At 39.4% G+C, this 117029-nt stretch overlaps 8 annotated features.

The window, feature by feature from the left end:
* Positions 6931 to 7431: an enhancer, noted in NCBI's record as "H3K4me1 hESC enhancer chr12:68314421-68314921 (GRCh37/hg19 assembly coordinates)". NCBI's record gives its function as "activates a minimal SCP1, AML or CMV promoter by ChIP-STARR-seq in naive H9 embryonic stem cells {active_cell/tissue: H9 hESC(naive)}" and the evidence as "EXISTENCE:reporter gene assay evidence [ECO:0000049][PMID:30033119]".
* Positions 7432 to 7932: an enhancer, noted in NCBI's record as "H3K4me1 hESC enhancer chr12:68313920-68314420 (GRCh37/hg19 assembly coordinates)". NCBI's record gives its function as "activates a minimal SCP1, AML or CMV promoter by ChIP-STARR-seq in naive H9 embryonic stem cells {active_cell/tissue: H9 hESC(naive)}" and the evidence as "EXISTENCE:reporter gene assay evidence [ECO:0000049][PMID:30033119]".
* Positions 26675 to 27409: an enhancer, noted in NCBI's record as "NANOG-H3K27ac-H3K4me1 hESC enhancer chr12:68294443-68295177 (GRCh37/hg19 assembly coordinates)". NCBI's record gives its function as "activates a minimal SCP1, AML or CMV promoter by ChIP-STARR-seq in primed H9 embryonic stem cells {active_cell/tissue: H9 hESC(primed)}" and the evidence as "EXISTENCE:reporter gene assay evidence [ECO:0000049][PMID:30033119]".
* Positions 27410 to 28146: an enhancer, noted in NCBI's record as "NANOG-H3K27ac-H3K4me1 hESC enhancer chr12:68293706-68294442 (GRCh37/hg19 assembly coordinates)". NCBI's record gives its function as "activates a minimal SCP1, AML or CMV promoter by ChIP-STARR-seq in primed H9 embryonic stem cells {active_cell/tissue: H9 hESC(primed)}" and the evidence as "EXISTENCE:reporter gene assay evidence [ECO:0000049][PMID:30033119]".
* Positions 50301 to 50801: an enhancer, noted in NCBI's record as "H3K27ac hESC enhancer chr12:68271051-68271551 (GRCh37/hg19 assembly coordinates)". NCBI's record gives its function as "activates a minimal SCP1, AML or CMV promoter by ChIP-STARR-seq in naive H9 embryonic stem cells {active_cell/tissue: H9 hESC(naive)}" and the evidence as "EXISTENCE:reporter gene assay evidence [ECO:0000049][PMID:30033119]".
* Positions 50802 to 51302: an enhancer, noted in NCBI's record as "H3K27ac hESC enhancer chr12:68270550-68271050 (GRCh37/hg19 assembly coordinates)". NCBI's record gives its function as "activates a minimal SCP1, AML or CMV promoter by ChIP-STARR-seq in naive H9 embryonic stem cells {active_cell/tissue: H9 hESC(naive)}" and the evidence as "EXISTENCE:reporter gene assay evidence [ECO:0000049][PMID:30033119]".
* Positions 87470 to 87969: an enhancer, noted in NCBI's record as "H3K4me1 hESC enhancer chr12:68233883-68234382 (GRCh37/hg19 assembly coordinates)". NCBI's record gives its function as "activates a minimal SCP1, AML or CMV promoter by ChIP-STARR-seq in naive H9 embryonic stem cells {active_cell/tissue: H9 hESC(naive)}" and the evidence as "EXISTENCE:reporter gene assay evidence [ECO:0000049][PMID:30033119]".
* Positions 99139 to 100338: an enhancer, noted in NCBI's record as "MED14-independent group 3 enhancer chr12:68221514-68222713 (GRCh37/hg19 assembly coordinates)". NCBI's record gives its function as "activates an origin of replication core promoter dependent on BRD2, BRD4, P300/CBP and CDK7 cofactors, and independent of MED14, by STARR-seq in HCT116 cells {active_cell/tissue: HCT116}" and the evidence as "EXISTENCE:reporter gene assay evidence [ECO:0000049][PMID:35650434]".

The following is a 117029-nucleotide window of genomic DNA, read 5'->3' as shown; positions in this document are numbered from 1 at the left end:
GTTTTCAAGAAACGCCCTCTTAACCTGGCAGTCGGACCAAAGTCCACATTCTTGGTGAGGAAGTTAGGCCTAACAATGTTTTAGCAGAGATATAATTTGATCCTTGGGACTATTTAAGAATACAGCAGTAAAAGTTGCTTACTTTGAGCTGTGGCAGAGATGGGCTGCAGGATTTGTGCAATTCTCATCTCACTGGTTGGAATTCTCTTCTCTCCTATTTGAGAAAATACAGTGTGAAAAAGTCACGTTCCTGCAAGGGTAGAACTCACAGTCTCTAAAATATGACCTAGTGATTCAAAAAGATTGGTACTTTGCTGTTTGACAACATTTTTCAGTGAACCATCACACTTTAAAATAGCCCTGTATAGAGCCCTGACTCCAAGGATCCTGAAAGTATCCCAGAGAGGCTTTTACCATTGGTGGGTGTGTGTGTGCAGGCGTGCATGTGCAAATTCACCCACATGTACAGGCTCTGGATTAGAGGCCGGGAGGAGAATCCAGAGAAGGAAAAACAGACCACACCTCCCCGAAGTCTTCAAAGCTGGTAAGAATTCCCAAGACAGCAGTTCTTTTGAAGCTCCCCACATGCCGTTTTATGGGTTTTTGGTTTTCAAATTAACATAGACTATGAACACCAGGATTTAGCCTCATGGATTTTTGCCCTATGCTATAGAGAAGTCTTCACTTGGCATCTTGGTTTACTGCCTGTGGGAAAATATGACAGGCAATTATAATGTCCTTTTAGTTATAAGCTGAAGTAGGAGTAATATTTTAAAAATATATAAAGCAAATATAGAGGCAGCTTAGCATAGCAGTTAAGAATAGAGATTCTAGAACCATTTTGCCTGAGTTTGAACCCAAATTCTGTGCCCTTGGGCAAATCATTTAAATGTGCTATGCCTCAGCTTCCTTGTCAGTAAAATGGGTCTGATTACAGAACCCCCCGCAGACTGTCATAGGGTTACGTGAGTTCATATCTGGAAAGCTCTTAGAATAGTGCCTGATACTTAATAAATGTTTATTACATTTTAAAATATTTTTAAATATGGTTTTCAGCCAGGCACGGTGGCTCATGCCTGTTATCCCAGCACTTTGGGAGGCCAAGGTGGGTGGATCACCTGAGGTCAGGAGTTCAAGACAAGCCTGGCCAACATGGCAAAACCCCATCTCAACCAAAAATACAAAAATTAGCTGGGTGTTGTGGTGCACACCTGTAGTCCCAGCTAGTCAAGAGGCTGAGGCAGGAAAATCTCTTGAACCCGGGAGATGGAGGTTGCAATGAGCCAAGACCGCACCACTGCACTCCAGGCTGGGTGACAGAGTGAGACTCCGTCTGAAAAAATAAATATGGTTTTCATTTTCTCTCTTGTATTTCATAACACTCAGAAGTTATTCCACTGGACACTCCAGGGAAAGCTGGCAAGTCACTGCCACCCGGGAAAAGCAGTAGCTATGGGGCTAGGAAAGTGTTGGCCACAGTGGAAGAAGAAGCAGGCCCATGGTGGACTTCAGGAGAACTAGGAGGAAGCTGGCATGGATGGGTGTTACAGATGGACCCTCCTTTCAATAGGAGAATTCCTGGAAGGGTGGTAGAGGTGGCTGGTTACAAGCAAAGCAGAGAGCGGAGTAGGTTCCTTATTTCCAGTTGGGGACTGTGGGAAGAGTCTCACAGATGCCCCTCTTTCCCTCACATCAACATTGATGGGCTCCATCAGAGTAACCTTTGCAGCAGTTGCATGCTTAGGCCAAAGGAGGCCTATATTTAGTTCTCCCAATTCTTCCTCCACTCTCTTGGGTATCCTGACATTCTGGGCCCCTGTGGAGGACATGCAGAGGTTAGATAACAGCGCTAGGGGAAGTTTACTAGGGATGTTACTGTGGTGAGATTAAACAGGCAGACCCTGTGGCTGAGGGCTACAGGCCAGATTACCTGAGCCTGGATTCGGTAGGTACAGCCATAGCCACAGATGCCTCTTGAAGAGAGCAGAGGAAAGGGACATTTGAGGATGGAATGTCCAAAAAAAAAAAAAAAAAAGATAGACTGAGTTACATAAAAAGTCTTTCAATTATTTTATGCAACAGAGTTTACAACAGACTGGATTATCAGACACAGAGGGGTAGGTGGTGTGAGGAATATCAGGTAAGCTATAGAAAAACAGAAAAATTACATTTTTTTCTGCTAATCTAAGGTTAGCGTAGTTTACATAATTCCACAACAGAAACATTTATTCAAAAGATGACTATTAATAGCATGCAAAGTTGTACTAGATGCTTGGAGGGATAGAAACTGGAGATAGATAAGGATCTTGCCTTAAGCGTTGTGTAAGAAAAACAAAGCTCAGCACAGGAAGAGCTTGCTGAGCTTAGGTTTGTCATATTGAATTTGAAATGGTTGAACCTCATGTGAAGGTACCCAGGAAAGAATTGGGAATGTAAGGTTGGAGCTCAGAAGGAGAGAAGAGAGATGAAGTTATTTGAGAGGACATCCACTTAGAGGGAACGACTAAAGCTTGCCAAAGAGAGTTGAGAAGAGTAAAAGTTCTATTCATTTATTCAATGAACATGCACCACCCTCTTCTTGGTTCAGGTATAGCAATCAGTGTCAGGAAGGAAGAGTCTGGAAGTGGCCACGGTATTGTCCAAAGAAGGATCTAGAGTGTCAGTTTATTGTGACCTTATGTGGCAGAGACCACTTGGGGTGGCCAATTGCCAAGTTCTCTTTTTCCCAAGCATCTGGCTCAACCACATTTTCCAGTTTTCCTCAGCTTGGAGTGGCCATGTGATGAAATTCTGTCCAGGAGCACAAGGGTGTTTGCGATATGGGCCACTTGCCATATCCATTCCCTTTTATCTTCTACATGAAAGCAAAATTGCTTTTATTTCCACATGATTTCCAGCTTAGTAAAGAAGACACAATGAGGAGGTAGGACTGAATTACTACAAAGTCCTCACCCACCCTGTAAGGACTGGAATGTAAGGACATGAGTGAGAAATAAGCCTTTATTATTAAACCACTAGGATACTAGGATGTAGGCTGTTTGTTTTAGATGCTAGTGTTGTTTTGTTTTGTTTTGTTTTTTGAGACAAGGTCGTTCTCTGTTGTTCAGGCTGGACTGCAGTGGTGTGATCTCGGCTCACTGCAACCTCCGCCTCCTGGGTTCAAGCGATTCTCCTGCCTCAGCCTTCCAAGTAGCTGGGATTACAGGTGCCTGCCACCACGCCCAGCTCATTTTTGTATTTTTAGTAGACACAGGGTTTCACCATGTTGGCCAGGCTGCTTTCGAACTCCTGACCTCAAGTGGTCTGCCCACCCTGGCCTCCCAAAGTGTTGGGATTACAGGCGTGAGCCACGGCGCCCAGCTCAGGTGCTAGTATTACTATTTACCTAATAAATACAAACCAAGATCGATTTAACTCACTAGTTTACACTAAGCAAAACCCAAAGGAGACTGGGATGGCTACCAGAATGACAGCTTATTGATTGAATTTGACAAATGTATCTGTCATTCAGACCAGAAATTCTCATACTGACATGCTCCAAGCCTTCTCTGGTTGTTGTCAGACTGCTCGGGAGCCAAACAATCCAAAGCCACTTTGTGCACTGGCCATGAGCAATCACTGCTCAAGGACTGGAAACACGTAGAATCCATGCACTTATCGTATTCTTGTTCAGTGGGAGATCCAGATGGGAATGAGAGGTTGTCTGAGAAACATGGAAGCAGGATAAGGGGAGTTATATAAAACCAGAGATTAAGGACCAAGAGCCAGGGGACCCTGAATCATCTGTCTCTTGAGATTACTTTCCAATGTGACTAAAAAGATTGGATGCCTGATAACTTAGGTTCCCTATCAGACAATTCCTCAATAGGTCCAGCAACTCCTATTTCCTCCTCTTCATGCTGTCACAGATGCTGCTTTTCTACCTCACCCACATTGGAAGGACATATTCTCTCTCTAGCTGCGTTCATACATGTAATCAGGGAACCACTCTGTCTCCTCCCACTATGTGCTCATTTTATAGTCCTCTATATTGTGGTTGGGGTAGGGCAATTGGAGAGACCTTCCTAAGGCTTCCAAGGAGGGCTGACACCTGGCATCATCTCAGTGCTGGAATCTAGAGAGGAAATAAAGTAGGCACTGGCCTTTCAGAGACTGACAGCTCCACAGGGGACACAGATAAGCCCATGAATACCAGGTTACAATGCAGTGTAAAGGTAACCATAGAACCAGGTACAAAAAAAAAAGCTACAGCACAGAGAAAAGTGTGGTTAATACTTCTTGAGTGATAGGCATAGGAGGAAATGAGGGAAGGCTTCCTGTAGGAGGTGATAATTGAGCTGGAACATTGATGGAGGTGTTCCAGAAAGGGGAAATATCATAGCAAGGGAACAAGGCACACAATGGCTTGGGGTGTCCAGGAAACTAGCAGAAGTTAATTATTTGGTGGGGTGCAGGTGGCTAGTATATGAGGATGAAGTCAGGCAAGCCTGGGGAGGTAGGCAGAGGTCTTTCTCCATGAGGTGCCTTTTACTGAAGCATAGCTGTGTATTAGTTTGCTAGGACTGTTGTAACAAGGCGTACCACAAGCTGAGTGGCTTAAACAACGGCATTTGTAGTCCCACAGTTCTAGAGGCTAAAAGTCCAAGGTCAAGGTGTTAGCAGGGTTGGTTCCTTCTGAGGCTGTGAGAGGAGACTCTGTCCAATGCCTTTCCTTAGCTTTGGTGGTTTGCTGGCAACCTTTGGCATTCCTTGATTTGTGGAAGCATCGTCCCAGTCTCTACCTTAATCTTCATCTTCTATTCTCCCTGTGCGCATGTCTGTGTCCGGATTTTCCCCTTTTCATGAGGACATCAGCCGTATTGGATTACAGCCCTGACTAATGATCTTACTTTAACTTGATGACCCCTATAAAGACCCTATCTCCAGATAAGGTCACATTCTGAGGTACCACATGTTGGGACTCCAACAGAGACATTTTGTTAAGATGCAACTCAATCCGTAATGATCAGCATTTAAAGGAAAGCTAAAGAAAGAACAAAAGAAGGTTCAACCAGAAAAATAGGAAGAGAATGCAGTGTCTGAGAAGAGTGGGACCAGGCGCTGGTCAACAATGCTGATTGCATCTTAAGGCCTAATAATTGGATAAACAAATTCCACCTCTGCCTCTTGCACTTCTTTCTCTGTGCCTCATTTTTCCCTTGTTTGCAAGATAGGGGTAATAAGACTTCCTGTGGGGTGGCTGTGAAGATTAAATGTGATTATGTATATAGACCTTAGCACGTAGTAGGCACGCAAAACACAGTAGCATAAAAACTGGATTGTCACACACCAGTAACATCTTCCATATGCACATGCCAAAAGGGTTCTAGACTGGCATCAATTGCTCCTTAAATATACAACATCATTAAAAGCTGACACCTTGGGAGCCTGCTCCTGCCTCCCACCATGTGTAGAACTTGTGAAATTCCATATTTGCTTCATGTGACCAATAACCTACAGAAATATACAAGTACAAAGCATGTGAATTATGGCTGTGAAACAGGATTTGAAAACATTCCCCTCTTGTACACTTTGGAAATTAAACGTCTGACACCTCATGAATCTTTTTCTCCAGGTTGTTTTGTTTGGGTTTAATGTGGTAACTGATCTGCCCAGGAGAGCAAAATAAAAGCTTGCCTTTCCCTGCACATCTAGCTGGTAGGATATCCAAGAGGCAAGTTCCTACCCCTTCAACCATTCCTACCATAAAAGAAATGTCAAGCTCCTTCCTTCTGCATAGTGACTGATTTTTTCACAGAGGCAGGTAAGGGTAGTTTAGATGCCTTGGAAATGCATTTTCACATTCATGGCACACTCAAGTGAGCACCCACATTGCAGCTCACAGTATTAAACCAACTCAGTGCCTCGGGTCCAGTCTGTATCTTTTAAGCTTTACCAGCTTCCAGGCCCTTTCACTGCTGACATTGTGCTGGTGTGGTGAAGAAACCCTGGGGGTGGACACAGTGAATCATGCCTGTAATCCCAACATTTTGGGACACTAAGGTGGAAGTATCACTTGAGCTCAGGAGTTTGAGACCAGCCTGGACAACATAGCCAGACCTTGTGTCTATAAAAAATTTAAAAAACAAACAAACTGTGTTTTGCACACACCTGTAGTCCCAGCTACTCAGAAGGCTAAGGTGTGAGCATCACCTGAGCCCAGGAGCTCAAGGCTGCAGGGAGCCATGATTACACCACTGCACTCCAGCCTGGGCGACAGAGCGAGACCCTGTATCAAAACAAATTTTTTTCAAGATGCCCTCTTCCCTCAGATAAAATCCATTTCAGTAATATTTCTGAAAGACACTAATATCCTGAAACATGTCCATTGTCTAAACATTTGTGAGATATAGTACCCAATGTCAATTTTTTATTTTTGCTTTCAAAGCAGCTTTACTATATTTTCTGTCAATCCTAATTCTTTCTTTCCTGTAAGATTAGAATCACCCTTTTGCTTTGCTTAACCTCAACTACTCCAAGCTGTAGTTGGAGCTATGTAAGCAGTATGTTTGGAACAAAGGGCAAATTCCCAGGCACTGCCAATCATCCCCAGTTACTCACATCCCTGCTGCTAGCTTTAACATGCTGGAGAAAACCAAGAAGCATGTGGAAAACCCTCTATGCTGGCTTCTTCAGCTGTCAGCTTTTTCTGAATAATGGGACATGCATCAATCAATGTTTGTTTGTTTCTTCCATCTCTTGCTCTTCCTAGCCCCACTCGTCCTTAGGCCCTTCCCCCACTTACCTGGATTCCTGCAATAGCTTCTGAATGGGCTCCCCTTCCTCATGTCAGTATCTTTGTTGACTTAAACTTTCACAACCCGCCTTGACCTTGGGCTTTTGGATTTTCATTGTTCTACCTCCAGAATAAAGTTTAAACATCCTTACATGTCATTCAAAGACCTCAAATATATGCCTAAGCTATACCCCCAAGCTCTTGTTCCTTGAGATCCTTCCATATGCCATTAGCTGTAGCCTGGTGCAGCTGCTTCCTCACAGGCACTGGTACCACAGTGTGTGCTTTGATCATTCTCTGCCCTCAGTGAGGAAGGCAGGACCCCATCTCACTCAGGGCTCAGCTTCACCCTTCTGAGAAACCTTTGCTGACACCTCTATTCATTAAATTCCTTTCCTAGGGCTCCTATCACTTTCTACTTTATATCTTATTTATGTGTGTATCTGCTCAGCTCCCTCCTGGATTGCAAACTCCTTGAGTATAGAGATGTATCTGATTCATACCCCCAGAGCAAAGTGTCTTATGCACACAGCAAGCACTGAATACATGTTTTGAGAGTGACCGAATGCCAGGCTAATGGATGAAGGGAAAACCTCAAAAATCTTCACTATGCATCATCAGCCCAGGTACAATCTTCAACCATGCTTTTATAAGCAACACTTCCTGCAGATCTGCCAGGTAAATGTACCCACCTGAGACAGCTCTCTCTTGCTTTCTCTCATACATTCTTAGCATAGTCCTCATGGTAATAGTGCCTTGCTCTGAAAGAAAGACTGCGTGGGGTGGAGAAAAGGAGGTGAGTTATGTTTTTCCATCTGACTTGTCCTGCTGTTGCTTCAAGTTCATTATTTGCATTTTTATCTTGGTTTTGATAAACTAAGGTGCTTGTCAGCTGTCTTGTTTCCTGGAAGCTCTGCCGAAGTGCATATAAAAGTGGCTCATAGCTCTTGGTGTTCTAGGCCCCAGAAATCTATCCTTACTTGGGACCCTGTGGTTTTTCCCACAGAAGGCAGGAGGGCTCAATTCAGTTTGTATTCCCTGCTGTGAACAACCAGGTTTCTAGGGCTAGAGCTAGCTATGAAGAGCAGCAAACTGAAGCAAGCTGACTGTGGTGTTATGTATCTGTATGTGTGTGTTTGCACATGTGTGTGCACAGGTGTGCATGTATGAATGTAGAGATGTGGAGTGAATGGAAGAAGTACTAGTCAAGGGTGAGCAAGATACTGGTTGCTAATTTAACCGATACGAGTGAGAAAGGATAAAGTACTGTCTACTGATACCAAAGGAAAGGTCTGGGGTCTAGATAGCTTCAATAAGCCCACAAACATTAATCCTAAAGTCAAAGCAAATGAAGCATAACCTTCAGCCACAACATCCCCAGACTGCATATTCAACTTAGTGACTTACTTCCCTTTTAATGTTTATTTTAGCCTTTTCTATTCCTTATTACCTTCTGTCACTTGAATTAATGGTCTTGGAGAAAGAAGAAGGAAGATATGCAATATGATTTATGTATTCTTTTCTATCCTCTCCTTATTCTCTTTCTACATACCTCCCAATATTTAGGCCTGTTCTGCCTGGAAGAAGTTCAAGATGTTCTCTTTGGTTCAGGCTCCATGTATTGTTTTTGCCTGTCTGAGAATCTCTTTGAAAGTGCTGAATTAATGAGTCATTGTTTACTCACAAGCTTATTACAGTGTTCAGAATTTCTTTCATAGAGAAAATGCAAGCTGAGTAAAATCTAGGTCTGGGGCCCCCAGGCCTTCTGATTTTCCCATTGCAATGCGGCTGCTTAAACTTCTGGTTTGTCTGCTGGTGGTTGTTATGTACCTGGATTTGAATGCTCTCTCTCTGCCATTCTCCCACCTCAAGACGCCCAGTGTCCTAAGACTGCCTCAGGCCCCATGGCATGGCATGACCTCCTGGTAGCATCACCCAAGAATTTATCCTGGGAGTGCCCCATACCTTATACCTATTTTCTCACAATCACAATGTTCTTGAATATAGTTCCATCCCCTTTAAGTTGATTGAATAGGTAGTTTGGTCAACTCATTCAAAATCTTGTTCTAATGACCAATAATAGTTCAAGGACTTCTCTTTCACCTTAAATATGTATTTAAAATAGGGGTCATCACTTGGTTTAACTCTAAGAAGAATGGAGTAGTATGATATATTCTATCTGAACAAATTGTGTGTGTGTACCTGTGTGTGTGCATGTGTGTGTGTGAGAGAGAGACAAAGACACACACACACACACACAGATTCAGGAAGAAAGAGTGAAAACAGGGGCTTTTGCATACTTTAAATTGCACCATGTTCGCCATCATGCCACTTAACTTTAGAATCTATCATGGGAAGGAACTAGGTATATGTAATTTTTACCTGATTGGTACAGAGCCCCAAGAAGTGAAAATCATGGAAAAATGAGAAACAGTGGGAGATGCTTGTAGCTGACTGGCAGTGTGGGGACCTCACTGCCTGCTCCCACACCAGGTGCCTCCAGCCATACACCTGCTGGTGCTGTGACCCTCGGAGCTGGGGCAGGAGCAGACATGGGATTTGTAAATCTGCTAAACACTTATTTCCTTGCTACTCAGTAGCACACGTGTCCTCTACATCATGTGAAAAAATTGTTCTCCAAACTTTAGCAGAGTTGCATAAGATTTCATCATATACGTTCATCTAAATTTTGAATATACCACTGCCTTCTATATGGAAGTCACTGGCTCCTTAGCAAAGTTCCCTGTAAAGCTTATAAATGATAAATACTAACTTTATTTCATTTTAAATGGTGTGGAGCAAATTTTTTGGTTTGCCGGTTTGTTCATGATATTTTATAATTCAAGTCCTGAGAAATGTCTCTAAGGCCAATGAGAAGCAATGATGGAGGTATGAGTGTGAGTGTGGCATTCTGTTCAGGTTATTTACAGAAACAGAGTTTTGTGCCTTTAAAAACATGGTAGCTAAAACTAAGTTAATGGTGTTAGGTTCAAATTGGAAGGCTGGAATTCAAAGTGCCTGCAGGAAAAACTGAGCTTGTCACTGGTATGTCTTCAATCTTAAGCACCTGGATCCCCAAACTTTAAAATATAAGAGTAGAGCAATGCAAAGAAATTCTATCCTGTTTGGTATCATTTTTCACCAAAACAATTCTAATGATGGTAACAACCATGTAAAAAGTCGTTGAGAAATATTTTTTTCTAAAAATAACAATGCCATGTATCATGCAATTGATTTACTGTTTTGAAGTTATTTCACAGCAAATGTCTTATTTTTGTCCTCACAAAGCTTCTAAGACAAATTTTCTTATCCTCATTTGACATCTGGGAAACAGATACTATGTAATAAAGAAACAGCTAGAATCCAGATTTTTTTGATTCCCATTTTGTATTATTTTTAGTAGTTCACAAAAGAAAGAGAAAAGAAACACTAATGACTGAGAAAGTCCTAGCGGACGTCGACATTTCCTAAGTGTGTGGATATGATATTGTTGGTAGCAGTTTACAGATGCCCCTCAACCTACCATGGTTTGATGAAAATGCTTTTAGTACATCCAACCTACCTACATTCTAGCTTACACTGTAGAACATTTTAGCTTAAGTGTGTTCAGAAGACTTAAATTAGCCCAGAGTAGGGCAAAATTATTGAACACAAAGCCTATTTTATAATAAAATGTCAAATATCTCATGTAAGAGTTTTGTACGACATATTGCTAGCCCAGGAAAAGATCGAAATTCAAAACATGGTTTCTACTGAATGTGTATCATTTTTCACATTATAATCAAGTAAGAAATTCATAAGTCAAACCATCATAAGTTGGGGACCATCTGTATAACTTAGAAGTTCAAGTTTGGATTTTTTTTTCTCCAATTTTCTGGCCAAAGTTTTGGTCTTATATAATGATAAATAACTTTTAACAATTCCTTTAATAAAGCAGCAAGTGAAATTATTATGATAAACTTTTACATAAATACCTACCTATACTTGGGAACTTGCTAAGATAACACTAATTTATTATCAATCAAAGCTTTAGTTTAGCAACCAACTTTTCAGATTTCTGAGTTATCTCAGGGTTCTGATACTTGAGGTGCCTGAGCTTTCAGATTCTTAAGATAATCAAGGTGTTAGATTTACAGGGTAGTTAGCTCGGAAATACTACATTCATGAGGTTTTTTTCTTCTGCTTTTTTTGTTTATTTGAATTTTCCCGTTTTTCGTGATGAGAATATATTGTACTTTTATAACAGAAGAATGTTTCTAAGATACCATTTTCTATAAGTAAAATTTTAAAAAGGAAAAAGGAAGGAAGCAGGGAAGGCAGAAGAAAGGCAGGTGAATAGAAAGAAAAAAAGAGAAAGAAAAAGCGGAAAAAGAAGAGAAACAGAAAACAAGACAAGACTCTAGCCCAGGCAGTGAGAAGTTCATAGTTAGGCTGCTGTAATGATCGTGCTAAGGCCACAGAACCAGACCACAGCCTTGTTTGTGAGAGATGTTTCCATAAAGGAACATGTGCTCCTGCTGTCCAGTCATCCTGGGAAGAGGCTAATTCTGGCTCTGAAAATGAAGCGGCCTCCATTTAGGGGTTGAGTCAGGCCTATACTCTAAGGTACAGAAATGCCTAGAGAGTTCTGATGAGTGTGAGCTGAGTTAGCCCTAATCACTGGCAGAATGCTGTGAGTTTGGGTCTGTAGACCCTTAGTAAGAGCTTCAGAGTGGAACCTGCAGAAGCCCCTCACTGGGCTAGGTGAAGTTAGATTAGCTGCAGACTGGTGTCCCTGAAGAGCGGTGATGTTGTGAGGATGGTAGGCACAGGGGCACAGTGAGGTGCAAGGTAAGAAGCCAGCCAGCTTAGAGAAACGGGGGTTGTGGGGCATTCCTGAGACAGCAGGAGTCCTACCTGGGAGACTGCAGCCAGGAGACCCCTGGGGGCCAGCTAGTTCCTGGGAATCAAGCTGGTGGGAGTGGGGGTGGGGGCTCACATCATCACAAGTTAGATATCAAAGGCAAGCATAACATTCTCTCATGGCTCAGACTTGTCAGGTCTGGGACATAAATGGTGAGGACTGGGCAAAAAGACTGGATGGAAGGAAATGCATCAAAATGTGCAATGGAAATACATAGAAATTGTTGAATTATGAGTGATTTCTTTCTTTGTTTTCTGTAATTTCCAAGTCATATACAGTTTCTTTCACAATTAAAAATGTCAGCATGTTATAAATGTTATTGTTTTGTGTTTAGTCTCAGCCCTGAGGCACTGTTCAAAGTGTTCTTGCAACCTCTCCTAGTATTTCAGCAGACGGAATTATTCCTTTGCCTGCTCTCAGGTGCCTGCCTCTAAGGTGACACCCTGTTGGCTCCAGGTCCTTCTTTCTTTTTCTTTTTTTTTTTTTTGGAGACAGAGTTTTGCTTTATCACCCAGGCTGGAGTGCAGTGGCACAATCTTGGCTCACTGCAACCTCCACCTCCCGGGCTCAAGCAATTCTCCTGCCTCAGCCTCCTAAGTAGCTGGGATTACAGATGCATGCCACCATGCCTAGCTAATTTTTTTAATTTTTAGTAGAGACGGGATTTCACCATGTTGGCCAGGCTGGTCTTGAACTCCCAACCTCATGATCCGCCTGCCTTGGCTACCCAAAGTGCTGGGATTACAGGTGTGAGTCACCGCGCCCGGCCTCCTGGTCCTTCTTTCTACACAGAAGAACAAAGGAGACTAAATTGTATCATGTCTGTATACTTCAAAGGGGCAAAGCTGATCACTCTTTTGTAAAACAATCAGGAAGTAAGTGTTGACAGTACCCTTCAAAGGATCTACCAACATCTTACCTGGCATAGCATATTTTAATGACTTGATAAATATTTGTTGAATAAATAATATAATCAATATATTCTCTAATTGCATGCTAAGTATTACATAAAATGTAAATATTGATTCAGCATTAGCTCTGCCACTCATAATATTTTTCAGGACTGTAGACTGAGGTTTACCTAAAAGCTTTCTGAGGGGCATAATACTATATTATAGAGTTATGCTGTTTAGTATGGTAACATGTGACTACTGAGGACTTCAAATGTAGGTAGAATGCATTAAGATGTGCTGTGGGTGTACAACACACACTGAATTTTGAATCATCTCAATATATTTTTAAAAATTTGTATTACATGTTGAAATAATAGTACTTTGGATATATTGCATTTAGACTTATTAAAATGAATTTTACTGTTTTTTTTTTTACTTTTAAAATTATGGTTACCAGAAAACTTTAAGTTGCATACGTGGTTTGTACTATTTTCCAATTGGATAGTGCTATTATAGCGTAAACATTTTTGATGGGAGATTTCTAACACATAGTTTTAACTTGACCTTATTGTAGTGCTGAAAATTTCCTTCCTCATCCTTCTGCTGTAAGTTACATTGTAAATCCTCATTTCTTCTCCTAGTAATGCAATGATTATTTGACAGGAAGAAGATAATAAGATCAGGTAGCAGTATGAAAGCAAAGCCAGATATATGCATTGCAGAACATAGGATAGGTTTGAAGTTCAGGGACTACAAGTAATAGGTTTGAAGTTCAGGGACTAAAAGTAAGAGTTACTTAGAAAAACTGACTGGAAGGCAGTGAGCCCATGGAAGCAGAGACCACAGAATATATGAACTGTCATGAACCTCTGAATATATGGCCATTAGGGAGGGATTGTTGTTCAGGAAGATTATTGTGTGTTGGTGCAACAAAGTATTGTATTTTCAGGTATGATTAATCATTTGGTATCTAAAAATCCTACAGATCTCTTTTCAAGCAAAATGGACTATCTGTACTGGAGATACTTTTCAGAAATCCTAATCTTAGCTTTCTATTAAAACATTGATTAAGATGAATGACATATTTGTGGATAGCCAAAGCAAATGCTAACCATCTATCTGATAATATTCTGGGTAATAACTGTAATATATTTGGATTATATAAGTCCAGTGCCTCATCAAAATGTTCTAATGTAACCACAATTATATGCCACGATCTCAATTGTTTTTAATCAAGAATTGGCATAAGAAATGGCCATGAGAAATACATGTGAAATATTTTAGAAAACATATTTTCCATTGGATTTCTCTAAGTCTCTATGATTAAATTCCATATAAGTAATTTGTCCTTGATTTTATAACCTGTAAAAAAAAAAGTTATTCTCTCCTTAAAAACTAATATCTTTCCTTCTGCTAGACAGAAATATCCCATGACACTGTCTTTTGCCTTGGGTAATCATAAGCTCAGAATTAATTTAGTGCTTAATTGTGGTAATTATCTAATTTCTGATTTTTGATAAAATTATCTTTCTCTAGCTTCTCCTCATTCTTTTTATTAGAAATACCCTGGATACATAATGATAGAGGTAGTTCTTAGTGGGCTGGATCTCATGTTCATTTGCCCTGGCATGTGGAATAACCACCACCTACCTTCAACCCCCAATCCAACCACACATGATCCTAGGGAAAGCTTTAACTCTGTCCTCAGCTGAAGTTCAGATTGATTTTTCTGATGGAGTATGTTGGGGGCATCAGAAACGAGACTGAATAGAGATATAACATATTAAGAGATGCCTGCATATATTCCAGCCTTAATTCAAGGGAAAGAAAAAAATAGCCTGAATATTTTTGCTTCTGTAATGAACAGAAGCACTAAAAGAAGAAGAAAGAATTGCTTCTCTTTTTGGGCTGGTGATAGAAATAAGGAAGAATTACAGAATGAGAAAAGTGATCATTATAAAACTTTAACATTAAAAGCCCTGTATAATAAAGTTGTGTCCTGGTACTTCATACAAAAATCCTTACTAGTCTACAAGACCCTGTGTGATCAGTTTCCTCCTGCCTTCTCCAGCATTATCCTGCCACTCCTCTGCTCACACACTGCTGCAGATGGACTGACTTTCATTCTTGGTCTCATGGAGCTTACATGCTAGTAGATGAATGAATTGGTCAATCTGTCAACCTCTGTGTACATTGCCTATATCACAACTTTCTCCTTACCCTAAAAGTCCCACTTTTGAATTGTAATCAGTTGGAGGACTTTGAACCTCAAGAAGCAGAATAAAGAGAAAAAATCCTCAAGTCCTTTGATAGAAGCTAGCATAAGCTTGTCAGGGCTAAGCTTCTTGTCACTGTGTGTGTATTGGGGGGAGGTGCTAGGGCCCCATTCCATCACACTATCTTCTTGGAGTAACTTGACAGAGATGTTGCACTAGATGATTAATTAATTGATAATTAACAGTTTTGGGGTGGCTTCATTGTGCCATGAGGTTGGGGGCTGAGAGTATGACTGAGATCAGTCCCCTCCCTGAACTTACTATCTAGTGGGGAATATGGACAGGCACAGCAGCAACTGTAATCGAATGTGATGGGCATTCAGGGGCAATGGGAGCACCTGGTGGGGGTCTGGCAGGACTTGATTCATTGGCAGAGGGAGTAGGGAAGCTTCCTGGAGAAAGAAACATCTACATTGAAACTTGAATGATGACTGGGAGTTATCCAGGAAAAAAGGCTGGGAGGTGTGTTCTAGACAGGGATGCAGCAACACAATAGCACCAAAATGAGAGAGTTATTCAAAACCTGCATGTAGTCAAGGTGACTAGAACAAAGGGAGTAAGGAGAGAAAGTAGCATGAGACGGGATGCAGATCATAAAGGACTTATAAGCCATGTTGTAGTGCACAAAGTTCACTGACATATTTTCAAAAGCAAGAGCACAATACCTTCAGTTGGGTGCCCTACTACCCCCCAAAACCCTATAAACCAGCAACAATGTCATTGTCCTTAGGTCAAGACAGAGATATCACACAGAATCTATCCCTTTATTCATATATTATCCTACTTAATTTATATTTTACCCAACTTTTGATTCATATATATATATATATATATATATATATTTATTTATCTGGGTAGAATGTACATATTTTTCAGTCATCCCGAGATTTAAACCATTTCATTTCTATCATATGCTTAATTCTCCTTTTTTTCTGAGAAACTCTTTTAAAACCCGTGTGCCATGGAATATTAGTTCTAAGAGAGGTTATTACCAAAAAGGGAGGAGGGGGAATCCTGGGTCAAATGTATCTACTTCTTGGAGAATAACAACACACATCAGGCTCTGGGAAATCTTGCAGAAAATAAATGTATTTTAATTATTTGGACTACTGTTTCTTAAGTGTATTTTACTATAGAATTTATCCACATAACCTTGTTGTTGTCTTATGTTGTACATCATGCGGTCCATCTATCAGTGTCCCTAGAACAGTAAGAGTACTGTTGAGTGATGCCCTCTGGCATCTCTCCCTTCACTTCTCTGCCATTGTCTTCTTTTGGTCCATTATGTTGTGCATGATTCCTGAAATCTCGTTTTCCTTCCTTGGTCTCTGCTCTCCAATTGAAAGTACATCATGCTACAGGGGTAACTATTTGTTAAGATATAGTTTATTTGAGTACCTTGCTTATCAGAGAGGATGGTCGTAGGGCAGGGTGGTGGGGCAAACATTTCATTTGGCAGAAATCAAAGGAAGCAGATATTTGGAAAGGAGAGAGTAGAAGGTATGTTCAGAAGGCAATATGTAGACAATCTGGCTGGATATACGAAATAAGGCAAACAGGTAGCCCATCCTATCTGTGTACCTTAGGCATTTTCTAATGTGTTGGGAAATGATACTTTCATTTCTCCCACCAGAACATTAAAACTTGAAGCCTGAAAAGAGTTCTGTAACGATGGCCCTAAACATTTTCTAAAGGGAGAGAAGGAGCTGTTCATTCGCTGCCACGCTGCTATCACAGAGAGGCCTGCTGCATTTGCGTTGTTTGCCAAGAATGAGAGGCTGGCTCCAGGATCCCACTTCTAACTTGGCCAGCGTGCACTCTTTTCTCTTACTATGAATACTCACTTGAGAACCTTGCAGCTATTTTAGGTACTTTGTATAAGGTGGCCTTCTTGGATGACACTGGGGCTTCTTGTATTGTTGAAATTAGCTGGTGGTGGCAACTTTCAGGATGAAAAGTCTGCTAGTAATTAAATTCCGATGAATAGTTAAGAATAGAAGTATCCCAGGAGAGCAAAGCTCTGCAGAGGGTAACTGTGCACTGGCATTGCAAATGTGACCTGTCACACATTGGTTTCGCAGGCACTTTCAGTCTCCATGACTGCCACGGAGCACAAATGCATTGGCATCGCGGGATAATATCAGTGTTGTTGAACGTTGTAGAAAGTAATGGCCTCCCATTAGCAGAGAAATCCTTAGGCAATCGAAAATCGTTTATCAACACACACATCGAAGCCAATAGGAGACATTTATTTCCAAGGTGGGAAATGTTTATTCTGTGTCATTCTCCCCAGACAAAGCCCTTACTTGCCTAATACTTAATGACAAATGATGCAGCTGCTCTTCCTCTATTGGACACATGTACAAAACAGGAAGAGAGGAGCAGTTGCTACATATGCCATACATAATCCCTATCCCAATTGGCTCAGAGCACGCCTTTCTTTTTTATGTGTCATAGACGACATGGGAAAGTAATTTTAAAAATGAATCCCTGCACTGCTATAAATAAGTTCAGTTGTCTCCAGAGGCCAAGTGTAGGTTTCAATGAAAAAAAAAAAAAAAAAAAAAAACTATCACCACTTTATATGTGTGTTAGTAAAAGGGATGGCATTTGAATATGATTGCTGAGAGATTTGGAATTCCAGAAAAGTGAGGCATTTCTGAGTAATACATGAATAAGAGGTAAAGAACCTACCAGCTCGTTACTTAATGCTCTTTAATAATACCACAATATGGAAGATTCACATTCTCTATTTCCCATTATCTGGATGACTTGGATAATTCAAATAAGATCCACAGACTGGGAAACCAGTGAGGACTAAACAAGTTGTCATTGTCCTTCCCACGTGGGCCCTCGATATGCCCCTAGGTTCCAGCCAACGTTCTAATGGCTTTCTCACTGTGAATGAATATTTCTTCGTTGCCATTATTTCTGGCTTTCCTAAGGTGGGGCACATACATTAAAAAAAAAAAAAAAAAAAAAAAACCTATAACTCATGTAACAGGTTTTTATTAAATCAGCCCCGTTACATTGTAGTTTCAACAACTGGTTTCCTATCTTGTGTGTCTGTGCTGGGGTTCCTGTGTTGGTTTGCTGGCCATTAGTGAATTCTTTGGGACTGGGATTCATTTTTGCCCTCCTGCTCGTTTTAGAGATAGGTAAGCTCCATACCACTCCCAAACCCAAATCCTGATACACAACCTCCTGCTGAATCTCTTGACACTGACTATTAGAACTTCTTTCTGTGGTCTAATACTTTGGGTCTCCTCTTACTTTCTCTTCCAACCATATAGGGCTTCCCAATCTCTGAGTCAGGCTCTCTCTATCTGACCCTCTCTACTATCTATCAAGGCTGTTTCAGAGGCCATGAGTTTAAGACACAAATGCTGCTTTTGTTTCAGTTGTTCTCCCTAAACATTGTTTTAGCTTTAGCTATCACCTTACTCCTTCCAATATTCATTTGCTCTTTCAAAAACACTTATGGTTTCTATGTTGTACGAGGCACTGGAACTGGTAGAAAGAAAAAGAAGGCATAGTTCTTTCTTTAACAAGCTCACAGTCTAACATAAAACACTGTATATAATATCTCACGTTTAAGTAAGACTTTAAAGTTCACAAAGAATTTTCACATCTATTTGTTGACTATTGTGCTTTAAGCTATTCATTAATTGATTTTCCATATTCAGGACCACAACTATTCCAAAGGAGTCATGAAACTAGCTTTCCCATGATGTAAGTCAGATGCATACCAGAGAGAAACCTTATAAAAGTAATGAATGTGGGAAAGCCTTCAACCAGAATCATTGCCTTTTCCAGCGTGCACGAATTCATACAGGAGAGAAATGCCACAAATGTTTTGTTGCCTAAGCAAACTGGTTTCTTGACCTGCATTAGTTGGTGAATTTTCTATTTAATGAGGCCTCAATTCAGGACCATTTGAGGTTTTAATGCAGATTCAGCTCTTTTAAATTGAGAGAATGTGCAGTTTATGCTTTGAAATATGATTTATATAGGTGGTTTAGCACAGTCACGGTTGTTTAGCCTGCACAAATTCCAATGAGATTACATCATTTTATTTTTTATTATGTTTTTGCACATTTTGGTGAAGAGTGACACTTTGGCGAATATCCACTGCCATTGGATGAGGCATAGCTGTGCCACTGGAAAGTATGAAAACACCTAAAGCATTCTGCTGTCCATTTGGTCAACTGAGTGACATACTTTGGAGAATTTCAAGAAAAAGTTGTCAGCGATATCAAGAGCCAAATCCAGAAAGGGGTCATGGTAATATCACTTTGTGGAGCTACCTTTTTTAACTCAATACTTCAGGCTCTTTATTTACTTTTAGGTAATTTGCTAGTAATTACAGGGTAAGTTGCCTGGGTGCGGGTGTGCACCAGGTATACAACCTGGAACTCAATAAGTGGATGGAAAAACTGAAACAAGGAAACTGAGAGCAAAACAGCTGCTGTGTCATGGCAATCGGGGGATACTCAGACCCCTCAAGACAACTTTAAAGATGATTTTTCAGCTAGAAAAATATAACTGGCTCCTGAATAGATACATGCATAAGAGCAACCTGTGTTGTCAGTCATAATCATAAATCATCTTATTGTTCTGACACCTATGTTAAAGTTTGAAATTTGGGAATCAACCAGTAAATTATTGCAGAATTCTATCTCTTGCTTTACAATTCTGTCTTAAAGGCTGGAGTTAGAAAATGCTCATGAAATAGCCTACATTGTAACTAACACCTTAAAAGAAGGGGCATTCTGGAAAATTATAAACTCTGCTGAAAGAATTAGAAACTCAGATATTGAAGGCTAACATTCACTGAAATTTCCATGTGAAAATGTTATCTCAGTAAAAAGTGAAGCTGTTTCAAACCAATGTGTTGAGCTGTAATAATAGCGGCAGAGTGCTCTGCCTAATTGCATACAAAGATTCTCTGCCAGAATATATACCTGATTGCACACAGCATTTTCCTAGGCGCTATTTCCTTTTTCCTGGTATCTTATTACAATCTTAAGGGAAAAGGGGGAGTTAAGAAAACTAACACTTAGTGATCAGCTAATTTATCCTAGCTCTTGAAATTTGTTAAAATATGTTGTCTCCTTTAATCCCTCCAGAGATGTGTCATGTGACTACTATTATTCCCCTTTTATATATTATAGAGTTGGAGCTTAGCGAGTTTAAATAACTTGCATAAGGCCACACAGTTCACCACCAAAGCCCAAGCCCATGCCTCTGAACTTCTGCCATCTAGTGTACGTGGTGTTTTCAATGTGGAGACACTGAAGTCAACGTGGTAGACTAAATGAACACTTGCTGCCCTCATGCAACTTACATTCTTTTGGAGAAGACAGACAATAAATGAGTGAACAAATAAATAAAATGGCTTAAACAGTGATGTGTGCCCTGAAGAAAATGAAACAGAATAATATGTAAGGGAACACTGCAGTGGGGGAAATATTAAACAGTAAAATCAAGAAGTGATAGCAAAAATGTTGACCTTCAATCTGAGAACTAAATAGAAGGAGTGAGGCATTCAAAGAACAGAGGGAAAAAAATTTAGCTGAGGAACTAACCAGGCTACAGGCCATGAGGCAGAAAACAATTTCATTTGTTTTAAAACATAAAGATAAGTGCAAAAATTCTATTTTAAAAAACTCAGTACGTTGAATTCAGCAGGACATTTAAAATAAATCAACATTAATTCTTGCAAAGATGCTCCAACATTAGCAAATCTATGAAGGCAATTCAGTGAATTAAATGAAGAAAACCAGGTAATTATACCAAGAAAGCTGAAAAAAAAAAAAAAGAGAATTCAAACAAATATAAAACCCATTTATAGGAGAGAGGAAAATAAAAGCCTTTTAAGAACTAGAAATATAAGAAAAATTCCTTGGTTTAATATAGAGTGGCTATAGCAAACATCTTTAGAAACCATCATACTTATGAGGAAATATTAGATTCAGTTTTATCTAAAACAGCAATATTAACTCTCATGATATTCAACACTATCCCGATGGCCCTCACCAACAAAATAGGGCAACAGAAATGAGGTTTAATTAATGGAAAGAAAAAAAGAATTGGCAGATGATAGGATCATCTACCTTGAAAATCTAAGACAACTAGCTTAAATTCTATTACAGCTTTAAGAAGTTCATCAAATAGCCAGCATCCACAATCAATATACAAAAAAAAGCTTTTCCACCCACCAGTGATAATCATTAGAATATATATTTTTAATATACCTGTTGTCCATTTGCATGTCTTCTTTTGAAAGATGTCTATTCAGGTCCTTTGCCCATTTTTAAATTGGGTTATTTGTTTTCTATTGAGTTGAGTTCTTTATATATTTTGGATATTAACCCCTTATCGGATTTATGGTTTACAAATACAGTATATTTACCCATGCTGTAGGTTGTCTCTTCACTCTCTTGTTTGAGAAAATGTGGTATATACACAATAGAATACTATTCAGCCTTAAAAAGGGAAAATCCTGTCATTAGCGACAACATGGGTGAAACTGGTGGACATTATGTTAAATAAGCCAGGCACAGAAAGACAAATACCACATGATCTCATATGTGCAGTGTAAAAAAGTAAAACTCATAGAAACAGAGTAAAATGGTGGTTTCCAAAGGCTGGGGGCTGGGGGTTTGGGGAGATGTTGGACAAAGGACAAAACATTTCAGTTAGGAGGAATACATTTAAGAGATCTCTCAAAAAAAAATCTATTGTTCATGGTGATGACTACAATTAATAACAATATTATTGTATAATTGAAAATTACTAAGAAAGTAGATTCTAAGTGTTCTCACCACACATACACACAAATAATAAGTATGTGAGGTAATGCATATATTAGTTTGATTTAGCCATTCTACAATGTATACATATAACCAAACATCAAGTTGTACAATATAAATATATACAATTTTTACTTGTCAATTAAAAATTTAAGAATAAAATAAATTTTAAAAAAGAAAATGCATTTTTTTTATTATACTTTAAGTTTTAGGGTACATGTGCACAATGTGCAGGTTAGTTACATATGTATACATGTGCCATGCTGGTGTGCTGCACCCACTAACTCGTCATCTAGCATTAGGTATATCTCCCAGTGCTATCCCTCCCCCCTCCCCCCACCTCACCACAGTCCCCAGAGTGTGATATTCCCCTTCCTGTGTCCATGTGATCTCATTGATCAATTCCCACCTATGAGTGAGAATATGCGGTGTTTGATTTTTTGTTCTTGTGATAGTTTACTGAGAATGATGATTTCCAGTTCCATCCATGTCCCTACAAAGGACATGAACTCATCATTTTTTATGGCTGCATAGTATTCCATGGTGTATATGTGCCACATTTTCTTAATCCAGTCTATCATTGTTGGACATTTGGGTTGGTTCCAAGTCTTTGCTATTGTGAATAATGCCACAATAAACATACATGTGCATGTGTCTTTATAGCAGCATGATTTATAGTCCTTTGGGTATATACCCAGTAATGGGATGGCTGGGTCAAATGGTATTTCTAGTTCGAGATCCCTGAGGAATCGCCACACTGACTTCCACAATGGTTGAACTAGTTTACAGTCCCACCAACAGTGTAAAAGTGTTCCTATTTCTCCACATCCTCTCCAGCACCTGTTGTTTCCTGACTTTTTAATGCTTGCCATTCTAACTGGTGTGAGATGGTATCTAATTGTGGTTTTGATTTGCATTTCTCTGATGGCCAGTGATGATGAGCATTTTTTCATGTGTTTTTTGGCTGCATAAATGTCTTCTTTTGAGAAGTGTCTGTTCATGTCCTTTGCCCACTTTTTGATGGGGTTGTTTGTTTTTTTCTTGTAAATTTGTTTGAGTTCATTGTAGATTCTGGATATTAGCCCTTTGTCAGATGAGTAGGTTGCGAAAATTTTTTCCCATTTTGTAGGTTGCCTGTTCACTCTGATGGTAGTTTCTTTGGCTGTGCAGAAGCTCTTTAGTTTAATTAGATCCCATTTGTCAATTTTGTCTTTTGTTGCCATTGCTTTTGGTGTTTTAGACATGAAGTCCTTGCCCATGCCTATGTCCTGAATGGTAATGCCTAGGTTTTCTTCTAGGGTTTTTATGGTTTTAGGTCTAACGTTTAAGTCTTTAATCCATCTTGAATTGATTTTTGTGTAAGGTGTAAGGAAGGGATCCAGTTTCAGCTTTCTACATATGGCTAGCCAGTTTTCCCAGCACCATTTATTAAATAGGGAATCCTTTCCCCATTGCTTGTTTTTCTCAGGTTTGTCAAAGATCAGATAGTTGTAGATATGCGGCGTTATTTCTGAGGGCTCTGTTCTGTTCCATTGATCTATATCTCTGTTTTGGTACCAGTACCATGCTGTTTTGGTTACTGTAGCCTTGTAGTATAGTTTGAAGTCAGGTAGTGTGATGCCTCCAGCTTTGTTCTTTTGGCTTAGGATTGCCTTGGCCATGCAGGCTCTTTTTTGGTTCCACATGAACTTGAAAGTAGTTTTTTCCAATTCTGTGAAGAAAGTCATTGGTAGCTTGATGGGGATGGCATTGAATCTGTAAATTACCTTGGGCAGTATGGCCATTTTCACGATATTGATTCTTCCTACCCATGAGCATGGAATGTTCTTCCATTTGTTTGTATCCTCTTTTATTTCCTTGAGCAGTGGTTTGTAGTTCTCCTTGAAGAGGTCCTTCACATCCCTTGTAAGTTGGATTCCTAGGTATCTTATTCTCTTTGAAGCAATTGTGAATGGGAGTTCACTCATGATTTGGCTCTCTGTTTGTCTGTTATTGGTGTATAAGAATGCTTGTGATTTTTGTACATTGATTTTGTATCCTGAGACTTTGCTGAAGTTGCTTATCAGCTTAAGGAGATTTTGGGCTGAGACAATGGGGTTTTCTAGATATACAATCATGTCATCTGCAAAGAGGGACAATTTGACTTCCTCTTTTCCTAATTGAATACCCTTTATTTCCTTCTCCTGCCTATTTGCCCTGGCCAGAACTTCCAACACTATGTTGAATAGGAGTGGTGAGAGAGGGCATCCCTGTCTTGTGCCAGTTTTCAAAGGGAATGCTTCCAGTTTTTGCCCATTCAGTATGATATTGGCTGTGGGTTTGTCATAGATAGCTCTTATTATTTTGAAATACGTCCCATCAATACCTAATTTATTGAGAGTTTTTAGCATGAAGGGTTGTTGAATTTTGTCAAAGGCTTTTTCTGCATCTATTGAGATAATCATGTGGTTTTTGTCTTTGGCTCTGTTTATATGCTGGATTACATTTATTGATTTGCGTATATTGAACCAGCCTTGCATCCCAGGGATGAAGCCCACTTGATCATGGTGGATAAGCTTTTTGATGTGCTGCTGGATTCGGTTTGCCAGTATTTTATTGAGGATTTTTGCATCAATGTTCATCAAGGATATTGGTCTAAAATTCTATTTTTTGGTTGTGTCTTTGCCCGGCTTTGGTATCAGAATGATGCTGGCCTCATAAAATGAGTTAGGGAGGATTCCCTCTTTTTCTATTGATTGGAATAGTTTCAGAAGGAATGGTACCAGTTCCTCCTTGTACCTCTGGTAGAATTCGGCTGTGAATCCATCTGGTCCTGGACTCTTTTTGGTTGGTAAACTATTGATTATTGCCACAATTTCAGCTCCCGTTATTGGTCTATTCAGAGATTCAACTTCTTCCTGGTTTAGTCTTGGGAGACTGTATGTATCGAGGAATTTATCCATTTCTTCTAGATTTTCTAGTTTATTTGCATAGAGGTGTTTGTAGTATTCTCTGAAGGTAGTTTGTATTTCTGTGGGATCAGTGGTGATATCCCCTTTATCATTTTTCATTGTGTCTATTTGATTCTTCTCTCTTTTTTTATTAGTCTTGCTAGCGGTCTATGAATTTTGTTGATCCTTTCAAAAAACCAGCTCCTGGATTCATTAATTTTTTGAAGGGTTTTTTGTGTCTCTATTTCCTTCAGTTCTGCTCTGATTTTAGTTATTTCTTGCCGTCTGCTAGCTTTAGAGTGTGTTTGCTCTTGCTTTTCTAGTTCTTTTAATTGTGATGTTAGGGTGTCAATTTTAGATCTTTCCTGCTTTCTCTTCTGGGCATTTAGTGCTATAAATTACCCTATACACACTGCTTTGAATGCGTCCCAGAGATTCTGGTATGTTGTGTCTTTGTTCTCATTGGTTTCAAAGAACATCTTTATTTCTGCCTTCATTTTGTTATGTATCCAGTAGTCATTCAGGAGCAGGTTGTTCAGTTTCCATGTAGTTGAGCGGTTTTGAGTGAGATTCTTAATCCTGAGTTCTAGTTTGATTGCAGTGTGGTCTGAGAGATAGTTTGTTATAATTTCTCTTCTTTTACATTTGCTGAGGAGAGCTTTACTTCCAAGTATGTGGTCAATTTTGGAATAGGTGTGGTGTGGTGCTGAAAAAAATGTATATTCTGTTGATTTGGGGTGGAGAGTTCTGTAGATGTCTATTAGGTCTGCTTGGTGCAGAGCTGAGTTCAGTTCCTGGGTATCCTTGTTGACTTTCTGTCTCATTGATCTGTCTAATGTTGACAGTGGGGTGTTAAAATCTCCCATCATTAATGTGTGGGAGTCTAAGTCTCTTTGTAGGTCACTCAGGACTTGCTTTATGAATCTGGGTGCTCCTGTATTGGGTGCATATATATTTAGGATAGTTAGCTCTTCTTGTTGAATTGATCCCTTTACCATTATGTGATGGCCTTCTTTGTCTCTTTTGATCTTTGTTGGTTTAAAGTCTGTTTTATCAGAGACTAGGATTGCAACCCCTGCCTTTTTTTGTTTTCCATTTGCTTGGTAGATCTTCCTCCATCCTTTTATTTTGAGCCTATGTGTGTCTCTACACATGAGATGGGTTTCCTGAATACAGCACACTGATGGGTCTTGACTCTTTATCCAATTTGCCAGTCTGTGTCTTTTAATTGGAGTATTTAGTCCATTTACATTTAAAGTTAATATTGTTATGTGTGAATTTGATCCTGTCATGATGATGTTAGCTGGTGATTTTGCTCGTTAGTTGATGCAGTTTCTTCCTAGTCTCGATGGTCTTTACATTTTGGCATGATTTTGCAGCAGCTGGTACCAGTTGTTCCTTTCCATGTTTAGTGTTTCCTTCAGGAGCTCTTTTAGGGCAGGCCTGGTGGTGACAAAATCTCTCAGTATTTGCTTGTCTGTGAAGTATTTTATTTCTCCTTCACTTATGAAGCTTAGTTTGGCTGGATATGTAATTCTGGGTTGAAAATTCTTTTCTTTAAGAATGTTGAATATTGGCCCCCACTCTCTTCTGGCTTGTAGGGTTTCTGCCGAGAGATCCGCTGTTAGTCTGATGGGCTTCCCTTTGAGGGTAACCCGATTTCTCTCTGGCTGCCCTTAACATTTTTTCCTTCATTTCAACTTTGGTGAATCTGACAATTATGTGTCTTGGAGTTGCTCTTCTCGAGGAGTATCTTTGTGGCGTTCTCTGTATTTCCTGAATCTGAACGTTGGCCTGCCTTGCTAGATTGGGGAAGTTCTCCTGGATAATATCCTGCAGAGTGTTTTCCAACTTGGTTCCATTCTCCCCATCACTTTCAAGTACACCAATGAGACGTAGATTTGGTCTTTTCACATAGTCCCATATTTCTTGGAGGCTTTGCTCATTTCTTTTTATTCTTTTTTCTCTAAACTTCCCTTCTCCCTTCATTTCATTCATTTCATCTTCCATTGCTGATACCCTTTCTTCCAGTTGATCGCATCGGCTCCTGAGGCTTCTGCATTCTTCACGTAGTTCTCGAGCCTTGGTTTTCAGCTCCATCAGCTCCTTTAAGCACTTCTCTGTATTGGTTATTCTGGTTATACATTCTTCTAAATTATTTTCAAAGTTTTCAACTTCTTTGCCTTTGGTTTGAATGTCCTCCCGTAGCTCAGAGTAATTTGATCATCTGAAGCCTTCTTCTCTCAGCTCCTCAAAGTCATTCTCCATCCAGCTTTGTTCCATTGCTGGTGAGGAACTGCGTTCCTTTGGAGGAGGAGAGGTGCTCTGCATTTTAGAGTTTCCAGTTTTTCTGTTCTGTTTTTTCCCCATCTTTGTGGTTTTATCTACTTTTGGTCTTTGATGATGTACAGATGAGTTTTTGGTGTGGATGTCCTTTCTCTTTGTTAGTTTTCCTTCTAACAGACAGGACCCTCAGCTGCAGGTCTGTTGGAATACCCTGCCGTGTGAGGTGTCAGTGTGCCCCTGCTGGGGGGTGCCTCCCAATTAGGCTGCTCGGGGGTCAGGGGTCAGGGATCCACTTGAGGAGGCAGTCTGCCCGTTCTCAGATCTCCAGCTGCGTGCTGGGAGAACCACTGCTCTCTTCAAAGCTGTCAGACAGGGACATTTAAGTCTGCAGAGGTTACTGCTGTCTTTTTGTTTGTCTGTGCCCTGCCCCCAGAGGTGGAGCCTACAGAGGCAGGCAGGCCTCCTTGAGCTGTGGTGGGCTCCGCCCAGTTTGAGCTTCCTGGCTGCTTTGTTTACCTCAGCAAGCCTGGGCAATGGTGGGCGCCCCTCCCCCAGCCTCACTGCCGCCTGGCAGTTTGATCTCACACTGCTGTGCTAGCAATCAGCGAGACTCTGTGGGCGTAGGACCCTCCAAGCCAGGTGCGGGATATAATCTCGTGGGTGCGCCGTTTTTTAAGCTGGTCCGAAAAGTGCAATATTTGGGTGGGAGTGACCCGATTTTCCAGGTGTGTCCGTCACCCCTTTCTTTGACTCGGAAAGGGAACTCCCTGACCCCTTGCGCTTCCCAAGTGAGGCAACGCCTCGCCCCGCTTCGGCTCGCGCAGGGTGCGCGCACCCACTGACCTGTGCCCACAGTCTGGCACTCCCTAGTGAGATGAACCTGGTACCTCAGATGGAAATGCAGAAATCACCCGTCTTCTGCGTTGCTCACGCTGGGAGCTGTAGACTGGAGCTGTTCCTATTCGGCCATCTTGGCTCCTCCCTCGAAAATGCATTTTTTTTTTAAGTTTTTTTTTTCTTTTATTATTATACTTTAAGTTTTAGGGTACATGTGCACATTGTGCAGGTTAGTTACATATGTATACATGTGCCATGCTGGTGCGCTGCACCCACTAACTTGTCATCTAGCATTAGGTATATCTCCCAATGCTATCCCTCCCCCCACCCCACAACAGTCCCCAGAGTGTGATGTTCCCCTTCCTGTGTCCATGTGATCTCATTGTTCAATTCCCACCTATGAGTGAGAATATGCGGTGTTTGGTTTTTTGTTCTTGCGATAGTTTACTGAGAATGATGATTTCCAATTTCATCCACGTCCCTACAAAGGACATGAACTCATCATTTTTTATGGCTGCATAGTATTCCATGGTGTATATGTGCCACATTTTCTTAATCCAGTCTATCATTGTTGGACATTTGGGTTGGTTACAAGAAAAATACAAACGACCCCATCAAAAAGTGGGCGAAGGACATGAACAGACACTTCATGGATTATCCACTCACACACACACACAAATTCTTGATGGATTAAAGACCTGTGTGTGTGCATGTACATGTGTTTACATGAGTTATACACATTTATCCCGAGAAGTATTTGTGCATTTGCATAGAGAAGCTTGTACAAAGAGATCCATTTAATGATCATTTTCATCACAAAATATCAAACAATGTTCATTATGGCTAGAATTGTGAAACAAATTATGGCACATCTAAATATGGAATGCTATGCAATAAATAAAAGGATGAAGAGCATTCATATGTAATCACATAAAAAAACTCAGTCCTATTGTTGAGTGAAATGCAAGTTATAAAACTGTCCTATTTATATAAATCAATTTAAAGAAATTATTCCACACAAAACTCTACTGATTATGTATGTCTATGTGTATATATATATCTACACAAAATTCTGATTATATTTATGTAGATATATACACACACATCTATACAAAACTCTACTGATTATGTGTGTTTATATATATTGCATATCTATTCATATATGTATAAAGTGAGGGCGAATGTTATATATATAAATGTTATACATATATGTATATATATTGACTACAGTGTTTTCCTCCGAGCACAATGATCAGGAATTTCAGGCTACATGGCAGAAAATTACTTTGTGCTTCAAGTATTACACAAATATGCTATAATGCTATTACATTTCCTAGGCAGAGTAATGAGAAGAGTGGATCTTATCTATCTCAGAAGACTCTCTGGAAATTAAAGATCAAGATATTGAGGTCTAATGAATGAAATGAGTTATGGAACATTTTTATTACTTTGTTAAATATTTTGGACAGATAAATATACTGGCTAAGAAGGAAAAAGGAAAGGCTAATTATTTTATTCCTGTAAAAACCATAGATTGCTCTGCATAATCATTTACAATCCACTATCCTATTTTAGTAGGACATATAAATGTCATACATATGTTATTCTAAAGCTGGTTTGAACACCAGCTTCTATGATCATAGGAGTGTGCAGAGTGGTTATACAACAAATTATCTTTCGTTCTTAACAATGTCAACTAATGCTTTACCCAATGCATATGGTCAGGACATACTTGATTGATTGGAACAATGTCTTTAGGTTAACTTATAAAGTAGAAGTCTCAATGGTTACTTCCTCAGTTATATGATTATGAAAAGGCAGGAGCTTAACCCCGCCCTACTCTTCCATGAGATGCAGTTAAGTAATTCTGCATCCTGTAGAGTTCCCTTACTTGTTTAATACGGCTTGCATCACACGATGATAAGAAACATGGTTAAGAATTTCTGAGATCCTATTGTGTATTTCACCTCAGTCTCTCAGTGGAGGTATTTCTCAGATCTTCCAGTTTAGGTTCATGGAAGCTTCAAATGGATAAGGGACAAGAAAATTATAGCTCCAACACTCCAGAAAAAGAAACTCCTAGAACTTGAAAACCACTGAAATTATACTCTGAAATATAAATGTCTTGAAGACTTAACTACTAAATTGAGAAATGAACAAATATGGAAATATACCTAATCCTTCTCAAAACACAGCCAGTTATACCAACCTGCTTAGGATCCTGTAACAAGATGGCTATAAAAATTCAAGAAGTGCTTCTCAGTGATAAATGAAAAATAATCCTGCAGCCTGCATTCTGTGAATCTACTAGATTGTTTTCTTGCAGTAATACAAATGGAGATATTTGTTTATAAACAGATCTTTCTCCATTCTTACCTTCAAGCTACCTGATACCTAGGTTTATTTCCTCAGCAATTAATCAGGTCATTAGAACTCTAACACAACCCTCCCCAACTTTCATATTAAAGAGATAGGACAATCTAATTTTTTCCACGTGTATTTTCTGCTTTACTCATTGGCTAGTCTGTTTTTCAGCACATAGGTGTGAGGTTTTGCAGCTCTTCTGTTATATAGGAGCCTATAGGACACACTTGGGGTGCAGCTTATAGCTCTGCTAATCTAGGCTTCTAGGAAGTTTTCTTGTTCTTTTTTAAATCCTCCAACACAAAGCCTTTGTTTCCTAACATAGTACATACAAGGAACCACCTGTGTAATTTCCACTTGAACTTTTAATAAGCATATAAAATAAAAAGGTCAAAACAGCATTTGATTCACACCCCACCCCAAGCCTGTTCCTCTAGCATCCCACATCTTAGCAGAGGGCCCCACCAGTCAAGGATTAAGGCCAATATCCTAGGAGTCATCCTTGAACCCCCTCTCTTAAACCCCATATTGAGTTTCCAGGTAATCTTGTCATGAAAACATACCCATGATCTCACCCCTTCTCATCAACTCCACCGCTAGTCTGAGCCTCTGCTGTCTGTCACCTGGGCCACTGCCTGGCCTGTTACTGGTCTCCCTCTTCCTGCTTTTTGCCTCTTGGAATCTGTTTTCCAAACAATTGCTAGAGAGATTCTTTAAAATATAAACCTGGCCAGGCATGGTGGCTCATGCCTGTAACTCCAGCACTTTGGGAGGCCAAGGTGGGTGGATCACTTGAGATCAGGGGTTTAAGACCAGCCTGGCCCAAATGGTGGGACCTCGTCTCTACTGAAAATACAAAAAAAGGTTAGCTGGGTGTGGTGGTGTGTGCCTATAATCCCAGCAACTCTGGAGGCTGAGGCAGGAGAATCACTTGACCCCGGGAGGCAGAGGTTGCTGTGAGCTGAGATTACACCACTGCACTCCAGCCTGAGTGACAGAGCAATACTGTCTCAAGAAAAATATACATATATAAGATATATAAATTTATATATGTATATTTTATATACATTTTATTTATATTTTATGTATATTATATATATACTGATTGCTTCCTTTCCTTCCTCAAATCCCTCCAATGGTTTTCCATCATACCTAGAACAAAATCCATAAGCCTTATTTTGGAAACCTAGACTTAACGATCTTGCTCCCATTTCCTTTCTATCTTGATTTCTTCCTCTCTTGTTTTTACTTATCTATTAAACTTTGGTGACATGGCCCTCCCAGATTTTCCTCAAACAGGAGTATAGCAGGCATGCTTCTGTCCCAGGGCCTTTGCACTTGCTATTCCCTGCCTGAAATACTCTTCCCTGAGACATTCATATGACTCCCATCCACATATTATTCAATGCCACCTTCTCCAAGAGAATGTTTCTGGCCATCCTATCTAAAATGGGACAGCCTGACATGATTGTCTTACCTACTATATCACTGCTTCTTAGCCCTTAGGTTATATACTGTCTATGATCTCTCTTCCTCTCTAGACCAGAAGCTCTTTGAAAGCAGGGACCTCATCTGTCTTATTTGCCATATTTCCAGTGCCTAGGATAGGGCCTGACACTTGGCAGCACTCAGTAATATTAGTTAAATGAATTATACAGTTTAAACGGGTAAGTTTATGGTATATAAATTATATTTCAATAAACTCCACTGCTGAGTATCTACCCAAAGGAACAGAAATTATTATATCAAAAAGATACCTGCACTTGTATGCTTATCACAGCATGATTCACAATGGCAAAGATATGGAATCAACATAAAGGCCCATCAGTGGATGACTGGATGGAGAAAATGTGGTACACATATACCATGGAATCCTACTCAGCCATAAAAAAGAATGAAATCATGTCTTTTGCAGCAACATGAATGGAACTGGAGGCCATTATCTTAAGTGAAATAACTCAGAAACAAAGTCAAATACTATTTGCTCTCACTTGTAAGTGGAAGGTAAATAATGTGTATACATAGACAGAGACTGGGATAATAGACAGTGAAGACTCAAGAAATGTGGGAGGGTGGAAGCAGGGTGAGGGATGAGTAATCACCTGATGGGCACAATGTAGACTATTCGGGAGATGGTTATCCTAAAAACCCAGACTACACCATTATGCAATATATTCAAGTAACAAAACTACATTTGTACCCCCTAAATCTACTTAAAAATTATACCTCGATAAACATTCAAAGGAACAGTCCCCTAATTTTAAAAATCGAGGGAAATGAATGAATTTAGTGAATGAATAAAAGCAATACTTGGTTTGATGTGACTAAATTTTTCAAAACTATTGATCTATAGAAAGTAGTGTTTCTAGTTGTAATGTTTCGTATCTGTTAAACATTCAATTTTAATGGTATGTTGGGAAGTTTGAGATATTATATTTAATAAACATATTTTTTAGTGTTTTCTGTGGACTAGGGGCTGTGCTAATTTGTACATAAATTATTTTACTTACTTCTCTGGAGCAGGTGCTATTATATCCCCATAATGAAGAACATGTGACTTAGAGAGTTTGTTTCCAGCCCAAGCTATTACAAGCTACCACAGCTATTAAATGGTAGGGCTTGGATTTGAACCCAGGCAGACTCCAACATTAATCCTTCTCAGTTTGTAGTAGGACAGGAAAAGGACAATGAGGTAGATGGCAAGTTGCCATTTTTGTAAGTGCTAGAAAGCTCCCAGGATGTTCTTTAACTCATTTTGTCTCCTATTGCATCTTTCATTCCCTCTACTCTAAGGAGTAGGACACTATGCCAAGCCAGGTTCAAGATCACCCTTTTCCAACTGACTGCCTTCACAGTGATGTTCTACTTTCTGTGATTGATAGGATCTCAGGACATCTTTGTCAAACAAGGCTTTCTTCATCTCTGCTACAGTATATGCTTCCTTTCCAGAGCCCTTTATATGTAAGAAGGCTTATGGACTCACCCCAAATAATCCAGTGCTGTCATCGCCTTTCTAAACTGAACCATCCACATTACTGTTGAACAGCATAAATTCTTCTGGCCTATCTGGCTCCTGTCCAAATCCCTCCAGATACCTTTCTCTAAGGCAGTCAGGTAAATGGAAAACTAAGTGTCCTAATTCAACTTAATGGTTTTCCCATTTACTGTCACTCAAAATTGACACCTGTCCATGCTCCTCTCATCATGAGCAATTCTCAACCCTGAAATGTCCTCCCACCAGATACCTCCACTGCACCCTCTTCCTCACTACCTTATGCCACATGTCTTGACTTTTTTTTTATTACTCTCCCTTTTCATCTACTCTGCCTTTGACATTTACTTTGTAGTTTTCCCTCTTTATTTTCGACCTTTCACATCTGACATTACCAATCTCCACCCACATTTAGTTGTATGTTCTCAGACGTCATTGTGTTTGTACTGAGACAAAATCAACTTTCAACCCCTTATAATATCTTGCATCTTTTGGTCATATTATGGTTCTCAAAGGTGTTCACATATCTAGTTTAAATCTTCTGAACAATACTGTGAAGTAGATATTACCATCTGAATTTGAGAGAAAAGGAAACTGAGTCACAAAGCCTTGCCCTTTCCCCCATACTGCCCAGGAAGGTAAAAATGGAAATAAAGACCTGTTTTTCATTTGACCACAGCAGAACACTTGTTACCTTCTTGCAGCAAAACATGGTAGCATCTGTGCTGTCCAAAATGGGAAAGTATGTGCTTTTACATTTAAATGAATTAACATTAAACAGTTTTAAAATTCAGTCCCTCAGCCCCATTAGCTACAATTTAAGTGACCAATAATCACGTGTAGAAAGTGGCTGCAGTATTGGACAGTGCAGATGTTAGACATTTCCACCATCACAGAAAGTTCTATTGAACAGTGCTAGCTAGATCGCTGTTGTACTATTGATGCTGAGAGATAAGAAGAATTTCCACTCTATTGGCTTTTATCTGCAGTTCCTTTAGGAAGGATCTCCCAGGAGATACAGAACCATCTCATCTTAGCAGACATGTAGTTCAGTGTTTCCCAATATGGAAAGATCACCAGAATTACAGATTCCTGACCCATTATGCTCAAATGAATCAATAGTGCTTAAAGATAAACTACTGATCTGCTCATTGGGGCCCCCATTATTCTTAAACCAAAGAATCAGAAAAGGTTTGCCAACCCCAGGGCATAGCAGATAATTCCCTTATTTTACAGTTGCAGAAATGGAAATGCAGAGATAAAAAGTAACTCTTCCAAAGTGGCAGAGCTAAGAATAAAATACTCATTTCTAGAGTCTTTGTTCAGTGTTCTCTTCTCTAAACCATGCTATTTTGTTGAGCATATGTAACCTACCAAAGCCTGTGCTGGATAATGATTAGGAAGTTGGAGGATAGCCTCCTCTTCCTCTATTCAAGCCTTTCCTTCTGCAGTCTTTAAAAATGGAAGGGCTGTTTCCTAGATGCCAAAAAGAAGCAGCCATATGAAGCTACCAAGATAGCTGGCCAATGAGGTTACAGAGCCTCGCCTTTATAACGGGGCTATGGCTTATACCTTACGTCACCCACTTAACTTGGTTCAGAATCTGTGTCTGCTGAGACACCTGCCCCATTGTCCTACCTTCGTTAGCCACTGCAGGCAGGAGCTCTAAATAAGTCAGTGTTGTGTAGCTGGGGAAGCCTCCACAACTTCTTGCCTACTAAGTCATAAAGCAACAGGTGGGTGTGAAAATATAACACCCTGCCACTTTTCCAAACAGCATGATACTCAGCCTGAAGGTGCCCGAGTAAGTTCCTGGGCATGTTGTAATTCACAGCTGCCGCCTGGAATGACATTTTTCCTCCCTGAGGTTTCGGGTGGCAGAGGGTTGGGATCATTTTTCCAGTGTTGCTTTTCCTCCTTATGACCCTTCTGTCCATGCACTACTGGGCTTTTGTTCCCCCTAGTCTTAAATGTTTATATGTGGCTGGATGTGAAGTTCAATGACTTTGGGGGCATAACATTCTAAAGTCACTTTTTAATTACTCTGAGAAGGAGAGCTGAGATTTCTCAAGCAGAAGGCAAAGGAAGAACCAAGCTCCTGGGCTGACATTCTTTTGTGCTTGAAAACACCAGCTTGCTAAATTTGGTTGCTGTTTCCTTTTTTAGTGGGATAATATAAAAGTCTGAATGTCTCATGCAGAGAAATAGCATAACCAAAGGCAATGCCTATTTGGATTTCTTTTCCTAGAGTCCACTCTCTGTTGCCACTTCAGATTTGATTTCTCACTTATAAAGAATAATTATGGGGTAAAATGGATTATAAATTTCCTTAACACAAAGCAGAATTGAATATTTAGTACCAAAAAATGCAACAGCTGCCTATGTGCATTTTTATCCTAAGAATATGATGAGCAGAAACAGGAATGGATATGTTTTAAGTAAACAGCCTATGTTCAGAAGGGACCTTGGTGCAGGGAATAAAATAGAGCCTTGGTCCAACTGAGCTCTATAATCAGCAAAGCCGCCACCATCTGTCAGGGTTGGTCTCCTCTCCCTCGGGCTCTGGCACCCGGGGCCCAGCTGACAGACGGGCATCATTAGCTGGCTGGTGCACTAGGTCACCCCACTGAGACAGGTCACCTTGTGTCTTTGGGGTGTTTTATTCCCCCCTGCTCCCAATTTTGATCCTGAGAAAGGAAAATTGAATTTTAGTCTTTAGATTAAATGATGACAGTATGCAATCTGTCAACTTCTTGCTGGTAGCCAAGCAGGTTTGTTAAATTAGACAAGAAAGGGAAAATATGATCCAGCCTCCTCTTCCTTCAGTCCTCCAGGATCAGAAGCAGGCGAACCCTGTCTGTGTACAGCCCATTAAAATGCAAACACCTCAAAGATGCTTCTTTTCTTTGCCCTGTGGATTAATGAGCAGGCATGGAGATGTCTATTATTTGGGCTACAGTGCAGAAGAAATGAGGGAAACTGACACGAAAGGAGAAACAAAGGAAGAGCCTCAACATGATGTGATAGTGAGTTGTGGCAGGGTCCACTCAGGAAACCACTTAGCACAAAGAGAAAAAGCCACAGGCACACTCTGCCCTCAAGCCCCTAAATTTTAAAATCAGTCATCTGTTTTAGCACTTCATTCAGTTGCACAGACTTCCTTTCACAGCTTTTTCACGGATTTCTCCCCCTGTTAACATGCCCAACATTGCGAGCCCTGCACATCTTCCACTTTCTCTAGAGGCAGCTGTCAAATGCTATTCTCCTCCACTGAAGGATGCCCCCAGCCCTGGCTTCTTGACCCTTGTGCTGAATTCCCTTTCTTCTCTGTCTTATCTTGGTTTCTGAGGGCTTTCTCATGAGTGACGGTGACCTAGTTCCAGACCTCACTTTAGATAAGTTCTGGAGAGAAGTTTTTATTAGTCAAATCTCAATGTAATCAATATTCTCTTCTGAGATAACTCAATTAATTCTCTTAATAAGGGAATACAAGTTTTGGACAGGGATCTAATTACAAATTCAGCTGCATTTTAATGTAGAAGATGAAGGATGGTTGTTTCAGCCCAAAGAAAAATGATAATCTAGATTTCACTTACATAAAGAATAGCTTCCAGTTTTGTCCTTTCTTCAGGAAATTGATCCAAACTGTCGACACTGTGAATCATCCTGCAAAATGGGTGGATTTTAGTTTATAGATCTTAAAGCTTTTTAAACCATGGATATGTTTTAGAAATAGCACACAATTCTATGAGGACTCAGCCTTTTCTGCCAATTACTCAAAGAGGGGCTCAGCAATGTTACAAAATGCAATGTAATGTTACAAAAATGCTGGAGGAAATCATATAAAGATGCAGACTGGGGCCTCTACAAACCTCGTCTTTGAAATCCCAGTGCTCACATCCTTCTACACAGACTGGTTCAACTTCCTCTCTGTCGCCTTCCAATGTTTATTTCAGACCTGAAGCCATGCACTCAAATTTTCCAGTCTTGTCTCTACTCCTCTCCAGTGTAGCATATAACCTCATCTTCAACTTTTCTGAGATGCTAGAGGCTTTTAGACATTTACCCTCTTCAAAGCCCTGCTCAGACATGCAAATGCCTATGCACTTGTCTCCACCTCCTTTCTAGCCCTCAGTGGAAGAGGTGACGCTTTTCCTTCCCTCCTCTTGCCCCATCCTCACAGTCCTTCCTTAAGGACTGGGGTCTTCACTTATTTTCTCTCTCTGTTAACCATACTTTCTGCTAGCTCCCTCCTCTCCGTCAATAAATGTGTTCTATTCTTACCTGTCTTCAATTTCCACCATCCTCCTGTGTCCACTCTAGTGATTCCTCTTCATTGAAAAAACAAAGGTTTATACTTGCTGTTTAGAATTTTATTTAGACTTCCTCAGTTCCCACTCATTTTTCTTTTTTTCTTTCTTTCTTTTTTTTTTTTTTTTTGTGACAGGGTTGCAGGCTGGAGTGTAGTGGCACAATCACAGCTCACTGCAACCTCCGCTTTCTGGGTTCAAGCAGTTCTCCCTGCCTCAGCCTCCTAAGTAGCTGGAATTACAGGTACCCACTGCAACACCCAGCTAATTTTTGTATTTTTTAGTAGAGACGAGGTTTCGCCATGGTGGCCAGGCTGGTCTTGAACTCCTGACTTCAGGTGATCTGCCCACCTCGGCCTCCCTTTTCCAACTCTCCATGTGGATTCCACCTTCCTGAGACCCTCTGGCAATGGTCATCATTGACCTGGGAATTTCGAAATAGAAAGGATTTGGGGAGTAGGCGGTCATTGCTTTCCTTGATCCCAGCTGAACAGCTTTTGAAACTGCAGCACACTGAGATCAGTGTGGATACAGCTTGCTCTGCATATCAGTGTGCTAAATGCAGAGGCAGTTCAGAGTCCAAAGGCTAACTCAGACTTCCTTAGCTACATCTCTTTAGGCAACTTACTATTATTCAAGCTACAAATTATTATTGCTATGTTATTAATGTTACAAAAAGCTAACATGGATTGAGGATTTACAGTGAGTTGGAAAGGGCTAGTTCTTTGTATGATTATCTCCTTTAATTCTGACAGCAACTCTAAAAGATGGCTATTGTTGTTCCCATTTATTTTTATTTATTTTTTTTGAGGCTCTGTTGCCCAATCTGGAGTACAGTGGCACGATCTTGGCTCACCGCAACCTCTGCCTCCTGGGTTCAAGCAATTCTAGTGCCTCAGCCTCCCTGGCAGCTGAGACTACAGGTGCACACCACCACACTTGGCTATTTTTTTGTATTTTTTTAGTAGAGATGGGGCTTCACCATGTTGGCCAGGCTGATCTCAAACTCCTGGCCTCAAGTGATCCGCCCTCCTGGGCCTCCCAAAGTGCTGGGGTTACAGGCATGAGCCACCACGACCAGCCCGTTGTTCTTCCATGTTACAAACAAACTTAGCCAGGTGCAGTGGCTCATGCCTGTGATCCCAAAACTTTGGGAGGCTGAGGCAGACGGATCACCTGAGGACGGAGTTCGAGACCAGCTTGAACAACATGGAGAAACCCCGCCTCTACTAGAAATACAAAATTGGCCGGGCGTGGTGGTGGATGCCTATGGAGGCTGAGGCAGGAGAATTGCTTGAACTTGGGAGGTGGAGGTTGCAGTGAGCTGAGATCGTGCCATTACACTCCAGCCTGGGCAACAAGAGCAAAACTCTGTCTTAAAACAAACAAACAAACAAAACAAAACAAAAGAAAAAGCAGCAGAAAAGTTAAACAATTGACCCTTTTAAACACACAGCTAGTAAGTCAAAGAAACAGCATTCTTAACCCCTATCTTGTACTTAACTCTCTTTAAGCTCCCATTTACTCAGAGTGGTATATGAGATAAAACACAAGTTCCTGTCCCAGATAGGCATTTCCTTCTTAATGTCCCCAAACACAAACATGTAGTATGTCCCAAATCACAAGCATGACTTTTCCCTACTCTTCCATGATTCTCTATCTTGGTTAATGGACAAAATCCCAGTCTCCAGGAGCCTAAGAATCCATCTAGAGTCCTTTCTTTCCCTGATTCCCCCACTTTCTGCTGATACCCATCTCCTTCATGGTTTTCTAGACTCCTTCTCCCCATGCTCAGGGCTCCCTGTGCAGCTTAGGCCCTCATCACCTCTCTACTATTGTGCTGGCTTCTCTACCACGGCCCTTGTTGGGTCTGATGTTGCTCTAATCGATCATCCACACTGCTTCCAGAGGAGTTTTCCAAAATACAGATAGGATCATGTCCTTATTAATTATCTTTAAACAAGACACAGAGCTTAAGTCACCTGCCCAAGCTCTAAAAAGGAAGAGTCAGAGTTTGGCTTCAAATCCAGAAGGTCTGGATCAAAAGCCTATACTCTTAACCACTTCACTGGCAGTACCTTCCAGAAAATGAAAGGATAATTTCACCCCTGTTCCTCTCACTGCCTGCTCTTTCTGCCAAGGACTTTCTCACAACTTCCACAGCAACGTTTTGCCTCTACCTAGTTTTGGCTTAAAGTTAGTCAGAATCACGCAACCCTAAAGTAATACACCAAATCCATGAATTTTTCTTGAGCTCTTTCTTGCCCAAGTCTTCATACACACCCAGGGACACCCCAGATCAGTGCAGGAGATTTTCCGAAAAAACACTAATTTGTCAAGTTCAACAAGCTCAATGTTACTTTTGAAAGAAAAACATCTTGAAAATGTAAACCCTCTGAGACTGATATCCAACTCTTAATTTTTCTCTATTGAAGGCATCACAGATCATTTATTGATCTTTTTCGAAAAGTAAAATAAGAAAAATGTATGTGTCAATTGAGTAAATAGTTTTAAGGTTAGATTGAAGCTGTAAATCAGGGTTTGGAAAAATAGTTGTGCCTATGGTTACTTTTTGTATGGGTTCATGAATTTTTTATTTGTTCTTTTCAATAACACTGTATAAGGTAGAAATTGTATCCCCCCCTTTTATGAATGTGAATCCTGAGGCTCAACCAACTTGCATTAAGTCATCTTGTTGGATGGTGGTGAAAGGGAAACACAAACTCAACCTTCTGACATTAAGGTGCATGTTGTTCCCGCTCTCCTGCCTCTCAAAGATCTGAAAATACTTTTCTAAATACACTTTTTATTTTGGAATCACTTTAGATTTCTGGAAAAGTTGCAAAGATAGTACAGAGAGTTCTTGAATACCCCTAACCTAGTTTCCTCAGTGCTAACATTGTACATAACCACATTACAGTCATCAAAATTATGAGGTTAACATTTATACATTACTATTAACTAAACTCCAGTCCTTGTGCAAATTTCAACTGCTTTTTACTAATAATCTTTATCTGTTCTAGGATCCAATTCAGGACACTCCCTTACATTCAGTCATCATGCCGTGTCTTCTCTGGTCTGTGACATTTTCTCTGTCTTTCCTTGTTTGTCATTACCTTGACTGTTTTAAAGAGTACTGTTTCAGTATTTTGTGGATGTTGAAAATAATTTTTTGATACTCAAAAATTTCATTTATCTGTTTAAGGCAAAAGTATATCTATACCTATTTGATTTTTGTGGACATATTTCAGGAAGCAGATGCAGATTTCCTGGTTGTTTTAGTTTTGTTTGTTTATTTGTTGTTGTTTTTACCTGAAAATGATGGCACATTTCTTCTTGACACCATCAGGGACACAGAACTTTTATCAACACTGTGTTTACCTTGTAATGCCTATCCTCAGATGAACTGTGTTCCCAGATCATTGGATCCTTGAGGTCTAAAATAGTAACTGAACAGAAGAGGTGATGAATATACATGCAAAATGAAGAGAGGGGAACATTTCACAGAGAGATAGAATAGTAGCCAACCAAAATGGACATAAAGTTTCAAGAAACAAAAGTTAATTACTATGGCAGAAATCAGGTTAAAAGAACTTTAGGTATAATGGATTACATTGTGTTGTACTAGGGTTGATAACTCTTTATTGCCGGTTACGTTGGGCTTGAGGAATATTGAAGGCAAGATTCTGGTGTTTCACTTCATGTAGTAAAATCTTATAAAATATAATGATAAAGATCACAGCACCCTTCCCAGTACCTGACACACATTAGGTACTTGGTAAATGCAAATATCTTTGTAGAGAATGCTTATCTAACACTTACTATGTGCCAGGTACTCTTCCAATGCTTTATATACATTAACTCATTAAATCCTTACCACTACCCATTTTGCAGTGGAGGAATTGAGCTTCAGAGACGTTAAGTGAGTTGTCCAAGGTCACACACGGCATAGCTGGGATTTGAAATCTGGGCAGTTGGGAACCATATGCATCCTTTTAACTGTGATACTCCACTGCTTCCTTGTAATCCATGAAGAACAACATGAGGAGTTAGCATTGCACTTATTTTCAAGATGACTGAATTTAAAATAACTTAACCTTTTATGTTGGAACTATTTCTAAGATACATCAATTGTCTTCCTAACACAGATCGCATATTTTCTGATATTAGAGGGTTATGAAATATGAACACCAAATCTGTGTTTTGCTTAATTATTTTTATTTTACTCTACGCAGAATGGTCCCACACTGAGAAAATGTTCATGAATTTTTTTTTCCTGCCATTTTGATTTATCCATTTCTTTTATCATTGTCAGTTCTGTCATTTCTTGCCACTTTCAGTTGCCTGACTTGGACAGCATCCTTTTTATCTCTTTGCAACAACTATTTCCATTTTGCTATTAGAATTGTATCTTAAATAAAATAAATAGATACTGGGGAGTGCTCTAAGGCCCTTTTCTGTGAGTTCAGAGCATAAGAGAGAGGGTTCAGTTTGTAAGTATTTCAGTTGCTTACCCTTCACTTAGCTGCTTTGCTTATTTCCTTGGCTCAACTCCTAATCATTGAGATCACTTCTGGATAAGTGAACTAATATATCACACGTTTTGAACACAATGACTTAAAATAGTTAATCAGTTACCACTGGTTATTTTATCTCCTCAATCACATTACTAAAAGACATGCCATTCAAGGCAAAAAATAAATTGGCTGTTTATCTTCTAAAAAGAATGCAAATGTGACTCATTATATCATTTAAAGCCCGATTTCCATCATCTGGGAATTGGGGCACAGTGGTTTATCTTTAGTTTAACAGAGAAATTTTCTCCTGTGGTGAATGCTCTTAATGATTCCTGGCATCTGAGGGTTTAGGGTCGGATGTGGGTTGTTTCTTAGGAGGTATTTGGTTCCTCAAGTGGCATATGAGGATGTAATCCCTGACTGACACCATTTCCCTTCCTTATACCTAAATCCTTACAGTGAAACCACACGGTTATTTTCTCTTTGTCTTCCCCAACACTAGAATTATTTCAAGCATTTTTAGATGGATGGAGTTTTTGTTCCTGGCTCGTTCTAGTGGAAACAGAGAAGTCCTCTGTCTGGGCAGAGTTGGGGCCAAATTGAGCAGGAAGCTCAGCTGCTATGTCAGACCCAGCTGAATTTGGGAGATAGTTGCTGGATGCGAACCAAGGTGTTTGTAACTACCAAATCTTTCATGATCTTTGGTACTGCTTGCCTCTGTGACATCTCAAAGCGTCCACATAGGGAAGGAGGCCCAACTAAGTACTATGGGGAAATTTCACAGGGGGAAAATAATGGTTTCCATAGCTTAGAATTTTTTCACAAGGGCACTCAACAAACCTGAAACAGGTCACTCATAGTTCCAAGTGGGAGACTGTTCAATGATGAAGAGTTACTTGACTCTCAGGTTGTAAATATAACACTCAAAACTTGTGATTTATTGATCTCACGCCTGGTGACTATTTTATCCTTCTGTAAATGGAACCAAAGTGCTATTAAGTAGTCTTAGTACATCAATAATACATGTCCCTATTAATTATGTGGTTAGTGAACTTTCAGTGTGAGACGTCATCTGAGTTTATCAAGTAACAATTATGTAGAACTTAAAAAGAAATCCCCATTTCAATTCTTTAAGATTATATACTTTATATCCTTTAACAACATCTAAATTCTTCCCAAGTTGGATAAACACATTATCAGATTCATTCTCTAACCACATTTAACTAATTTACTTCCAACCCCACCACCATTACCTTGCAGACCACATAGTCAAAGAGGTGTTCAATTTTGACACTGAGTTACAGGCAAGGTAGTTTCCTGATGGGTGAATTATTAATATTCAAGATAAATCAGGTTACCAGGCAACTTTCCAAGCACGACTTTTTACAGCAATAGCAAATGTAACTGGAGCTTTCCAGAAATGAATCGTGGTCCAACCTATTACCCATCAACTCTTCCTGGTTTTATGTGTGATAGAACACAGCCATGAAATCTGAACTCCATTTTTGAGGTAGTTATTGAAACACCAGTTATTTCTAAGAATAGCAGTGACCATATATTAATAGCCAATTAAGGCATTAGTCTCTGCTCACTGCTTGCTTCCAACTTATTCCTCGGTCAGCCTGGAGAACTGGGTTGTATTTGAATAACAACGAGAGGAAAAGGTCCTGCTGCTATTTTTTTTTCTCAGCAGCTGACTCTGGGTGACAAAATGAATTTTTCTCACAAAACCCCAGAATATAAAGCTGCCAAATTTCTCCTTTTGTGGAGGTATCTGAATAAGAAATGTGGAAGATGGCAATTTTCTAAGAACAACTGGCTTAAGAAATAAAAAAAGTCAGATTCTCTAATTGATAAATGAAAAAAACACTTGTTTAAAATACTGCCCTACAATTGGTTCTTTTTACTTTCTCCTCCTTCCATCTTTGAGAATTTTTCTTCTCTTATCGTCCTACTAACACCCATTCACTTCTCACCTTTCTTCAGGTTCCAAAAGAGATTTACCTCATTATCAGGTATTTCACTCTGCTTTGTCCTTACCAATGGAGTCATCAGTTAAGGGTTTTATCCAGAGTGACCAACACAGTGCCTGGTTTCACTGTCCCCTTGCTGATGGAAGGAGAAGCCATTTAGTCACCAGATTACAGCTGAGGATAAGCAGGGGTAAGAAGGAGCAAGGATGTCCCCTTCCGTAGCCAGCTCTCATGGACTGCATTGGCTCATGTCCTTCCTGAAAAGAGTCTCAGGCAGTGAAGGGAGGCTGGAAGGAAGAAAAAGTGAGAGAATGAGGAGAATTGTCATTGCCACCATGTACTGAGGGCCTATTTGAAATCAGGATCTTCCTTCATATTAGCTCATTTAATTCCCACAACAACCCTGCAAAGGATTATCATCCTTCTTTTAATGATGGAACTTGTGAGGCTCAAAGAGTCTAAGCAACTTGTACTGGATTCCCAGTTGGTAAATTGCAGAGCCAGAATTTGAAACCAGATCTGTGTCACCCAATGCTTGATCTGCTTCCCATCCTTCTAGTATGGAGCCCCCACAGAGGCAAGAGGGAGGGCAGATCAAGGTCCTCGGGTGCCCCTACTCCCTGCCTTCCTCACCATGGAGTCTCAGTGATTGAGATTTCCTGTGTCCCCAGCCAAGGTGTCAGTGAAATCACTGGGTTCTCAGCTGCTACTTTCCTTAGGGGAGACAAAGCACTTGTCCTCCCAAACAGTACCATCACTCTACCTAGAAGGTGTTGATATTCATCTATAAAGATGACTTGGTTACTCACTGCCAACCAAATATTTTTAACAAGCATTTTTTTTGGGGGGCGGGGGGGTGGGGAAATATGGTTAATAAATCAGAATTGGTCCTGCTACAATTTTCAAGCTTCTATTTAATATATGAGATGACTGATACACAATTACAATAAATATAATTCCAATTAAAATTAATACAGCTACCATTCATTGAGTATAAACTATGATCCAGAAACTCATATATCATTTCTAATTACTCCTAACAACATGGTGAAGTAGATGTTGTATCTCCACTTTACAGATGAGAAAATAGAGTATCAGGGGAATTAAGGAAATGCCCAAAGTTAAACAACAAGAAAGTAGCTGGGAAGTGACTGGAAATCATGTCTGTGTGTACCCAGACCACGCATTTTCCACTCCATCACAGCTGCTCCTTCTCCATGCTGGCCAGGTTGGAGGGAAGCCTGGCAAATCTGCCTTGAGTGTGTATGCCTTCAAGCAATCACATTCCTGTCCATGATTTAGTTGAATAATTTAATCCCTGTTTCATTCTCACACTAGGTTTGATTGCAAACTGTCTTGTCCTCCTTGCTTAATATTAATAAACTTTCAATAGTTTCCCATTCCCAAGAAAATAGATTACAAATACTGTTTTGGAAATGTAACAGGCCTCCACAATCTGACCTCAGCCTGCTTTCCAGCCTGTTCCTCGTCACCTTTTTACTAAACCTCTGCTCCGATGGAATGGGTTCACTTTCTTTATGAAATATACCAGGTGCTTGCTCACTGCCCTGTTTTTACCAAGTTCATTCCACCTGTCTTAAAATCTGCTGCTTACCTCCCTATTGAACCCAGCTCAAATTTCACTTTCTAAATGATCTGGAAAATCCAGATTAAAATACTTGCATTTACCCTCTACTTTAACAGTATTTGTTATTAATTCAACAGTAATTGTTGGTCCATTTGCCAACTGATGTATATGACTTAAAGACATGTCTACTTCAGCATCTTGATACACTATTTAAATCTTAGAATGCTCTTTAACTTTTAAAATTTGAGTGGTCCGAGAGGAATCTACTCCTATACCCTTTGTATCAACTGTGCAGTACAAAATATGTTGCATGGCATAGAGCAGGAACTGAAGATCCTTGTCCTGGTTTCTTTAACAACACTGTAATGTGGCACAAGGCATCAAGGTATGTTTCTGGAATAATGTGACAGTATTAGCAAGGATAACCCCCTGTTGACCATCTGACCTGGATAAAAGCCAGTTATTTCATTTACTAATGAAAGTGCTTTCATTTAACCTGAAAGAATGAGAATGGAAAAAATGAAAAGAGACAAGATGTAACCCTGAAGAATGAAAATGAAATTTGACTTGGAAATGAGTGATCCTTTCATGTATTTCATTTGTTTATATCCTGTCATTTTCACATAAGTCTAGTATTTTAGAGTGTGTAACTAAAAGAGTCAGGAAAAAGAATGTTAAATTAAAATGACTGTTTTACACTTTGGTAATTCTCATTAATTCTTTCCCTGAAAACGTATCTTACCTTCGGGAACAGAAAGGAGTGACAGGGCACCACAGCAAGATAGTAACTATAAACAAACTGGGCTTTAAGGTTTGTTTCTCACCTGCTTGTGAGTCAGTGGTGGAAAAAGTGTTTCCAGAGCTGGAGGATGCTCACCTTACTTGCCTGGGCCTGTTTATAATCATGACTCTATGACCCAAAAGCATCTTCATCTTGGATAAATAATTGAGACAGGGAAAAGAATGAACCCACTGGAAAAAAAGGAGGGAAAAATAGTCCTTCCCACAGACTATCACATTCCTTTAGGCCCCTTTCTCTGGAAAATGAGAAGAAGAAGCCTCATAGACAAGAATGTTAATTATAATTATTACCTAACATAACAAATCTTTCATGACAAGGGCCAAAGCTGTTAGATATTAATACCAAAACTGTTTCATTTTAGTACAAATTACTTTCCTGTTCCCTTTGACAAATGCCTCAATTTTCATCTCAAGGTTGCTCTTCGAAGGAACATGTAATTATCTGGTCTTGTTTACAGCAACAAAGGTCAGGTTCTTTAGTAGATATTAATAACCACTTTGCTGAGAGCATTCTTCCAGCTCACCCCACATGCTGAGCTTTGCCCTGATTTCAACCTTGTGAAATTTTCATGGTGCCCATTCTGTACCCTACCAACTTTTTATGATTCTATATCTATGGTGATAACTGCTTTCAGCCAAATTTCCTTTTATTAAACCAAATAATTATGCATTAGACAGCACCTTGCTCTCTTAGGGTTAGCAGAGTCTGGTGAAGTGATATGGAAAAGTTTATCTGATTTATTGGACCTCTCAAGACTTGGAGAACCGCAAGGGCATGACAAGGAAGTTACAGTGATTCAAGAAGATCATGGTGGTGGTGTCATTTCTGAGGTCAGGTTCAAACTAGCAAAGTAGAAAATTGACATCATTCTGAATAAAAAGAGTATAACACCAAAATAATTTTGCCTCAACTACTTGGCCATTTTAGATCCAAAGTGGGACTGGGTATTACTTCAATTTTGTATCTCCGTTAATATTTATAAACTTGTAATAATCGCTAATACTTATGTTCTAAACACTGTTCAATTGTGTACCAATTCTAGGATGTAGATACTATTGTCCCCATTCTCCAGATGGAAAATGAAGACATAGAGTTAAGTAACTGCCCCAGGCCATGCAGCTAACAGGTCACAGAAATGGGATTTGAACTCAGGCAGTCTGACTTCAGATGTGAAGGGCTTAACCACAAGTTGCTTCTGCCTTTCCAGCCTACTCCTTGAGTGTGCCAGCCCCTAAGACAGAGGACTCCAGCAAGGAGAAAATCTTGGCCAAATTGTACTTCCTTTTGGGTCAATTTTCCCTAAGTAGGGGCACAGTTTGTGATTGGTCCAATATCTGTGCTGTAGGAAGTCTGAGAGTTCTGTTCTACACCCACCTTTGAAGGGGTCAGATTAATTCCCTGAGGAAAGAAGGGATCACTTCTCCAAAGCCCTATGAAGTAGAAATTATTATAGCTATTCCTCTTTTACAGATGAACAACTCAGAAGAGTAAACTAAGTTACCTAAGGCCACATAGTTAAGAAGACACAAAACGGGGTAAAAGGCACTTCACTTTATCATTCTTTGTGTAACCCTGGATTCCTTCCATCAAAACAACACACAACTCAAAAGATACTGGCACATTATCAGACTCCCATTCAGTCACATTAGTCATTAGTCCAGCCCATCATTATGTCCTAAGAATGTGTCTCCCAGGGCAAGGCCACTCAGGTTTGCAGGCTTCCGTTCAATCTTGCCATGTTCCAAAAACAGGAGTGATCTCCGCAAACGAAGCTTCACCCTTTCAGGCATCTGTTACCACTGAGCTAAGCGACAATGATATCTCTTGCTCTGAGCCTCTTTTGAGGTGTTAATGTAATATTGGATTTCCCTGACTTCATAACCCATTTATTCCTTTATCCTCAGCTACTATTTTTCCATCCTTCATTAAAAACCTTTGCAAGGAGCGTTAGCGTTGTTGCTGTGCTGTTTAGATTGCAGGCAGCAATAGCAGTCTAGTGTATGCCTCCCCTCAGTCCACTCCCATTCAGATGGGGTAAGGATACATACATACATACATACATACATACATACATACATACATACATACATAATGGGTTACATAGGTGCAGCAATAGTGGATCCCCAGGCAACATAACTGTATCCACTGTTAAGCTCAGTTTTGCCAAATGGGGTGAAGGCACAATCCATCCCCCTTAAGCCTGTCAGGCCTTTAGAAATTCTGACATAAGGTTTAAAAACATAGTGACAGTTTCTTGCTTAGGAATCATCCTTGCTTCCAGCACTTGTTGCAGCCCTGGTCCCAGAACCACTGCATCAAATACAGGAGAAAAGAGAGAAAGAGACGTTGTGGAGAAGAAAGAAAACATCATAATCATTATGCCAGTGTACTCCTCCCTTCGCAGAAATTACATAGTTTTTCCAGCATGCTTCCACATCCCCTCTTCCCCAGATCAACCAGAAAAAGATAGGAAATTTTAGTGGCGACACTCCTTTAGTCTCCCTCATGTTGGGTGTGAGCACAACCTCATGAAGGCGTGTAAACCAGCCTCTTGTGCTTTTATCCTTCCCCATTTTAGACAACCAATGTTTTAATTGCCTGTTCCACTTCTCCTATCAAAAAATCATTATTCTGAGGAGGAGATCTTTTTGCCCATTGTTGAACATTGTTGGCTGCATAGTGTATTCCTTAGTCTGAAGAAATAACAGTTGGCTGACCAAATCCGAGCAATATCTTCTGTTCTATTTTTGTTATTGTTGTTGTTAGTGGCACTCTGAGTATTTGCATCTTCCACCAGGTAAGGAAAACCCACTCCAGAATCAGTGTCTCCTCCTGTCAAGAACCATTTGTAGCCTCCCAGGGCTAACAGCATCGGTCTCACTCACCAGCTGTGTCCAGGGCCTTCCCATCATGAAATCTGTCCCATAGCCATCTGCAGTCTCTGTCTCACTTGCTGAGTAACAGAACAGTTCTTACTGGCATCGTGTTCCAGAGAGGGTGCGAAAGGAACATGCCTAGATCCGGCCCCTCCTTACACTTCTGCAGGTCCCCCATATCCACTCATTTCATGGACTCAGGTGGCCACCTCAAGGGAGCACACAAGGATATCTGCTTGTTGATTCCAGTCACCTTCCCACCCTGGAAGGAGGCTCTTCCAATGTACATCTACACAGCCCACCTTAAGGCACCTTTCATATTTCCAGAGGGCCAAGCTCCATATGAGCATCCCTTTAAAAGGCCAGGTTTCTACTGCCCTTCTGTGTGACCATGTGTGGCCAGGCCATTGGCCACTGCCCACAAGCCAGTAAAAACCCAAACACAGGGGCTTTTACCACTGTCCAATTACTTCATCAGTGTTAGGAAGGCGGCATGCAATTTAGCTCACTGAGCTGATTCGTTTTTACGTTGTTCAACCAGAGTGCCATCCTTTTAATTAGGATGTTGTCCATTCCCCTTGGAACTGCCATCCACACACCAAGCAGCTCTTTGTTGGTCAGTCAAGAGCTGTAGTCAAGAGCTATAGGGCACTATCCAAGTGTCCATAGAATCCAGCAGCTCCTCACACAGTTCCAGAGTCAGTCCTAGGGGAAAAGATGTTCCCTGCTCTTGAGTGTCTGTTCTTTGAATTCCCTAGGTAGCATGGCCCTGTATAAATCATCTCCATTTTACTATGGAACTCTTCTGGGAACCACTATCCCTAATAGAGTGTTTCCCTGACATCACCAAGACAGCATGCATATTCCAGATTTCAAGATCATGTTATGTCCTTCAGTCACAGGGATAGCTTCAGTTAAAGTTCTATTGCAAGGCTGTAAATGCCCCTCAAGTGGAAATTATCAAAGTCCAAAGTCCTTGTAGTTATCATTGAGAGGCCCTCAAAGGCTTTTGCCGTAAGTCCTAGTAACTGTTCCACAAAGAACTAGCAAATGGAGAATTTGTCCCTACGAGCACTTCAGCTTCTATTATATACTGTGCGGGCTTAGGGTGTCTTACTGGTTCCCATTTAGCATGTTTAATATTGCTCAGAGGGCAGATTTTTATGCCTTCTCTTTTACAATATTAGGTAGAGGGGACATCCCCCAGTCAGATAAAATATCCCATTGCTATTAAAAAGGAGATGCAAATTACTTTACTTACAGCCTGTTTAAATATTCCAAATTTCACTATGCTACCAACTCTTACATTTTTTTTTCTTTTTTTTTTTTTTTGAGACGGAGTCTTGCTCTGTCACCCAGGCTGGAGTGCAGTGGCTTGATCTTGGCTCACTGCAAGCTCCACCTCCCGGGTTCATGCCATTCTCCTGTCTCAGCCTCCCAAGTAGCTGGGACTACAGGCACCTACCACCACACCCTGCTAATTTTTTGTATTTTTAGTAGAGACGGGGTTTCACCGTGTTAGCCAGGGTGGTCTCGATCTCCTGACCTCGTGATCCACCCACCTCAGCCTCCCAAAGTGCTGGGATTACAGGCGTGATCCACCACGCCCGGCCAACCCTTACATTTTTATGTTCAAGTCGCGTGACCTCTTCTCCACCCCCAGACTACCTTCTCTTGGGCAAAAGGCTTTGGGTCCTTAGCAGCAGGTTGAGCCAAATGTCCCTGGCCTTTTTGTCAATCTTTCTGAATTAACCTGCCTCAACATTGCTCCAAGCTATTGTTGGTCAGCTTTCTCATTGTAATCTTTGCCTTCTGACTTTTAAAATTTCCCCAAACTGGGGTAAATACAGCAAACCTGTTTGGAACCCCTTACTGTTGGGGGACCAGCAGAGGCTCCCTTTGGTCCACCCAACCTTCTATAGTGTTGTATTAAGACCTTTGATTTAACCGTATCAATTTCCATTTTATTCATCCTATTTCTTAATAACCATCTAAAGATTTCCACCCTGGAACAAATCTCATGACTCTCCCCTTTCCTTTTTTTCTTTGTTCATCTCATTTCTTAATAACCATTTTAAAATTTCCACCTGCCTGAGATGAACTCTTTGACTTTCCCCTCTGCCTTTCTCCATTCTCTTGTTAATTAACCTACTGTTTTTATTAGCATCTGTAAGACTCATGTGGGGAAGGAAGACAGCAAATTTGACAAGGCTTCTCTGACCACAGCTCAATTTTGCAGCAGTATCCTTACATGTGGTGTCCATGCAAAAGGGGCACCCTTGACCACAACATTTACCATGACCTGGGTAACAGGCATAAACAGCAGGTGAATATCCTGATCACCATAAAGCCACATGGCTTTATGTGGTCCAGGAACTGCTTCTATGGCATTGTATTAGATCATTCTTCCACTTCTACAAAGGAATACCTGAGACTGGGTAGCTCATAAGAGGTTTAATTGTCTTACACTTCAGCAGGCTGCACAGGAAGCATAGTGGCATCTGCTTCTGGGGAGGCCTCAGGAAGCTTCCAATCATGACACAAGGCAAAGGGTGAGCAGGCACTTCACATGATGAAAGCAGGAGCAAGAGAGAAAGGGTGGGGAGTGGTGCCACACAATGGTAAATGACGAGATCTCATGTGAACTCAGGGCCTGCCTCGACATTGCCCCAAGCAATTATATTCTCCCTCTCCCTCTACCTTTCCCTTTCCCTTTTTGAGACGGAGTCTAACTCTGTTGCCCAGGCTGAAGTGCAGTGGTGTAATCTCGGCTTACTGCAACCTCTGCCTCCTGGGTTCAAGTGATTCTCCTGCCTCAGCCTCCCAAGTAGCTGGGATTACAGGCACGCACCACTATGTCCAAATAATTTTTGTATTTTTAGTAGAGACAGGGTTTCACCATGTTGGCCAGGATGGTCTCGATCCCCTCACCTTGTGATCTGCCCACCTCGACCTCCCAAAGTGCTGGGATTACAGGTGTGAGCCACCACACCTGGCTGAGTTTAGATTTTTATTATCAGAATTGGGTCAGAACCATGAAAAGCATGTAGAGCAAGGGTAATCTGAAGCAAAAGACTATGATAGACAAATATATTAAACTCTATATTTAATTTGTACTTAACATTGTACACTTAACATTTCTTCCTCACTGCTGTCAATTATTTGTGTGTGTGTCATTCTATGCTACAAGTGTCCAACTAGTGTTTAAACTACATGATGACAAGAACTGTTATTTCTCTGCTATTAGGTTTATTGCGTTGCCTTTTTGCCCAGAGTAAGCATGCAATAAATATGTTTAATTGAATAATTTGAGTGAGGCCTTTCTTAATTTTTTTAAATAAATAATCCAGTAGAATTATAAAGCTCGGCCAGACGGACACCTATTAGGCTTTTATGATGGTCAAACAATATAATGCATATATATGCTGCTGCTTATTATTCATCCCAAACGTGTAAATTCAAGTTACTTCAAACTTAAGATTGTGGAAATTTCAAACACCAGCCATAAATCTGAAGCTCCATTCCTTGACAACTCTTTGGCCTTCAGGACCTGTTGAGACTCTCAACAATATGCTATGGGTCTGAGATTTGATAGGGCTTCTCCATACTAGTTTGAAAACCTGAGTCACAGGCCGGGGGTGGTGGTTCAAGCCTGTAATCCCAGCACTTTGGGAGGCTGAGATGGGCAGATCACGAGGTCAGGAGATCAAGACCATCCTGGCTAACATGTTGAAACCCGATCTCTACTAAAAATACAAAAAAATTAGCTGGGCGTGGTGGTGGCCACCTGTAGTCACAGCTACTCAGGAGGCTGAGGCAGGAGAATGGCGTGAACCTGGGAGGCGGAGCTTGCAGTGAGCCGAGATCGAGCCACTGCATTCCAGCCCGGGCAACAGAGCAAGACTCAAAAAAAAAAAAAGAACCTGAGTCACCTCGTGCTACAGCTAGCCCATTGCAAGCCATTTCGGTCTGTTTCTTCCCTTCATTCATTCTTTTGTTCTCCTTTGTGCATATCTGGGCTTCCCACCTGGAATTTATGATTCTCTGGGCCCAAAGATCATGAACTGTCATCACTGTATTCCTCTGTTTCAGTTATCTATCACTGTGTAACAATTTTATCCCCAAATTTAGTGGCTTCAGACAAAAATCATTTGTCTCTGTAAGTCAGGAATTTGGGAAGGGCTTGGTGGAGCAGCTCTGGCTTACAGTCTAGGATGTGGCTGTAGTCAGATGGTGGCTGGAGCTATGACAATGGGAATGAGGACTGGAGTAGCTGGGGTCTGGCTTGGTATCTATCAACAATCTTCATGTGGTCTCAGGACTGCTCTTAAATAGTCTCTCCACATGGGTTAGTTTGGACTTCGGTTCAGCATCATAGCCTTAGGGCATTAAAACTGCATATATGGCAGCTCAGAGTTTCAAGAGACAATTCCAGTGAGCAAGGTAGAAGCTGTATGGCCTGTGATGACAGCCTCAAAAATGTTACTGTATTACTTTCACCATACTCTGTTGGTCACAAAAGCCCACCCAATTTCAAAAAGGAGGAAATATAGATCACACCTCCCGATGGTAGTGTTGAAGGTACATTTTAAGGGCATGTGGGATGGGAGTCAATTTGGAAAATATCACCTGCCACACCATCAGACTTTTTGACATGATGCTTTGCAAAAGGCAGGTGCTCAGTAAATGTTTGTCAAATGAATATAATAAAAGCAATTTGTCTAAAAATGTTGTATAAGTAGAAGACCAACCCAACAAATTTTAAAAGTAGTTAAAATGTAATAGTAGTTTTAAAAGACTTTGCTATAGTCTCTGGTCTATCCCCTACTCTATAAAACAGGCACTCATGCAATTTTAAAAAACATTAGGAGAAATATGTCACTAATTGTGATCTGCCCTATTAACAACTGTCTCTCTAGGCTGGCTTTCAATAGTGTCATTTGCATTATTTGTGTAGGAGTCTGTGTCCTTTTTTGCTTGCTCTATTTGTTGTAGATGTTGAGAATAAGCTTATCTCTATCCTTAAGGCTGCCCCACATCTCCAAACATGTTCCAAGGTCTCACAGACCATGCTAATAGACAGCTCACATGTGTTAATTGTAGCTTTCATCAGCTCTGGAAATAAGGAGAATCAGACTTCTACAGAGATAGAAAAGTGACTTGTCACCCCAGGGCAATTCCATTTTGGGATAGAGATAGACAGCAGTGGTGTTTATTCAACCAGTTGGAAGAAAACACTCAAAGATATATCATTAATAAAAACAGAATAGAATCACTGTTTTGTTTTGTTTTGTTTTGTTTTCCAACAGAAGAGTCTTGGAGATTCTCAGCAAACAATCTCAGTTAAGAAAGAGGAAATGAAGTTATTTATGTGACTGAATTTGCATAGCAGGTTAGTGCTATTCTGTTTAATGTTGTCTGCAAGTTCTTCTAATGGGTAAAACAACTTAAGGCAAAAAAAAAAAATACTTGAAAAATATCAAGGAAAGGCTAAGTATGGTGGTTCATGCATGTAATCCCAGTGCTTTGGGAGGTCAAGGTGGGAGGACCACTTGAGACCAGGAGGTCGATGCTGTAGTAAGCTATGATCATGCCACTGCACTCCAGCCTGGGCAACAGAGTGAGATCCTATCTCAAAAAAAAAAAAAAAAAAAAAAAAAAAACCAAGAAAGAAAATTGAAAACGATGTCAAATTTTCTTCAACTAGATTTCTTTCAGCTAGATCATGATGGTATTCTAAGCCCCCATCTCAAAAGGGCTCTATAGAAGTAAGCATTATAAAAGAAAAGGGTTCTATGAACTATGCTGAGTTAAAAAAATATTAACAAGTGTTTTTACTGTGAAACTGCTCGGTGCCTTTAATAAGCTAACATTTACTGTGACTATTTAAAGAAGGATAGTCAATGAAGTATTTCTCAGTTACACCCTTTTGTTCAAAAGCATTTCTCAGGTCTGATATATTACAGAAATTGTTCTGAGAAATACTGAAATCTCACCCCCAGAAATCTATCACATATGAAGATCTCAGTTTTAGGGGAGTGCCACAGCCATAATACAGTCCAAGAGCTATGTGGGGAACTCACAGGGCCCAAAAAGGTTGCTCAAGCAGCCCTTAGTCCACATCCCTTTCAAATGATATTTTACTGTTTTTTCTTTTATATATAACAAATGGGATAGTCTATTCAATATGTGAAAGGAGATAGCGTATCTTGAATTAGATGAAAGTTTTTTTTAAAACATATATGTATTCTAGAGTTTAGTGTTGTAGTCATTGGATAATTGTTAAGAAGCCATTTAGAGAAATTCTGGCCATGGAGTTAAAATTCCTCCTGCGTTTTCTGAGTTGTAGGGTATATTAACTGTACTCAAAATCCATGAGGACTAAACTCTGATTTTTTTTTATCTCACCCAAATTCCTATCTAAGGGATCTGGGGAGTCATGCCCTAAAAATAATACATTCTCATCAGATGGGTTTTATTTAAGCCTACAGATCGTGATTTGCTTTCCAACCTGACTCTGGTATAACATTATGAGACAAAGAAGAAAATCAACATATTTTACCCCAAAATATGTTTCTTTGTCATATTTTGAAATGGCCCTGCAAAGCTGTTCTTTGTGGGGGAAAATGTTCATCTGTAAAGAATCTCTATTAACATAGCTAGATCTTTTTCTTTCAGACCCTCCCAATCCTAAAGAGATTACCTAAAATCTGAATAGGAAACATTTGTTATCCTATTGTCTCTAAGGGCAGCCACTATAAGACTTCAAAAGAACTTTGGTCTCCACAATCTTTATCTTAACCTGAATATTTCCCTTCTGTCATCCCAGGTCTTTAGACAAACTCAACCAATTGTCAACCAGAAAATGTTTAAATTCACCTATAGCCTGGAAGCCCCCTGGCTTTGAGTTGTTCCACTTTTCTGGACCAAACCAATGTATTTCTTAAGTGTATTTGACTGATGTTTCATGCCTGTCTAAAATGTATAAAACAAAGCTGAGCCCTGACCACCTTGGGCACAGGACCTCCTAAGGGCTGTGTCACAGACCATGGTCATTTATATTTGGCTCAGAATAAATCTCCAATATTTTAGAGTTCAACTCTTTGTCGACATCCAAAACAGCCAAACTTTTAGCAATAAAAGATTTAACATTCAAAAGTGACCACGAAGTTCTGCATGTAGAAACTTACCACTTCGCTGTAACACAAATTTGAACTTCAAAGGCTGTGAGGCTATGGGCATGGACAGATCACTTAACTAGAGGGTGAGCCTAGTCCAACATCAGGTACCTGTAACTCAACAGACTTTTTAGTATTATTAATTTTACATATGAATGTTAGGCATTTTACAAGGATAGATAAATCAGCTATTATGATTGCATTCAGCAGTAAGTAGCAGAAAACCTTTATAACCGTGGATTAGTTAAGTAAATGATTATTTTTGTTCACATAACAAGAAGTTTGGAGATAACAGCTCAGTGCCAGTGTAGTAGCTTAAGGATTCTGCCGGGGAATCTCATTTCTTCTCTTGTCTGTCTCCAATACCCTTGAGAAGTAGATTTTCCGTATAGTCACATGATAGCTACTGCACCCTCAGATTGTAATTGCATTCCAAGCAGGTAAAAGGAAAAAGAGCAAGGAGTGAAGAGCAAAGGCATATGCCGTTGAAGTTTACTTCTCTTTAAGTCAGGAAATCAGTATTTTTCTTAAAAGCCCTATCATAGATTTCATCTTTCATCTCATTGGTGAGTATTTTATCACATAACCACTGCTGTCTATAAAGTACCTTAGAAAATGATTTTTTAAAAAAACCTGGGTACATTGCTGCCACCAAAAATATTGGTATGCAGTAGAGTTTCATTGTAGTCTGATGGAAGATTGTGACTGTTCAGACCTTTCTTCAATATTCACAGCAACTCTCATGTGTTCATTATATCCATGAGACACTTGACAGTTTGCAAAACACCTCCATCCACATCCTCTCACCTGATCCTAATTAGATATTCTCACTTGAGTCTACGTTTTTTGTTGTGTCATCGATCAGAACCCTTCCAATAATGTGTGTTTCTGTACTTACAAAGATGCGGTTTTCATTGTGTTTACCTGATAATTCTGAAGTAGATTTTTAGGACATCTTTCTAGTGCTTCCATGAGTTCAAATAATCAGCTCGTAATCATTTACAAGGTGCCCCACTAGTTGGTGCTATGCTAGGGACCATATTGAGATTTTAAAAAGAAAAGGAATAAAAGATAGCATTTCTGACCCACCCCACCCCCGGCCCCCATTCTTCTATTGTCATCTCACCACTCATGGATGTAAGGACTAAGCTCTGATTATTTTATCTTGACCAAATTCCTATCTAAAGGGTCTGAGGTGTCATGTCCTACAAACCATAAATTCTCATCAGATGGGTTTTACTTAACCTTATATATTGTGACTTACTTTCCAATCTGACCCTGACATAACATTATGTGACAAGAAAGTAAAAATATTTTACCCCCAAAACATGTTTCTTTGCCATATTTTGAAAGGACCCTGCAAAGCTGTTCTTGGTGGGGAAAAAATTACATCTGTAACTAATCTTGGGGGTTCTGATGGCAAGATGGCCGAATAGGAACAGCTTTGGTCTTCAGCTACCAGAGAGATTGATGCAGAAGGTGGGTGATTTCTGCATTTCCAACTGAGATACCTGGTTTATCTCACTGGAACTGGTTGGACAGTGGGTGCAGCCCACAGAGGGTGAGCTGAAGCAGGGTCGGGGGTTGCCTCACCTGGGAAGCACAGGGGGTCGAGGGATTCCCCTCCCCCAGCCAAGGGACGCCATGAGAGACTGTACCGGGAGGAACGGTGCACTCTGGCCCAGATACTGCGCTTTTCCCAGTCTTCGCAGCCAGCAGACCAGGAGATTCCCTCTGGTGCCTAGGCCACCAGGGCCCTGGGTTTCAAGCACAAAACTGGGTAGCCATTTGGGCAGACACAGAACTAGCTGAAGGCTTAGTTTGTATTTTTTTTTCATACCCCAGTGGCACCTGGAATGCCAGTGAGACAGAATCCTTCACTCCCTGGAAAGGGGACTAAAGCCAGGGAGCCAAGTGGTTTGGCTCAGCGGATCCCATTCCCACAGAGCCCAGCAAGCTAAGATCCACTGGCTTGAAATTCTCGCTGCTAGCATAGCAGTCTGAGGTCAACCTGGGATGCTCAAGCTTGGTGGAGGGAGGGTTGTCCACCATTGCTGAGGCGTGAGTAGGTGGTTTTATCCTCACAGTGTAAACAAAGCCACCAGGAAGTTCAAACTGGGAGGAGTCTACCACAGCTCAGCAAGGCCACTGCAGCCAGACTGTCTCTCTAGATTCCTCCTCTCTGGGCAGGGCATCTCTGAAAAAAAGGTAGCAGCCCCATTCAGGGACTTACAGATAAAAACCCCCATCTCCCTGGGACAGAGCACCTGGGGGAAAGGGCAGCTGTGGGCATAGCTTCAGCAGACTTAAATGACCCTGCCTGACAGCTCCAAAGAGAGCAACAGATCTCCCAGCACAGCATTTGAGCTCTGATAAGGGAGAGACTGTCTCCTCAAGTAGGTCCCTGACCCCCATGTATCTTCACTGGGAGAAACCTCCCAGTAGAGGCTGACAGACACCTCATACAGGAGAGCTCTGGCTGGCATCTGGCAGGTGCCCCTCTGGGACAAAGCTTCCCAAGGAAGGAACAGGCAGCAGTCTTTGCTGTTCTGCAGCCTCTGCTTGTGATACCCAGGAAAACAGGGTCTGGAGTGGACCTCCAGCAAACTCCAGCAGACCTGCAGCAGAGGGGCTTGACTGTTATAAGGAAAACTAATAAACAGAAAGGAATAGTATCAACATCAACAAAAAGGACATCTGCTCAGAGACCCCAACCAAAGGGGTCACCAACATCAAAGCTCAAAGGTAGATAAATCCACGAAGATGGGGAGAAACCATAGCAAAAAGCCTGAAAATTCCAAAAACCAGAACACCTCTTCTCTTCTGAAGGATCACAACTCCTCACCAGCAAGAGAACAAAACTGGACGGAGAATGAGTTTGAGAAATTAACAGAAGTAGGCTTCAGAAGGTGGGTAATAACAAACTCCTCCAAGCTAAAGGAGCATGCTCTAACCCAATGCAAGGAAGCAAAGAACCTTGAAAAAGGGTTAGATGAATTGCTAACTAGAATAACCAGTTTAGAGAACAACATAAATCACCTGATGGAGCTGAAAACCACAGCATGAGAACTTTGTGAAGCATAACACAAGCATCAATAGCCAAATCGATCAAGTGAAAAAAAGGATATCAGAGATTGAAGATCGACTCAGTGAAATAAAGCGAGAAGAAAAGATTAGAGAAAAAAGAGTGAAAAAAAATGATCAAAGCCTCCAAGAAATATGGGACTATGTGAAAAGACCAAATCTACGTTTGATTAGTGTACCTGAAAGTGATGGGAAGAATGGAACCAACTTGGAAAACACTCTTCAGGATAACATCCAGGAGAACGTCCCCAACCTAGTAAGACAGGCCAACATTCAAATTCAGGAAATACAGAAAACACCACAAAGATACTCCTTGAGAATAGCAACCCCAAGACACGCAATCATCAGATTCACCAAGGTTGAAATGAAGGAAAAAATGTTAAGGGGAGCCAGAGAGAAAGGTCAGGTTACCCACAAAGAGAAGCCCATCAGACTAACAATGGACCTCTCAGCAGAAACCATACAAGCCAGAAGAGAGTGGGGGCCAATATTCAACATTCTTAAAGAAAAGTATTTTCAACCCAGAATTTCATATCCAGCCAAACTAAGCTTCATAAGCAAAGGAGAAATAAAATCATTTATAGATAAGCAAATGCTGAGAGATTATGTCACCACTAGGCCTGACTTACAAGAGCTCCTGAAGGAAGCACTAAACATGGAAAGGAACAACCGGTACCAGCCACTGCAAAAACAAACCAAATTGAAAAGACCATTGACACTATGAAGAAACTGCATCAACTAACGGGCAAAATAACCAGCTAGCATCATAATGACAGGATCAAATTCACACATAACAATATTAACCTTAAATGTGAATGGGCTAAATGGCCCCAATTAAAAGACACAGACTAGAAAATTGGACAAAGAGTCAAGACCCATCAGTGTGCCATATTCAGGAGACCCATCTCATGTGCAAAGACACACATAGGCTCAAAATAAAGGGATGGAGGAATATTTACCAAGCAAATGGAAAACAATAAAAAAGCAGAGGTTGCAATCCTAGTCTCTGATAAAACAGACTTTAAATGAACAAAGATCAAAAGAGGCAAAGAAGGGCATTACATAATGGTAAAGGGATCAATGCAACAAGAAGAGCTAACTATCCTAAATATATATGTACCCAATACAGGAGCACCCAGATTCATAAAGCAAGTTCTTAGAGGCCTAAAAAGAGAGTAAGACCACCACACAATAATAGTGGGAGACTTTAACACCCCACTATAAATATTAAACAGATCAATGAGTCAGGAAATTAACAAGGATATCCAGGACTTGACTTCAGCTCTGGACCAAGTGAACTTAAGGTGGAGACATCTACAGAACTCTCCACCCCAAATCAACAGAACATACATTCTTCTCAGCACCACATCAAACTTATTCTAAAATTGACCACATAATTGGAAGTAAAACACTCCTCAGCAAAAGCAAGAGAATGGAAATCATAACAGTCTCTCAGACCACACTGCCATCAAATTAGAACTCAGAATTAAGAAACTCACTCAAAACTGCACAACTGGATGGAAACTGAACAACCTGCTCCTGAAAGACTACTGGGTAAATAATGAAATTAAGGCAGAAATAAAGATGTTCTTTGAAACCAATGAGAACAAAGACACAATACACCAGAATTTCTGGGACACATTTAAAGCAGCGTGTAGAGGGAAATTTGTAGCACTAAATGCCCACAAGAGAAAGCAGGACAGATCTAAAATCAACACCCTAACATCACAATTAAAAGAACTACAGAAACAAGAGCAAACAAATTCAAAAGCTAGCAGAAGACAAGAAATAACTAAGATCAGAGCATAGCTGAAGGAGATAGAGACATGAAAAACCCTTCAAAAATCAATGAATCCAGGAGCTGGTTTTTTGAAAATATCGACAAAATAGATAGACTGCTAGCCATACTAATAAAGAAGAAAAGAGAGAAGAATCAAATAGATGCAATAAAAAATGACAAAGGGGATATCACCACTGATCCTACAGAAATGCAAACTATCATCAGAGAATACTATAACCACCTCTATGCAAATAAACGAGAAAATCCACAAGAATTGGATAAATTCCTGGACACACACCCTCCCAAGACTAAACCAGGAAGAAGTCAAATCCCTGAATAGATCAATAACAATTGCTGAAATTGAGACAGCAATTAATAGCCTACCAATCAAAAAAAGTCCAGGACCAGACGGATTCACAGCCGAATTCTACCAGAGGTACAAAGAGGAGCTGGGACCATTCCTTCTGAAACTAAGAGGGAATCCTCCCTAACTCATTTTATGAGGCCAATATTATCCTGATACCAAAACCTGGCAGAGAAACCACAAAAAAAGAAAATTTCAGGCCAATATCCCTGTTGAACATCGATGCAAAAATCCTCAATAAAATACTGGCAAACCGAATCCAGCAGCACATCAAAAAGCTTATCCACTGCAATCAAGTTGGCTTCATCCCTGGGATGAAAGGCTGGTTCGACATAAGCAAATCAACAAACATAATCCATCACATAAACAGAACCAATGACAAAAACCACATGATTATCTCAATAGATGCAGAAAAGACCTTTGACAAAATTCAACAGCACTTCATGCTAAAAACTTTCAATAAACTAGATATTGATGGAACGTATCTCAAAATAATAAGAGCTATTTATGACAAACCCACAGCCAATATCATACTGAATGGGCAAAAACTGGAAGCATTCCCTTTGAAAACTGGCACAAGACAAGGATGACCTCTCTCACCACTCCTATTCAACATAGTATGGAAGTTCTGGCCAGGGCAATCAAGCTAGAGAAAGAAAGAAAGGGTACTCAATTAAGAAAAGAGGAAGTCAAATTGTCTCTTTGCAGATGACATGATTGTGTATTTAGAAAACCGTATAGTCTCAGCCCCAAATCTCCTTAAGATGATAAGCAATTTCAGAAAAGTCTCAGGATATAAAATCAATGTGCAAAAATCACAAGCATTCCTATATACCAATAACAGACAAACAGCCAAAACAAACAGAATAAAATACCTAGGAGTACAACTTACAAAGGATGTGAAGGACCTCTTCAAGGAGAACTACAAACCACTGCTCAAGGAAATAAGATAGGACACAAACAAATGGAAAAGCATTCCATGGTCACAGATAGGAAGAATCAATATTGTGAAAATGTCCATGCTGCCCAAAGTAATTTATAGATTCAATGCTATCCCCATCAAGCTACCATTGACTTTCTTCACTAAATTGGAAGAAACTACTTTAAGTTTCATATGGAACCAAAAAAGAGCCCACGTAGCCAAGACAATCCTAAGCAAAAAGAACATAGCTGGAGGCATCACGCTACCTGATTTCAAACTATACTACAAGGCTACAGTAACAAAAACAGCATGGTACTGGCACCAAAACAGATATATAGACCAATGGAACAGAACAGAGGCCTCAGAAATCACATCACACATCTACAACCATCTGATCTTTGACAAACCTGACAAAAACAAGCAATGGGGAAAGGATTCCCTATCTAATAAATGGTGTTGGGAAAACTGGCTAGCCATATGCAGAAAGCTGAAACTAGACCTCTTCCTTACACCTTATACAAAAATTAACTCAAGATGGAATAAAGACTTAAACATAAGACCTACAACCATAAAAACCCTAGAAGAAAACCTGGGCAGTACTATTCAAGACATAGGCATGGGCAAAGACTTCATGACTAAAACACCAAAAGCAATGGCAACAAAAGCCAAAATAGACAAATGGGATCTGATTAAACTAAAGAGCTTCTGCACAGCAAAAGAAACTATCATCAGAGTGAACAGGCAACCTACAGAATGGGAGAAAATTTTTGCAATCTATCCATCTGACAAACGGCTAATATCCAGAATCTACAAAGAACTTAAACAAATTTACAAGAAAAAACCCCATCAAAAAGTGGGTGAAGGATATGAACAGACACATCTCAAAAGAAGACATTTATGTGGCCAAGAAACATAGGGAAAAAAGCTCATCATCTCTGGTCATTAGAGAAATGCAACTCAAAACCACAATGGGATGCCATCTCATGCCAGTTAGAATGGTGATTATTAAAAAGTCAGGAAACAACAGATGCCGGAGAGGATGTGGAGAAATAGGAACACTTTTACACTGTTGGTGGGAGTGTAAATTAGTTCAACCATTGTGGAAGACAGTGTGGTGATTCCTCAAGGATCTAGAACCAGAGAAATACTTACCATTTGACCCAGCAATCCCATTACTGGGTATATACACAAATGATTATAAATCATTCTACTATAAAGGCACATGCACACATATGTTTATTTTGGAAGCACTGTTCACAATAGCAAAGACTTAGAATCAACTCAAATGCTCATCAATGATAGAGTGCATAAAGGAAATGTGGCACATATATACCAAGGAATATTATACAGCCATAAAAAGGGATGAGTTCATGTCCTTTGCAGGGACATGGATGAAACTGGAAACCATCATTCTCAGCAAACTAACACAAGAACAGAAAACCAAACACCACTTGTTCTCACTCATAAGTGGGAGTTGAACAATGAGAACACATGGACACAGGGGTTGGGGGCATCATACAATGAGGCCAGTCAGGGGGTCGGGGGCTGGGGGAGGGATATCATTAGGAGAAATACCTAATGTACATGATGGGTTGATGGGTGCAGCAAACCACCATGGCACGTGTATACCTATGTAACAAATCTGCACATTCTGCACATGTACCCCAGAACTTAAAGTATAATAAAAAATTAAAAGGGATGGAGGGAGCAAGTCTGTCCCTTTTTCCCTCCGCCATATGAAGATGCAGCAAGAAGGCAACATCTTGGAATCAGACAGCCAACCTTCACCAGGCACTAAACCTGCTGGCATCTGGATCTTGGACTTCCCAGCCTTCAGAATTGTGAGGAATAAATTTCTACTATTTATAAAGTATTCAGTCCAAAGGATATTGTTATAGCAGCCTGAATGGACTAAGACAGATGTGTAGTACCTAATGTGTAAATAATAAAATATACATGAAAAAAAAAGAATCTCTGTTAACATAGCTAGATCTTTTTCTTCCAGGCTCTCCCAATCCTAAAGAGATTAAGAGTCTAGTACATTTTAAAGGTCTGAATAGGAAACACTTGTCATCTATAAGACTATTAGACTTCAAAAGATCCTTAGTCTCCACAATCTTTTATCTTAACTTGAACATTTCCTTTCTATCAATCCCAGGTCTTTAGACAGACTCATCCAATTGTAAACCTAAAATTGTTTAAATTTACCTATTGCCTGGAAGCCCCACCACCACTGCGCCACCACCATACTTTGAGTTGTCCCAACTTTCTGGATCAAACCAATTCATTTCTTAAATATATTTGATGTCTCATGCCTCCCTAAAATGTATAAAACCAAGTTGCACCACAACTGCCTTGGGCACATGTTCTCAGGACCTCCTGAGAGGTTTGTGTCATGGGGCCATGGTCACTCATATTTGGCTCAGAATAAATCTCTTCAAATATTTTACAGAATTTGACTCTTTTTGTCAAAGGTGTTTTTTCTGCTTTTACTGGCTTGCTGCTTTTTCCATTCCTTTTACATCAAAGGGAGATAAGAGCATGGGGAATCATGGAAGTAATGTGAATTCTAGATGTAACTCACCACTGCATTACTGTGGGCATGAACTTGGGAAAATCACACAGAAAATTCCTAGGCCTGTGTACTAATTATCTATCATTGTCTAACACAAATACCCCAAAACTTAGTGGCTTAAAACAACAAACATTTATTATCTCACAGTTTCTGTGGGTCAAGAATCAGAGTGAAACTTAGCTGGGTGTCTCTGGCTCAAGGTCTTTCTGTAGGTTACAGTCAGGTTATTAGCCAGGGATGTGGTCTCATCTGAAGGCTTGACTGAGGGAAGATCTGCTTCTGAACTCCCTAATCTTGTTGATGCAAAATTCAGTTCCTTGTGATATGTTGGTCTGAGGGTCTCAGTTCTTTATTGGCTCCCCTCACTCAGTTCTCTGCCTGGTGGCCCTCTCCATGGAGCCACTCACAATATGGGAACTTGCTTCCCCCAGAACAAAGGCTCTGCAAGAAACAGTGAGGCAGAGTGACCAAAATAATCAAAATCTATCTGTAATTTAATCTTGGATGTAGTATCCATCATATTTGTCATGTTTCATTTGTTTTAAGGCAGTCACTAGATCTAGCTTACACTCAAGGGGAAGAAATTTTACAAAAGTATGAATACCAGGAGGCAAGGATGATGGGGGTGGTGGTGCATGTTAGAAGCTGGTCCCTTTGGTTTCAATCCCCTTTATATAAGAATCCTACTGGCTTTGAAGCCCATAATTTTATGGTTCTAAGAACATACTTCAAGTCAGCCCTGGACTGTGCTTTAAGTGTCATGAAGTCAGGGGATTTTTGTTTGTTTGTTGTTTGTTTTTTACCCCTACATCCTCAGCACCACCACAGGGCCTGGCCTATAGTGAGTGTTTATGTATTTCATTCATTCAACATTTATTGCTCATGCGCCATGCCTTATACTAGATGCTAGAGATGTAGTTGTGACCAAGATAGATGTAAGTTCTCAATATCATGGAACTTACATTCGAGGAGGGGAAGACAGACAATAAACAAGTAACCCAGTAAATGAACAAGATACCATTACACAGAAAGAGATAAATAATGTGTCAAACTTGAAACAATTACAAATTATATTATAAACATCATTTAAATGATGTCACTCTATGAGGAGCTATATATACATCAGTAAGAAAAAAATTGAACATCCCAGAAAATCTGTTTGCAATAAAACTCTAAGAGAAAAAAATATGGGTTAAATATCACTAGTTATCTAAGATCTGAAGATTAAAACACAACTTATTAATTATTCTCTTTAAATTGCTGTTGTTGTTTTTGGCAATAAGAGTCAATGTTTTCCAGGGAAACTGGGCTTTCTTACAGACTCTTGGAGGAAGTGCATGTTGGTTTTACTTTTGTGGAGGGCTCTATGACAAGATATGTCCAAACCCTAAAATGAATGCATTTTGAGTTGTTTTTTTTTTTTAATCAGTAAAATTAAAAGCTAAGAGTATAGGCTGTGGGATCAGCCTAGCGGGGGAGATGAGGGTGCAGGGCGGGTCAGCCAGGGCTTCCTAGCGGGGAATAATTTCTGAGCTGAGTAGAAGTTAACATGGCCATGTGGGTTCTAGGATGGGAAGTGCTTACAGACAAAAGTGAAAAAGTAGTTTCATTCAGGACACAGAATCAGGTGTTCCAAGGTGCAGAGTGTAAGAAATGTGAGAAAGCATGAGATTCAGCCAGAGGGAGGAGTCCAGATGATTCCCATATTTCTCTCTTGGGCAGCTGGTGGACGACAAAGTCATCACCAAGAGAGTAAAACAGGAAAAATTCCTGCATTGCATAGGAAAATCAGGGGTTTCCAAGCCCTATTGATGATGGCCCACCTAGGTGAAGTAAAATAGCTGGAGACCCATCTCTCCTACCTATTCTTCAATCAAAACCTCAGAGATTTGCAAAGTCCTGATAACTTTCATTTTTAAAAGTATATTTAAAAATGAGTTAATGCCAAAATGGGGCTATGAAAATGTTGTTGGTACTTTTTAGATGTTACCATTTAACAAATTAAAACTGGCCAGGTGTGGTGGCTCACACCTCTAATCCCAGCACTTTGGGAGGCTGAGGTGGGCAGATCACCTGAGGTTGTGAGTTCAAGACCAGCCTGACCAACATGGAGAAACTCCGTCTCTACTAAAAATACAAAAGTTGCCGGGCGTGGTGGCTCATGCCTGTAATCCCAGCTACTTGGGAGGCTGAGGCAGGAGAATTGCTTGAACCCAGGAGGCGGAGGTTGCAGTGAGCTGAGATCATGCCATTGCACTCCAGCCTGGACAACAAGAATGAAACTCCGTCTCAAAAAAAAAAAAAAATTAAAACTTTCAGAGTGCACACATGTGTGCACAAACATTGCAGTGGCTGTGTATAACCTCATTTGAAGGTAACACCAAAGTCTAAACCTGAGGTCATTCATAACCGTGAGGCCCCAGTAAATGGCTTCTCTGCCTGTCTCCTCCATCAGGATCCAGGTTCTGTTCTCAAGGACAAGGGTGCCTTCATTTCCATTTCACAGAATAGTGTTTCTCTGATATAATTAAGTCCAGAGCAGCAGTTCCTTTTTGGTCTTCCTCCCCCTCCCATACATATTCAGAGATATGCAATTATCATCAGGTAAAAAAATATATCTGATGTCTTTTAAGGGAATGAAATTTAGAGTAGATGCCTAGTAGCCAAAGTCTGTTATTTTACTGTATCTTTTCCCTGTGACAGCAATCTTTTAGGAGAACACAAATTGCATTCCTTGAAGACTTTTGGAGATGACCTTGAAAAAAAATTTCTGTTCATTGGTTTATTTATTTTTAATTGGTTTTAATCTAACTACACCTGTAGTTATCTTTGTGGAAAGTTTTAGAATTAAACATTTAATTTATCTTAATAGTGCTGTGGTTTGAATGTGTCCCTGAAATTAATACATGAAATGTAATCACCAGTGTGACAGTATTAAGAGGTGAGGCCTTTAAGAGGTAATTAAGTCATGAGGGTAGAGGCCTCATGAATAGGATTAGGGCCCTATGAAAAGGGCTTGAGGGAATGGGTTTGCTCTCTTACCCTTCCGCCACATGAAAACACAGCATTCCTCCCTCCATAGGATGCAGCGACAAGGTGCTATCTTGGAAGCAGAGAGCAGCTCTTGCTGGTGCTTTGATCTTGGACTTCCCAGCCTCCAGAACTGTGGGAAATGTCTATTATTTATAAATTATCCAGTCTGTAGCATTTCATTAAAGGAGAACAAAAGAATTAAGACAAATAGTAATAGAAGCTCACAGATTTTCTATTTATTTTTGTGTTGTTTCAGTTTTGGTAAGTTGTATGTTTATACAAATATGTCCATTTCATCTAAATGTTCAACTTTTTTGCATAATATTTTTATAATATCCTTATTACCTTTTAATCAACTGCCAGTTTTATAGCAATATTTGATTTTTCCTTCTTGGTGTCAATACTTGTACTATTGCTCATTTTCCTTACCAAAGAAGAAACTTCTTGCCTTACTGTCATTTTTAATATGCGTTTATTTTCAGTTTATTTAATTTGCCCTTATCCTACTTTCCTCAAATTTATATTGCTATTCTTTTTTGTAATTACTTAAGATGGACGGTTAGCTCACTTCTTGTGGGGTTTTCTTAAAAAAAAAGTGCATTTTAGGCTATGTAGTTTTCATGAATTACTGCTTTGACTGCATTCCACGAATTTTAGTATGTAGCCAGGCATGATGGCATGCACCTGTAATCTCAGCTACTCCTCCTAAGTAAGGAGGCTGAAGTGGGAGGATTGCTTGAGCCCAGGAATTTGAGGCTGCAGTAAGTTATGATCGTGCTACTGCACTCCAGCTTGGGTGACACAGCATGACTCCATCTCCAAAATAAACAAACAAATAAATAAATTTACTATGTAATTTTGTTATTTGGTTGAAAATACTTTCTAATTTTTATTATAACTTATTTAACTAATAAGCTATTGATAAACTTCTTAATTTCTAAGCACATACAGATTTTATACTTTGTTATTAATTTTTCAGCATAACTACATTGTAGTCAGAGAACTAACTTTATATAATTTCAGTCTTCTGATATCAAATATGTAATAAATTTTGTCAGTCATCTGTATGTTTGTAAAAAGAATGTGTCCCACAGTTGTTAAGAGCAGTGTTTTCAAAACATCCAATAGGTTGTTTGCTAATGGTGCTTTCAAATTTTCTGTATTTCACTAATTTTCATCTGCTTGTTATATATATTATAGAAAAAGGTATTTAAAAATTTCTTACTGTGATTGGGAATTTGCCTAGTTTTCCTGATACTTGTGTGCTTTGTGAACTTTTTTTTTTTTTTTTGAGTCAGGGTCTCACTCTGTTGCCCAGGCTGGACTGCAGTGGTACCATCTTGGCTCACTGCAGCCTTGACCTCCTGGGGCTCCCACCTTAGCCCTTAGCCTCCCAAGTATCTGGGACCACAGGTGTGTGCCACCACACCTGGCTAATTTTGTGTATTTTTAGTAGAGATGGGGTTTTGCCATGTTGCCCAGACTGGTCTTGAACACCTGGACTCAAGCAATCTGCCTGCCTTAGCCTCCCAAAGTACTGGGATTATAGGCATGAGCCACCGTTCCCTTGTGTACATTTTATTATTATTAAGTGTATAGCAATAGGAAATTCTCACATCTTTCTGGTGAATTGAACATTTAACCATTATGAAGTGACTGACTTTTCTCTAGTAATCTGCCTTACACAATATTGTTACACCAGCTTTCTTTTAACTAATGCTTGCATGGTAGATCTTTTTCCTTCCATTACTTTCAGTTTTTTGATATCCTCATGTTTTAGATCGATCTCTTGCAAGTTACCTACAGTTGAGTATTAGGTTATTTTTAATATATTCTGAGAATCTATTTTTTCCTTTAACTGGAATATTTAGTCTATTTACATTTAATATAATTACTAATTATTTGGTTTCAGATTATGCAATTTCTAGTTTTGCTAACTATTCCATATTCTTTTCCTTCATCTTTTTTGCCTTCTTATGGATTGATTAGTTTTTAGGATTTCATTTTTGCTTCCCACTTATACGCAATATATAATATTCTCTCTTTACATATTATTTTACAAATGCTGCAAGACATTATTTTTGTTGTATATAGTTAACTTTCATTTTGATTTACCCACATATTTATAACTTTTTTTTGTCCTTCAGTCCTTCTTGCATCTCTAAACTTTCATTTGGCATAATTTTCCTTCTGCCCAAAATATACCTTTAAAATGTCCTTTAGTGTATATTGGTTTATTGTAAAATCTCTCAGTTTCTGTTTTTCTGAAAATATGTTTCATTTCACCTTCTTTCTTGTAGAATATTTTCAAGGGATAAAAGGTCTAAGTCGTGGCTGGGCGCGGTGGCTCATGCCTATAATCCCAGCACTTTGGGAGGCTGAGGCTGGCGGATCATGAGGTCAGGAGATCGAGACCATTCTGGCTAACACGGTGAAACACCGTCTGTACTTAAAATACAAAAAAATTAACTGGGTGCGGTGGCGGGCACCTGTAGTCCCAGCTACTTGGGAGGCTGAGGCAGGAGAATGGTGAGAACTCGGGAGGCGGAGGTTGCAGTGAGCCGAGATCGGGCCACGGCACTCGAGCCTGGGCAACAGAGCAGACTCCGTCTCAAAAAAAAAAAAAAAAAAAAGTTCCGAGTCATTAGTTATTTTCTTTCAGCATGCTATTTTACGATCTTCTAGCTTCCATGATTGCTGTTGAAAAGTGAGTTTTTAGTGTAAGTGTTGCTCCTCTGAAGAAAATCTGTCTCTCTCCTTTTCAGCTTTGGTTTTCTGCAATCACTATGTGAATTTGGGTTTCTTTCTTTAAAAAAAAAAAAAAAAATCATACTTGGGATTTGTTAGGCTTCTGATGGTGAATTGATATATTTCATCAGTCCTGGGCAATTCTAAGTCATTACCTCTAAATTGCTTCTGCCACATTTCTGTTTATCTCTTTTAGTTAAAAATATGTTAAACCCTCTCACCTCTCCTCTGTCTTTTACTTACTTGTCTACATTTTCCATCTTTTTGTGTTTTCATGCTTCTTTCTGGATAATTTCTCCTAATCTATCTTCTCTTCAGCTGTGTTTAATTTGCTTCTAAACCCATCTATTAAGTTTCAAATTTTTATTGTAAATTTTAGTTGGAATTTCTATTTTTGTTTTACTGAATGTTATAGTTTTTGTTCCCACACATTTTATGCCCATTCTTTATCTCCCTGAATATTCTAAGCATGTTTCATATTCTGTTTCTGATAATTCCAGTATTGTGGTCCCTGGGGGTTTTGTTATTTGATATGTTTTATTGGTGCTCACTCATGTTGTCTTTTTTTACCAATGTTCCACTTGTATATTTGAAAAATTATTTGTAGAAATAATTTGAGGCATAAAGTCAAGTCACCTTCTGGAGAGGATTTTAATTTTCCTCAGCCAGGCATGAGGGAGTGCTAGCTGTCCAATACAACTTTAATCCAGTTTCAAAGTGTGAGGTTTCCTTGGCTGCTCAGTGACGCAAAGTTGGGATGTAATCACTGTGAGGACTTCCTGCCAATTTACTTTGACCCAGAAGGCAGTGCTCGCTAGGTCCCAGCCCAAAGTCAAGCGGTGAATTTCTGGGATCCTGCCTTTGATGGGCCTTATACTTTATATGTCCCCCTTAGCACTGAGAGGCCACCACTACCGTTGGGTATCTTAGCTGCTTCTACTGGCTCAGCAAATGTCACCAGGGCAAAAACAGCTCCGAGTGAGGTGCTCATCCTTACCTTCTGGATATCAGCCTGGAAATTTCTCACTGTTTTATTTGCCTTTTGATGCTTAAAAATTTTGTCTTTCATAGAGATCATTCAGCCAGTTGTCATGAGAAGGGAATATTTTGATTTCCCTATTTCTATATAGCCAAAGTTATAAGTGCAGAAATTCCTATCTAGAATATTCTTCCCTTCCACTCTAGAAAATGCTCATGAATTGTGAATCAAAAACCGTCAAGTAGTAATTCTCCCACCTTGTATCTTTTCTTTTAGCAGGAATACCAGACTATAATTGCTTTATATGTGATTTGTGACCTCTCTGGGGAGGAGACTAGAATATGTCATAGCAATTGCTCTTTCTGTACCCATAATTCACTCATTTAGTCAGTCGATATTCATTAAGCATATACTACACAACCAGATATTTTTCTGGGTACTGAGGACACAGGGTAAACAAGGCAAATGCAGTTGCTGCCCTCATGATGTTTGTGAACTAAGATAAAATAACAGTCCTTCCAGAATATGTTTCCAGATGAATTCAGTAAAAGTACATAGCTCAAAAATGGACAATAATGGACACTGTAGTCAGAATACTTCAAGCTGAGCAATGGAAATAAATTCTTCCTGACTTAAGGAAAAATAGAATTTATTGAAATGAAATTCATTAGTTCACAGAATCACTGGAAAGGCTGGGGAACTAGACTCAGAATGGGCAGAAACAAGAAAGGCAAGGCAGCAGGTAGGACCACATTTCATGTCAAAAATCCAGTCCAGAGAGGACTTGCTGCCCCCACTGCTGTACCCTGGATATCAGCACTTGCAGCACTTCTGCCAGAGTTAGAACTCTGGAAGCTTCCACAGCACTGCAACTCTGCTTCCCCACAGACTGCATGAGCTATTAGAGCTACCACCCTCTATCACCAGGACACATTCCCCTATCCTGCCCTTTCATGATTCTTAACTCCTGACTCAATCTGTGTATGAGTGTCTGATTGACTGAGCCTAGGTCACATGGCCACTCAAGCCACATGGGAGGCTGGGAAAGGAAAAATCTGGTATTTTCTGGAAGGTTCTGTTAGTGAAACCCTGGTTTTGCATCCCAATTAAGCCCATAACATAAGGAATTTTCCAAACATAGTAAATCAGTGAAGTTAATGGACAGTCAAAAAGAATGACAAATGTCAGCCTCCAGCCATTTTGAAAGTAGATTCTCCACCAGGCACTCTGCTTACTACGCCAGATGCATCATTTTGGAAGTCAGAAAGTCTTCTTCCAAACAATTCATCAACATATTCACTAATGTGCTTATCATCTTTATAACAAACTTACTCTCCTTTTATAGATGGGGAAATGGAGGCGTAGAGAGGTGAAATAAGTTTCCCATGGTCCCATAGGCAGTATGTTCTACAGCTGAGTTTTTAAAACAGATATTTCTGACCACAGAGCCCTTGCCTAACCACTCTACAACACTGTCTCCTCCCCTCCTGCCCCCTCTCCTGTGACAGGTTTAGGTGTAAGGTCCTTTCCTGCATACTAGTGAGACATTAGGGTCAACATAGAAATAAAATGTTCACTCTATATGGTATTTAAAATGATCATTAGGAGCCAGTCTTTTTCTGAACAATTCATCAATATAATTCACTAATGTGCTTATCAGTGATTAATGAAGACTGGTTGCTGTACATTCCTGGCAACATAAATACTGAGTCTATTACTCATTAACAATCTTTTAAGATGCTGTCTTCTTGGCTTGCTTAATGCCAGTCTGAAATGAGTTTCCAGAAATGGCATTTTAATCCATGATATATTTTCTTCCCTCTCAGCCAGGAGGACGTATTATGAAAAGAAAGTGTAGCTTTGGATAAAGCACATATATGCAAAAGCACAAATGCAATATGTTAAGGTATATTCCAGTTCTTTTCCTACCTAATCCTTTTTGAAGACAGTCATATAAACACTTGAGGGGCATGAGTTAAAAAAAGGACCGTTGCCATCTAGGTTGAAACTATGAATAAATCACATCAAATCCTAAGGATTCTAATAGTGAAGTTGTGTTTGTCAGGCTGGGAGCTTGCACTACCAAAATGGAAAAATAAAGGCAGCTTGGAAACCTATGTCAAAAAAGTATGGTGGCACAGAAACAAAGGTAGCAGGGGGAAGGGAGGTCTTTGAGGGAACAGGACAGGCAGAGGCATTCAACAGCCGAAGGTACAACCTGTGTCCAAATGTGGAAGGCATTTACAGTTGCTTTTCAGTTACATGGCTCTGTAAGACAAAGGACCACATGTCAGGTAACTCAGATAGATCCAGGGGAAATATGAAGAGGAAAATGAAGCGAAGAGGAAGAAGGTGAAATGCCAAAAGAAATGGATAGTTTCATAAAAGGAACAACCAGCCAAACAAGGTTCTCATTCACATATCCACATACTAAACTATTTTAAGCATCACACTCCTAGACAGTTACCAATAGTATATCACACTTTATTTTATGGCTATGAAAATTAAATTCATTATATAAATTTTAATATGACAGTACAAAAAGAAAAATGTTTATGTTGCCACAAGAAGTTTGGTTTAGATATTTCTCACTGTAGGGAGTGTTGTTTCTCTCTAATTGGTGCCTTGAGGATATCTGTGCATTTAATTTCCCTGAGAAGGTGATTTGGCTTTTTTTTTTTTTTTGTCTGGGCTTTTATATTGCTTCAGATTTTGTTCCAGAGTATAGAACTGCCAAGTGAAGTCACTGCCACATAACCTTGGAAGAAAAGGATGTCTTTGAGAACAGAATTCACGGTGTAACTATTTTTGCCCAAAGAAAACCTCTTAAATGTATATTGTGCAAGAACTTTTCTGGGCTCTGCTTCAAACTAAATTGGCCTAGATTTTCATGCGGATGCACTGACAAGTGTTTAAGGCTAGATGATAAATCAGAAGCTTATATCACTACAGTAGCTATTCAGCACAATGAAGACAATCCCTCCTACCCCACCCCAGGGAGAACATTTTCTCCAAACACATGATGTTTGCTGTTAAAAGAGGTCACTTTATTGAAACTCGAAGTCAATAACACGAAGACTGGCACTTTCACTTTGGCACTAACTTCCCAACATCCCAACCTGTATGGCATTATAAAACAGGACCATACTGCAACCAGATGTAAACTTTCTTCCTGTCTGGATTTGTCTACCCTTGTTCTTTGCTTCTATAGCACAGCAAACCTTTCAGTTTTTTTCTTATTACGTTGTACTTATGTAACCAAACATCCTTAGGCTCCAGTAGATACAAATGAAGTCATTTTAATCCTCATGAAATAAATGTCCTGTTCCTGCCCACAGCTGCCAGTACATGCAAATCCACTCCTCCCTCCACTGTTCTTCCTCCCATCTGCCAGTATGTATCTTTTGAGTTCCCAAGTATCTCATATGTGCTGTGAACAACTTGATCTCTCTGGTCGCTGTGTGATGTGATTTTCTTTTCTTTTTCACATCCCTCTTGTCCTTTTCCTGTTAAGCCACTTAAGAACTTTGCTTTGCTGCTGATATTAACAGTGCCTACTATACCCAGCAACATCCAGGCCAAGGGCATGTATTCCTGCAGCTCCCAAGCCAACAGTCCGAATGTCCCAGGGCTGTTTGTTCACTAGGTATTTAGTGAGTGCCCACTGTGTGGACACCGTGGCACCCTCCCCATCACTGCTCTATACTTTGCTACTGGGCCCTTACCTGTCACTACTTGGGATTACTATTTTGGAAAGGTTTTATGAATCAGCTTTTTAAATTTTGACTCATAACTCACTGAGCAGAGACTCCAAACCAGTCCAATAGCCAAGGCAGAAGAGAAAAGCATTCCACCCCTCCACTGGCCTCATCCCTTTCTTCTCTATCAGGAGCTCTTCCAGGCAGAGCAACAAAGGGAAAGAAATCCTTATTCTTTGCCTAGAAAATGCAAATCAGTGCACATTTATTCATGCAAACTGATTGTCAGAGAGGTGATAAACCTTCTAGTTTTACCAATAGCTAAGCTCTCAATCCTAGTCTTCATTTAGCTATGACATTCTGCTATCCTATTCTACTGATATCTATGAACATAACAGAATATATTTCTTAGTTTCCTACTAGATTACCATTAACTTAAGAATGTTTCAATTTTACACTCTCTCTGTCCCCACACAATACTTAAAAATAGTGTCTTATAAATCATTTTTAATTGATTTGATGATGACTTTTCATGTGTAATCCTAGAAATCTTAAGGGATATGACCCAATGTCTTTACAGAGTCACAGTCACAGGAAACACCAGTTTGCCTGCATAACTTGAGAAAAAACTTATATATTTTTACTATTGGCAAAATATTGGCATTTTGTATCATGCATTCACTATCCAGAAACTTCCTAGATGTCTTGTCTTGGTATCACTCTTATCAAAGTCTCATATGTATAGCAATTACAAAAACCAAGCAAACAAAATCTCTTGTTCTCTTTTTATGCCACCTAGCCCTTGGGTACCACACTCCCATCTTGTGAGACCTTATTCTCTGCCCCGCGTTCCTTCAATTTCTCACACTGAAAAAGCCGCTTGTGAACTATAGTTTCATCTCTCATTTTCATCACTTTTAAAATGAGAATCATCATCAGAGAAAAAAATCCAGAAGCTGACCTGGAAATGTCTATGATAATGATACAGTAATAATTTTTCCTCATTAAACATACAGCTTGTTTTTTATGTTCATCTTTTTAATGTTTTATTATTTTTAAAACTTAAAAGCGAAGTCAGAACTGAAAAAACTCTCTTTTTAGATAATGTTAGCAATTTTCTCTGAAGGAGAAAAGTTCTGACACAAAGCATGAGTGTGGCTATAAAACATGTTTTTCTGCAGGATCTCAACAAGCTATTTTTGTGATATTTTTACCCTTTTAAGATCTTATAAATTCAATCAGCATAGAATTATCAGAGGGAATCTGAGAACAAATTTTAAATGCATTCAACTAGTGTTTAGGAAAAGAAAATGAAGAGCAAGCCATTTGAATACTTTTCTGCACACTCCTCCATATTAGCTGCTTGTTTTGGTCATCTTTGCTGTGTAACAAACCACTGCAAAATTTAGTGGCTTAAAAATAACTCTTTCCCTTTCATGACTCTGTGAGTTAACTGGGATCAGCTGGGTAATTCTTCTGCTCCATGTGATTCCGTTTGCAGCTACAATCATCTAATGATTCAACTGATCTACAGTGTCTAAGGTGGCTCAGACATGTCTAGGCTTTTGAGAGGAAAGCTTAGAAAGCTGATGCCTTCTGTCTACCTTCCTCCTGTCCATCTCAGCTGGGATACTCAGATAGCTGGGGCTTTTTTTTTTTTCTTTCTCTTCCTACATAGTCACAGGGTCTCTCCTACTCTACATGTGGCTTCTCCACTAGAACCTGCATGGTGGCTCAGGGACCCCCAAAACACAAAGACTTGGTCACAGACCTTCCACATACTCCTAGTTAAAATAATACACAGGGTGAACCCAGATTTAATGTGGAAGGGAGTAAACGCTAGAAAATGTGATTCGTTGGAAGCCATCGTTGGAGATGAGCTACCACATTATCCCACCCCCCACAACACACAATTACCAAAACTAATGTGTTCTTTAATAGTAAGTATTTTCTTCTGTCTAGATAATTGATTTAATCTGATCTATTTTTTAGTTGAAAATTTTCTCATAGTATCCAAAAGTCTTGTTTTAGAGTGGTTATTGACTTTTTTTCCCTGAAATAATTAAAACTGTGTGTATTTTCCTTTAGAAATACTGATACTCACAATTTTAGGTGATTTAGATAGTTAGAAGCATGAAGTTAAAACCTATCTAACAATCACTAAGAGTACTATCCCAATAAAATAAAACTGAATGTTCTTAGACCTAAAGACAGAAAGCAGCATTTCTCAAAATATGTTTCATAACATTGGTACTGGAGGTTGTAAATGCTAGTATGTGAACATGGAGTTTGGAGGAAACTCTGGATTAAATAAAGTTAAGGAGATTTTTTTTTAAGGTAAAATTTGTTAGACCTTTATTATGCAAAGTGGGATGCAATGTTTTTTGTTTTTTTTTTTTGCCCAGGCTGGAGTGCAGTGGCGCCATCTCAGGACACTGCAACCTCCTGCTCCCTCAGCCTCCTGATTAGCTGGGACTACAGGTGCACACCATGACACCTGGCTAATTTTTGCCTTTTTTTTTTTTTTTTGAGTAGAGGCAGAGTTTTGCCATGTTGCCCAGGCTTGTCTCGAACTCCTGGGCTCAAGTGATCTACCCACCTGGGCCTCCCAAAGTTCTGAGATTACAGGTGTGGACCACCATGACTGGCCTGGTTTGTTTTCTTATTTGAACATAAAATTTTTTGTCTCAAAACATCCCCAGAGACTACAGTTCCACCAAATACTCGATGAGAAAATGAGTCTCGACTTGCAGAGCCAAGATGACCAAATAGGAACAGCTCCAGTCTACAGCTCCCAGCCTGAGCGACGCAGAAGATGGGTGATTTCTGCATTTCCATCTGAGGTACCGGGTTCATCTCACTAGGAAGTGCCAGAGAGTGGGCGCAGGTCAGTGGGTGCGTGCACCGTGCGCGAGCCGAAGCAGGGTGAGGTGTTGCCTCACTCGGGAAGCGCATGGGGTCAGGGAGTTCCCTTTCCTAGTCAAAGAAAGGGGTGACGGACGGCACCTGGAAAATCGGGTCACTCCCACCCTAATACTGTGCTTTTCTGACGGGCTTAAAAAAACGGCACACCAGGAGATTATATCCCGCACATGGCTCGGAGGGTCCTATGCCCACGGAGTCTCACTGATTGCTAGCACAGCAGTCTGAGATCAAACTGCAAGGTGGCAGCGAGGCTGGGGGAGGGGCGCCCGCCATTGCCCAGGCTTGCTTAGGTAAACAAAGCAGCGGGGAAGCTCGAACTGGGTGGAGCCCACCACAGCTCAAGGAGGACTGCCTGCCTCTGTAGGCTCCACCTCTGGGGGCAGGGCATAGACAAAAAGACAGCAGTAACCTCTGCAGACTTAAATGTCCCTGTCTGACAGCTTTGAAGAGAGCAGTGGTTCTCCCAGCACGCAGCTGGAGATCTGAGAACGGGCAGACTGCCTCCTCAAGTGGATCCCTGACCCCTGACCCCCGAGCAGCCTAACTGGGAGGCACCCCCCAGCAAGGGCACATTGACACCTCACACGGCAGGGTACTGCAACAGACCTGCAGCTGAGGGTCCTGTCTGTTAGAAGGAAAACTAACAAACAGAAAGGACATCCACACCAAAAACCCATCTGTACATCACCATCATCAAAGACCAAAAGTAGATAAAACCACAAAGATGGGGAAAAAAACAGAACAGAAAAACTGGAAACTCTAAAAAGCAGAGCACCTCTCCTCCTCCAAAGGAACGCAGTTCCTCACCAGCAACGGAACAAAGCTGGACGGAGAACGCCTTGACGAGCTGAGAGAAGAAGGCTTCAGACGATCAAATTACTCTGAGCTATGGGAGGACATTCAAACCAAAGGCAAAGAAGTTGAAAACTTTGAAAAAAATTTAGAAGAATGTATAACTAGAATAACCAATACAGAGAAGTGCTTAAAGGAGCTGATGGAGCTGAAAACCAAGGCTCAAGAACTACGTGAAGAATGCAGAAGCCTCAGGAGCCGATGTGATCAACTTGAAGAAAGGGTATCAGCAATGGAAGATGAAATGAATGAAATGAAGGGAGAAGGGAAGTTTAGAGAAAAAAGAATAAAAAGAAATGAGCAAAGCCTCCAAGAAATATGGGACTATGTGAAAAGACCAAATCTACGTCTGACTGGTGGACCTGAAAGTGATGGGGAGAATGGAACCAAGTTGGAAAACACTCTGCAGGATATTATCCAGGAGAACTTCCCCAATCTAGCAAGGCAGGCCAACGTTCAGATTCAGGAAATACAGAGAACGCCACAAAGATACTCCTCGAGAAGAGCAACTCCAAGACACATAATTGTCAGATTCACCAAAGTTGAAATGAAGGAAAAAATGTTAAGGGCAGCCAGAGAGAAAGGTCGGATTACCCTCAAAGGGAAGCCCATCAGACTAACAGCGGATCTCTCGGCAGAAACTCTACAAGCCAGAAAAGAGTGGGGGCCAATATTCAACATTCTTAAAAGAATTTTCAACCCAGAATTTCATATCCAGCCAAACTAAGCTTCATAAGTGAAGGAGAAATAAAATACTTTACAGACAAGCAAATGCTGAGAGATTTTGTCACCACCAGGCCTGCCCTAAAAGAGCTCCTGAAGGAAGCACTAAACATGGAAAAGAACAACCAGTACCAGCTGCTGCAAAATCATGCCAAAATGTAAAGACCATCGAGACTAGGAAGAAACTGCATCAACTAACGAGCAAAATCACCAGCTAACATCATCATGACAGGATCAAATTCACACATAACAATATTAACTTTAAATGTAAATAGACTAAATGCTCCAATTAAAAGACACAGACTGGCAAATTGGATAAAGAGTCAAGACCCATCAGTGTGCTGTATTCAGGAAACCCATCTCATGTGCAGAGACACATATAGGCTCAAAATAAAAGGATGGAGGAAGATCTACCAAGCAAATGGAAAACAAAAAAAGGCAGGGGTTGCAATCCTAGTCTCTGATAAAACAGACTTTAAACCAACAAAGATCAAAAGAGACAAAGAAGGCCATCACATAATGGTAAAGGGATCAATTCAACAAGAAGAGCTAACTATCCTAAATATATATGCACCCAATACAGGAGCACCCAGATTCATAAAGCAAGTCCTGAGTGACCTACAAAGAGACTTAGACTCCCACACATTAATGATGGGAGACTTTAACACCCCACTGTCAACATTAGACAGATCAACGAGACAGAAAGTCAACAAGGATATCCAGGAATTGAACTCAGCTCTGCACCAAGCAGACCTAATAGACATCTACAGAACTCTCCACCCCAAATCAACAGAATATACATTTTTTTCAGCACCACACCACACCTATTCCAAAATTGACCACATACTTGGAAGTAAAGCTCTCCTCAGCAAATGTAAAAGAACAGAAATTATAACAAACTATCTCTCAGACCACAGTGCAATCAAACTAGAACTCAGGATTAAGAATCTCACTCAAAACTGCTCAACTACATGGAAACTGAACAACCTGCTCCTGAATGACTACTGGGTACATAACAAAATGAAGGCAGAAATAAAGATGTTCTTTGAAACCAATGAGAACAAAGACACAACATACCAGAATCTCTGGGATGCATTCAAAGCAGTGTGTAGAGGGAAATTTATAGCACTAAATGCCCACAAGAGAAAGCAGGAAAGATCTAAAATTGACACCCTAACATCACAATTAAAAGAACTAGAAGAGCAAGAGCAAACACATTCTAAAGCTAGCAGAAGGCAAGAAATAACTACAATCAGAGCAGAACTGAAGGAAATAGAGACACAAAAAACCCTTCAAAAAATTAATGAATCCAGGAGCTGGTGTTTTGAAAGGATCAACAAAATAGATAGACCGCTAGCAAGACTAATAAAGAAAAAAAGAGAGAAGAATCAAATAGATGCAATAAAAAATGATAAAGGGGATATCACCACCGATCCCACAGAAATACAAACTACCATCAGAGAATACTACAAACACCTCTATGCAAATAAACTAGAAAATCTAGAAGAAATGGATAAATTCCTCGACACATACACTCTCCCAAGACTAAACCAGGAAGAAGTTGAATCTCTGAATAGACCAATAACAGGATCTGAAATTGTGGCAATAATCAATAGCTTACCAACCAAAAAGAGTCCAGGACCAGATGGATTCACAACCGAATTCTACCAGAGGTACACGGAGGAACTGGTACCATTCCTTCTGAAACTATTCCAATCAATAGAAAAGGAGGGAATCCTCCCTAACTCATTTTATGAGGCCAGCATCATTCTGATACCAAAGCCTGGCAGAGACACAACCAAAAAAGAGAATTTTAGACCAATATCCTTGATGAACATTGATGCAAAAATCCTCAATAAAATACTGACAAACGGAATCCAGCAGCACATCAAAAAGCTTATCCACCATGATCAAGTGGGCTTCATCCCTGGGATGCAAGGCTGGTTCAATATACACAAATCAATAAATATAATCCAGCATATAAACAGAGCCAAAGACAAAAACCACATGATTATCTCAATAGATGCAGAAAAGGCCTTTGACAAAATTCAACAACCCTTCATGCTAAAAACTCTCAATAAATTAGGTATTGATGGAACATATTTCAAAATAATAAGAGCTATCTATGACAAACCCACAGCCAATATCATACTGAATGGGCAAAAACTGGAAGCATTCCCTTTGAAAACTGGCACAAGACAGGGATGCCCTCTCTCACCACTCCTATTCAACATAGTGTTGGAAGTTCTGGCCAGGGCAATTAAGCAAGAGAAGGAAATAAAGGGTATTCAATTAGGAAAAGAGGAAGTCAAATTGTCCCTGTTTGCGGATGACATGATTGTATATCTAGAAAACCCCATTGTCTCAGCCCAAAATCTCCTTAAGCTGATAAGCAACTTCAGCAAAGTCTCAGGATACAAAATCAATGTACAAAAATCGCAAGCATTCTTATACACCAATAACAGACAAACAGAGAGCCAAATCATGAGTGAACTCCCATTCACAATTGCTTCAAAGAGAATAAAATACCTAGGAATCCAACTTACAAGGGATGTGAAGGACCTCTTCAAGGAGAACTACAAACCACTGCTCAATGAAATAAAAGAGGATACAAACAAATGGAAGAACCCATGCTCATGGGTAGGAAGAATCAATATCGTGAAAATGGCCATACTGCCCAAGGTAATTTACAGATTCAATGCCATCCCCATCAAGCTACCAATGCCTTTCTTCACAGAATTGGAAAAAACTACTTTAAAGTTCATATGGAGCCAAAAAAGAGCCCGCATCGCCAAGTCAATCCTAAGCCAAAAGAACAAAGCTGGAGGCATCACACTACCTGACTTCAAACTGTACTACAAGGCTACAGTAACAAAAACAGCATGGTAATGGTACCAAAACAGAGATATAGATCAATGGAACAGAACAGAGCCCTCAGAAATAACGCCGCATATCTACAACTATCTGATCTTTGACAAACCTGAGAAAAACAAGCAATGGGGAAAGGATTCCCTATTTAATAAATGGTGCTGGGAAAACTGGCTAGCCATATGTAGAAAGCTGAAACTGGATCCCTTCCTTACACCTTATACAAAAATTAATTCAAGATGGATTAAAGACTTAAACGTTAGACCTAAAACCATAAAAACCCTAGAAGAAAACCTAGGCATTACCATTCAGGACATAGGCATGGGCAAGGACTTCATGTCTAAAACACCAAAAGCAATGGCAACAAAAGACAAAATTGACAAATGGGATCTAATTAAACTAAAGAGCTTCTGTACAGCAAAAGAAACTACCATCAGAGTGAACAGGCAACCTACAAAATGGGAAAAATTTTTTGCAACCTACTCATCTGACAAAGGGCTAATATCCAGAATCTACAATGAACTCAAACAAATTTACAAGAAAAAAACAAACAACCCCATCAAAAAGTGGGCAAAGGACATGAACAGACACTTCTCAAAAGAAGACATTTATGCAGCCAAAAAACACATGAAAAAATGCTCATCATCACTGGCCATCAGAGAAATGCAAATCAAAACCACAATTAGATACCATCTCACACCAGTTAGAATGGCAATCATTAAAAAGTCAGGAAACAACAGGTGCTGGAGAGGATGTGGAGAAATAGGAACACTTTTACACTGTTGGTGGGACTGTAAACTAGTTCAACCATTGTGGAAGTCAGTGTGGCGATTCCTCAGGGATCTAGAACTAGAAACACCATTTGACCCAGCCATCCCATTACTGGGTATATACCCAAAGGACTATAAATCATGCTGCTATAAAGACACATGCACACGTATGTTTATTGTGGCACTATTCACAATAGCAAAGACTTGGAACCAACCCAAATGTCCAACAATGATAGACTGGATTAAGAAAATGTGGCACATATACACCATTGAATACTATGCAGCCATAAAAAATGATGAGTTCATGTCCTTTGTAGGGAGATGGATGAAACTGGAAATCATCATTCTCAGTAAACTATCGCAAGAACAAAAAACCAAACACCGCATATTCTCACTCATAGGTGGGAATTGAACAATGAGATCACATGGACACAGGAAGGGGAACATCACACTCTGGGGACTGTTGTGGGGTGGGGGGAGGGGGGAGGGATAGCACTGGGAGATATACCTAATGCTAGATGACGAGTTAGTGGGTGCAGCTCACCAGCATGGCACATGTATACATATGTAACTAACCTGCACATTGTGCACATGTACCTTAAAACTTAAAGTATAATAATAAAAAAAAAAAAAAAAGAAAATGAGTCTCTAAAGCATAACGTGCTGGGAAGATAACATTACCACCCAGTAGCTTCATGTTCCATGGTTTTGAAAAAATTTTAGAGGTGTAAAAGATACTCATAATGTATGAGTGTTGCAATCAATCATTATAATAGCAGATAATATCTATTGAGCATTTACTATGTATTGCATAACGTGCTAAGTACTTCGTGTCCATTTTATAATGCATTAAAGTCTTTACACATTCTCCCATTTAATCCTTTTGATAATTGCACAAAGTAGATACTATTGTAATCTCCATTTTACAGATGAGGAAACTGAGTCATAAGAAGACACACAACCAAGAGGTAGAGATATGACTCAAACCTCAGTTCGTATGACTCCATAGTCTGTGAGTTTAACTACATCTCTACATTGCATTCTCTTCTGCATATCAAATTAAATTTTCAGATTCTAACCTTCATGCTTCAGATTGAGTTGATTCCACAACTCCACAATGGAGTTTTAGCCTAATTAAAATAATACAAAGGGCCAACCAAGTGTTTACCAAGTACCTACAATGTGCTCGTCCTTATGCTTTTATATATACTTATTAGGTGATTTAATTCTTACAATAGCCATAGAAGAAAAGTACTGAACATTTTGTAAGAAAAAATAAACTCTTTTGTTTTGATATTGAGCATTTTGCAAACATAGAATAAGCATCCCATCAACCACTTCAGATGATTTCTTAGGAACTCACTGAATTCTGAAGTACAGACTACCATCCCTCACATTTTCCTAAAGTATTGCTTCACCGAAGCACTCAGAACATTGAAAGTTATTTCAGCTTAAATACAGCTTTTCTGCAGCCCATTAAATATCTAGCTGGACTTCTAGTGAAAATTATGCAGAATAATATGTTTGGAACCCATACTTATTAAATTCTATACCCAGGGTGATAATGTATATCTTTCTTAATCATATATAAGTGTAAAAGAAATAAGTGGAAATGAATGGTACCAATTGAATCTATACTTCTTTGCACAACATAACTTCAACAGAGCAAAAATATCCATAGAAATATATTTCCTTTCGAAGTTATTTCAAGATGGCAAATTGAGCACACATTTATGATCCGGGCTTCCTGAGAGTCCACTGAAATAGAAATATAGAAGCACAAAAAAGAATAAAGAATAAAAGTTATTTGGGAAAGGATGTGAAGAGCATTGATCATTAGTGAATGAGAAATGTCAACAAATTTCTGGATGACAGGAAGCAGATGGAAGGTTCTAGGCAGATAAATAGCACAGAATTTCTAAAAGAGGGGCTATGATTAGGTGGGAGCTTTACCAGTAGCAAAGTTGGAGCAACCACAAGCTTGGAGTTAGTAGAAAATAGAGAAACCTGGAGCAGATAGCAGTTCTGTGTGTGAAAACTAAGGTCTGCATATGACCTTAGTTACTTGGCTTAGTTACCCTGTGTCCCATCTGTTCACAGAGGGCAATCAGCCCAGCAACATAACGTGGAGGTTAAAAGAATGGACTGTGGAGCAAGTTATCTTGGTTCAAAGTCTGCTTCTGCCATTTACTAACTCTGTAACTTTGGGCAGATTATTTAACCTCTCTGTGCCTCCATTTCCCTGTGCATGAAAGCGGGATAATAATAGTACCTAACTCATAAGATTTTTGTAAGTAGTAAATGAATTTACATATGTGATGTGCTTAAGACAGTGTCTAGCACATGATACTATATAAATAGTAGCAATATCAATAGTTTTTATCATTGTTATCAATACTTCCTGAACAAACCTCTTGAATAAACCATAGGAGAACATCTATGGATTATGGTATGGAAATTTGAGTCTCAAAGTAAAGCCTTCCTCAATCTGGAATTTGGGAGATTAGTACCTGATTGCTGGCTCCCTGCTCACTTATCCTAAAACAGTCCTGTCAGTGAACCTCTCCCCCTCAACTACATGGGGTTTCCAGTCAGACTTCCCACTAAAGGAATGAGAAAGTATATCAGGAAATAGACCTACTAATATAAAAGTAAACCCATCCCAACTACTCAGTCATTTGTTGTAAATGCAAAGAGAAAACCTAGGATCACTAAGCAGAATTTACCAGCATGTGTAAGAAAATATTCAAGACAAGTAAATAGCAAAAACTGATCCCAGAGGTAATGGAGATAATTCAGGGAGAAGAAGAGAAGCTAAAAAACAACATCAAGAATTTTAAAAATCCACTTAGAATTTTCAGAGATATCAACCGATATTGCATCCACCACAAACTATACCTATATACATCTGCTATTACAAAAATAAAACAATAAAAAAAAGAGCTCTTTGAGGTTAAAAACCCGAAAATTCAAAACCATCAGAAGAATGTTAGAGGTGGGCTCCAGGGTGGCTGATTAGAGGTACCCAGCATTTGCCTCTTCCACAAAGAAGGACGAAGACAGGGGATAGATAACCACATGTCTAAAAGAGAACATTGGAACCCAGCAGAGAAGAGACAGAAGGAAAGGCAAAGCAGCTGGCCTGGCCAGGAATGGCTCAGAATGAGAGGGAACTTCCCATTGTAGGGAAGAATTAAGTGAGAGCTCCCTAAAAATCTATATTCACATCGAGGATGCCTACAATCCTGGCCACAGGACACTCGGCCCTCATGGATACTGAGAGTGCTGAAGAAAGATGCCCTGAGTGCATGAGACAGCACAGGTCCAGAAAGGGGGTTTATGCTGGGTTCCACACAAACCCCAAGACCCAACAAGTTGCAGCACAGTGCTATTTTGAGAGTCCAGCCCCCACCACACTGCATCCTGCTCTGGAGCCCAACAGCCCTTGCATCTTCACATCCCTGACCCTGCTGAGATTCCCCTACATCTACCCAGAGGGTTGCGGTGTTGCGATGCCAGCTGGACCCAGCAGTGCAGCCAGGTTCCCAGCACTCTAGCCCACACAGTATCTTACACCCTGGGAAATGGGTGGTGCAATGCAACAGGGAGGCTGAACCTGGGACAAATGGAGCCAAAGCATGCTCTCCCTAGAGCCTAAGGGTTGCCTAACCAGCATTGCTGCCACTGACAGCAACCCCGACTTCTCCAATAGGAGGCCTGCCACACACCAGCATGTACCTTTAAGGAGACTGGGGGCCAGTCTGCCTGTGTGCCATCCCAGGACCCAAGGACAGGTCCATTCCACCCACTGCTGCTGGTGCCGACGTGTACCATCCTCAGGCCTAAAGACAGGCCTGCCATGCCTGCTGCTGGCACCCGAGTGCAATCCAGAGTCCTGGGGTGTATCCCACCCACTGCAGCCAACACTCTTGCACACCACTGTGGGGCCTGAGGACAGGCCTATCTCACTCATCACCACCAACACCTAAGAGCTCAGTCCAAGGGCCTGGGAATTGACCTTCCCTGTCCACCACTACCAGTGCCCACATGCAGCATTGGGGGGTCTGAGGACAGATCTACTCTGCCCGCTACTGATAGTTCCTATGGACATTGTCCAGGGGCCTAGGGATTAACCCACTCCACCCACCACAACCAGGGCCCACACACACACTGCAGGGATGTCAGGACAGGCCTGCCCCATGCACCGCTACCGCTACCAGCACCTGCTTGCGTTGTCTGGGGGTGTAGGGTTTGACCCACCTTGCCCATGACCACTGGAAGCTGCAAATGCCTTTTGGGAGCCTGAAGATGGGTCCACCCTCCACACAGCCACTGTCCGCATGTGCTGTTTAGGGGTCTGAGGACAGGCCTGCCCTGCCCACCACCACCAGTGAATTCACACAATATCCAGGGACCCAGCCTGCCATCACCGTGACTGGTGCCTGCATATGCTGCTCAGAAACCCCAGAGTTGATGTGCCACCTCTACTGCCACTGCTAATGCAATACACACCACTCAGGGACCTAAGGACCCACTCACCTGGCCTGCTGCTACCATCATTGGTAACAGCATGCTGCCTGGAGCCCTGAGACCCAGAACCAACATCACTGGCACCTGCATACACAGGCTGAGGGCCCAAGGATTCAGCAGGCCCAGCCCACTGTCACCACCATTGGATCCCCCAAAACAAACACACCTGACATCCCCATCCTCACCATAGCCTTGCCACAGCCTCCACTAATAACCACAACCTAAGCCACTGAGGAAGTCAGAGACTCCATTAACACTGATTACAGTCGAAGATACCATATGGAGGCTCCACTACTGTGGCCACCCAGAATCAAAGCCAAAGCACCCTACTCAACCAATACTATAGATATCTCTATTGTAAAAAAAATTCTTTCTCTACAAAACCCAATCCGTACAATTGGAAGAAGCAACTGTTATGCTAGATGTGCAGATATGAATGTAAGGACAAAAGAAACATTAAAAAAGCAAGTAAATGACATAATCAAAGGAACACAATAATTCTTCAGCAATAAATCCCAAAAGAAAAGAAAATCTATGAAATTCTTGCAAAAGAATTCAAAATGACAACATTTAAGAAATTCAGTGAGATACAGGAGAACACAGATAAGAAATACAAAGAAATCAGAAAAACAATTTATGATCTGAATAAGAAATTCAACAAAAAGATAGATATGATAAAAATGAACCAAACATAAGTCCTGGAACTGAGGAATTAGTGAAATAAAAAATATAATCAAGAGTTTTAACAATAGATTAAACAGAAGAAATAATTTCTGAAGATAGGGCTTTTGAAATAATTCAATCAGACGAAAAAAGACTAAAAAAGAAACTTACATGATATATGTGACACCATAAAGAGACCAAATATTTGAATTTTGGGAGTTCTAGAAGGAGAAGAGATGAGGAAAGGCAGAGGAAACCTATTTAATGAAATAATAGCTAAAAACTTCTCAAGTCTTGCAAAAGATATAGACATCCAGGTATAGGAAGCTCAAAATTCCCAACGAAGATTAAACTCAAAAAGATCTCCAAGAACATTATAGTCAAACTGTCGAAAGGCAGATACAAAATGAATGTTCTAAAAACAGTGGAAGAAAAGTGTCAAGTCACATATGAGGGAATCTCCATAAGGCTATTCAGCAGATTTCTCAGCAGAAACCATATAGGCCAGGAGAGAATGGGATGATATATTCAAAAGATATATAAAATGATCAGAAAACAATTAACAAAATGACAAGAGTAGGTCCTCAGCTATTAATAACAAGTTTGAATGTAAATGGTTTAAATTCCCCAATTAAAAGATATAGACTGGCTGAAATAATAATAATTTAAAAACCTGGGACCCAACTGCCTACAGAAAACTCATTTTACCTGTAAAGACACACATTTATTAAAAGTAAAGGGGTGGAAAAAATTTCCATGAAAATGGGAACCAAAAGCATGTAGAAGTAGTGATACTTACAATAGACAAAATAGACTTCAAGTCAATAAAACATAAAAAGAGACAAAGAATACCATTATACCATGACGAAAGGATAAATTCAGCAAGAGAATATATTAATAACAATATGCACCCAATGCCAGACTACACAGACATATAAATCAAATATTGTAAAAGCTAAAGGCAGAGATCAATCTCAATACAACAATAGTTGAGGTATTTAACCCTCCACCTTCAGCATTAGACCATCTAGACAGAAAATCAGCGTGGAAATATCAGGCTTAATCTGCATTATAGACCAAGTGTACCTAACAGATGTTTATAGAACATTTTATCAAACAGCTGCAGAATACACATTCTTCTCATCAGCACTTGGAACATTCCCCAGGTTAGATCATATATTTGGCCACAAAACAAGTCTCAAAATGTTTTAAAAATTGAAATTATATCAAGTATCTTTTCAGACCACAGTGGAATAAAACTAGAAATCAACAGCAAGAGGAACTTTAGAAACTGTATAAATACATGAAAATCAAGCAACATGCTCCTGAACAACCACTGTGTCAATTAAGAAGAAAAAAAAATTTCTTGAAACAAATGAAAATGTAAACATAACATACCAAAACTTGTGGGATACAGCAAAAGCAGTGCTAAGAGGGAAGTTTATAGCAATAAATACCTACATAAAAAATTGGAAAGATTTCAAATAACCTAATGGCTAACCTTAAGGAACTAAAAAGAGCAAAAAGAAACCAAACTCAAAATTAACAGAAGGAAAGAAATAAGATCAGAGCAGAACTAAATGAAATAGAGACTTAAAAAAATGCAGTGGATTAACAAAATGAAAAGTTGATTTTTTGAAAGGATAAACAAAGCTGATAAACTGCTAGACTAACCAAGAATAAAAGAGAGAAGACCCATATAAATATACTCAGAAACTAAAAGGAGATGTTACTACTGACACCACAGAAATATAAAGGATCATTAGAGACTATTATGAATATATGCTAACAAATTGGAAAACCTAGAAGACATGGATAAATTCCTGTACACATAGAAGTTGCCCAGATTGAATCAGGAGGATACAGTAAACAGACTCATAATGAGTAAAGATATTGAATCAGTAATAAAAAATGAAAACAACAACAACAACAAAAAAGCCCAGGACTGGATGGTTGACTGCTAAATTCTATCAGATTTATAAAGAAGAATTAACATCAGTTCTTCTCAAAATCTTTTGAAAATTGAAGAGGATAAAATTCTTCCTAACTCATTATATGAGGCCAGCATAACCCTGATATCAAAACCAGATAAGAACACACCAAAAGGTAAAACTACAGAGTAAGATTCCTTATAAACACAGAAGCAAAATCCAGAACAAAATTCTAGCAGATCAAATCCAACAACACATCAAAAAGGTAATACAACATAATCCAGTGAGATTTATCCCAGGGATGCAAGGATGGTTCCACATCACAAATCAATAAATGTAATACATCACATCAACAGAAAGAAGGACAAAATCCAGATGATTATGTCAACAGGTGCGAAAAGCAATTGATAAGGTTCAACATCCTTTGATGATAAAAACTTTCAACAAATTAGGCATAGAGAAAACATACCTCAATATAATAAAGGCCATATATGACAAACCCACAGCTAACATTATACTGAATGGGTAAAAGCTGAAAGCCTTTCCTATAAGAACTGGAACAAAACACAGATGTCCACTTTCACAACTCTTACCCAACATAGTACTAGAAGTCCTAGCCAGAGCAATTAGGCAAGAGAATGAAATAAAGGGGATTCAAATTGGAAAAGGGGAAGTTAAATGGTCACTCTTTGCAGATGGCATTATCTTATGTATCAAACAACCTGAAGACTCCACCAAAAATACTCTTATAACTGATAAATAAATTCAGTAAAGCTGCAGGATACAAAATCAAAACACAGAAATCAGTAGCATTTCTCTTTTGTATACACCAATAATGAACTAGCTGAAAAAGAAATCAAGAAGGCAATCCAACTTAAAATAGCTCTAAATAAAAATACCTAGGAATAAATTTAATCAGGAATATGAAAGACCTCTACAGTGAATACCATAAAACACTGATGAAAGAAATTGAAGGGGACACAAACAAGTTGAAAGATATCTGATGTTCATGTATTGGAAGAATTAATATTGTTAAAATGACCATACTGCCCAAAACAATATGCAGATTTAATGCAATCCCTATCAAAATACCAATGACATTTTTCACAGAAATGGAGAGAAAAAAAACAATTCTAAAATTTGTATTGAACCACAAAAGATGCTGAATAGCCAAAGCAATACTGAGCAGAAAGAGCAAAGCTGGTAATCATATTACTTGATTTCAAAATATACTACAAAGCTATAGTATCCAAAGGAGCATAGTATTGGCATAAAAACAGAGACATAGACCAATGAAACAGAATAGACAATCCAGAAATAAATGTATATATTTAGAGCCAACTGATTTTTGTCAAAGGTGCCAAGAACAAACATTGGGAACAGGACACTCCCTTCAATAAATGGTGCTGAAAAAACTGAATATCCATATGCAGAAGAATGAAACTAGACCAATATCTCTCATTATAAACAAAAATCAACTAGAAATGGATTGAAGATCTACAAGACCCAAGACTCTAAAACCATTAGAAGAAAACAAAGGGGAAATGCTTTAGAACATGGTTCAGGGAAAAGATGTTATGGCTGAGACCTCAAAAGCATAGGCAACAAAAGCAAAAATAGACAAATTGGACAATCTTAAAAAGCTTCTGCACAGCAAAGGAAAAGAATCAATAGATTGAAGAGACAACCTGTTAAATAGGAGAAAATATTTGCAAACTATGCATCCAACAAGGGATTAATATCTAGAACATACAAGGAACTCAATAGCAAAGAGCCCAATAATTCCATTACAAGTGGGCAAAGGATCTGAATAGACATTTTTCAAAAGATGACACACAAATGGTCAACAGGTATATGAAAAAATGCTCAACATCACTAATCATCAGAAAAATGCAATTCAAAATCACAATGTGATATCACTTCACCCCAGTTCGAATGGCTATTGGCAAAAAGACAAAATATAACAGATGCTGCTGAGAATATGGAGAGAAGGTAACTCTTTTACACTGTTGATGGGAATGTAAATTAGTACAGCCATTATAAAAAACAATATGGAGATTTCTCAGAAACCTAAACATAGAATGCCATACAATCCAACAATCCCACTACTCAGTATTTATCCAAAGGAAAGGGCATCAGCATAGCAAAGGGATATCTGTATCCCCATGTTTACTGCAGTGCTATTCATAGTAGCAAAGATATGGAATCAATCTAAGTGTTCACTGATGGATGAATGGATACAGAAAATGTGATGTAAATACCCAGTTGAATAGTATTCAGCCATAAAAAAGAATGAAATCTTGTTACATGGATGGAACTGGAGGTTATAATGTTAAGTGAAATAAGCCAGCAACAGAAAGGCAGATATTGCATGTTCTCTCTCAGATGTGGGAGGTTAAAAAGTTGATCTCATGAAGGTAGAGATTAGAATACTGGTTACCAGAGGTTGAGTAGGGTGGCAGTGAGGAAGATGAGAGGTTGGTTAATGAATAGAAACATACAGTTAGAGAGAAGGAATAAATTCTAGTGTTCAATAGCAAAGTAGTGTGGCTTGTTAATGATAATTTATTATGTATTTCAAAATAGCTAGAAGAGAACATTTGAAATATTCCCAACACAAAGAAATGATAAATGTGTGAGGTGATGGATATCCTAAATACATTGATTTTATCATTACACATTGTATGCATATGTCAAAATATCACATGGACATCAACAAATATGAATACTTCTTATGTACTACTAATAAAAATACACTACAAGTTAAAATCAAGATTTCCCAGGATATAAAGCATAATGACAACAAGATGGAAAATTAAGAAAGGAAAAAACAGAAAATCCTTAGAGGGCTAATTCATAAGGATTCCATGTGCAACTAATGGGTTCTAAAAAGAAAGAAGTCAGAATGGATGGCATATGTGTTACCAAGGATTAGATGAGAAAACATGTCCCATGCCTGAAAAAAGATTTAATGATTCTGGTTGAAACGGTCTCTGAACACCAAACAGAGAGAAAGAAGTTCACACTGCTCACATCATTAGGGAATTTTAGAATAAAAGGAAGTAAGAAAAGATCCTAAAATAAAAACCCAGTGAGAATAATTATGTTAACAAGAAAGTAATGAGAACCAGATTGGAATCAGACATCTCATCAGCGACACTAGATGCTGAAAGACCATTTAGCGAAGCCTTCTTCCAAGGGCCATCCATTTACCTTCTTTGCAATAAGTGGAGATGCTGACTGTATACCCTCTTTTCTAAGCCACACCAGCCCAGACACAAAAATAAGACTACAATGGCAGTGACAAAATAACTATTTTTCTGGTTTGGCCCTCTTCAGCAGAACTCCAGCTATCTTTTGAATTCCTCCTAAATACTTAATCGGTGCAACCTGCAACTTTGTCATCCTGGCTCCAAGAGGTAGCCTCGCATTCCACCTCTGCTGCACATGCCCCTTGGTGAGTTCTCCTGTTACCGCCAATGCCAATGTCTGCCAGAGAGTCTGCCTTTAAGCATTGTCTGAGCCTGGTAGGACGTCACAGCACTTAACTGCACAGGCTCTGGCAACAGAATGGCTGGACTCAAATCCCAGTCCCACCACATACTAGAAGCTTAACCTTGATCTATCTAGGCCTTGATTTTAGCTTCAGTAAATTGAGGATAATAATAGTATTTATCCCACAGTGTGATTGTGATAATGAAACGAGATAATCCTGTTTAAAAAGTTAGCACAGTGCCTAGCATAGAGTTCCCACTTGATAAAGTTTCAGTATATCCTACAAGCAAAGACAAAACAAAATCTCATGTGTCATGCCACTGGTACCTGCCAGCGTACACACTCAAAATGCTGCTGCCTGCTCATGGCAGCATCTTCCATCAGCACCATAGCTTCAGCTTCCCTGGGTAACACTTCACTCAAGTGAGCAGTCAATGTAATTCTCTTGACTTTCGAGTTCACTTAAGTTCTACTTTAAGCACCCATTCTGAATGGTGATAGAAACTCGGTGAATTTAGAGCCCTCTTCCCAAGTTGCATATATGTTTCCAAGGGAATACACACTACCTCTGCATTGTCTGGTGGTGGGAGGAGGCAGTACTAAGTCCTTGTCTCCTAAACAATGATGTCCTTTGGCCTCTCTGGGGTCCTCAACCATCAACAAAGTCAGCGGATGCATCTCCCCTGACTCCCACCCTAAAGACCTTTCAGACCTAGCTCTCTGACAGATACCTGCACGCCACTCTAGAGCCTCAGAGATCTGAGGATGGTTCCTGCTCTTCCTCATCACTGGCCCCATGGTGAGTGTGGGGGAAATCCTACTACGGATGACCTGGCCGTTCATGCAAGTCTCCCGACTCCTGCTTGTTTCTCCGTCTCTGAATGAGCACAGAAGCCCTCTATTCCCAGATTCCCTGGACTGATCCGGATTGTTTTGTCCAGCCTTCTCTCCTCCTGGGGGCTCTGGCTAAGAGGTAAGGGAAAGAGCCTGCTCCCTTTTTGAGTGACACACACCGGCATCTGCCTCCCTTGCTTCCTTCCCGTTCTTCTCCTTGCCCTACTCCAGGAGGAACATGACCTTGCTTTGGAGAGGGACAGGAAGGGAGGAGGATTGTGCTCACTTTGCCCAGAGGCCCTGGAGGCCCTACTGCTATTGGCTCCTTAGCTGTGACATCCCTGAGGGCAGAAAATGCCAATGACAAGCAGAGACAGGCAAGGAAATGCAAGGATACCAGACAAACTTAGCAAGGTCAAATTGTTATCTGCCATAATCTTGATACATCATAGAACAGCACCAGATAACATTTTTTGAGAACTTACTAGATTCCAGGCTTTTCTTTAAGCACTTTGTATGTATTAAGTCAGTTAATAATCATAAGAGCCTGGGAGGCAGGTAGTATTTTACTCCCACTTTCCAGATGAAAAAATTGGAGGCTAGGACAAGTTAAAGTAACTTGTGCAAGGTCAGCGAATATGTCCATAGGAAAGCTGGGAAGACAAACCTATGCAGAGTGGTTCTAGGGTCTAGGTCTCCACCCATCTTCCATCTGCCTCTCCTGGACTGTGACCCAAACAACTCCTGGGGTTTCCCTCAGTCTCATATTGTGGCCTGCGGCCTGAGTCTATGGATGTGGGTCAGGGGACACTTGGAGCAGCAGGCATACTCAGAATCAGCCCCCACCTCCTGCCCCCATGCACGCTCCTTGTTCTTAAAGAAAATGCACCTCCTGCACCTCTCTTTTGCTTTAGGTGGAGTAATTTACCTTGCCCATTATGAAAAGCAAAATATGGTCTAATGGAAAATGCAAGCCCAGCTTAAACCACAATTCCCTCTCCACCATTATAGCTGAGAAACTTTAATCAAGTTGTTTATTATCTCTGAGGCTTAGTGATTTTATCCATAAAATGGGGAGAAGACATCATAGCGTCATTAGATATGTGACGTGCTTAACACAATGCCTGACACATAGAAGGCACAAAGTAGATATTTATTTGGTTTGTTATTTCATCTAAGTTTGTGATGAGCATGTAGGGGCATTCTAACCTTCGGTGGCATAAAGTTAGATTGCTCTGTGTGAAACCAGCTGCTTGAGGTCCTTTGTCCTAGAGGCAGTTCATTGCCTGTTTATGTGCATGTCACAAGCATTGTACTAAAAGAGTCACTCTTAGCAAGAGCTTTTTTCCTTAACAATGACTGGTCTGTTTAGATTTATATCTATTGGGTTACACCTAGAGTGAAGTCAATCAATTCCCCCCCAAAAAAACTGAATAAATAATCATAAATTAATATGCTTAATAATAATGTTAACAGCTATCATTTGTATAGTACTCACTATGAGCCAGCTACTTTACTAAGGTGAATTTCATCTTTACAGTCTTGTGAGAAAGAAACTCTTGCACCTATTTTACAGAATAGGTTGTCGAGGTTTAAAGAGGTTAAATAACTTGTCCAAGGTTACAGAACTAGCTCTTGGCAGAGTTGGATTTTAAACAGAAGGGCATCCATTTTAATCCAAAGCCTGTGCTCTCCATCATGATTTAAAAGCAAATAGTAAGCCGGGCGCGGTGGCTCACGCCTGTAATCCCAGCACTTTGGGAGGCTGAGGTGGGCGGATCACAAGGTCAGGAGATCGCGACCACGGTGAAACCCCGTCTCTACTAAAAATACAAAAAATTAGCCAGGCGCGGTGGCGGGCGCCTGTAGTCCCAGCTACTCGGGAGGCTGAGGCAGGAGAATGGCGTGAACCCGGGAGGCGGAGCTTGCAGTGAGCTGAGATCGCGCCACTGCACTCCAGCCTGGGCGACAGAGTGAGACTCCGTCTCAAAAAAAAAAAAAAAAAAAATAGTAACAACAATAAAACGTAGGAAAAAACTTAGCTTCTATACTCCTTTTGCTTTCTAAAAAATTGCATATTAATCTAAGTCACATGTTCCATTAAGCCTTGCAACATAAAAGCAATAGAAATAAAACAGAACTAGTCTTAATAGATGTGTTTTCAAGACCAAGGAAAAGAAAGTCCCATGAGAATTTTCTATTATCTAAGCATGCACAGGAAATTTCACAAAGGATACTTAAAGCAAATTACTGGAATTTGGTGAGCTGGTTTTCTCCCATGAATATATTCACTGGGCCTCACCAGCATAGTGATAAAGAATAGTCCTCAGTTGACATCTAAATTAAAAAGTCAAATTTTCTAATTTATTAGAAAATAATAAAAGAAATAGTTGATTTATTTCTCCATTAGTGTTTGCCATAGTACCTAGTAGCATGCATTCATTTGACCAGTTTCCCTGGGGTATTAGTTAGCAAACTTCCTGGGGGTCTTTGGAACTTAAATAAATAAAGCAGATTCAACAGATAAGGTGCATTACTGTACGAAAATTTTTATGGCTTTAGCAGAGAACAGAATCCAACACCCATACTCATTTATAGACCTGATTAACAAGAAATTTTCTCCAAGCAGATGGAGCATGAAAACTGCTGCCCCTTGGAATCAGTTTTCTAACTGAGTTTAATATTTGCATTTGGTTTTCCACTGTTATTATTATTATTGCCATTTTAACTTATGCATTCCCGCCATAGCATATGCCTCTAGGTACAAGAGGAAGGAAAAATTCAATTTTAGTGTTTGTCTTATTTGCACTTTACTTGATGCAATTTGGTTTGCCACATGGAGTGAATAAAGCTGTCATGTTATTTTTTTTTTCAAGAAGAACACAATAACTATAATGGACTGTGCATTCATTACTGAGTAGATTCATTTTTTTCTCCCATTGAAGGGCATAAAAGAGGGGATAATTTCAAAGTGAATTGAATTGTGTCTGGTGAATCATGATGCGCATTTCCGACCAAGGCATAAAACACGTCCCAGCTTTTCTGCCAGCATTTTTTTGAAGAATATTACTCAGAATGCAGTAAAGCCATATTTGTTTGGTTTTTTGCTTGTATGTACTAATTTTCTGCGGGAAAATGTAAATTAAAAGATAACCTTTGACTTCCAGAAAGTATGCTCTATGATGGAGTCTTGGCTTGCTTTCCTGGGGGACTTGAATTTCTCTTCCTTTTTTCTTATTTTACATTACCTCCTTAACATTTTCACCTACCATCTAGCTATTGCCAAATTTTTCCCTAGATGTTAAAGATCTTAGCTGTGTTCATACTACCATTCAAACATGCCTGGCCCCATCTGGAGATTCACTGTAGGGGACCCTTCAGAGCTCTGTTGGCATGAAGTACTCAAGATCTCACTAGGAAATAGCTCATTATAAGAACAGATTTGAGGGGAATACATTTGAAGACAGTGGGATAGGGTTGGAGGAGAGGATCATTTGGGTAATAACATTATCATTCAGATCATTCCCCATTTGGTTTCCTTGGAGGGCTCACACCTGTAATCCTAGCACTTTGGGAGGTCAAGGCAGGAGGATCACTTGAGGCCAGGACTTTGTGACCAGCCTGAGTAATATAAGACCTCATTTCCATAAACAAATTTTTTTTTAAATTTTAAGAGCTGTTTTTACAAAAAATCTTTAGATATTGAGAGCACAAAGAAGTGCTTTTGTGTAACCTAGGTAACTCATGGCAGTAATACAAATAATTAACATTTATTGAGCTCTTCTAATTAGTAAACATTTTGCATACATTATCTAATCCAATCATCACAGTGATCCAATGATATGGTCATTATTTTCTCCAATTAAGGCTTAAAAGGGATGTGTAACTTGCCTGTGGACACATAGCTCAAACATGGCAGATCCAGGATTCTATGTACATCTCTCTGAATTTAAAATCCACACTCTTGACCACCTAACAATACTGTCTTTCACCAAGAAGAACTGGAGCATGCTGTAGTACAGAAAGAAATGATGGACTGAGAAGTCATCATATGGGCCTACATCTGCAATGGAGGGTGGGAGAACAGTGGGCTTTAATGCACACTGAAAATGGATGCCTAATGCCTGCATACACTTATCAGAAGCCTCTTGTTGGCTTCTTGGCAACCTCTCAGCTGCTGAGCAGAGAAGAAGAAAGTGGCTCCTGGCAGATGGTGGCCAAGATGAGAATACAAGTGAAGTAACTCCTGGACTTCCCAGAACAATTAGGGAGAGATTCAAAGGTAACTGAAATTCTTGTAGGGGAAACTGGGGGCAAACTAAAGCAAATTCTGTTTGGTTACTGTTTTTAACTCCAGGCTGGGTAGGCCTAGGGAAGCAGGATATGCAACGAACCCCACAAATCAGGATTTTGCTTATGATAAAACAAGGCAAATGGCCCCCTGCTTTCATCTTTTGATGCTCTTTAATTTTAGCTAGTGACTTCTGAAAGAATAAAAACAACTCTGAACTGCTCTATTTTCTTCCCTCCAAGCTTGCTTGGAACAGGACACGTTTCTGCTTTTTTCTCCCTAACTTCATTTATTATTCAAAAACTATTGCTAAGTATAGGCCTTTTACCCAATCAAAAAGTTCTAGATCCTCTATCCTATTGGGCCGCCCACTCTGTCTAAGAGACAGTGAGCAAGGTACTGGGGTATTCCAAGATGACTAAGCCACGGTTCCCTGCTCTGACTCACTTTCATTCTTACGGAGGGAGAGAGATCAGTGTATCACTAACCACACACAAGACAAAATAAGACAGATCTACACGGAGGCAAAGTAACAAAATGCACAGGGTGCTTTAGGCAACAAGTGGCATTCTTGCATGGGGGCTTTGCCTGTCTTCTGGCGTATGTTTTGGTAGGTGTTATTTCACACTATTCTTCCCGGCCTTCCCACTCTGCTCCTGCAGTGATGTCATACTCCCTGGGCTGTCTCTACAGTCACTTTCTTTTTCCCTTTCTAAGTAAATCCTGTCTCAGACACCCACTGAAATCTCTAAGATCCTTCTCAGAACCACCTTCAAATCAAGCTACTAACAGCATGTTCTTGCCAACCATTACTCTCTAAGTCCATCTGTCTTCCTGTCTGCTCAGACGAGTCAAAAAGTATTTCTAGATCTTTAACAATCTTTAAGCCACATGGGGAAAATGCATTTAAACTCGCTAATAAGACCACAGACTAAGGGCAAAGCACTAAGATCGAATTTTATGTACCCAATTACTGCCTTAGATGTCAACCATTCAACAGGGGGTTCTTAATAAGCTATGTAAAAGAGAGTCTTTGAAATGGTTTGGCCTTTTCTCTTTCCTTTATTAGCTAGAGTCTATCCTACTCCACCGAATGAGCAGCTATAAAATGCAGAAGAGAGCAGCGGCAACAAGGAAAAGGCTTCATGATAGCAGGGGCTGGTCTGTGTTACTCACTGCTGTATATACACTGCTTAACGCATAGTGCTACTAAATATTTGCTGAAAGACAGGAGAAAGACAGATTGAATTACACACTGGACTTGACTTGTACCGGATGAACTCTGAGGTGCCTTCTCACTGAGATTTTGTGACCTAGTAAGAGTGAGAACTTAAGTTTGAAAACAATTTACATTAAACTCATCAAATTGTATTGTTTCCTAACCCATGTTCTCAGTATAACAAATTGCTAAACAGTGTTAAGGCCAATATTGGGATCAAATAAGGGAGAATAGAATCCAGGCAATGGAAAGAATTTCAAAAGACCATTTATTTTATCCCCAGTTGGCAACTAAACCATCCCAAAAAAGGATGTAGAATGATCTAATGGGAAGAGTGCAGGCTCTGGAGTCAAAGCTGGGTTTGAATTCCTATTCTGCCACTCACTAGTTGCATGACTTTGGACAAGTTAATATCTTTGAGTCTCTGTTTTCTCTTTTATAAAATACAGGCCATAAGAAAATATCTTGGGGTGTTTGTGTGCCTTGCACAGGCTGCCATAGAGGGACCTCAGAAATGGGTCGGTTCCGTTTCTCCAGAAAGCTGTATGCACATAGTGAAATATTTTTTAAAGTTGTGTCTCAGCTTCCTTTAGGTATCAGCATCTTTCAAATTTCCTGAGCCTTATAATTTTACAAATTCTGGAATTCTGCTGAAATAAAAGGCCTTTTACTTTTTGTTTTTAATGTTTTACTTACTATTTGTTGGACTATCAGTTGAAAAATATCACTGCTTCTGAATCCTCATTTGTACAATAACCCTTCACAAATTTCAAGATCATTATCAAGTCCCTTGTGTGCCTGTTGTTTCCCAGCCCTCACTTTGCTTCATTTTTGAGAGGTTTTAAAGAAAAGAATTCTTTTAAACACTTAGTGTATCATTAGGTCTTAACCTGCTTGAAGACAGGCCCTTGTTTTCACTCTGGCGAAGCAGAACCTAAAACATTAATAGGAATTCTAACTATGGAAGATACATATCAAAGCCAGAGGAAAACAAAGTATTATCTCCTTCTACTAAATGAAGGTTAAACTCCTTCCAAAGACTAAGTTTAAAATAGTTGTTATGCAGCCAGTCAGCATGCAAGGTGACTGGAGATAGAGGAATCTTGGCCCCAGACGGGAAGTGTTTAAAAATGGACAGAGGGTTCTGGGGTAAACTCCTCCAGACCAGAGACTGAGTCTTAATCCACAGCGATTCCCTGGGACCAGACTCATGTCTGGCACCCTTTATTGGCTAGAAATCTCTGTTAAGCAGAATTGAAATAGTTGTTATGTCTAGAAACATAATAAGACTATACAAGAGTACTTTTATGTAGAAAACCAGAAAATATAAAAGTTAAAACCTAATGATATTGATATTATAATTCTTTTAAAAGTGATACAACAAGAATATTAACTTTTTAAAGAATATCACTATATATTTTTTAACTATTGAAAAAGTATTTCAAGCCTCATTAGTTCTGGGTCATAAACCACTGTCTCTTTCCTGGCTCTGATTACAAATAATCAGAAGGTTTATAAAAAAATTTCATTTGTCTACATGGAATAGATTCATTCTGATACATTTGGCCTTCAGTAGACAGGGCCATTCTACAGCATTCATCCTAAGCTACCATTTTCTTTGATGGCTGACATTCATATGTATACATGTAGCAAGGCACCAGTTTCATAAATGTATGAAAGAAACCTACTTATAGCATGCAATAATCCAAAAACTTCAAATTCTTCTGCCTTGCAACTCTGTAAGAATAATAAACTCCCTTGTGGGGTTGTGGTTCAGTGTGAGATAATGAATATAAGTCACTTAACACTTATCTGGCACATAGAAGATAGTAGACACTAAATTAATGTAATTAGTGATTATAGAAGCAATAGTAATAATGAGAACAGATTTAGCTGTCAGGCAGACCTGAATTCAAATCCCAGCTTAGCCACTTTACAGCTGTATAACTTTGGGCAAGGCTTTTAAATCTAAATCTCAGCTTTTCCATTTTAAAATTTGGACATGTTAGCACCTACCTCAAAGCATTTTTGAGAGGACTGAATGAGATAATCCACTGTAAAAACTTAGTAAAATGAATGTTGCTTGGTATGTACTCAATAAATGTCATTATTGTCATATCATTATTAATAATATTAATTAGTTTTGCCTGTAGTTTACTCCATAGGAAAATGTCGAATGAATTAGATCTCAAGAAAAAGCAGTCAGTAAAACAGTCCCAAACATTCTGCCTTGGAATATTTCACTAAAGGCAAAATTAATTAATTAATGGTAGTATGAATGATAATTCTTATCCAATTATGATGTATTTGGTGATTCAATTTGAGATTCAAATGAATCTCAAGCCTTGAATGGAAAGAAGTTGCTGATTTAGTATAGTAATTGTAAACAGAGGTAGGTGTGTATACATTGGGGACCACTTGGAGCTTTCTCAAGATAATATTCCTCTGTTTCCTAAAACCGAGACATCCTAGACAGGAAGTGTAAGTAGGCATAAGAGTTTGATAAATACCCACTTTTGGTCTATGATATGTTCTCCCTTCCATTCTGAGAATCATTCATTTATTTGTAAGATTAATAATTAAAATGTATTGGTAAGGATTTGGGCTAAGTATAAAATGTTTGAAAAGAAATAGACCAAAAACAAAACATTAAAAGGATTTTGAAGGCTATTTATCTACCCTTCCATTTTAAAGATGAGGACACTGAGATAAAGATTGCCTTGGCATACAGCTCAGTAGCTATGGGACTCAGGCTGGGCTTAATTCCTTCTTTACTACACTACTCTGTTACAACTCTGCAAAAAATAAAGATAATGGACTCATTGACCAAGCCAGAGTTTGTATCAGCTAGGGAAATTAGAATATTTTGCTGTAATTCACTGGTGGATCCTTTGATCTATGAAAATCCTATCATGTTTTACTTGACTACTGTTCAACTTTGGTATGTAATATGTTATAACCATGTATTGTTTTGTTAATTGAATGTGGGGAAAATTAGTTTAATTATTGAATGAACCATTGTGCCCTGTGGCCCCATGAAACCTCAGCTAACCCATGCATCTGCTTTTCTTCCCCTAACTATAATTCATTTGTATAGCCAATGATGGGACTTGGCTCCACAGCCCTCAAAACTTGGGGTTTTCCCATTGTGTATTTATTTTATTTTTGGGGCCCTCAGATATTTCAAATCATTAACATCATCCTTCAGAGACTGAGAATTGATTATTACAGAACATTAATAACATATTAAGGTCTCAGGCTTCACTTTCTCCTAGGGTTGTAAAAGGCTACTGTTTAATTACAATGAGTTTCATCCTCAAAAAAATGTCCCCTTGTGATAGATATCTACAACAGCCTCAGAACGCGCATTGTCTCGTGTTTAAATATATCCCCCCAAAGCATGCCATTCTCTTATCCAAGAGTTCTAAGAAATATTTCATAGCATCTCAATGGCACTGATTTGGTCACAAGTCTGCCTCTAAACAAATCACTACAGACAGGGAAATATGAGACCTTGTGTGGCCACACATGACTTAGATACCATCCCTAGGCCAGGGTTGATGACAGCTACACTGTGTGTGTATATATATATATACACACATATATTTGTATATACATTTGTATATACATTTGTATATGTGTATATATGTATATACAAATATATGTATATATGTATACATATATGTATATATATACACAAATACTATTATACACTATTATATATATTATATATACACTATATATTATATATACACTCTATATTATATATAATATGCTATATATATTTTTAATATATATATATAAAATAGATTTCCTGGTGTATAGTGTGTGTATATATAGTGAGAGTGGCAAGTGGTGGATCCCCATTGAACAACTGGGAATTGGGAATGAATTAGATTTTGATAAGCCAAAAACTAATGAATATCCACTATTCTAGGGAAGGTCACTGAGCCTTGAGTTGTCAGGATGACAAGACTAGAAATCTTTAGTTAGGAAAGATGAAGGCTGAGAGAGCACCTAATGGAAGTCTTTAAAACTGTACACAATTTTGTATGAATGAAAGTCAAATCCTTAGATATTAAAATGAGAATACCACCTTTAAAATTCTGAAAGGTATTTTAGCAGTGAGAATTGCTATTTCATGTAAAAAGCAATATTTTTGTAGAATTCTCTACCATCAAGAGGCTATACCTCTAAAAAATATAATTAATTCAAAAGATTCAGGAGAAATAAAGCCTAAATTAATAATGAAGAAAAGGAATAAAACACCTAAAATGCATGTTTAAGTTCAGAACATCCAAGACTCTCATGACCCCCTCTGAAAACAAAGTTAAATGACCCTCTTGAGCAATCCATGTACTCTCCTGGATAGTCCCCCAACCTCATTAACCTAGTTCAACTCAGCAAGCATGATGGAAACATTTTTACATGCAGTTTTAAATCCCTGAAAGAGTTTTAGGGATTAAGCAAAGCAGAGACATGCAACCAGTCTATAAAGAAAAAGCGCTTTCTATTGTATCATTTCTACAGCCAACAGACAGAAGAAAATGCAGCTGTAATCTGCATAAGAGAATCAAGAGGGTAACACAAACATGTTTTAAAATTCAAGGATCCAAAAACAAATCAAATAATTGTGTATTAGAGCTAAACAATTATATTCAGATTTTTTATTTTCTATTTTTAAAATTTTTCCAATTTATAACTGATAGTTAATATAATTGTTCTTCAATTATATTACCATTTACATTAGAAGACATAAAATATTATAGAATATTCATAGCCTTATAACTGACTATTGGATAAGTAAAGAACTTCAGCTTCCTTTTCATGTGGCTCTCCTGAAATGAAGGTCTGATAAAGTTTCTGATTCATTCATTGTAATTTATTTCATCAAAAAAGCTAGAAATCCTTAAGAATGTAAATGCGTCCTTTGAGCAGGCTTTCATTCTCCTTTATTTTTTCTTGGGGTATTGTGCTTTCCTGGTAATTGGGCCACTGAGGAATGATGAAAAGAATGATCTATTTCAACATTTGTGGCTCATTATAGGCACTGAGGGACAAAGTTGAAATAAAAGGTCATAATGAGATTGAATTGTTCTTCAAGCTTGTCATAGATAGGAATAGAGGCATACCTTGGGAAAAAAAATTGTATAGAAATAGAACTTTTTAAGTTACGCAAAATGCATTGAGAATGTGCATTTAAGGCAAATAAATGTTTTCAGGGATATCAAGTGTGGTTCCAAACTGTGGAAGGTAATTTGAAATAAAATCCTTTTTAAAAAATGTAGACATTACATTTGTAGAAATTTGGGATCCATGAACCCAGGATCCTTCTTTTTCTTAATGGATGTGGCGTCAGTGTGGGAGAAGGTGCTTGATTTTTTTTTTCTGTGCTCATTAACAGTGATCAAACGTATAACAACATGAGTAAAGCCATACACATACTTGCTCATTCATTAAACAGCTATTCATTGGGCTCATTCTGTGTGCTGGAAATACAGCATTGGGTGATATAAAGTCTTTGCCAAGTGGGGAGTCTAGTAGGAAGACAGAAATTAAATTTAAAATATTAAATTAGGATTGTAATAAGTGACACAAAGGATAAGCAAGAGTGTGATTGAAATGTCCAACTAGGATACCAAACGGGTGAAAGGAGTGACACTGGATTGCATCTTGAAGGGAGAGTGAAATTGATGGGTGGGGCGAGTGAGGGGCAGGACTAACGGCAGGAAGGGACAGCAGTGATATTCTAAGCAGAGGGAACTATGTTGCTGAAGGTCCTAGGTGGAGTGGGATTGAGGAATGGAAGTGGAGAGGGAAGCAGAGGCAGAACACTACTCCTTGAAGCATAATAATCTGAAGCTTTATAAACCAAGAACAACGCACATTAGTGGGAGAGCTTTTAAAATGCATGCCACTGCATTTCATTTTGAAAGTTATCCTTTTCCACAGTTAGAGGAATCAACTGGAGAGGTATAATCACAGGTACATGGAGACTATTTGGGTGCTCATTGCTATGGTCCGAAACCAGATGGTGGTGGCTTGGCCCACTAGGGATGGCAAAGTTAATGGACAGCAATAGAAGGATTTGGAAGATATTTAGGAGGCAGAGTCAAGAATACAATGGATAGAGTGAGGTAGAGTGAGGTGAAAGTGACCCCCATGTTTCTAGACAGGATGGATAGAGGGGAGGGGATCCCCAACATAGGGCACATCAAAAGCAAAGGATGTCTTTTAAAGACTGAATTCTGGAAATGTTGTTAGTCTCATATCCAAGCAGAGATAAGGAGTTGACATGTGGGTCTGGAATACAGAGGAAAAGTCTAAACTAGATAGATTTGCAAGTTTATTTAACAAACTGACTTGGAAACACTCACTTTTACCAGTCACTGTCTAAGCACTTTATCAATACTAAATCATTTAATCTTCCTAACAACCCTCTGAGGCAAGTACAGTTGTTAGACTTACTTACCTACAAGAAAGCTGAGGCCCAGAATTCTTAAAATCACCCGGGTAGGAGTACAGAGCCAGGATTCAAACCCGGAGAGTCTGGCTCCAGAGTCCACATGCTGAACCGCTAGGCTTCTAGACAGTACGCAGGAATCGAATGGGTGTGGGCGAGTAAGAGAGATGTAGAATAACAGGAGGAGAGAACAGAGGCTTGAGGAGGTCAAACTTTTAAATCAGCAGAGGAGAGTAAATTGGTAAAGTGGCCATATCACTTCCACAAATCCATAAGACCCATTTGTCCCAAAATGTTTGTCCGGCAAGGCCTCACCCTTTCAAGGCAGCTGAGCCCACTGAGGAGTCGCATGATCATTCATCTCTATTAGTCTGGACACCCTCACAACCAGACACAAAGTCTCAGAGATTTATCCTGTTTGAAAAGCCGGGACAGATCTACCACACCGCTTTCCAGGTTCTGAACAACTGTTTCTCCAAGGCTAACTCTTTTGCCAATAACTTGACTTGTATTATTTTTAGTGAAATATCATGTAACAAGCTGCTCCTAAAATATTTCCAGCTCAGAGTGCTGGAAGAAAAAGATCAAAAAAGAAGAAGGCTGGAAGCTGAGAGTGACAGTGGAAAAAGAAAAGGAATAATGGAAAAGGAAGGCAAAACAAAACAAAATAAAAACAAAAATTGTTGAAAGAAAATATGATCTTTTAAATTGAGAAGGGTGAAAAGTTATTAACACGTCCCAGTCAATTTTAATTTCAAGGAATGCACACCCAGCCATGCCTGCAACTTTTCTAATTAAGCAGTTACCCAGTTCATTTTCAGTGATGTTCGTTTGCTCTCACTCATTGTGGACTTTCACAGTAACCCCTGGCATCAGAAAGCAGTGTGGTGTAATGATTACAGGTACAGGCTCTGGAATCAGTGCCATGTGTGTGTGAGTCCTGACTGCATTATGTGTTAATTGTGTGATTTCAGGAAGTTACTTATCTACTCTGTCTGTTTCCTCAACTGTAAAATGTGGATGATGATATCTATTAATAAATTCTACTTCATATTGTTCATATGAAGAAGAAATATTTGAAATAGTATTTGACTTAGTATAATATATACCACTCAAAAAATTTTTGTTAAACTTCTTTTTTTTTTTTTTTTTTCTGAGATGGAGTCTCGCTCTGTGGCCCAGGCTGGAGTACAGCGGTGCAATCTCGGCTCACTGCAATCTTCACCTCCCGGGTTCAAGAGATTCTCCCACCTCAACCTCCCAAGTAGCTGGGATTACAGGCGCTCGCCACCACACCTGGCTAATTTTTGTATTCGTAGTAGAGACTGGGTTTCACCATGTTGGCCAGGCTGGTTTTGAACTCCTGACCTCAGGTGATCCACCCACCTCAGCCTCCCAAAGGTCTGGGATTACAGGCGTGAGCCACCACGCCCGGCTGCCTTTGTTAAACTTCTTATTGTTATTATTAGAAGTGCTGGTGCTCTTCAGGTGTTTTTAGCAACATACCGTGATGCATTCTAGAGCACCAAGGTGCCATATTAAGAGTCATTTGTGTTTACCAGCCATTAAAGGAGGGTTTTTGATGTTTAATTAGAGTATTACCAACTGAATTACTCTCAATTATTGTTTGTATCAGCATTCCATCAGAGAAGCAGAAACTGTGTGTGTGTGTGTGTGTGTGTGTGTGTGTGTGTGTGTGTGTGTGTGTTGAAAAGGAGCAATTGGTCCCAAGTACTTGACTTTATGCGATTGTGGGATCTGGCTCAACAGTCTCTGCAAGGCTGTTGCTTTTCCATCTGACACTGGATCTTGAAGCCACAGAACGGGCTGGCAGGAAGGGGAGATGGATGGAAAGTTAGGAGAGCAAGGATAGACTGGAACCCACAGTAGAAGCTTGAACCCAAAAGGGCAGCCTGAGACCTACATCATCTCGTTTCCTCTGACCTGTATGATATGGCTGTCCTGCAGAAGTGGTGGCCTTTCATCATGGAACAAAACACACACAAATGGCCCAGGAGTCAGGCAAGCTGCAGAAATCTCCAGGAAATGGTGGTCAGTTATAGGCCCATCAGCTGCCTTGTGCCAGCAGGGTGAGCTAGCAAATGGATGGCAATGAATGCGAACTACAGATGACTGCTGCCTCACTCTGCCTGATATGCCACTCAAATCTCTCTGTGGCCTGACCCCACTGGAAGTGTGCAGGAAAGGGAATTCTGGGAAATGTATTTCAGTTGAGGTGATTGTTGACACATTGCAAAGCCACCAAATAGTTATTGCCACAGATATTTAAACTGGCTGAACACTATGCCAACTGCTTTTCATTACTTATTTCATCTGTTTTAGCCACAGCCCCACAAGCCTATCCATTTGTCATAGGTGAAGAAACTGAGGAAAAGAACCCTGTCTTGAATAACTTGGCCAAGGTCAGATTTATGAGATTTATTTATAAACGATGACACTTGCAGCAAGCTTTTTGAGTTAGTGTCTGCATTAACTAGATTTATCTATCATTGGACTTCCTCTCCAAAACAGCATAGCTAGTTATTGCAACAGACAATTATCTCACAGTTTCCATCCCTACTCTTGTTAAAAATAATAGGGCAAGATAGGCCCAAGGCACTGATGTACCAAATGACAATGTTATACTCTTAGAATCTTGTGAAAATGAAGTAACTTTTCAGGTACTGCTTAAATATAAATATTCTCTTAAAATTAAATAAATATCAATGCCTAATAGAATTATTCCTTAGGCTCAATTAATTTCATTTCAAAAGCTATAACTTAGTTATATTCTAGTTGTAAGTCATAGCTAGTATACCATTATCTTATATGTGGGTATGTAATTTGTATCAATTTGCATTAAATTTAATAAGAATTTAAATGTGAATCATCATTGTCACTTAGCTTACAGTAATCAATATCTGTGAAACTGAGATCCCTGCAGATAGTCATGGGATGCCTCCCACACAGACAAAATTCCAATTTACTAGTTAAAAGATGGTTATAAAGAAAATATGGGGTAATTGCTGTGTAAGATATTGATCTGTATGCAGATAATAGCTATAAACTCTGGACATAATGTAAAAAGTAGCTAGCTGAAGTCACTAGAGAGTGAAGTGATACAAGCAAATTCTTATAAGTAGTTCATCCTCCTGGGAAAGGAGCTGATAGAGTGAGTTTCTATGTTTGTCCTTTTAGCCTGGGATAAGGTGCAGTCAGTGGGGATTGAGTAACACTGGGACACTGGTGGGGGAAAAACTGCAGTCTTTTTGTCCCAGGGACCCAGAAGACTTAATCTGAGGAGACCACAGTCACTACAGAGGAATAGCCTGTAAGGAAAAGGATCAGAGAGAAGATCTCCAAATTCTATCTGCTTTTATTTTCAATAACTCTTGAACCACATGTGTCAAGTAGGCTCAAAATAGCTCTGCTAAAGACAAAAGATATGAACTGCATTTGGAGATGCTACATAAGAAATTGAGTTTTCATTTCAAACCAAGTAAAATTGCTTGCTAAAACTAGCTAACAGTTATCAGAGAAAAGCATCAGAATCCAAGTTCCACAACTTAACATTCATAATACTCTGGGTACATCAACATTACTTGACAATAAAGAACATGGAAAATGGGACATACTCGTAAGAAAAAATTAAATAAATCTAACTATCAAATAATCCAAATATTGGACTGATCAGACAAGGATTTTAAAGCCATTATTATGACCCTGCAATAAAGTAAAAAAAAAATGCTTATAATGAGTGAAAGGTAGGAAACTTCAGCAGGTAAATTGAGCAAGTAAAAAGAAAACAAATATAAATTCTAAAATTGAAAATATAACTGAAATTTTAAAACTGTCAGATAGATTTAAGAGTGTGAGAGGCCAGAATATGTCACCCCAAAATATACCTCTTTGGCATAGTGACTGTTGCACTGATGGCAATTAAAAAGAAGCAGATGCAGGAAAACTCTTGTGTTTACCCCTCATTTGCCTAAAAGCTGAACACAAATTAATAAAACCAAAAGATATCCCACCTCCTTTCTCTGCCAGGGAGAACAAAAGTTAACTTTAGACCCTTGTAGACCTGGAGATAACACCAAAGAAATCTATATTTATATAATTTATATGCCTTCTCACAATTTAATGGCCCTAGAGATTCAAAACTCTTTTCATTTTCTTGTCATTCCTCTAAAAATTTACTCTTCTTTGTTGACGATGCTATATAAGCTGAAATTCAAAGCCACCTCTTTGAGAATTACTCATTCTCTGGGTATCTCTCATGTATATATGAAATATCCATGTTAATAAACTTCCGTTTTTCTGTTGTTAAAGTGTCTTTTTTTACAGAAGTCTGTAACTGAAAATTTATGAGGGTCGAGAAAAAAATATATATTTTTCTTCCCCTACAAAAACAAAGTAGCAATGACAGAGAAAAGGGCAAGTGAACATGAGGATAGACCAATAAAATTATTTAAAGTGAATATCAGAGAAAAAAATAAGAAAATGAACAGAACCTCAAGGATCTTGTAGATTATATAAAATAGTCCAACATACGTATAATTGGAATTCCACAAGGAAAGAGGAGAGAGAATTGGGCAAGGAAAAAAAATGTAAAAAATAACAATCAAAATTTTCCAAATTTTATGAAGCATAAGAATATTAAATATGATCAAGAAACACTAAGCAGGACAAACATAAAGAAGGCTTTGCTTGGGAACATCATAAACTTTTGAAAGCTGAATATAAAGAGCAAAACTTGAGAAAATGAGAAAATGATAGATTACATATAAGGGAACAATCATTTAATTTGCAAATTGCTTCTCATCACAAATTATGGAGACCAGAAAAGAGTGTAAAAACATTTTTTAAGTGCCAAAAGAAAAACAAAAAACAAAAAATTGTCAACCTAGAATTCTGTATCTAGTGAAAAAAATTCTTCAAGAATGAAGGTGAAATAAAGATTCTCACATAAAGGAAAACTAAAAGAATGTATCATCAATAGGCCTGCACTTAAAGAAAATGCCAAAAGAAGTTATTTAGTGGAAGGGAAATAATTCCAAATGGACACAGAAATCCTCAAAAAAAGAGTATCAGAAATGAAAATATTTGGGTAAATTCAAAGACTATAATTTTTTAAATCCCCTTAATTTCTTTACCATACATATGAGTATGTAAGAGTTTAAAGGGTAGTCCACAAGACCACCCTCACTTCTGATACCAACTAGAAGTCTGAGGTCTCCAAGACCACCCTCAGATTCAAAAATTCTCTAGAAAGACTCACAGAACTCACTGAAAGCAGCTATACTCATGGTTATGGTTTATTACAGATTACAATCAGCTGAGGAAAGAGACAGAGACACATGGGTAGAGTCCAAGAGAATTCCATGGATGGAGCTTCCAGTTGTCCTTTCTCAGTGTTCATGGAAATGATGTATAACAAGATATATAGAGTAGTGCCAAGTGGGGAAACTCACCTGAATCTTGTTCAAGATTTTATCATGGCTGTGTCACATAGACATGATGGACCATCCACACGGCTGATCTTAGTTTCCAGCCCCTCCAGTAGTTGAGCTGATACCATAGGACCCAAAATTTCCACTATACATTACATTGCTATATTTGATGTGGCTTAAAGCCCTCAGGTAAACAGACACTCTTATGAGGCAGGACATTCCAAGGGCTTCAAGATTACCTTCCAGAAGTCAAGGGCACAGGGCAGACCTCCCTTTGAGCAAGATTAATTCTTTACCACACAGTGTTTAATGACAAAATTATAACAGTGTCTTGTGACAATGTTGATAATACATTGTTGAGAGTGAATAATGACAATGTTGATAATGAAGGTAGATGTAGCATAAAGGATGAGGACAGGGTATGTATCTATAGGCTGGCAGGATTCTATATTTTATGTGAAATGCTGTAATATTAATTGTTATTTGGTCTGTGAAAATATTAAGATACATATTTTATCCATAGAACAGCCGAAAAGGCAAAGTATACCTAAAAAGCCAATGGGAACATTTTTAAAGTTTCTAAACATATTCAAATAATTTAAAAATACAGATAAAGAGTACTAATAGAATTTTAAAAGAGGAAATAAATATAAAATAAAGAATAAATGTTTTTATTGGTTGGGTGGGTAAAAACCACACCCAACCATTACTAGACCTAATATACCCAGTGAAATGCAGATGTTATCAGAATGTGAGGAAAAAAAACAAGACTCCAGTGTAGGCTGTTTTTAAGAGATACACTTTAAATATAAAGACAAAGTTTGAATGTAACTAGATGGAAAAACTATAGCATGCAAACAGTATAGATAAGAAGGATGGAAAGCCCATAATGGGATGGCTAGTATTAAAAAAAGCAGAGGCCAGGCATGGTAGCTCTTTACACCCATTAGGATGGCTGGTATAAAAAAAAGCAGAGGCCAGGCACAGTGGCTTATGCCTGTAATCCCAGCACTTTGAGAGGCAAGGCAAGTGGATTACTTGAGGTCAGGAGTTCAAGACCAGCCTGGCCAACATGGTGAAACCCCATCTCTACTAAAATACAAAACTTAGCCAGGCATGGTGGTGGGTGCCTGTAATCCCAGCTACTCAGGAGGCTGAGGTAGGAGACTTGCTTGGACCCAGGAGGTGGAGGTTGTAGTGAGCCAGGATTGTGCCACTGCACTCCAGCCTGGGCTACAGAGCAAGACTCAGTCTCAAAAAATAAAATAAAAATAAAATAAAATAAAAACTTTTAAAAAGGCAGAAAATACGTGTTGGTGAGGATGTGGAAAAACTGGAGCCCTTGTGCACCATCAGTAGGTGATATGGTTTGGGTTGTCCCCACCCAAATCTCACCTTGAATTGTAATAATTTCCACGTGTCAAGGGTGGGACCAGGTGGAGAAAATTGAATCATGGGGGTGGTTTCTCCCACAGTGTTCTCATTATAGTGAGTTCTCACGAGATCTGATGGTTTTATAAGGGGTTACCCCCTTTGTTCAGCACTCGTTCTCTCTCCTGCTACTTTGTGAAGAGGAGCCTTCCACCATGATTGTAAGTTTCCTGAGGCCTCTCCAGCCATGGGGAAATGTGAGTCAATTAAACCTCTTTTCTTTATAAGTTACCCAGTCTCGGGTATTTCTTCATAGCAGCATGAGAATGAACTAATACAGTAGGAATGTAAAATGGTGCAACTGTTATGGAAAACAGTACAGCAGTTCCTAAAAAAATTAAAAATAGAGTTACTATATGATCCAGCAATACTCATACTTCTAGGTGTATCACCAAAACAATTGAAAACAGAGTCTTGAAGAGATATTTATACATTCATATTCATAGCATTATTCATAACGGCCAAAAGGTGGAGGCCATCCAAATGCCCATTCACAGATGAATGGATAAACAAAATGCAGTATATACATACAACGAAATATTATCCGGCCTTTAAAAGAAAGGAAATGCTGACACATGCTACAAAATGAATGGAACTTGAAGACATTATGCTAAGTGAAATAATCCACTCCCAAAAGACAGCCAAATACTGTACAATTTCATTTACATGAGGTATCTAGTGCAGTCAAACTGATAGAAACAGAAGTAGAATGGTGGATGCCAGGGACTGGCAGGAGGGGGAAATGAGGAGGTGTTGTTTAATGGGTATAGTTTCAGTTTTGAAAGATGAAAAAGTTATAGATGTTGGTTATAAAACAATGTGAATATACTTAACTGTACACTTAAGAGTAGTTAAGATAATAAATTTTATGTGTATTTTACCACAATTAAAATTTTTTAAAAGGATGGAGTAGTTTTATTAACAGCAGATGAAATAGATTTTGTATTTTACAATTCCTTTATAAAAAGTTAGATGGACATTTCATACTGATAAAAGACAAAGCATCTGGAAAACCTAGCAATCACCAATGCATATGTGCCTAATAAAAAACTTCAAAATACAAGAAGCAAAAATTGACAGAGTTAAACAGAAAAATAGATAATACCACAATTATAGTTGAAGATTTTTATATCTCCCCCATGGCAATTAATAGAACACTCAAACAAAAATCAGAGAAGTTCTGAACAATACTTTCAGCAGTCTTGACCTAATTATTATACATAGAACACTATACCAAACAAGTGCAAAATTGCAAAATAAACTTTTTTCAAGAGTGCATGGTGAGTTCTTGAGGGTAGACTATATTCTGAGCCATAAAATAAGTCTCAATTGAAATCATAGGGAGTATGTTCTCTGAAGAAACTGCAACTAAATTAGAAATTAGTTGAATGTGTAAGAAAATTTTAAATATGTAAAAATTAAACAATACACTTCTAAATAATCTGTAAGTCAAAGAATAAACCACGAGGAAAATATTTTGAACTGAATGACAATGAAAAGACAACATAGTAAAATTTGTGGGAGGCAGCTACAACTGTGTTTAAGGGGAAATTAGAGCTTTTAATACTTATGAAAAATAAATATAGGACATACAGTCATGCACTGCATAACGATGTTTTGGCTAATGATGAACTGCGTATATGCCAGTAGTCCCATAAGATTATAATGAAGCTGAAAAATTGCTATCGCCTACATGTCTTGATGATCCTGACCTCGTATAGACCTAGGCTAATGTGTGTGTGTTTGTGACTTAGTTTTTAACCAAAAAGATTTTTTAAAGTTTATAAAGTAAAAAAGCTACATACAATAGCTAAAATTATTATTGAAAAAGAAAAGAGTTTTTAAAATAAATTTAGTGTAGCCTAAATGTGCAGTGTTTATAAAGTCTGCAGTAGTGTACAGTAATGCTGTAGGTCTTCACATTTACTCACCACCCACTCATTGACTCACCCAGAGCAATTTCCAGGTCTGTAAGCTCCATTCATGGTAACTGCCCTGTATAGGTGTGCAATTTTTATCTTTTAGACTGTAATTTCTTCACTGTGCCCTTTCTATATTTAGATACACAAATACTTACCATTGTATTACAATCACCTACCGTATTCAGTACAGTAACATGCTGTATGGGTTTGTAGCCTAGGAGCAATAGGCTATAACATATAATCTGGGTGTGTAGTAGGCTATACCATCTAGCTTTGTGTAAGTGCACTCTGTGATGTTCACACAATGAAGAAATGACATTTCCCAGCCTTACTTACTTTATCTTTCACAGGTATTTTCCCCAGTAAATCATTACTTGCAGTTTGTTGGGCCATTTGATGGGTTATAGTGAATGGAATATATAGAGAAATAATATAAGCCACTTTACAGCATGGCTGAGAAAGAAATTTCCATATGTAATCCTCCATTCTCATTGTCTTTCTCCTGTCTGGTGTTGGGTAATGCTAGGGTGACTAAAATCTCAATATAATGGAGCCACAAGATGGGAGTAGCCTGGATCATGAGTCACTGCTTGGAAGAGAGCTACTGCAGAGTCATCCAGTTAGAAACATCTACACTGGGTGTTAAGTAGCTAAGATTTGGAGGTTGCTTTTTATAGGAGCTTATGTCATGACTAAGGTAGTCAAATAAGAATTTTATTTGGACCCATATTATTCTTAAACAAGATTTTACAGACATCTGAAAATAAAGCTTTTAAGGCCTTAAGGTAGAATTTATGCCATTAAGTAGTGCTTAGTAAATATCATTATAACGTGTTCGCAAAAGAGTAACTGAAAGTTGCAAAGGAAGACATTTGAAAAAAGAACAGAAGACATGTACCAGGTCTCAGAGGAGACCTAGGATATAGTATGTGTGCAGTATCAGAGGTATACCTATGGAGTGGTTTTGAGCAAGTCTCTACTTTTCTCTTAGGGCCTGCATGTCTACATAGTCAGTGGAATTTTTGAACTCACTTGGATCTTTTAGTGAGCAGCTAAGGAGAAAACAAAGCTAAGACTGTAATTTAAGTGAATCCTGAGACTTCTGTAGATGGGAAAGCCAGAATCAATTATATGTAGCAGGGCAGGGGGATTCTCCTTGGAATA

The sequence above is a fragment of the Homo sapiens genome, chromosome 12, assembly GCF_000001405.40.
Source record: "Homo sapiens chromosome 12, GRCh38.p14 Primary Assembly".
Taxonomy (NCBI): domain Eukaryota; kingdom Metazoa; phylum Chordata; class Mammalia; order Primates; family Hominidae; genus Homo; species Homo sapiens.
This window is presented reverse-complemented; position numbering and strand designations above follow the sequence as displayed.